General features: G+C 36.1%; 16 protein-coding genes across 20 annotated transcripts; 10 read left to right on the plus strand and 6 right to left on the minus strand.

The window, feature by feature from the left end:
* Positions 1–5759: 5759 nt before the first annotated feature.
* Positions 5760–7848, minus strand: LOC149391822 (nuclease). The gene has a single exon (XM_089620781.1). The coding sequence runs from the start codon at positions 7686–7688 to the stop codon at positions 6069–6071; it is 1620 nt and encodes a 539-aa protein (XP_089476907.1). The 5' UTR covers positions 7689–7848; the 3' UTR covers positions 5760–6068.
* A 5035-nt stretch (positions 7849–12883) lies between these two features.
* LOC149391823 (Cyclophilin-like peptidyl-prolyl cis-trans isomerase family protein) lies at positions 12884–16829 on the minus strand. 2 transcript variants are annotated; one of them, XR_016300266.1, is made up of 11 exons: positions 16481–16829; positions 16212–16390; positions 16023–16124; positions 15815–15921; positions 15584–15728; positions 15114–15315; positions 14818–14857; positions 14218–14407; positions 13925–14053; positions 13488–13781; positions 12884–13160 (listed from the first exon to the last, which is right to left on the minus strand). XR_016300266.1 is itself a non-coding variant. In XM_089620782.1 (10 exons), exons 1-10 carry the CDS (start codon positions 16698–16700, stop codon positions 13641–13643), a joined length of 1455 nt encoding a protein of 484 aa, XP_089476908.1. In that variant the 5' UTR covers positions 16701–16829; the 3' UTR covers positions 13350–13640. The 2 variants fall into 2 exon arrangements, 1 of the variants encoding a protein (XP_089476908.1); XM_089620782.1 differs by lacking the exon at positions 12884–13160 and having other exon boundaries at positions 13350–13781.
* A 1159-nt stretch (positions 16830–17988) lies between these two features.
* On the plus strand, positions 17989–23088 carry LOC149391824 (kinase with adenine nucleotide alpha hydrolases-like domain-containing protein). The gene is made up of 9 exons (XM_089620780.1): positions 17989–18160; positions 18288–18373; positions 18462–18583; positions 18672–18884; positions 19466–19775; positions 19936–20037; positions 20718–21146; positions 21781–22113; positions 22605–23088. Exons 1-9 carry the CDS (start codon positions 17989–17991, stop codon positions 23025–23027), a joined length of 2190 nt encoding a protein of 729 aa, XP_089476906.1. The 3' UTR covers positions 23028–23088.
* Positions 23089–23937: 849 nt separating this feature from the next.
* On the plus strand, positions 23938–24766 carry LOC149391825 (proline-rich family protein). Its single transcript, XM_089620955.1, has one exon. It carries the CDS (start codon positions 23968–23970, stop codon positions 24523–24525), a length of 558 nt encoding a protein of 185 aa, XP_089477081.1. The 5' UTR covers positions 23938–23967; the 3' UTR covers positions 24526–24766.
* A 2744-nt stretch (positions 24767–27510) lies between these two features.
* On the plus strand, positions 27511–31854 carry LOC149391826 (conserved oligomeric Golgi complex component-related / COG complex component-like protein). Its single transcript, XM_089620710.1, has 13 exons — positions 27511–27864; positions 28004–28188; positions 28291–28443; positions 28573–28721; positions 29078–29155; positions 29289–29382; positions 29507–29581; positions 29706–30002; positions 30193–30260; positions 30350–30404; positions 30481–30619; positions 30827–31011; positions 31291–31854. The coding sequence occupies exons 2-13, from the start codon at positions 28048–28050 to the stop codon at positions 31585–31587; spliced, it is 1731 nt and encodes a 576-aa protein (XP_089476836.1). The 5' UTR covers positions 27511–27864; positions 28004–28047; the 3' UTR covers positions 31588–31854.
* A 1183-nt stretch (positions 31855–33037) lies between these two features.
* On the plus strand, positions 33038–36793 carry LOC149391827 (S-adenosyl-L-methionine-dependent methyltransferases superfamily protein). Of its 2 annotated transcripts, none has more exons than XM_089621319.1 (13): positions 33038–33143; positions 33361–33480; positions 33585–33646; positions 33781–33831; positions 33903–33929; positions 34030–34134; positions 34257–34364; positions 34438–34509; positions 34623–34673; positions 34861–34923; positions 35011–35135; positions 35215–35350; positions 35947–36793. In XM_089621319.1, the coding sequence occupies exons 2-13, from the start codon at positions 33378–33380 to the stop codon at positions 36640–36642; spliced, it is 1599 nt and encodes a 532-aa protein (XP_089477445.1). In that variant the 5' UTR covers positions 33038–33143; positions 33361–33377; the 3' UTR covers positions 36643–36793. The 2 variants fall into 2 exon arrangements, with proteins under 2 accessions (XP_089477445.1, XP_089477446.1); XM_089621320.1 differs by having other exon boundaries at positions 33057–33143; positions 33364–33480.
* Positions 36794–74970: 38177 nt separating this feature from the next.
* LOC149391828 (ER-based factor for assembly of V-ATPase) lies at positions 74971–77186 on the plus strand. The gene is made up of 4 exons (XM_089618612.1): positions 74971–75275; positions 75532–75667; positions 76286–76371; positions 76536–77186. Exons 1-4 carry the CDS (start codon positions 75021–75023, stop codon positions 76662–76664), a joined length of 606 nt encoding a protein of 201 aa, XP_089474738.1. The 5' UTR covers positions 74971–75020; the 3' UTR covers positions 76665–77186.
* A 1482-nt stretch (positions 77187–78668) lies between these two features.
* On the plus strand, positions 78669–79503 carry LOC149391829 (ABC family ABC transporter, putative (DUF3511)). The gene has a single exon (XM_089618476.1). It carries the CDS (start codon positions 78928–78930, stop codon positions 79267–79269), a length of 342 nt encoding a protein of 113 aa, XP_089474602.1. The 5' UTR covers positions 78669–78927; the 3' UTR covers positions 79270–79503.
* Positions 79504–84576: 5073 nt separating this feature from the next.
* On the plus strand, positions 84577–88258 carry LOC149391830 (magnesium transporter, putative (DUF803)). Its single transcript, XM_089621339.1, has 9 exons — positions 84577–84893; positions 85081–85179; positions 85415–85544; positions 85928–86016; positions 86163–86219; positions 86298–86356; positions 87030–87150; positions 87255–87403; positions 87722–88258. The coding sequence occupies exons 1-9, from the start codon at positions 84783–84785 to the stop codon at positions 87933–87935; spliced, it is 1029 nt and encodes a 342-aa protein (XP_089477465.1). The 5' UTR covers positions 84577–84782; the 3' UTR covers positions 87936–88258.
* Positions 88259–96422: 8164 nt separating this feature from the next.
* Positions 96423–98983, minus strand: LOG8 (Putative lysine decarboxylase family protein). Of its 2 annotated transcripts, none has more exons than XM_089619042.1 (7): positions 98410–98983; positions 98075–98172; positions 97959–97989; positions 97686–97785; positions 97532–97602; positions 97272–97415; positions 96423–96746 (listed from the first exon to the last, which is right to left on the minus strand). In XM_089619042.1, the coding sequence occupies exons 1-7, from the start codon at positions 98521–98523 to the stop codon at positions 96654–96656; spliced, it is 651 nt and encodes a 216-aa protein (XP_089475168.1). In that variant the 5' UTR covers positions 98524–98983; the 3' UTR covers positions 96423–96653. The 2 variants fall into 2 exon arrangements, with proteins under 2 accessions (XP_089475168.1, XP_089475169.1); XM_089619043.1 differs by lacking the exon at positions 98410–98983 and adding an exon at positions 98253–98357.
* A 5280-nt stretch (positions 98984–104263) lies between these two features.
* Positions 104264–105551, plus strand: LOC149391832 (proteasome subunit beta type-2-A-like). Its single transcript, XM_089621293.1, has 3 exons — positions 104264–104554; positions 104649–104772; positions 104980–105551. The coding sequence occupies exons 1-3, from the start codon at positions 104397–104399 to the stop codon at positions 105316–105318; spliced, it is 621 nt and encodes a 206-aa protein (XP_089477419.1). The 5' UTR covers positions 104264–104396; the 3' UTR covers positions 105319–105551.
* A 3214-nt stretch (positions 105552–108765) lies between these two features.
* On the plus strand, positions 108766–111511 carry LOC149391833 (calmodulin-binding family protein). Its single transcript, XM_089620346.1, has 8 exons — positions 108766–109016; positions 109118–109528; positions 109601–109775; positions 109986–110074; positions 110169–110256; positions 110342–110572; positions 110651–110752; positions 110841–111511. Exons 2-8 carry the CDS (start codon positions 109146–109148, stop codon positions 111276–111278), a joined length of 1506 nt encoding a protein of 501 aa, XP_089476472.1. The 5' UTR covers positions 108766–109016; positions 109118–109145; the 3' UTR covers positions 111279–111511.
* A 5870-nt stretch (positions 111512–117381) lies between these two features.
* Positions 117382–119913, plus strand: IQD6 (IQ-domain 6). Its single transcript, XM_089621268.1, has 5 exons — positions 117382–117703; positions 117791–118030; positions 118425–118652; positions 118748–118861; positions 119048–119913. The coding sequence occupies exons 1-5, from the start codon at positions 117638–117640 to the stop codon at positions 119672–119674; spliced, it is 1275 nt and encodes a 424-aa protein (XP_089477394.1). The 5' UTR covers positions 117382–117637; the 3' UTR covers positions 119675–119913.
* A 2200-nt stretch (positions 119914–122113) lies between these two features.
* Positions 122114–123327, minus strand: LOC149391835 (uncharacterized). The gene is made up of 2 exons (XM_089620062.1): positions 122904–123327; positions 122114–122613 (listed from the first exon to the last, which is right to left on the minus strand). Exons 1-2 carry the CDS (start codon positions 123325–123327, stop codon positions 122114–122116), a joined length of 924 nt encoding a protein of 307 aa, XP_089476188.1.
* An 899-nt stretch (positions 123328–124226) lies between these two features.
* CYP711A1 (cytochrome P450, family 711, subfamily A, polypeptide 1) lies at positions 124227–127021 on the minus strand. The gene is made up of 5 exons (XM_089619372.1): positions 126612–127021; positions 126374–126526; positions 125543–126305; positions 125365–125460; positions 124227–124721 (listed from the first exon to the last, which is right to left on the minus strand). The coding sequence occupies exons 1-5, from the start codon at positions 126836–126838 to the stop codon at positions 124380–124382; spliced, it is 1581 nt and encodes a 526-aa protein (XP_089475498.1). The 5' UTR covers positions 126839–127021; the 3' UTR covers positions 124227–124379.
* A 1177-nt stretch (positions 127022–128198) lies between these two features.
* HSFA2 (heat shock transcription factor A2) lies at positions 128199–129651 on the minus strand. Of its 2 annotated transcripts, XR_016300123.1 has the most exons (3): positions 129307–129651; positions 128544–129245; positions 128199–128446 (listed from the first exon to the last, which is right to left on the minus strand). XR_016300123.1 is itself a non-coding variant. In XM_089619371.1 (2 exons), the coding sequence occupies exons 1-2, from the start codon at positions 129580–129582 to the stop codon at positions 128595–128597; spliced, it is 927 nt and encodes a 308-aa protein (XP_089475497.1). In that variant the 5' UTR covers positions 129583–129651; the 3' UTR covers positions 128199–128594. The 2 variants fall into 2 exon arrangements, 1 of the variants encoding a protein (XP_089475497.1); XM_089619371.1 differs by having other exon boundaries at positions 128199–129245.
* Positions 129652–141480: the final 11829 nt, after the last annotated feature.

The following is a 141480-nucleotide window of genomic DNA, read 5'->3' on the forward strand; positions in this document are numbered from 1 at the left end:
TCTCAATAAAAGTCTCATACTTTTATTTTTAATGTTACTGCTTGAATCATTTCCCCAAATTTAACATGGTAAATTACTTCATTACAGTGTCGTTGGATCGTCACTTTGAGCCATTCATACTGCTGTACTGCAGGCTTCATCTCAGCATCGCTGGTCTGATCAACCGAGTGTGAGAAGGCATCGAGGATGGTTGACGAGGAAACAATCTGTTAAAAGCTACGGGATGCGGCAAAGTGGGAGAGCTATGGGTGCCGATCGAGAGACCAAGGTCAGGGTTGGCAACCATCTATTGGTCCCGCGTGACATGCCTGAGAATGAACACCATGACCGGCAGACGGCTTTGATGGAATAAACTTTGATGAGCCAAATCACTGATTAGAAATGAAAAATACTAACTCTTCTAGTCTTTTTCGTGTTAGTCAATTAAGGACTACTGTTTTTTTATTCTTTAACTTTAGTAACATGTAATTAAGCGATTAATATCATATCATTTCAAATTTATATTGATTTTTTTTTTAATCTTGGCTCTTATTTTTTTATTCCACAGTAGCTTTATAATCTTCCATGTGACTAAAGAAAAAAACGTCTTAAAACTGTAAATTATCATTTCAGCATTTTTTTTAAGTCATAAACAATGTGTTCACGTGCTTCAATGGAAAAAAAAAACGTCTTCATATGTGGACTCTTTTTAAGTAATTTTTAATAGATTTGAAGTCGATATTCCTTAGAGAATTAGAGACGTTTTTTAAATGTCTCCAAAAATATATCCACGTCAGCATTATTTTGCCTATGTGTGTCATTTTTTAGAGATTTCAAGTCATTTTACTTGAAGATATGAAGACATTTTTAAAATGTCTTAAAAAACATGGACTTTTTAAGTCACTCACCTAGAGGTCGTTTTTTTTAATGTCACGAAATATATTTTAAGTCGTGTTTATAATGTCTTAAAACGTGATATGTGTAGTAGTGAATATACCTATAACTTTTTTTTTTATAGATATACGTTATTAATATTTACATTACTTTCTCAATATTAAAAAATGTAATAAGATAATTTTTTTCAAAAAAATTCTTTTATTTTTCTACTACATTACAAATATTCTTTAAAATAATAAAAAGGAATAGTATTATATATTTAATTATTTAGTCTATTAGTCTAGATATTATATATATATAATACGTTATTTGTCATACATATATTTATATGTATTATACAATATAAATATGGAAATATTGATAATATCATTATACTAAGTAAAATTATTAAGTAAAAGATATAAATAATAAGAAATAATAAATAAAAAAGTAAAAAAAAAACATAAAAACAAATAAAACGAAATTTTCAAATTTGGACGATATTTTGGATTTTTAACTACTAAAAAATATCGATATTTTATCGATATATCATCGATATTTTAACGATATTTATAAAACGATAACGATTACAATGAATATTTTACCGAGACTCTTAAAAAAAACGATATATCGATGATATATCACCGATATATCCCGATATTTTGAACATGACTTGGACATAGTATTACCATATTTTGTAGTATAAAAAATTCATTTAAACTGCGAAAATATTAGTAAAAGTGAGAATAACAAATAAGATCCATTATTAAGATTATCATATTGGTGATATCATATTGGTAATTTGAAAACGCATATCTCATTGCTTTTTATATTATATCAGTTCCCATAATCCATTTTTGGCATATTTGTAATTGGCTTATATATAATGATATTGTTATGCTTATAAAGTTCACGAGCAGGTAGAAGTGATTCTAGACATATTATATCGCAATAAGCAAACGGGATTCTCTTCTACATAATTTAAAATTTTGAATGAAAGATTTTGGATTCAATCTTTGGATAAGTGAATAGAGACTTTCATTGGTTTCACAATACTTGTGTATACTGAAAAAATGATATTATGATCAAATTACAAAATTATTGTCGATCACGGTGAAGGCTTGGATAATCATAGCCATCGCGTTAATGTTGCGCTCATATTTGTGTTCCAAGACAGTTTGTCTTATTTTTTTTTAACTACGTATCACTTGTTAAAAATAACACATTGTTTATGATTTTTAGAGGTTTAAAATGCTTTGGAGAGAGTTTGGAGCACGATGTCGGATGCTTATTGGAAGACCGTGCGACGCTAGACACTAGGATCGCACGTCAAGCCAGCCTTCTTTCATACAGACCACTTTTGACTGATTTCGCCATGTCTTGAGCTTATCAGAGAAACGAGTCTAGTTCCCAACCAATTTGTGTTGAGATGGCTTACTCACTTCTTTAAAATTAGATCCACGATTAGCGACAAATACCCTAAACTCAACCAGATCATCACTCTGCTTAATTCAAAAGCGTATATCCAACATGGGTTGTGCATGTACCCTACTGAAACACAAACCCTACCATTGTAGATGGTCCAGTGGAAGCAATGCAACCGGTCACGAGTTGTGTGAAAAAAAAAACTATTTGACAACAAACTTTGGCTAGAAAAGTTTTGATACCATAGTGAAACTTTAAACGTCCAATCTTCATATTTCTCCGTTCTCTCTCATATTTGACAATATGTGCTTCATACTTTTGTTATTACTTCTTGCTAGTGTATTTTATGGCTAGATTTATTTACAATAGTCTTTTAACTAAACGGAAATTGAACCCAATAAATTTTCAAAATAATCAATATGTGTCTAAAATGAGTGAAATAGTTAAAATTTACAAAAATGTGCAGGTACTATGTGAATGAATTTTTTGACCCTTCCAATAAATTATATATGCGCACGAGTAGATACCTTGTCTATAAATTATAGAAATTATAAAAATATAATTTGTCAAACTTTGGTTATATTGCTAAAAAAAGACTTAAAACCTAGTATGTATTGCTAAAAGATAATACATATTTTGGCTAGTTTACTAATGAGTTAGTTTCAAATGGCTATTTTCCAATAATATTCATTGCTTTGTTAGGTTAGTGATACAAACTTTTTTTAAAAAAATCTTAGTGATTCGAGAGCATCTTGGATTGCAATTCTCGTGCGGGTTACGGTAATTTTAGTGAAAAATAGAAACCATAATTTATGGAATTATTCTTGTTGAATTTATATTTACTTGTTCATTTATTTTTTAAATTGTAATTTTTTTTAATTTGATATAGGACGCGTTTTTTTTTTTTGTTGTTGTTGTTTCGTTGTTTTTTTTTAATGTTGTTTGTGAAATGGGATTAATTATCTGTGCAAAATCATGCTTAACTATCATCATATGATTGATGTGATTATCGACTGCGTGTATTCATTTTATGTAGATATTGATTTTATAAATAATCTTGTAAACATTGTCAAAACCAACGTTACAAATAATTGTCTCATAGTGTGACTAATATTTTAAGTGTCAATTTCTCATTTGGTATCCTCTCAATTGCTTCTTTAGTTTTAATTCTCCAAACAAAAACCCTTGATTTATCGCTTTTGTTTATTCTTAATTTTTTTGATTTTCCTGAAATGATTCAATTATGATTATACAATGTCTTTATAAGCTCGGCCCTTATTTGTTGTTATACGTTAGCATTTATTCAAAGAAGCAAATTTGTTTTTAACCGCAAAAATACGCATTATGAGTCCATACTTGTAATGCATCGTTGATGAATTCGATTATATTGATATTATATTTATTTCCAAAATAACATGAAGCAACTATAGAATGGAATTGAGATGCCGAAGACACGCAATATTCCAACGAGAAATGAAAACATATTGAAAATTTTGATTATGTGATAATGAGATTTGGACGATTATAGGGCTTTTTTTTACGCAAAATTCAAAGGAGACAATGGGAAATATTGGTGCAATAAAATACAAAACGAGATGTAGAAAATATTATCAAGAACTTATAAAAAAATAATTGAGATCTTGACAATATGTTCTGAGACTTTCATCCTTTTTTTTTTATAAACAAGTTTAACCTAGGTTGCAAAACTTAATTAAAATTGATATGGTGAAAAAAAAACTAACACAATTGTGAACATATTATCGAATGATATGGAAATATTTAAACATTAAATATTGAACAAGAATCTGTCGATATGGAATTGATAACGTAAATGCAATATTGATATGATGAGCACGTCACACTACTAAAATTTTAAAAAAAGAACACAACATAAAAAAACTCAGGAGATTTAAATTAGAAATAAGCTAAATGATTTTTTCCTCACATATGACAACATAGTACATGAATTTTTAGCAATCGAAGATATTACATGCTATTTAAATTATAAAGTTAATGTGGTACCGTAAAAATTGGGTTATTTTTAATTGTAGACATGTATGTGACATGTATGTTTACAATTTTGATAATTTATAAATGTCTGTAATTATAGGCATGTATGTCTACAATTTTTGTAGTCGTGGTTTTTGGACGTGACGGCGCTAAAAGAGGTAGAGAATAGAGAGAATAGGAAAAAAAAAATTCTTCGCTACATACGGCGCCGCGTCTTCTTTCACCGCCTTATATGAAGAAAACGGAAAGGAAAAAATAAAAACAAAAAATAAAATGCGAAAAAAGTGTAGAAATGAAAATGGAAATAAACGAGAAAAATTGAAATGATAGGATAATCTGGACATTTGACATGTGACCCACTAATAAAATTCTCCTAAATTATGGTTTGGTTGATTTTAGTAAAAGTATTGAAACCACTAGACAAATCCCATAAAACAATAAGAGGAAGTATAAAGGCTTGGGCATAGGATTGAGCCTGGGCCTAAACCAGGACATGACTTGGATCTGAGCCAGAGCAAAAAATAATTATTTGGGTAAATTACAAAAATAACAATTTTTAAATATAATATTTCAAATCCTTTAAGCAATAAATAATTATTCTTCTCCCAAATTTAATTTTAAACAGTTAAATAAAATCCAAAACAATTAACAATTTTTTAAAACAAAAAATTGTACACATCAGAAAAATGACTATTCACAACTTATAAAAGCTGTTTTCGTAATAAAATCTTTAAACATGCTATTTTTGCCATAAAGAATAAAAAAACGGCTGTTATAAGCAATTTCTACTTATTATTTTGGGTTTCAAACAATGGGGTCTTCCATATTTGTAAAAAAACCGAGAGGAATATACAACAGTGCTTCTTATTAGATTTTTGAGTGCCTTATATTTGTGAATTAAAGATTTTTATCCATCCATAGAGTAAAGGAGAGGAGAGGACACAAGGGCAACATATAATGAACTCGCTATATACGTGAAACTGGTTCTTTTCCTTCCATTTGCTAATAGTTTTTTAGTCTCATCAACTCGTACTATAATATTTGATGGTGGTTTGTGTAGAAAATGTACTCACAAGAAAGCAATAGCACACAAACAAGAAATCGTTAACGAGAGCCTATGTCCTGCAAGCTCCTCCAAAGGAAGTCCGATTATTTACACCCTCTTCGTTATATACAAATTATTCTCCAAAGCAATGAGATCCAATCCTGTCCGGCGCTAATCTTATTTACGCTTTTTAATTGTCATAGTTGTACTAATACTACTACTTAGTAGTCAAGTTGTAGGCTTACAGTTTGGTTTATGCTATGCTTGTTCGCACTAAAATATGTACTGTTTTGTTGCACTCATAATAAACGTTGTTGACTTGTGTGAATGAAATGACGCAAATCAGTGTGAAAGCATCCGCCGAAAGTTTTAAATATCTTCCCATGATTTAGCCGTAAAGTCCAAAGAACAGAAAAGCAAAATATAATTAAAGCAGTGTTAAAATACAAAACACAGCTTTTTTCATATATGAATGAAATTCTTGATCTCTAACTACCAAATTACAAACCATAATACACTTGGGGGGAGAGTACAAGTACAACAAGTATGATTAACTTAAATAAGCCTAATTTTTTTTTGTTTGTTTGTTTGATCTAAAAACCTTGAAGTATATCACTTTTGTTCCTACTAACAAGAGATCACCAGCAAAAAAACTAACGAAAAGAATCACAACAATGTGCATGTATGATCAAAAGAAAGAGCAAAATAGTTAGAATAAGCTTTTTGTTCGTCACTATAGAAAAGCGGTACCGGCGAGTCCGTGGTGCAAGAGATTATGAGCAATGGTGTCCCTAGCCTTCCGTGCGGCGTCGGATCTGACCGGATTCTCGGGAACCATCTCGTCGTCGAAAAGCTCGAAGACGTGCTCGGCCTCCAATCCCTCGCCTCTCATCTCGCAAATGTTGTGTAGAACACAGCAAGCCCCGAGCACCACCGGGAGATCTTGGAGCTTCACCTCGGTCCGCCTCTGAAGGCACGACCACCGTCCTTTGAGCCTCGCAAAGGCTCCGCGAGCCGAGCTTTGGATTTCGGCGATCTTCTCGTTGAAGGCGTGTTGAGTCCAAGTCAGGTTCTGCTGCGTGTAAGGGACGAGGATCCAGTCGGCGAGAGGGAACCCCGAGCCGCCGGCGATCCAGACTCCCCTGAGGAGTCCGCCGGAGGAGGCTCGCTGGTGGAGCGCGGATTTCTCGAGGACTTGATCGTCGGCCATGGATCCCGGCCATCCGATGCAGATGTCGGTGAAGACTCCTCTCGGATCCACCACGCCCTGGACGGTTATGGAGTACGAGGTCTTCTGGTTCCGCTCCGTGTGTCGCTTGTTGAAGTAGGCCGCGACGCTGATCTTCGGGGCGATGATCGGGATGTGAGTCGTGTACATTGAGCCGATCACGTTGGGGATTCCGGAGAGGGACTCGAACGAGTCCTTGATTTTCCGCGACGAGGTTTCGTCCGGCCATTGGAGGTATTTCGGCATCAGGACGGTTTTGATGGCGGAGCAGACCTCGAGGACCAGCTTGTGGCAGGTCGAGATTCCGAGGCCGAACCGCTTCGAGACTAGGCGGAGGGGATCGCCGGTGGCGAGTCGCCACAGACACACCGCCACGCGCTGCCGTACCGGAATCGCGTTCCGGAGAGTCGTGTCTTCCTTGGCGATCACCGAGTTTAGCTCCTCGCAGATCAGCTCGAACGTCGATTTCCCCATTCTGAACGCTTTCCGAAATTCCTCTTCTGGAAAGTCCGGTCCGTTGCACTCGTCCCACCACGCTTTCGATCGGTCCTTCACCCACAGCCTCCGCTGATGAACCGCCGATCCATCGCCGGACTTCGATTTTTCCGGCGCCGCCGCCGCGGCGGCGACGGCGGAGACGACTGCCGTCCTGGAGCGCTTCCGTTTCGCGCGGAGGAAATCCTCGGTGTCGGCGTCGTCGGAGACGGAGACGGAGAAGTGTTCCATGGCCGCTTTCGTCTTCTCAGCGTGAGTCCGGTCGATTCTGGATTTTTCCTCCGCCGAGTCGCGGCGGAGATCGTCGGAGTCGCGATTCTCCTGGTCTTCGAGCAAGAGGAGAGAGGTGATTATACCTTGTAAGCTTTTCTTCTTGTTTCCGTCGTCGTCGTTCTGTTTGGCTTCCGTATCGGCCGAATCGTCGTAGTTTGTTCGTTCTTCTTCTTCTTCCGCTTGGTCTTCGTCTTCGTGGCTTTCATTTCTTCTCTTCCTGCGTTTTCCGGCGGAAGCGTCGTTTCTTCCATTGTCGCTCATCTGTCGTTGGAGGAGCGAGGATTGAAGCAAGAAAGTGTAGATTTGAGAGAGCTCTTGGGAAGAGGAAGAAGAAGGAGAAGTGTATGTCTGTTTCATATATGATATTGATGACTAGGATTTAGAGGAATATTGAAAACGAGAAAAACGGAAAGCTAATTGAATGGAAATGGGATTGGAGCGAGAGAGAGAGAGAGAGAGAGTAAAATAAGAGCCGAGTCTATGTGATTTTGCAAAAGTACTATCCTGCGATTATATTTGTGAAACGAGAAAGAGAAAGACACTTATTAAAAAAAAAAAAACAAAGAGAGAGAAAGACACAAGTGTGAACGGGGTTGTATCTTATTGCTTTTCACGAAGAAAATGTAGAAACAAAAGAGTGGAATGGTTTATTTCCAGTGTGTGCGGGTGCATCATTGTAAACGTAGTCGAAAGGTCAAAGGGTCTGTTTTTTTATTTTTGTTTTTTTTGGTATCGTTTTTTGCTTCTGAAATATGAATTCGTGGTGGTGTGAATGCGTTTTTCCCGTGGACATTCATTCAACTTGGGGTTGCTTCGCTTTCGCGTACGTAATCGTCCGATATTGGTAAGAGATTGGATTTTAATGATTGATGAAACAAACTCCAAAGGGAATTCGTTACTAAGATTTAATTTAATGAAGAATAGTACGATGGCATCACTAATACTATACGCTACCACTTCGTGTGTCGTTTTGCTATTAGACAAAGTGAACTAATTTACATGTACCAACTAATGGATTAAAGTGAACTAATTTAATTTAATAATTGGATTTTCTTTTCATTTTCATGAGTAATGGATAACGTGTGCCACGTAGCAAGGTTACAATGGGTCAACTCTACTGCGAAAAAAAAAATAGAATTATGGTGGGGAGGGAAGCATGATATATGATGTGTTGCCGAACCATTCTTTGAGACTTTGACAACCTCTCCGATTTTATTTGATTTTTTTATATGTTATTCGGTTTTGGGTGGTGAAAAACATGGGACGAAATAGAAAAAAAGAGTTCAAGTGTGAACGCAAATCAGGGGCGGTGTTGATTCTGGAGGTGCTTTGGTGGCGGTAGGTGTGAGAGAGAGACTCTGACTACTGATTACGCGCTTTGTGATTTGATCTGTCCACTTTTGTATTTTATATTTCTTGTATGTATTTTTTCACTCATTTTCGCTTTAGATTTCTGGCGCCATTTGATTTCTGCATATTAATTATTGTTCTATTCCAAGAAAGATTTTTGTTGCTTCTTCCGTGCCTCTTTGGGAGGTTTAAGCCCGAGCAATTTTTGGCAGATGTCAAGCCTCGTGTGCTTCATTTTTGGGGACCCACTAGCCCAACGAGCAAAAATTGATTGGTCCCCCAAAGAACAGGTGTGAACGCGTAAGAAAAGCGAGTTCGTTTTCGCTTAGACAAGAGACAAGTTTAATTCAATAATAGCATGAGGCATGAAGCCAAGTGAATTATCAACCTAATAAAATACTATGAAGCTGTCTGGTTGGCAAACGATAAAGCTCAGTTTTATACCCTTTTTTTTTTACTACTTTCGTAGCCTAACATTAAAAAATGATTTTAACGGAATTTCAATATCTTAGACTAATTGTAGATCTGAGGTATAAAAAAAAGGAAAAAAAAAAGATGCGTTTGACTTATTGATTTTTGTATATTTTCTTATTAAGTGTAACATTCGAATTATATCAAGCGCCCTCAAGGTCACATCTTATGGCACTACATTATTTTTTTTTTTTTAAAGAGCCACAACATTATTTGGTCTAGTTGATTTACGTACCTCGGAAGTTATAATGAATAATAATAAAAATAATAATCCAAGATTCCAAGCTTATCAAGAACCATATACAAACAGCCGTAGCTATACACGTATATACCGGACCTCAGACATAACGCAGATTTCAATATTATACGCAGCTTTGTTTGACCGAATTGAGGCATGAGAATTTTGGACAATAAAAGAAGAAAAATGATGTTTTAAACATAAGGGGAAATGGCCTCAACTAGTAGTCATTTAGAAAGTTTGGACCAAAATGTTGTGGTACATGTTTTTGGACAATTATACTACCAATATGAGGAGAGATAAATCTTTGTTACCCTCTTTGCCCTTTAATTTTTAATTTTGTTCATTTTAATCCAAAACTTGCTCATAAAGCCAAAAAAGCTCTCACCTCTCAGAGCTCTCTCTCTCTCTCCTCTGTTTTTCTCTCTCGTTCATTTTGACATACAAAAAAAAAGCTTACCTTTTTATGTTGGTCGTCCTCGCTCACCACCGACGAGCTCGAGCGCGTGAGCACATGAGGATGAACCTTGTTGAGATTCAGCACATGGCTTTGTTTCTAAATCACGACGGTTGTTCATGGTCGCGATCCGGTGGTGAGGCAAAAAAAATCATGGCCAGAGATCTAGTTCAGGTATGTGTCGTTCTGGGTTTGTTGGTGCCATTACCCGTCGTCTCTGTGTTGTTTGTTGCTGGGTTTGTTTGTGTGTTGTTCTTCGTGTTTTTGAACATTTGAGTTTTTTTCGCGTTCTTGAATTGTAGATATACATGTCTACAATCTCTGAAATTGTAGACTGTCCCCGTCATACGTTGTTATTGTAATTGTAGATATACATGTCTACAATTCTTGTAATTGTAGACATATAGGTCTACACCTTAAGCTGTTGTAGATTTATTAGTCTACAACTGCTGAAAGTGTAGACCTATATGTCTACAATTGAAAGAATTGTAGACATGTATATCTACAATTGGTGTAATTGTAGATATACATATATACAAATAGTCTCATTGTAGATATTATAAATCTACAGTTACTACAACTCTAGACGTCGATATCTACAATTGTTGTTAACTGTAGACTTATAAGTCTACAATTTATGACAGTTTATTACAATTATACATACCAATCTAAAGTTATTCTGATTTTTGAATTTTCTTATTCAGGTATGAGAGTGAACATATTTGTTGTATAAATGAGAGACAAGCCTCCGACATACAGATCACGTGCCGTCGGTAGACCGAAGAAGAGACGGATACATTCTCAAGGGGAATAGCCTATTCTTAGGAAGTGTTCGCAATGTGGAGAAGTTGGTCACAACCGGACTACATGCAACAGTCCAGTTCCTTTGTCCGAGAGGAATGGATGAATTATTATAGTTGTATGTGTTTTTGGAACTAATTTCAGTTATTATAGTTTAATGACTAATTATATGTCTTTTTGAAACTTGGGAGTGTATTCCAATAATGGATGAATGACTAATTATATGTTACAATTTCAGTAATTTATGTCTTTTTGACGTCTATAATTCCTAAACATAAATGACAATAGTTGTTCAAATTGTTGAAATCTCATTAGTCAATGATTCGGGAGAAGCTGACGAGCTTAAGGTTCATTATCGGGATTCACTGCGAGTCGGTTCAGGGGTTCGAGAATTTAACGAGTCTTAAATAAATTAAATGAATAATCCGAAAAATCATACAAACCGAGAATTCTGAATTAATTAACCAGAATTTAAATTCTCGAACATTCTTAAATAAATAATTAATAATCCCTGAATACAATCTCAAATCCAAAAATTAAAACTCGAGTCTAACGCTATAAAGCGATAAACGACTCACGAGTGAGATCGAGATTTAAAATCTTTTTCTGAATTCACTACTATTCGGCTTCGACGCGCTCAGTTTACGCCGATTTTTGCTCGCTTTGACTTGATCTGCGACTGAATTGTGAAATTCAGAAATGAACATTGAGTCAATTTCTAAATTACTTAACTCGTCATAAAAACCACATTTCAATCTCAGAATTAACTAACAGAAACCCGAGCCCGAACGAAATATCAAATCTCAAATTTCAGAATTCCCGAGGCTCAGATTTTCTATCACAAGACACTAAACAACAACACATTTCAGAATTCCCACCCAAAAGAACCACACGGACAAAACGTAAAACACGACCAAAAACAAGCAAACCAAGCTCACGGCCAACCTTAGCTCATGGCCAAAAACACACAAGCAAACCAAGCTCACGGCCAAGACCCAATCCAAAACAACACTCGTCCAAAACCAAGAACAAACCCATAACCAGAAGAATCATCACCGGAAGCAATTCAAATCTTCAACTAAAATCATCAAAACACGTTCACAACCAAAACCCCCAAATCAAAATCTAACCCTAATCAACATGGATTCCAATATGAAGAAATCTCCTCACCTCTCTATGTTCCTGAAATCCGGCCTCCTCCACAAGCTCTCTCTCCCTCCCGACGTTTCCTAGCTCGCGGCGGCGCACACTTCACGGCGGTCGAGCGCTCGAGGAGACTCGGCAGCGGCGTTCTCCCGTCTCTCGGCTGGCGCGCACGCGGTGGAGGATCGGTGGCTGTGAGTCGCGCGATGGAGGAGACTCGGTGATGGCGCGCGGGAATAGGAAAGGAAGAAGGAAGACGAGGAAAGGTGGCAGTGATGATTTTGGGTGGCCGGCCGAGAAGAGAGCTTGGATGATGTGGTCTGGAATTTTTTTTTTCCTTGCTCTGTTTGCTCTCCAATGTCGCACGGGTGAGGAGAGAAGAAGAAGAAGATAACGTGAAGAATGAAGAAGAAGGGCAAATATGTATTTGCTCACTTAAGCAACTACTAAAAGTGTCCAAAACAAAAAACTCTATATTTTGGTCCAAATCATTAAAAAGACTACTACATCTGGCCATTTCCCTAAACATAATGTGCCGTATAGCAAAACAAAACCGACCCATTATGGTAGACTTGTGTGGCTTTCCACCTATATAATGTTTATCATCAAATTTTGCAAATATCTGGCTGGGTCAGAATCAGAGAAATGTTGATTACAAACGAGGAACAAGAAGACATTAATACATTTATAGTGCGCATTTAAGAAAATATCCTATGTCCAAAAAGTGAATGCTCCTAGGTCACCCCAATCAAAGGATTGATTGAATTTGAACCATCAAGCTGTATGAGAAAATTCCTTTTTTTTCAAACAATTTTTATTTTTATTTTTATTTTTATTTTTTTATGATCTTCCACTTTTGTATGACTAGTAAGAAACAGCATCAAATCAACTGGTTTGTTCCAACTTCCAAGTTTATTACCTCTCATGATACGTCTCCAATTTAATATGAAGTCAAAGCCGTTTTTTTTACTTACCCATGCAAAATAAGTCAATGTTCCTTGTTTTATACTTGAACAACTAAAAAAAACATATAAAACTGCATATATATATATATATATATATATATATATTCTTCAAAGGAAACCCCTCGGATCTTTCTCGTGCCAAATTTAACAGGACAGGACAGCTTGATATAATTTTTCATTTATCGAAAACAAACAACCATAGGCAATCAGGCATTTGACAACTGTCAGCAAAAATGGCGAGAAATATTCATTATAGTTTTCACATAACAACATGACTACATCTTTAAAACCCACCCCAGATGTGACAAAGATCTAACCCAAATGAGCTGACCTAGTGGAAAGGCTGAGATGTGTGGATAGGCGAGCTCAAAAACTTGGGCCTTTTTGGGAGGGTCTCCCAGAGCCTGGGCTTAGTCGGGTGAAACCCGGATACCCCCGGTTATAACAAAATAAATAAATGTTACGATGAACTCAAAGTAGTTCTTTCTAGGAACAAAAAAAATCAAATTATCACCCTTCCATTATGCCTTCTTTTAACTATGTTATTGTATTGCAGGTCATGATTCATGAAAATAATTCAGGATCTCCCCCAATTGCAAAAACTAGATATAGTATGTTATTACTATGATCTTCCTAGTCACCATGTCTGAAAAAATAAACAATTGCTAATGCTCAAATAATAAGTTTACCAAACGAAAAAAAAGAAAAGAAAGAAAATGAAAAATTGATACCTAATAGATGAAGTGCAAGGAGCCCAGGCCATGGGATTGGATAATCTGCATGCCGTTTTAGAAAATATGAAACACGGGGGTGAAGAATTGGCACTCGATCGAGTTCTGTCGGTTCCGATAGATGTTGATAACACGGGAAGAGTCGGGTCAACATCAAGTTAGGGATCCTCCGGCCCATTCTCGTTCACGACGCTTTTGCTTAGCTTGCATACGGTTGAACTTCTCTTTTCCTTTCTCCAAAAGAGGGTCGACAACGACATAGTCGTTCGGATCGTCCTTCCGAGACATGCGATCCTGCATGGGATACGAAGATCAACTTTATCGCATCGCAAAAGTAGTGCACACAATCACAAAAATATCTGAAAATTAAACAGCTTCGGCTGTGTGCTATCAGGAACTGTTTCAACAAGCATCGTTTGAATAAACAATAAGCTCACCTTGCCCTGTTCAGGAGTAAATTTTAAATTAGTCTTGGTCCAGTCAGACAATTCTCCATCCTTTTCACCACTTGACGAAACAGGTTTTTTAAGCACGGAATTCTTGAAGCTTTCAAGTTTCGCTAGAACCTAAAGGCAACAGAGCTGAATGAATTTACAATGATAAAAATATGGTACTGAATTATATACTCGCAAAATTAACACGTGGAAATGCAAATCCACATTTTGGTTTATGAAATAACATGTTATCCTGAGAATTAATGATCGCAGATTGGAAACATTTAAAGACGTACATCATCTTCACGCCCTTGAAGCCTGCGCTTCTTCTGCTTTTGCAGCTCTCTTCCTCTTTCAGATTGGTTCAACAGCTGTAAATCTACATTAGTGTTGACCATCCGTTCTGCTCTAGCATCTGATCCTATTCCTTTCTTCTTCAAGGCCAGCTTTTCCTTCTTAGGTTGATCATCATCATCATCATCCGACCTAGAGAGAAATTGTGACAGTTGGTTTTAACTATGCCAAATGATTCACCCGATAGTTCCGGCCCACTCTACCCAAACAAATTCAGCTAATCAACACTAAAGTTAAAAGGAGAGTAAACCCATGATAGTGAAACATAAAGTACAGGGAATGGATTTGTTCTGAATATGTCTCCTTAAGATATCCTCTTTCGCAAACTATGGGTTTATGACATTAATGTAAAATTTTGGTTTCATCAAGAGAGTGTATGTAAGATGATCATGGGGTAATGATGATTTATCAACAGCCCAGGGCAACCCCAAAGATGAGTACTCTGTAAAGGCATGAGCTTCTAATGGCTAACATGAGTAGAACACTAAATGGACATGGACAGTACAAAGTTAAGGGATAATTGTAAGATTGGCACATATTACCTTGATGGAGATACTTCTACATCCTTTGGTTTAGAGCCACCTGCATAGCAAAAAAAATGATATCTCTACTGAAACACGAGGCAGTCACCACATAAAGACTAGTTGCAACCAAGAAGAAAATGAAAACACAGTCTTAATATAGTTAAGGGTTTGATCTTAACTTTTTAAGGTGTAAAAAAGTTAAAAACTTCCATGTAATTGATAGAGACTGTAGCTCAATATGCTGTATATGATTCCAGTTTCATTTTTCTAGATGTGCCCGAGTTTTAGTAAATAGTGTAACTAGATCCACATACCACTGCGTGATTTTGGCTTAGGTGGCAAATCTCCAAGCTCATTTCTTTTTTGAAGTATCTTCTGTCGCATTCTTGTATCAAAGTTTGCTTCATCTTCATCTTCGTCGCTGTACTCCGCTTCTACATCTTTTCGAGGCTCTTCTTTCTTTTTTGAGTTAAGCGCTTCTCTAACAGACAATTGCACATCCCTTGATTTTTTAAGCTGCATAGCAAGGACAGAAAACCTATGCCTCAACGGAACTTACTACTTAATTTTCTTCAATTACAAACATACCAAGTAATTTTGAAGGCCAAACTTAACATGTAATTTGCTTGCAAATACAAGAAATTTATAATTATAGAAATTACAAGGACAACTGGAAAATGTTCTAATGATTCAAAAGGTAACAATGTATGTATATATATATATATATATACACGTAACTTTTATCTGATCGGGAAAATCTAGTTCATCACAAGTGGAAACTTACCGATTCGTTATCCAGGGCGGCTGGTTCCTTCAGAAGACGAGGGTCGTCAAGAACATCATGACTGCTCTTGATTTTAGTCTTCACTGCTGCCAATTCTTTCTCCTCTTCTTCAGCTTCTTCTCCGAACGAGAGTAAACTCAACTTTCTTCACAATTAAGTACACAAGCGAGAAAAATCAGAAAATAAAGCATCGAATCCACTGCACAAATCAATGACTTAATTATCACCTACTTGACAGCTTTCTTCTTCACGTCTTTATCATCTTTATCCTTGGTAGCCGTGGCTTGAGAATTCGCAAGTTTCCTAGGTACAATATCATCAAATGGGTTCCATAACACCTAGGAAAAAAAAGGGTTTTGCAAAGAAACATCGAAATCAAACACCTTACAGATTTACACATAAGAAAGGATAACACAAATTGACTGAGTTTTGAAGTCACCTCAACGGATAAAATCCTTGGCGGAGGATCAAACGGACGATCATCCTTATCAGTTTCAACTTCGCCTAATCTAGTCAAATTGTATATTGAATCTCCGGTAACCTGCTAAACGAAAAAAAATTCACTTCAGCACTAATTCCATTTCAAATTTCAAAACGACAATCTGATAATACAGAAACCGAACACGACCTTTCCAAAAATGGTATGCTTTTTATCGAGAAACTCGCATCGATCCAACGACAGGAAGAACTGACTCCCGTTGGAATTAGGAGGACCGGCATTCGCACAGGCTAGCAAGCCTCTGTGCTTAAACCTCAACCGAGAGTGAAACTCATCGGCGAAAGGAACGCCGTAGATACTCTCACCGCCTGCTAAACAGACACGCGATTATAAGAACTACGATTCGAAAAGCGAAAACCCTAGAATCGGAGATAGAGTGATAGATGAGGAAACTGGACCAGTGCCGGTTCCGGTGGGATCGCCGCCCTGAACAAGGAAGCCTTTGATGATGCGGTGGAAGATGGTGTTGTCGAAGTAGCCTTCGAGGCAGAGCTGGACGAAGTTCCTGGCCGCCTTCGGAGCCTCCTTCGGCCAGAGCTCGATGTCCAGAGGCCCATACGTCGTCGTCACCACTATTTTCCCCTTCGTCGGAGGTTCCAATACGTATATCGCCGACATCGCGCGCCAAAAATTTTGCTTGCTCTTTTTTTTTTTTTTTTTTTTTTTCAGTTCAGGGAGAGATTTTTCAGGCTGGTTTTGATGTCAACGGGAAATTTCTAGAGAGGCTTCGCGGTGCTGTTTGTGTTTTTTCCCGACGGTATCGTTTTAGTTTTTTTTTTCCTTTTATTGTTTGGGCCTTGTGAGTCTAATTGGACAGAAATGGGGAAATTTCACACATACCTCGTTTTAGGTTTAAATGATAAGTATAACCTTAAAAGTATTTTTTACTAGATATTTAGCTTGTACAATACTTTAGGAATGATTTTAAACCTGAAATATCTAGGGAATCATATGTGTCTATTTTGATGTCCTAACTTCATCAAAATTAAAACGGAAATGATTTTTGGCACGATTTACGACTCACGACTTTTCCTATCCAAAGTGATAAACAGTTTAAAATTGGTCACGTGTCAAACCCTGACCGGATCGTTCAAAATCGTGAGTAAGGATAAATAGCGGTACTCAAATTAAAATGAGGCGAGTACCTGTTATTGAGGTTTTGACGTCAGCTAGTAGACTAGTGTCTAGTGCTCACTTTTTAAATAGATACCAATTCTATTTTATTTATATTTTAAAATTTTTCTACATGTTTTAGTTGTTTAAATTTGCTACATTTTTTTAATTTTTCTAAAAAAAAACTTTAAATTATAATTACCACACGCTCACAGCGTCATAATTTTCTTCTCCTTTTTATTATTCTAAAAAATGGTTTGTATGTTTTTTACACTTTTAACTGTGCTAATTTTTTTTTTTTTTTTTTTTTTTAACAAAAGAGGTATGTTTTTCAAAATTATAAAAATCATAGTTGTTTCCCAAGTATAGTTATTTTGTGTACTGCTTTTAGAAGAAGAAGAAGAAGAAGAAGAAGAAGAAGAAGAAGAAGAAGAAGAAGAAGAAGAAGAAGAAATGGGTACGCGAGGTTAAGAATGACCTGGCAAAAAAAAAAAAAAAAATTCTAAAAACAAACGAACGGATGGGAAGAGAGGATATTAAAATTTAGTTAAACTTGAAATTAGTTATTTTCCCATATTAGGAATACGGCTACGAACGTGTGGAGGGGTTTTCACTTTTTCAGATCACCAATATCGCCATTCCCTTCACGTCCACTTTCGCCGGGACTCACCATCCCACCGCCGCCGACACACGGCGGCGCTGCAATACAACAAATTATATTTATATACACATTACAGAACACCAATACCAATCACCCATATATACATATATGATAAAGAATAATATTGCATGCATGGCACGGCATTATCCGTCGGAGGAGGGGACTTTGCCGGTGAACTCGACGGTGGTGGCGGTGGAAAAGGACAACAAGAACAGCAAGGCTGCCGTGCGGTGGGCCATAGACAATCTCCTCGTCGGAAATCCCTTTATTATCCTCATCCACGTTCGCCACAAAACCCACCACCGTAGGTACCCTCAATCCTCACCTTTGATTATTTATCATTATTATTGAATAATAACCACAATTATTTTTTTCATTTTTTTATACTCGAACTTATCTATCCTCATTTTTTTTTTGTCTTGAATAATTAGCGAGCACGAGTAGTTCCGGCGAAGCCCACGACGCAGAAGCGCACAACATTTTCGCTCCCTTCCGCGCTTATTGTGCTCGCAAAGCGGTACGTAAAACAAACTAGAAGAGCTAGAAACTTGAATTCTTTATCTTAAGCGATATATATTTTTTTTTTGCCAAACAAATGGTTTCAGATTCAAATGATAGACATCGTGATCGACGATACAGACGTGTCGAAAGGAATCATAGAGTACGTCAACAGAAATTGCATCACCAACGTGGTGGCCGGTGCGTCGCAGAGGAACGCTCTGACCAGGTTAGTTTATTACATATATATCCATGTGAACTTTATATACATATGCATGTGATAATGTTAATTTGTTTGACTATATACGATGCTGCAGAAAATTCAGAGGCATGGACGTACCAACCAGTCTAGTGAAATTCGCGCCGGATTTTTGCTCGGTGTACGTGATCTCGAAAGGGAAGCTGGTATCGGCCAGGAATTCTCAGAGACCGGTGCAAAACAGCGCTATTCCACCGAGACAACCATCTCCGATGAAACTCCCGCCTTTTATCCCACACAACCACCACGACAGACCAGATCATGTACCAAGGTCGAACATTATATATATATATATATATATATATATATATATATATATAATAATAATCCAATGCACAATATAGTAATGATATATGGTGAAGTCTAATCTCAACACTAATTCGTAATTAAATTGAAATGAGATAACCCATAATCCTATAAATTTTGGTAAGTGCAAAGTTTCTTAATTTTTTGACGTGGGATTCTTACCATGTTTTCAATTACATCTTTGTCTTGGGCCGAATCTTAAAATATTGACTATACCGACTTCCAAAAATACAACTGTTTTTTTAAATTAAATCTGCAAATAACACTTATTTTGAATGAAACTCTAAGCAATAACAAAAAAAAAACACTAAATGAAAGTATAATAGAGATTTCAAGGAAAATAAATGTACGCAGTTTGAAAATAAGGGTCTACATTAAGTATTTTATGGGATATAATTTTTCTCATCTTGGTAGAACAAGCTTTTTGAAAAATCAATTTGAGAGGATTTCGTCTCAATATATAACACATGACCTTATAAATCAAATATTATTAATTCATTTCATCTTTCTCATTTGAGATCCTTAACGTCGTCGTGTGTTTGATAGAGGGAACACGGCACTGAAAAGCCCGTTGAGAAGCAGCGGAGGATCGATTGAGTACAAAATGACGCCGACGAGGGACCGGACTCGGAATCTCCGGTCGATGGATAACAGCGAGCTGTCGCTGCACGGAGTGGCCGGCGCTACGGCGGCTCGGTCGTCCTTCGGCGGAGACTCGGTGGTCGACGAAAATGATATCAGGGCTTCGTTTGGCATGTTTGGGTCGATGGACCTCACCGGGCACGCCTTGGATTTCGACTGCCCGGCCGCTCAGAGCCCTCCAAGGAACTCCTCGGTTAGAGCTACGGTGAGTATAGTATGTTTGTGTGTGTGAAGTGGTTACGAATCTCATATCAGTTAGGTCACGGTTATTCTTATTATTGCTACTTGGTTTTGAGATGGAACCTATGATACTTTCGAATTCGATGGATCCATGAAAACCATGACTCATATGATGTGTGATTTAATATATGCAGAGAGAGATTGAGGCGGAGATGAGGAGACTGAAGCTGGAGTTGAAGCAGACCATGGACATGTATAGCTCAGCTTGCAGGGAAGCAATATCTGCCAAGAACAAGGTAAATATAGTCCGAGGTTTAAAACCTCTAGTTTTTTATCTAATATATTTGTCTTTCTAGTCTTGACTGCCAATATCTCGGAAAATAAAATGGATCTTTATTGAAGTACGACTAATTGAAAGAATTTTTTTTTTTTATTTTTTTTTTATTTTTTTTTTTTTCTAGAGAAGGTTTTATTCCACTTTTATAATGACTATATTGTCACTAAAAACAATTTGATTTTTTTTTAGGGTTAAGTGGCTATCTAGCCATATGAAACAACGTTAGAACTTTCTAAATAGTCAACGTTTCATTAATTTTTGTTAAATAGCCACATAAATCTATTTATGTATGATAAATTTTTAGTAAATATGTATAAATAACGTTGGTTACGTCATATTTTTTTACTATTTACGAAACATTTATGGCTATTTACGAAAAATTTACAAAACGTTTGTTAAAATAAAAATGCTTCTGTTTTTGTGACTTATATCGCTAAATATTTGTTTTTTTACGACGAACTTGTCACTAAATGTCATTAATCCTTCTTTCAAATAAATATGTGGTTTAGTGGTTGGAATTGGATATACAAAATTGACAATTGATTAATTTTATGCCTTTAATAAAAATTAAACTATCAAGTAATATTAATTTTGTAGCCTTGGACTATAGGCTAATTAAGCTGTTACGGCCAAGTGCAGGCAAAGGAGTTGAGCCAGTGGAAAGTGGAGGAGAGCCGGAAGATCGAGGAGGCTCGGCTGGCGGAGGAGGCGGCTTTGGCGGCGGCGGAGATGGAGAAGGCAAAGTGCAAGGTGGCGATCGAGGCGGCCGAGAGCGCCCAGAGACTAGCGGAGATGGAGGCCCAGCGGAGGAAGCACGCGGAGTTGATGGCCCGGCGCGAGTCCGAGGAGAAGAACCGCGCTCTCACGGCTCTCTCGAAGAACGAGTTCCGGTATAGGAAGTACACCATCGACGAGATCGAGGCCGCCACCGACAAGTTCTCCGAGGCCATGAAGGTCGGGGAAGGCGGTTACGGCCCGGTTTACAGGGGGAAACTCGACCACACCCCCGTCGCCATCAAGGTCTTGAGACCCGATGCTGCTCAAGGAAGAAAACAATTTCAACAAGAGGTATTTAATGAGTATAAATCTTTTTTTTTTGATTCACTTCTTGTGTCTTCTTATATGTCCCTCCAATTAAATTAACCAATTTCAAACTTGATTTTAAGGAATTCGTTAACATTTCGTTTATTTTGATAAACTAGTCATTTGCCAAAATTAATGTATATTTACCAATATTAATGTATGTAAATACCAAGGACAAATATGTAAGAGAAATTGCCTCATTTGTCACCAATTTCATAACATTTTCTCACTTTCCACCAAAAGACTAATTTGACCCAAAATACCACCATCTATATTTTTGCCATTTACTATTAGATGTCAACATTGTTGACATAGATGGTGGCATTTCGGGCAAAATTAGTCTTTTGGTGGAAAATGAGAAAATGTTATGAAATTTGTGGCAAATGGGGGTAATTTCTCAATATGTAAAATACTATTTGATTAATGAGGCCACGTCACCAAATGTGGTTAGATTTTAAATATGCTTAAAACGTTGGCTAGAATACAAATCTAACATTTCAAGTGGCTTAGTCCATAAAAAAATTTCATTAAATTATGACGCGTCAGAAAAATATAATTATAAAAAGTTTCGACGTGTCATATCATTTAATTAAACTTTTTGTTGTATCATAACTTATAGGTGGAGGTTCTGAGTTGCATAAGGCATCCGAACATGGTCCTCCTTCTGGGGGCATGCCCAGAGTACGGGTGCCTCGTCTACGAGTTCATGAACAACGGAAGCCTCGAGGACCGCCTCCTGCGACGCGGAAACTCCCCGCCCTTATCTTGGCGACGACGGTTCAAGATCGCCTCTGAAGTCGCAACGGCTCTTCTCTTCCTCCACCAGACCAAGCCCGAGCCGCTGGTCCACCGCGACCTAAAGCCCGCCAACATCCTTCTCGATCGCAACTTTGTGACCAAGATCAGTGATGTAGGGCTGGCCCGCCTCGTGCCCCCGTCGATGGCCGACCAGGTAACCACCAAACATACCAAATTTTTCGAGTCTTTGTCTTTTAGTCCTTTTGATTTATTTTTTCTCTACATTATAAACTTAGCTCCCTAAATTATTTCATAATTACAAAATAAATTTTGGCTCGCTCCTCTTTAAATTTGATTTTTGTCATTCGACCATTTCTTATCGTAAATTTGATTTTAAGGGCTCCGCCACTGCACACTGCAGAAAAATGTGAGAAAATAATTAACCGGTTAAACCATAGTAAACGGTAGTGTTGAAAGGTTTAATTGGTTAAAACAATTTTTTTTTTTTTAGAATACAGTTTCAATATGTTTTTTTTTTCTTGGTGGTTGGTTAACCACGGGTAACCGTGAACTAATCAATAATTAACCGCTCGGTTAATTTTTTACCAAAACAAGCGGTTAAAATTCTCCAATCCGTTAATTTTTTACCGGTTAAAATATAAATTAATCCACCGGTTAATTTTAACCGATTAAAATGTCGGGCAGGTGACGCAGTATCACATGACGTCGGCGGCGGGGACGTTCTGCTACATCGACCCCGAGTACCAGCAGACCGGGAAGCTGACCCCGAAGTCCGACATCTACTCCCTCGGGATCATGCTCCTCCAGATCATCACGGCCAAGTCGCCGATGGGGCTGGCCCACCACGTGAGGCGGGCCATGGACCGGGGCCGGCTCGACGAGATGCTCGACCCGGCGGTCACCGACTGGCCCGCCGAAGAGACCCGGGCCTTCGCGGACCTCTCTCTCAGGTGCGCGGAGCTCAGGAAGAAGGACAGGCCAGAGCTCGGGGCCGTGATCGTGCCCGAGCTCAAGCGCTTAAAGGACTTCGGGAAGATCGCTCGGGCTTCCGATCTCGGCGGAGGAGCGCGGAGTAGCACCAGTTCTCACCCCATGTCAACGGTATGAAAAGTTGTGTAATGATTTTAATTATTAGGCGGGAATAAAGATGAAGATATAAATGTTTTGATTTGTGTTGGAAGAAGCGGTACGTTTGTGCTGTGTTGATTAATAATGCAATGTATAGTTTCGGTGGTGGTGTCTTGAGAGTTGCTTATTATTATGGACTGTGGACTAGACATTTTGAGTCGCTCATGTAAAGTTCTAAAAATACCAAGCCTGTATCCTTTGCTTTTTTTTTTTTAATAATTATTTTATTATATATATATACATATATATATATATATATATATATATATATATATATATATATATATATATTGGCATTGGTTTTTAGTCGTTCGTGGTTTAGAGGTAACGATCGAGAAATTTTGAAACTAGCGCTATACCACTCAAGTTTGATGTTTTTAATTTGATTATCATGAAAGTTTCATGAGTTTTGTTTGGGAATTGCTTCCAAATCGGTGAAAGAATAATTATTCATTCAATTAGTTCTTCTTAGTATCGATGCCTATGCACTATTTGAAAAAAAAAATGTGATCATAAAGGACACAGAAACTCCCTTTGCGAAGAAAAGTATAAATAAAGGCTAGAGAATAAAGTGAAAGACACAAGTGTCCTAAATTTGGTCATAGTTTCAGTTGCGGCAGACGCATATCTAAAGTATAACTACAGTTATTATAACATCTGCTATAACAAATAAATCATTAAATAAATAGTATCTCTATATGTACTGCTTCTAGTTTTTTGTATTTTCCTTCCCCTCATTCATTTAGTTTCTAAAAAACAGTACGAATATGCATAAAGTTAGGTTGATTAAGTTTGCAGAAAGGTATTGAAGAAGAATAAGTAAAACGTTTGGAACTTCTACCAAACACCCATTCACACGCTCTCTCTCTCTATATATATATACCTTGCCATATATCAATATCAATTCACTCTCCACAACATGGGTTGCTTGGCACACACGTCAGCAACTAAATGGCCGTTGAAGACTTGCTTCCTCTGGCTAGTCTTGCACGCCAAGCTATCTCTCCAGCAAGACGCGGCGAGCTTGCTCTGCATCAGCGAGTGTGCCACGTGTCCCGTCATCTGTTCTCCTCCGCCGCCACCGTCGCCCAAGAAATCTCCTCCTCTTCCGATTCCATCGCCGCCGTCGGAAACTTACTTCCTTTCCTCGCCTCCGCCGCCGCCGCCGCCTTCTTCTTCTCCTTCGCCGCCGCCACCGCCGAAGAAATCGTCGTCTTCGCCTGCTCCTCCGTCGTGGTACTACTTCACGGCGCCGTCTCTTCCGGCGCCGCCACCGCCGGAAAAGAGCAACGCACCACCGTCGAGGCCGGGGGTGACTCTGGTGACGCCCACGACTCCGGGAGCGCGTGATAATTCCAATCCGTATAACTATTTCGTCTACGCCTCCCGCGCTTCTCCTTCCGGTGGTCCTCTTTCGTTTCTTTGCTCCTTCTTGTTGGGGGCGACTTTCTTGTTCCGTGTTGTTTTGTGGTATTAATTAAACAGAGAGCAGTGATAAACATCAGCGGCCACATTCTTTGTAGGTGGGACCCATTTGAAATACAGGTCTCACTCCTCATCGCGCATATTATTCGTTAGTGCCTTGATGTTCTTCAAATACTTCATTTTTTTTTCTCTCACCAAGCGCTTTTCTTTATTATGAATGTAGTTCTTCGTATGTAAATATTGTCCGAAATATAATTTTGATATAATACGAATTGTTTGTTATTGAGTTTTCATTGGAATCATGGTTGTCTGTCCATCGCAGATGAGTCTCCCTCTATTTTCCTTCAATGGAAATGAGTTGCGTCAATAATTTTTTGTATTTAGTAGAAAAAACGATGAAGTAATTTGTCTTATTAATTGGATCGACACATAGAGAGATGTATTCTTTGCGTTGTTGTGTGACTAGAGATACACAATATGCTTGAAAGTATAAAGCTATGAAATGAAAAATGCCAAAGCTAACGACTAATTTCAAGTTATTCTACACAATTTGTTCTTAGAATCCAACTGGTGTTCGCAATTTATCTGACATCATCTTAGTATCAAGGATAATGATATAATTACCAGAATCTCTTTATCGCGCCATTGAAGACTTCAATCACTCCTGATCGCAAATTGCCTGACCCAATCTTTCTTTGATCATCTCAATAAGTTCCCTCTTGTTTTATCGTATGTATCACTTGCGCCTCTTGAATTGAATTGTTGAAGGATTCGCACAAGCGTAGCACAAGATACGAAAATCTTCAATTTCATGTTGCATCGAGATAGAGAAAAAATTTGAATCATGTGATAGAGAGAAATTTTCGGATGTGAAGAATTTCAATATTCCAACTAATTTTTATATAGAAATTTGTACCCAAACATAAAGAGAAATAATTAAAAGTGGCAACTATTTAGAAACCGACAATTGGCGCTAAGTCATTCCTATGAATCGGCACAACTAGTAAGTAATGCAACAACTAAAAATTAACCAACCATCTCGGATGACACACAATCGTTGGTACTATTGCAATGAGAGAGCTTTGTCAACTGCCTCATTTGTTGGTCTCCTCTGATGACGCGTTGCATCGTGCTCAAATGTGTCTACAAGGTGTCACTAACCGCTACAACAAAATGTAGCCACAAATCAGAAAAAGCCGCGACATGTCGCGACTAAATATTTTGCGTGAGCTATGCAAGGGAGCGCACAATGACACTCTCTAAGCTACATATCATGTAGTATCGGTTATTTCACGCATCATATGGAAGGAGATATCGTCACTACATATTCTATGTTTCGGTCAGCAAAGGACCTCAAGACTGAAATTGTCTTGGGGTCTGGTCCAAACTTTCGTAGAGCCTTCCTTGAGTCTCGACTCGGAGTTGTCACGATCTAGGATGACTAACTTAAAATCTAAACCTGTGAAAATGATAAATAAGAATGTAAAAATATATTGTATTTGTGTTTTTTTTTAATAGTATGGATTTTCCATTAAAATTGGGTAAAAAACCCATCAATACAGGAGAATAACACCTTAGTACATGGATTACCAAGACCTATGTTGAGTTGAATCTAACACTAAATTCCGGTAAAAGTACGATATGTGCAAACTTCCGACAACGAGAAGAATTACAAGCACCAATAGAGCACACAAGAGGCTCGTTAAAAAACCCGAAGAATGGCGATGGAAAAATCCAACCAAACTCGGTCCGATAACCACGAATAGGGTGGCTCTTCAACTTGCATAGATAAAAACCTAACAGGAAATCCACTACGGGAGATGAGACTACGGCTAATCCGAGTCCAAAACAAACCAAAACAAAACAAGCGTAATAAAAATTAAAAGGATCCATACTCCAACCAAAACCCTAAAGCTAAACTAAAAACCAAAAACCAGCCGCCGAAACAGTAAACCAACCACAAAAACCCAGATCTACTACCACCTCAGATCCAACCAATCCAGATCCGCGAACCTTCGTCAGTCGCGCAACGAACGGAGAGCAAGAGCCCGGCGGCGCACACCGACGACGGTCGCACTACGGTCGGAGAGCGGTAGCCCAGACGCGGATGCGCACACCGACGACACGCTACACACAAAACCAGGCAGCCGAAGGAGGAGCAGACCTCCCGTCGCCCAAGATCGACGCCGCGAAGAGCCCAAACGCAGCCAACTCCCCGAGACGCGCGGCGGAGAAGAACTTCCGCCACCGAAGATTGAGAGACAACGAAACACCACCCAAAGACGGAAGCCCGAGGAGAGCGCCAGAAGGAAGGATGCGAGACCGAGAGGAGCCGACCCAGGCGATGGAGAACGTCGGAGCTGCGGAACCGGAAAGATGCAGAAGAGATCTGAAAAATCTAAGATCTGGAAAAGAGAAAAAAAAAGCAAAAAGCTGACAAATAAAATGAGAAAGGCGCAAAAGGCTCCCTCCAGGTCGGATCTCACCGCAGGAGCGGTGGCCGAGTCCTGGAGGGGCGGCGGCGGCTCCTCCTGCAACTCAAGGGTTTGTTGGTTTTTTTTCCCGTCTGGATAGAAGAGAGAAAGGTTTTGGTATCGAGCTCTCAATGTTTAGTGTTTATATATTGTATTTGTGTTAATTGTACGAGAGTTTGGTTCCTTTAATATTGTAAGAGAATTTCGAGCAATCCCAAAATTCAAAGCTTAAATTATTTTCTTTATGCCTACTAATAAAGCATTTTAAGTAATAATCAAAGCTATATCCTAATTTTTTTTTAATATTAGGGCAATAATTTGAAGTTGGGCTTTTACATCTTAAAGGATATTTAGAATAAATTGAAAGTCAGCTTTTATTTCTTAAGTAATTTTAGAGGCAAACTATTTGAATTTAGAAGACTAATCATTGAATTTAATAAAAATATATATTTTTCTCTCCAAAATAGACAGAATCGGAACCTACGGGGGTGATTTTTAAATGTTTTTGCAAGTCATTGGGGGTACAACTGCTAGTTTTTCTTATTCAGGGATAAAGCTGTTACAAACGAAGTCTTAATGGGCAAACATTACAATACTTTTTTAGATCTCATTGCGGCAAAATCTTCCTCTCTTCCCATCTTCCTCTCCCTGCGTCTCTTGTCGAAGTTTCGTCTTCTCATGCCAGCACTCGAATTCACAGACACGATCTGAGGAGTCTGGAAAACGGACCGAAACCCTCGAACGAACTTTCTTTCCCCAAAATCTGCTTCGTCGATTCAGGCACTCTCTGGATTCCAATGCTCTGACTCACCAATTGTTCGATCTTTCTTTTTCTCCTCATCTACTGAGAGTGAGTATAATTTAAGCCCTTAGACGAACATTGCCCGATTTCACGTCTACTTCTACACCGTTTCTAGGTCAGATCCGTTTACATATTCTTGCTGGACTCTGAAAAGAGTGAAATGAATTCGCTTATGTATCTATGTACGGTTGCTATGAATCGTCTATAGATCGGCCAAGGAAAATATAAATTTGTTTCCGTGAATTTTGAACCAGCGCTTCCAAATCCTGATCGACTTCTCGAATTTTCGCTGGCGACAATGGAGTTCGACGGTGCGGCGACCCCGGCGATAGAGGAAGAGGAGGAAGATGCCATCGGCGGTCTGCTCCCGCTGGCCTCCTCTGAGCTCCAGCCCTATGTCTCCGAGCTCCTCTCTTTCACTCTCGATCGCCTCCACAAGGTCAGTCATCGTAGCTTTGAGTTGATGAAATTTTGATACAGATCGTTCAATAATGTTGTGTTTATTTTTAATTTAATTTTATTTTTTTTCTGTTTCCTATAGGAACCTGAGCTTCTTCGAGTTGATGCAGAGAGAATTCGGAGGCAAATGCAAGAGGTGGCCGTCGGAAACTACCGGGCGTTCATTGCCGCTGCTGATGCGTTGCTTGCGATTCGCGAGGAAGTTTCTTCGATCGACAAGCATCTTGAAACAATGGTATGCCTTTATTGAATTCTTATTTTCTCTCTATTTTTAGGTCTTAATGCGTTGTTGTTTGATTAGTTCACTTTAGTTTGATTGCATATGTGGATATGTGTTTGTAATTTAAAACTGCTTACGTTGTAGATAGCCGAGATCCCAAAATTGACGGCAGGGTGTACTGAGTTTGTTGAATCAGCGGAGCATATTTTGCAGAAGAGGAAGCTGAACCAGATATTGCTTGCAAATCATAGTACTTTGCTTGACTTGCTTGAGATTCCTCAGCTTATGGACACGTACGTGTTTGAATAGACTTTCCGGAATATTATTTTTTGAATTGAAGAAACGTCATATCTTCTGTTGAGATATCAAATATAATCTGTGGATTTGCTTCCGGAGAAACACAAGACTATCCATCTTGCAGAATATATTTATGATGATGGTTTCTTTCCCGAGTTGCATCGAATCAAGCACGCTAATGCTACTATATTGTTTTTCTTTCTTGGTTTCATTATTTGTTTTACTTTTAGTTTCTTGCTGTCAGTATGATCGAGGCTTCTTTTGACTTATGAGATTCTGATACTTTGCTTGGATCCAGTAATTAAATGACTTTTCGGGTTGCAATAGCTTCATTATTTTCAGTTTATTTCAGATGCGTGAGGAATGGGAATTATGATGAAGCTCTTGACTTGGAAGCATATGTATGCAAGCTATCAACTATGCATCCAAAGTGAGTTTTATTATTTTAACTTTGCTTTTGATTCTTAGTTTAACACATTTTAATATTGGACGTCAGTTTCAATGACAATAATTTGAGGTTTACTATTATCTCTTATGTCTCTTCTCTCTCTTTAAAAAAACAGAATACCTGTTATTCAAGCACTGGCTGCAGAAGTTAGACAGACCACCCAATCTCTTCTCTCTCAGCTTCTTCAGAAACTTCGTTCTAATATCCAGGTAATATATCAATGATGTGAACCTAGGATAGCAAGGAATTTGAGTAATCTAGTTCAGTTGTTCAAAAGTTGTACACTAAGGCATACTCATGTTTTTTTTTTTTTTTCTTTTCTTTTTCTTTCAGCTACCAGAATGTCTGCGAATCATTGGATACTTGCGTCGCATTGGAGTCTTCAGTGAATATGAAATGCGGTTGCAGGTTAGAAAAATTGCTATGGAGAATGCTTTTAGCACAGCGCTATTGATAATTACGTGAAATGAATACACTGGGAATTAAGATTGCTTGCTAATATTGTTTTTCTTAATTTAAAATGTTATTGTAGTTCTTGAGATGCAGGCAGTCGTGGCTTTCTGGAATTCTGGAGGATCTCGATCAAAGAAATGCTTATGAATACTTGAAGGGAATGATAAATTGTCATCGGATGCATCTCTTTGATGTTGTTAATCAATACAGAGCAATATTTTCCGACGATACATCAGGAATCGAAGAAAACTATGATGGTGGGCTTCTCTTTAGTTGGGCTATGCATCAGATTACTTCACATCTTAAGACTCTTAAAGTCATGCTTCCAAAGATAACTGAAGGCGGGTCTTTGTCTAATATATTAGACCAATGCATGGTAAGAGTCTCGTCTTAAAGTGATAATAAAATGGTTCAGGTCAGAGACATAGTTAGTGATACATACAGATTACATTTATTCATACCGCAGATGCGTCAGTGCCTTTTCAAACCCTGAAGAAAATACATATGGAGTAGTTGAACATTTTTTTTTCTTCTTATGCATTTTTTTGTTTTTGTTTTGCTGACAGTACTGTGCTATGGGCCTTGGTTGGGTTGGTCTAGATTTTCGAGGATTGCTTCCGCCACTTTTTGAGGAGTAAGTTACATTTAGTTATTTTCCCCTCCCTGTTGCTTCTTTTATATGATTTAATTTGGGCAACTATAAATCTCGGAACTTTATTTCAGGGCCGTGCTTAATTTATTCTCGAAAAACATGAGTACAGCGGTTGAGAACTTCCAGGTAAAAATAGCTACTAGACAAGCAAGGATTCAATATTTTTCCCCCCTTTCTATCACTTACACAGTCTATATTTCAGCTTGTTTTGGATTCACATCGTTGGGTTCCCCTACCTGCAATTGGCTATTCTTCTAATAATATAGGCGAAGAAAGTCAGGAGGAGGTGACTCCGCCCTCTTATTTGATGGAACATCCACCGATTGCTGTTTTCATTAATGGTTAGTTAAGTGTTGCTCTAGCTTCCCGCGAAATGATATCTATACAAGAAAAACGAATAAAGGGATATCCAACCTGCCCCATGGAAGAAAAGTAAATGATTTGCTGCTCCAATTTCTTACAAGTTGTGATGTGCCAGTCAGGCGTTCTCTTTTTAGATGAAAAGCCACGTATGTATAATTCGGTGTACTCTCTGTCTTGGGCTTCAGGTGTTTCTGCAGCGATGAACGAACTACGCCCATGTGCCCCGATAAGTCTGAAGCATGTGCTCGCACAAGAACTAATCAAAGGATTGCAGGCCGTTTCTGACTCGTTACTGCGTTACAACACAACTCGGATACTCAAAGATAGCGAATCTGGACTTTTCCTCTCACTTTGCCGGGCATTCATTGAGGTATATTATCATCATGCACGACCTCAATATATATGAACGATGAAAATGAACAAAAAGGCATGCCTATATATGTTTATTTGATGGATAAATGATCGAAAGATCAATTTGCGAGTTTTGGGGAAAATAAAAGTTAGGAACCAACTTATAGAATAGAGCAGCGGTGTAGCATTAGATCCCGAAGATAGTAACCCTTTTACTGCTGATAAAGGGAAGTCTTTTTCACAATAAAAGATGGTAAGCCTTAAATTATAGTGCTTGATTTAATTTTTTCTTCTGTAGGTTGCTTATCCACACAGCGCCACGTGCTTTGGTCGATGTTACCCGGGCGGAGCTGCTCTGATCATGGATGCCAAGAACTTGTACGAAGGAATTGGTCGCCTTATTTCTGTGTCTTCAGCGAGAGAACTCCAGAGACCGGTCAGTCGCGGTGGAGACGGAAAAAGTAAGACGGAGAATGGTGATTTGGTGTCTGTGGAGAACGGAGTTTCATCTGTTGAACAGACCGAGGATGGCATTGCTGACGAAAAGGAGCAAAAAAGTTCTCCTTCAATGGGTGATTCAAATCCTAGTGAGTAGTGATACGTGAAGCAGGAAAATTGAGAGTAAGGAATGGTCTGGGTTTGATTTTGTAGTTCATACTTGTATAATATTTTTTCCAAAGGTCTTTTGCCTGAGAGACTTTTTTGCGATGGCCGTGAGCAAATTCATGATGAGTTTACATATTATAGGAACAAGGAAGCAAGTTTTGCTGTAATAAAAAGCACAGTATTAACTTTATTGTAGATGTTAATGACACATTTTCCAATTTTGTATTCGTAAAGCTATAGTAATTATTTTTCTTTACTTCGTTTTTACCAAGGTTTTAAATGTAGGTGATATCTAGCTATATCTAGGTTAATGAAGAGTCTCGATATGATATCTGTAATATAATTTATAGTTTTAAAATATCGTACAACTTTTTTTTTTTTTTTTTTTTTTTTTTTTTTTTTTTTTTTTTTTTACAAAATTCGTGAGTCGAATAGTTTAAATTCGGTAAAATTTTGTTCAATTTTCATGAATCTTACATAAAAAATTAAATTATTGCAAAATATGTTTCCTACTTTAATTTTTAATTATTGTTGAGAGAGAGTATTTATAGTATACATTTTCTTATGCATAATAATTTTAGATCAAGTCTCATAAAAAAAACATATAAGTTGTAGGAACCCAAATATGAAGAACATTAATAAATATATGTTAAGATTTTATTTTGAAATATATATATATATATATATATATATATATATATCATTTTATAGAATATTCGTCGGTATCTCTGTCGGTAATCGGTATTTCAGTAAAATTCTGATCGGTGCGTCGGTAGCGATATTTCAAATATCTATAAAAATATCCGTCGGCAGCCGATATTTCAGTAAAATCGGACCATCGGTATTTGATCGGTAACTATATTTAAAATCTTGATTTTTACCTTATTTTTAATTCCTCAGTTACGTCTAGTCGTTTATGTGAAACCGTTGAGTTCGCCATCTACAACCATTATTCTCTAAAAAAAATATCAATTAAATTAATCGTCTCTCATCCACGAAGAATATCTCAAACAAATTTTATCAAGTACTGCGAAAAGTTTCGTAGTTTATCCTGTTGGTAAGTTAATTTTTGTTCAATTTTTCACTATGTTACATGTTTCAGATTGTTGTGTATGATACAATTTGTTTTCTCTTTCGGTTTTTCTATAAATGAAAAAAAAAAATGGAGTGTGTTCAATTTTGACCTACACCTCTTAATCCAAAATTTATGCAATATCATATATTTTAGAAACTTTGTCAATTAAAATCACAACCAGTTGAGTGTGTCATTATTATTATTATTATTTTTTATTTATAATAAAAGTCAAAGTGTTTCACGTAGTGGGACATCAACAAAAACGACAATTTTCTGAAATCAGACGACAAATGTGGTATAAGTGCGACGATACAGCAAGCTGTGTCGTTTAACAAACTCGAAGCAACAGCTAAAGTGCTAAACCGTATTTTCATATTCACCTCCTTCTTTTGCCCATCTTCGTGGTTTTGTTAATCCGGTCGAAATCTAGAACCCTAAACCCCTTAGCAAAGTCAAACGGGTCAACTCAGGTACGTAGCTTGGAAATCCACGTAGCTTTTGCAGCTTCTAATTGCTTCACCACTATGTTCAGACTTTCTCCTATCTATCGTTTATGTTCGATCTATCTGAATGAGTATATGATCATTTAATTTTACCGGTACCAAAGTGTAGTAGTTGTAATTAGCATAATGTTCTTCTTGTTCGGATTTATTTATAATTTAATTTCGCTTATTTTTTTCTTCATAGAAGCTTTTAGGCTATACATGGAATCTAATGATGTGAAAGATGGTATGGAAGAAGGAAAACCAGTGGCAAGGTTACAAATTTACTCTTCCTCCGCCACTGGAGTGTCTCCTTTCTGGAGAGGTTTGTTTAGTCTCTCTTATCACTCTCACCAAATCATTTTACTTTCCTACTAAGATTCCATGGACATTGCAACATTTTATTTTCTCTTTTTTTTTTTTTTTCAGAGAAGTACGAGAGAGATGCGAAAAAGTACTGGGATATCTTCTACAAGCGTCATCAAGACAAGGTTTGGCTTTTACCCTTGTATCTCAGATATGAGTCAAAGTGATCGATTATGGGTCGGCTCAGAGAAGTTTTTCCTTTATGTCATCTCTGATTTAGGGTTTTAACTCTGTATTTCCTTTTCTTTCTGGTTGTCAGTTTTTCAAAGACAGGCATTATTTAGACAAGGAATGGGGTCACTACTTCTCTGTAAGTGGTTAAAGCCGAGTAGTTTTTGTTTGCTTGTTCTTTATTACATATCTGATTTCCCTGTTTGGCAGCGAGCTGGGAAAAGTACCATCTTGGAGGTGAGTCTCGATCGAGTATCTTTCAACCGGTCCACCTTAACTATGCTTTCATGGCCGTGAACAATACATGAATGTTTCTGTGCATGTCACGATTGAGCAGATTGGCTGTGGAGCTGGAAACACCATTTTCCCATTGGTTGCGACATACCCAGATATCTTTGTCTACGCGTGTGACTTTTCACCACGTGCTGTTGAATTGGTCAAGGTTCGGTTTTGTCGCTTGTTTTAGTGTCGTGTCATGATCGCAGTATTATTTTTTGTTGCATCGAGGATGTAAACTAGAAATGAATTTCGGAGACGTAACGACTTGTTCTTTTCTATTCGCAGAAGCATAAAGACTTCTCCGATTCTCAGGTTAGCGCGTTTGTCTGTGATCTGACTGTGAATGATCTGAGCGATCATATTCCACCGTCTTCAGTGGATATTGTAACCATGGTATGATATATTAATCAAGAAGTGTGATTGAACACGTCGTTTTTTTTTATGAAGTGGCTAACATGTTAAAAAGATTTTTGTATTGTCTGCAGTGTCCCCTGAGAAGATGCCCCAATTACTACATAATGTTCGGAAAGTTCTTAAAGTAATTGCTAACTGAACGTGTTCTCTGTCATAATCCACCAAGTTTTTCATTTGTTTTTGCTCTACTTTTTGCTAAACTGACTTCTTCTTTCTCTATAATCAAATATTTGTCAGCCAAGTGGTTGTGTGCTGTTTCGTGACTATGCAACTGGTGACCTTGCTCAGGTTGTTCTGCAATCTTTTTTTATTCCTCTATGCAGCGTTTCTTGTTCTCAATGTAAAATTAAGAAGTTGTTTTTTTTATTAACTAAAGCTTAAGTTCAGTGATAATTTGCGAAGTTTGTTAACAATGGAAATGCTTTGCCTCAATATTTACAATAATGTAATTAAAAGCATGTTGGCATATTTGTAGGAGAGGTTAACTTGCAAGGACCAGAAGATTAGTGAAAACTTTTATGTCAGAGGTGATGGCACTGTAAGTTTGAAATAAAGTATTTTGGATCATCTAGAAGGTTAAAAAGTTCTTAACCAATAGCTTAAATGCGTTTCCTTGTTTTTACAGCGTGCTTTCTACTTTTCAAATGAGTTCTTGACAACCATGTTTCAAGAAAATGGATTTGCTGTTGAAGAACTTGATCTCTGCTGTAAACAAGTTGAGAATCGGTCCAGAGAGTTGGTGATGAACCGGTAAATGAATGATCGCCTTATTTGAACTCATAACAAATTCATATTAACCCTCAAAATTTTCTGTTCATTCGAATTTCAGGCGGTGGGTACAAGCAGTATTCCGTGCTTCAGAAGCAAGTGGGAACGGCACAAAGAATGTCGACAATTGTGAGGTTGATTTATCCGATGGTATAGGAATAGACATGTTTGGAACCTCAGACACCAACATGAATGAGGTAAAAGAAAAGAAAATCATATTTATTCCAATCTGTAGAATAAATACGGGGTGAGGTAATTGTGATAACAAGTGGATAGTTGGTGGATTATAATAGAATATGTAGAAAGTTGTATTAGTCTTTGATAGGGGAGATGGTTATTAAAGGAAGGGTGTTTAAACATTTATACTGGGACTGTATTAGGAGAACCATGGGTCTCTCAAATTACTCGGGGCTACCAAAATATTCAGATGGAAAAATTGTACAAAATAGCAATTTGAAACTTATTGATTAGCAAAATAGTCAAAGTTTCAACTTTTCAGCGAAGTAGCCAAATTTACGTTTTCAAAATTTTTTTGACTGGCAAGATTAAAATTTTTTACGATTATTATAAGCAATTAATCACTTTAAAAAAAATTACTCTTGGGGTAAAAAAAAATTTGAAATCAGATTGCTCCATGTTTTTGGCTATTTCACTAAATTAAGACAAACTTTGGCTATTTTGCAAATTCATAACTTTAAATTGACTATTTAGCTACATCACCCTATCCAGATTCGTAATTCTGATTATCGAAGCGTTATAGTTATACACAGTCATTAAATATATGTGAATGCAGATAATCAAGCTCAAAGATCTGACCTTTGAGATCAAACTGCTGTACAAAGAGCACCAACACACCTGCAAATCCACTGGCATGATGCTATGGGAATCGGCTCGGTTAATGGCTTCCGTTTTGGAAAGAAACCCGACCATCGTCTCAGGCAAAAGGGTCTTGGAATTGGGCTGTGGCTGTGCAGGGATTTGCTCAATGGTCTCCGTTCAACACGCCGATCTCGTAGTCGCCACCGACGGAGACTCGAAACCCCTCGAACTCTTGACCCAAAACGTCGCTTCGAACATCGAGCCGCCACTCTCCGACAGACTCGTGGTGAAGAGACTGGAGTGGGGAAACAGAGACCACATCGAATCCGTGAAGGAAGCGAGCCGCGGAGAAGGGTTCGATATCATTATAGGAACCGACGTGACTTACGTCGCCGAAGCTGTTTCTCCGCTGTTTGAAACCGCGAAAGAGCTGATTTCGTCGCGGAATCGGGATCGTGGACTGATTCTGTGTCACGTTGTACGGCGCGTGGACGAGCCGACCATTCTCTCGACGGCGTCGAGATTCGGTTTCAGGCTTGCGGATAAGTGGCCCTCGGATATTTCTTGGGGTCCATCGAGAGGAATCATTGATTCCTGGTTCCGAGAGAGTGGGGCGGAGATTAAGATTCCGTGTTCATCATTAAATATTTTGTACTTTAACATGGAATAGAGCTTTTCTTGTTTCCCCTTTGATTATTGGATCCTGAAAAAGATTGAAAGTTTACGATATGCTATCCATTTTGTAAGACAACTAATTTATTATTCAGTAAGGGCATTGATGCTCTGAGTTTTGCTTAATTGAATTTGTTTTTATTATTTTATTGTCTTCTTATTCTTGTTGGTTTAACTGATGTCTCTACTTTCGAATACCAGACTTGATTAATATTTATTTAATTCCTATACATTACTGATATCAGCGGGCTGAATAATATTCACGAACCAATAACGCGACAACTTTTGATGAGATGTTATTCGACCATTTTGAAGTGATACAACTTGGGTTTTGAACCCCGAATCAACCTGTACTTTAGTCGAGTATTAGAATCTAGACTAGAGAATAAGTGACTTTGTTCAAATTCTCAATCTCAGGTACAAGTTTTACTAAAGAGCTTTTGGATTCCACCAATACACGAAGATATGAATATTAGGAGTCGAGAATCCTATAGTCTACCGAATAAGTGACTTTGTTCAAGTTCTCAGGCACAAGTTTCACCAATACATTAGGACATGATGTCAATATGAAGAGGGTAAAATAAGGGTTTAAAGTATAGTCTATATGTATTTAGTGGTATTTAGATGAAATTTAATTCTCGGTAGTATAATAAGCAATAATGGTATTTATTCGAATTTTTTTTTAAAATTATTTTTCCTCGTTTTTTAGTACTCGAATATGTCTTATTTAGTATCTGACTCTTGTATTTAAATTTTTTTCGGTAACTGATTTTTTTTAAATAACTATTATCTTGATGTAATTTGAAATCAAAGTTTTCATTTTTTTTTTCTTCACATATTACATAGACAACATCGTGTCATTGTTTACATCACAAGTGTTTATTATGAGTACGATTTTTTTTATTTTTTATTTTTAATAAATAATTTGGATTTTTGAGTTTAATACCCTTATAAACACAAAGTTGTTTTCCATTTATTATTATATAAGTTAAATATAAGTCAATATGTTTTATATGTTTATCAATAACTGATATTTCAATAAATTTATGATCGATAAGTCAAGTAGAGGTATATTTCAAATAACTATAGAAAGTTGTGGCCATTAGTACATCTGTCGACAACCACATACTATCTCAATAAATTATTGGAATTGGTATTTTGATCCTTGTAAAATATGTATCTCTTGAAAATGTTGGTAAACTATGAAATAGACTTATTTTTTATGTTCAGAATACATATACCCGAACTATTAAATACTTCAAAATTATACTTGTTTTTATAATTCAATTTTATATTATATATCATATGATCAATTATATTGAACATTTAAACACAAATGATAAGACAAAATATTCCAATGTCAATATTGCGTTTTCTATGGATTGATCAACACTCGTAAAACCTTGGAGACTTCAAAATTATACTTTCATTAGAGCAATTTTTATAACGTTACGAGCTACTCCGAGATTTTTTTTTGTTTGAATAGAACGGATTTTCCATTAAAATTGGGTAAAAAACCCATAAATACATGATAAAGACACCTTAGTTCATGGATCGTCAAAACCTAAGTCGAAGTGGATCTAACACTAAGTTCCGGTAAAAGCTCGTATGTGCAAACTTCCGACAACAGGAAGGATTACAAGCACGAATAGAGCACACAAGAGGCTCGTTCAAAAACCCAAAGATTGGGGATGGAAAAATCCAACCAACCTCGGTCCGATAGCCACGAACAAGATGGATCTTCAACCTGCATAGATCAAAACCTAACAGGAAATCCACTACGGGAAAAGGAGATACGGCTACCCCGACTCCAAAGCAAAACATAACACAACAGTACCAATTTAACTTCCTAACAAGAAAAGAAAGGAAAAGCAAGACAATGGAAAGCAAATAACAAAAACAAACGCCTAAACCGAGGAAGCCATCCACAAAAAAATACCCAACTCAGATCTGCTACCACACGTAATCCAGGCTCCCCACGAAGGCGAGGACCACCCGAGAGAGAACCAACGCCGGTGGAGACAGCCTGGCGCCAAGAGCCGCCGCTTCCGTGAGCCAGACGCAGTCAGCGGTCGCAGAACAGGAGCCCACCGCCACGCAGCGTCGACGAGATGGCAGGATCGGCCAGGGAGAGCATCTTGCGGGGCGAGAGCCGAGGTCGAGAAACGAGGCGGCGTGAGGACTCACCGGCGGATCTAGAACGGTGGAGGCGTGTGAGCTCGGCGGGCTGAGAAACCAGAGAGGTGGAGGAACACGAAAGCAACACCAACTCCCGTGAGGAATCGCCCTCCCCCCGGACCGGAGCCGTGACAGTGACGGCGTCTGAAATCCAGAGGGGCGGCGGCAGAGAAAGGCTAGGGTCTCCCCCCCGGACCGGAGCCGTGACAGTGACGGCGTCTGAAATCCAGAGGGGCGGCGGCAGAGAAAGGCTAGGGTTTTCAGAAGAAAAACTATTCGGGAGATAGAGAGGAGCTACTCCAAGATTGAACCCTGATTAATATGGCATTAAAGCCCAAGAACTTCAAAAATACCCTGATACAAAAGTATTGAGATCCACCAAGATAGGTGAGCATAAAGAGCCACTATCTGAGGCATGTTAAAGTTTCCACATAAAAAAAAATGAAGAGAGTTATATAAGATCATGAACTATATCATTGGAATTTAATTTATAGGTAACACAACTCCATAATATTATATATTTGCAATTCCAAATTTAATATATTTGATTGGGCCAAATGATTCCATCATAGAAATTGAAATTTATCCCAATTACTATATGAAACGTATCATTTGAACCCTAGATGTATATATTATGTTCAATTACTCTTAACAAATTATTAATTTGTCTTTTATAATTTGTGATAAAATTTATAATATATTAGCAGAAATTTAATTTAGTAACTCAATAATAAACAATCGGTCTATAAAAGAGGTTAAGAGTGACGGAGATTTTCTAGGGATCTGCATGCTCTCTTCCATTCCGAACACCGATATCATAGTAACTAGATAAGGTTGTTCTAAATGGTTTGAAAAAATTGAGACCATTTGTGATGAGTTAGTAAATTGTCTTCAACATCATTTTGATTTTTATAAATAAAAGATTTTTTTTATGATTTCCTTGAAAATTAATACATAGACTTTCATAAGTTTTTCGATGCATATTCGTTTGTCAAATATTTGCCTCTAATGCTCAAGATGTTTGCAGCTCCACACATATATCAAAGAATAGCAAAAAAATTAGCTCTTTTTTTCTTCTTAAAAACGTATTTTTTTTTATGGGTGATGTAGCTAAATAGTCAATTCAAAGATGAATTTGCAAAATAGCAAAAATTTGTCTTAATTTAGTGAAATAATCAAAATGTGTAGTAATATGGTTTCAAAATTTTTTTTGACCTCAAGATTAATTTTTTTTTAAAGTGATAAATTACTTATAATAATAATAAAAAATTAATCTTGGCTTTCAAAAAAATTTTAAAAACGAAAATTTGACTATTTTGCTGAAAAATTGAAATTTTAACTATTTTGCTAATTAATAAATTTCAAATGGTTATTTTGTATCATTTTCTTTTTTTATTTTTTATTTTTTTTCCGGAGCAAAAAGCACACATAGTTATCTAATTTTGACAATACATAGTGAAGTTTTTTATTTATTCATAACATCGTTGTAGAAACACAATCAGTTTACATATGATATATTTTGAATAATCATTTGGCAAACTGAGATATGGATTTTCATAAGTACCTTTTCCAAAGCATATTCATTTACCAAAAATCAATTTTTTGTGCAGAGAGTTATCCGAAATGGTCTTACTTACCGCACGTATCGAAGTAAAGCGAGAAAAATGCGTTTTTTTCTTCCTAAAAAGAGCATTTTGTTTGAAATGTAAGGATCGATACAAATGATTATATAATTTTAAAAATATTGAAGTTAGTTTTAGTTAGTTAATTCTTACATCATATACAGTATACAATCAGCTTATCAATTAAAATCGACATTCCATTAACGCCTGTTATTCGTCAAATTGTTTCCAGAAAGTTTGACAATTCTGTTTATTTATTTATTTTCGTTTTTAACAAACTTATAATAAACGGTCGAAAATTAGTCTTAATGGTCGAAAATTTATATAAATGCTTCGAACTCTATATACACCTTTTTTTTTGGAGGATACACCCAAAAACAATATCAGATATATTTTTTTTATTAGACTACTTGATGTAACATGTAAGGTTTCTCAATTATAAATCGATGTCTACTTTCAAGTTTATTTAACCATAAGTTAACCATCAACACTTATCCATCAATTTAGTTAAGATACATACAAAGAGAAACAAGAATTTTAAAAAGCTCTTAAGACTATAGCACCCAGTTTTTACTATGAACAAAAACATTTGAAGGAAATGAAAATTTGAAACATTTATAAATAGTGAAATTCTCTATTGTAGTCAGATCGAGGATATCTTGTTAAAAATAGAGCGGAGGAGTGAAAAGTGAGTCGCACGTATTTTCGTTATGAAATCCTAATTTAGGTTTTATTTTTGTTAAAAAATTCCCTCAAAGTCTCACATTTTCTTCAATCCAAAAAGAAGCAAGATACTAGTTTTACCCACAGATTATCTAGGCATGAAGCCATAAACTACTCTTACCAAAATACAGTTCGACACTACTACACAGCGAAATTATGACCACACATAAATCCCATTCACTGGTGTGTTTGGTTTTATTCTCATTATCATCATCAATCTATCATGCAGCTCTATAAAAATAATATTAGTTCCGGCATAGTAGATTTATTGTGTATCAATAATAGAAAATGTATTCTACATGGAGTCTCCAGAAAAAAAAAAACCATGTGTGTGTATATATATATATAATATTTGAGATAATGTGTACATTAGACACCAAAGAAATAAAGAACACAATTTTCTTTTACAGCCATTTAAAATTGTATTAGTCCTCAATTGAGCTGGCCATGGAGACTCTTTGAAGCTATGAGAGTTTGATCTCTACAAGAAAGAATGACAATTAAAATTAGTAAAAATGTTATCTACAGAAGAGATTCAAGAACATATAAACTAACAAATTTTGTCTGCCTTATGTTAAATCAATTTGGAAATAAGAAAAACTGCACATATCATTTAGAATTTCTCGAGAAAAAAGTAGTAGTCGTTTAATATAACTAACAATCTCTAGCTATCTTATCATGACACAGAAACTAAATCTGAACAAGTCTAAGCATATCAAATCAGATCTAAGCTTTGACACTTAACATATTTTCCTTGTGTACTGAAAAATGAGAATTATACAAACCACTCACATAATATTTTTAAATCGATCGGTCCCAAGTGTCATAGATCAATTATAGTGTAAGCGGTTTGTCTTAAAAAAAAAATAAATAAATAAAGTGTTAGCGGTCATATACTTGTAGTACAAAAACCAGGTATCATAAAAGATTTAAAGAAAATCAAATCCCCTCCATTACCAGATACCCCGGGATCTGGGTATATATATTAACTAAACAGAGACACATGTTACCTGGTTTGTGCATGACCTGTTTGAGTTCTTCAACAAACCCTACAATTGGCGTGCTTCTGAAAAGAGTATTCTGGGAATTAGGCCGTCTAAAAAAAATAACAATAACAACAGACCGATAAAGGAAATGAAAAACACTAAGAACTTTTTAATCTTAAAAATAAAAAAAATCGACATGAGAGAGAGAGAGAGAGAGAGAGAGTTTGGTGGTGGGGTGACAGATAGAGAGTGAGCACGCAGAGCTTCGAGCATAGACTATTATGCTTGAAAACACTCTGTGTGCTCACTCTCTTCTGTCACCTCCCTTACCATCACTACTATTGTACACGTCATCTTTCACTGCTTTCAAAACCCTAGATAGCCCTCAACCTAGCTATTTCTCCGAATCTTGTTAGGTAGATCTGTGTATGTATGTACATGTATATAGTGATTTATTGTGTATAGAAAGAAAGAAACAGATAGATAAGAAGCTCCTATATATATATATATATATATATTTGTTCCACTAGATTGGAACAAGTTTAAGTGTATTTGTTTGTGGTTTTTGGTGTGAAGAAGTAGTGAAGGGATGTGGAGGTTTATATAGATGGAGAAAGAGGAAAGAGAAAAAATTGCACCACGTATTTATGGAATAAATGTGGGGTTTTCTTATCTCTTATTTGCTGTCGCTCAATATATTTTATTGCCATTGTACAGAAAAGACGAAAGAAGGTCTAGAATTATATCATGAGCTTGACTGGGCGTACCAAGGCTGCTATAGGAAGTTCTGCATCTAAAGTCCAAAGGACACGGAAAACCCAAAATCAGCCAGGTTGGGGGTATAGTAGTATTCTATACTGGTTCACCCTGAATGCGAAAATTACGTCTAGATAGATTTAATTTACTAATAACCCAAATCGAGATTTGAGTTTTGCGCACCGCAGAGAACACCAGCGCACCTAGTATATATGCATAAAAATTAACAAATATAAGCTTGGAATTCTCAAAATACCCAACACTAAATACACAATATTAGCCTCTGCAAAGAACATCGGTGCACGAAGTACATAAAATCGTCGAATTTTCAAGTTAGTATTGTCGATAAATTAGAATCCACAATTCAACAACTTTCAACATATAACTTTTTTTAGGTAATTTTTTTTACAGTATTGTTTAGGTGTGGAGCTTAATTTGATCGGTCACGATCGAAGATTTTTCGATAATGATGTGCAGATCGACTTGCGAAGTTATCGGATAATTTTATAGTTTTTAGGGAAAAGATTATTTTAAAGCTAATGGCAGTGATAATGAAGCATATATATACAAAAGAAGTATTAATGGCAGAGCCAGGGTGCTTAGGAAAAAAAATGGCGTATAAACAGCAGAAAATTATTTGGAGAAGTATATGCTTTTACAAGGATTGACCATTGAAGCCTTGACAAACCCTCAAAAACACAACACGCTGAAAATCCAATACGGCGTAAAAGCAGCTTAAAGTATATATGCTTTACATTAGTTAATTCACAAATATTCAATTAATTAATTAATAAGTGTTCGAATTGAATATAAATCAAGAACCAGTACACACGAACACTGCAAAATTATTCAAATGAAAATTCTTCGCTGGACGTTATGGCTTTCTCTTTTATCGAAGGTTACAGCACGACCCTCGAGAGAATAGTTGAGATTTACTGCTTTCAATACAAATATTTATCAGACTCGATGAGCTTCATTATAACTGATCAAAATATGATCGATATTATATATTAATCATGGTATACTTGCTCCCCATTTACCGTCATGATTCAACAAAGTGTGCCAAGCTTAGAATGAACACAAAATAAAATAAATTTCAGCTTTTATTTAATTTTTTTTATTAATTATTTTATAATTTCTTTTGTTTGAACATAGTGGATCATATATAATAACTACACATGTCTAAATTAAAAAAAAAAAAAAAAAAAAAAAAAAAAACGCATGTAGGGTTTGATCACCGTCTGGTGATTGTTTTGACACCGAGGTGAGAACAAGGGAATAATAATAATAATAATATTAAAAAAACACCTTAAAGATTACCCATTTGGGAAGTGGGCATAGAGCTATCTTATCGGCTTTCCCTTTTTTGGAGTGGAGGGGTTGAGAGAATGCTCAAGCTTACACGAAAACATTCCACAAAGTCTTGATAAGAAAGGACTTGGAAGAACCACATAATTTGGAATAATTATATGTATTAGTCTTGATAAGAAAGGACTTGGAAGAAATATATGCAACCACATAATTTGGAATAATTATAGGGCCGGCTAGGTATCTAGCCCAAATTGACTACCACTTTTAAAATTCTAGCCCAACTATCACAAAATTTAAGTAACTAGCCAAATTCACAACCAAACATTATAATATTCCAATACTACCCTTCGTTCAAATAATACACCGCCAAAATTCCAATCCTTTCACCAAACAATCCAACGAAGCCTGTAGTCATAGAGCAAACTCAAACCTCCTTTGAATTCGCTCTATTGAATTTCTCGTCCAATCAATCTCACCAAACAAGTAACGATTTTACGCAAGCTTCACCACCACCGCCGCCAAAGCGAAATACGGTGCCGATTCTGGCGTGGCCGATCGCGGCGGAGCAGCCGCTGAACGCTCGGAATGTGACGGAGGAGCTGAAGATCGGAGCCAGGGTTGTGGAAGCAGAACATGGGAGGATCGCGTTAATCCATTACGACCACGACGACGGGGATCGGAGCCTCGATGCCAGCGATCTAGGTCTCGATCAGCCTCGCCGTGGACCACCGCACCACGGCCTCGACCGAGCCTTTCCCCGGGAGGATCGCCTCCCCGAGCCTCCTCTCCGCCGGGCCCCGACCCACTCCACCACTTCCTTCTTCGCCGGCCCAAACATCAAACTCTCCGGGAACTCCACCCGACCGGACTCCCCCGCGCGCCTCTGCAGCTCCGACGCCGCCGCCAGCCTCCGCATCGCCGCCGCGGACCTCGCAGACGGAGAACAGGTCGGGGAACTCCTAGACGTCATCTCCGAACGATTTTGGGTTAGATTATTCATAAAAATGATAAGTAAATATTATTTACAAATCGCCGTTCGATAGTAAATAATATTTACAAATCGCCGTTCGATAGTAAATAATATTTACAAATCGCCGTTCGATAGTAAATAATATTTACCATTTGAAAAAACCAACATACCTGTCTCAGATTTGGCCAATTCCATGATTCAAATATAGACACACAGAATATATATTCCAACGAAGTCGATTCTGAACAATATAAGAAAAATATATGAAAATCTACAAATCGATGATCCTAAAAATATATTCCAACAAAGCCAAATCGATGATCCTAGTTGTATAATCATGGAATCAATTAAAAAAAGCTAATTCAAACCTGTAGAAGAAATAGGAAACGCAAATCCGAAGAATCTAGAAATCGCTGTCGTGATATGCAAATCGCCTATTCTCTTCTCGTGCCGTGCTCTGAAAGAAAAAATCGCCGTGAAATTGATCGAAGGAACGAAATGAGGAAGAGAGTCAGTTAAAACAGTTTAAATGAAGGGTAATTTTGGAAGAATGAAAAATATGGGTTATTTGCCTAAATAAATAGATAATTGAGCTATAATTTAAAAGCCACCTCTATAAGAAGGCTAATTGTTTACAAATCTCATAATTATATATAATATATAGAATAATTTGTTACAACTAGTCAATCCAACTTCTTTTAGATTTTAGCAAAAGTTTTATTTTATTAAAAAATAGTTCATTACACCCGAAATAAATTAATTAATTAATTTATTCTTTTATTTTATTTAATTTATTATTTAGTTAATTAATTTATTATGGGCTTGATGAATTATTTTTTGAAAAATTAGTCGAACTAAACCACTTGAAACGTTAATATTGCAATCTAACCAACGTTTCGTCCAAGTTTCTATTCTAGCAAAAAATGATGACATGGCTTAATCATGTACGAAGTTAATTACTATACTACTCTCTACTAGAATTTGGCTAACAAAACTTTTAGCCTACGTTTGACCAGCCAAATTTTCATTTAATATACGTGATCTACTGTTTCATTTTAGAAAAAAAATTTATTCGGCATCATTCAAATATACACGTTATTCGTCCTATTGAATGGTTTATTTTAGTCCTATTGAATTTTTTTTTGTTATCATTAATGTTGCCACTTTTACACGCATGTGATTAGGTGAATTAATCAATGTTTATTTTGTTTCTTATATTATATTCATTCTAGTTAAACATTCAAATTTGAATCAACACGTGATGACGTTGTTGACTTTTGAAATCAATTATTATTTCTTTCCAATAATATTTCATAAACGATTTTTCTTCTAAGTATTCAAATTTGAATTCAAGCGTGTAAATTTCCTCAAACGTTGGCTACTGTTTTTTAGTTTATTTTAATTCTATTGAATCAAATGTTGGCTACTATTTTTTTTTCAACTAATTTAAATCATACAATGATATATTAGGTATTTCATAGTCATAAATTTCAACAAATGGCTAGATTACAAAATTTACCAAACGTGAGCTAAAAACTAAAAACTACGTTTCAAAATGGTTACGTTGCTAGTATGTCCTTAGTTTATTAATAAAATAAAACTTTGACTATTTTTTTTTATAAAAAATAGTGTATTATTTGACTACTAACCTAATAATCAAAAGAAAGAGAACCTTATAGGCCTCATAATATAAAGCAGTGGTTTCTTAGTAAGGTGAAGCACAGTAATTCTACACCACTCTCGTTCCTGTACATGAATTCAATTTATTATATGTGTAAGTTTATGATGTCTTAACTTAAGATACTATATTGTATATATAAAATATAATCTTGGTTAGTAATATATCAGAAGAAATGATGACAAAGCTTTTCTTATTGTTTTTTACTTCCTAAGTATCAATTGCAACACTTTTTTTTGGACTCGTTTGGAGTAATTAAAGCCGGCTATATGGGATTTTCTCATCTCGTCTCTTATTTTGCAGAAAATTAGACTCTAGAATAATAAAAATATAGTATCAAGAATTTCTGATGCCATTTTCAAGGGATTTCATATTTCATTTGAATTTCTTACATTTACTTAAACTAAGTTATAAATTATTGGATAAAAAATACGAGAATAAAAGACGATTTACTGATTTTGGAAAAACAAAACGAATAACCCACGTATAATAAACAAATATATAGTAGACAATCAGAATTATCATCTATTAAGAAATTAATATATTAAACACAAACTTTAATTAAACCTTAGCCAGATACAAAATAAAATGAGAGAGAGACGTCGAGGCTCATTAGAAGATCTCGTTAAATCAATATTTCTCTCACAGTGAGTGCTAGAAATGACGAGCAAAATGTTTCTTAGTATACAATGAAGGATGAGAAGAGCACTGAACCAACGATTCAACTCCGATGAAAAAACTTGTGACAAAATCAACCACCGGACTACAACAAAAAGGAAGAACACATTTTTTATAGATGCTCAAATCCATTTCAAACAGACATTAAGCTACTTTAACACATGATGTTTTATATATGTTTACAGAGATTACAACCTGTAGAAGTTAAACAGGTTTAGCAATTTGATTAGGCCAATTAATTAATTTAATATGACTGTTATACGAAAAGTTCAGGACATGTCAGGACAATGAGCACAACGTTTAGGAAATTGCAAAAATTTGGGTAGGAAAAAAAAACCAACCGACTCACTAGTCCGGCCGGACAGCACCATATTTATTAGGCCAATTAATTCATGTATGGCTGTTACAAAAGGTTCATGACATTTCAAAACATTTAGATATTTGCAAAAATTTGGGTAGGAATAAATCAGCGATGCGCACATGTGCATTATAGCCCCTCTATGAAACTGAATCACACTAAAGCTTAGAGATCTCATTCAAACTATCCATGTATACTCTCTATAAAGAATTTTTCAACTTAAGAACGTTTTGCATTTCCACTTTATTTACCAATTTTTTTTTTATTATTAACACATTTCGAGTATCAATTATTCATTCATTTTACTTCGAATTTTAAATCCGATCATTTAAATATTAGGATTCAACACACAAATCCGATCTAAAATCAGAAAACGAAATTTGCGAAGAACAAAATAAAGCACACATAGATACATAGTGATCCATTTTCAATGCGAAAACTACGTCCATTTTGCCACTGTAGATTCTCACTAAAATATAAAATTGGCGACATAAAAAAAAGTGTTGACACTAGAGCTGATAGACAGGCTTGAAATTCCCAAAAATACCCCCAATTAATAAACCTTACAATAAGATTTTCATCCGGAGAGCTATGCTCCCTACGATCCTATGGGAAGTCTTCAGTCGTCAGCTTCGTCACATCGGTACCGATTAAGCTCCACACCTCTAACAATGAGTTGGCCACACTCAAATATTTATCTTAAATAGAGCCATCAGTTGATATTAAATGTTCTTTAGACCATTTTTTCAACAAATATTGAAAAATATTAGATGTAAAAGGTTAAAAAATTAAACAAAGTACACTAAAACGGTACTAATAAATAAGAAGGAAACAATGGAGGATGCTGTATACAAATGATATTAGGACAACAGTCTTGAATTTTTATTATTATAAAATAATTTGTTTTTAACACAGTTTCTCGGATGGAACCCAGAACATGGAAAAGAGATCCCATATGACCCCCATATGACATCTTTAATAGTAACCCAGACCTCTCTCTTTCTCTCACTTTCACTAGATGAGTTTGTTACGTGGACCATTAGAATTTTGCCAATTGTCAAGCTAGGGTTTGCTAGTTATGAGCCAGTTGACAGGATCAGATACCGCGTAGTTCGGCAAGTTTTGGCCGTTAATTAGATCCACAAGTTATCATCAGAGCTTGATCTAGAAAAGCTTGAATCGATCGAGACTTATCATTTAATAGCATGTTTATATATAAAGTTGACAGACCCATGCCTGGGGAGCCAAGACATACTGGAATACAGTTGTGTCGTTGATGTTATATATGTTCCCTATTTAGGGTTTTGATTTATTTGGTTTTTAGGGATATATTGGGAATTCTTCATTTCATAATTGTCATAGAAAATGAAACTAAAATACAGAAGGGAGGATTTCAGACACAACAATGGCTATCAGAGAAATAATGGATAAAATGTTACTGATATCACATAACAACATTCTAATAACGTTCAAATTAACAAAACCGAACATTTCCGAGGATAAACACGAATTGACTAATAAAGAATATTATCAGAGATACTCTCTATGAAGACTAATACTACTATTTACTATGATACCACACCAGAGTAAATATATGAAGATATGATTATGGAAAAGTAAACTCAAGTATTTGAGGACAAATTTTCTCTATCTAAGAACCTGATCTACTTCATCAACACATCTCCATGGTCAACATCCAAATATGGCACTTATTGTTTCGTCCAAATGGCTTATATAAAAGTAAATCTATGAAAGATATTATTGCTTTGGGGAATCATTTTCCTTTGGTAGCCGTTGATGGTTTTCATTGGTAAAGAATCCTTTGTGGTCCAATTATACTTTGGCCGTCCATATTGTGTGGATGGGGTGGGTTTTTTTAAGGCCAATCAGTGACCCAATTAAAGTCTCTTTCAAAAATTCTATCAAAAATTCCAGTATTATGCTAGTGTGCGTGTACTGTGTGTGTTTTTTTAAATCATTGCATATTGTATAAGTACATATTACCTTTTCTTTAGGGTTTATTTTTCTTTTCATTCTTTTTACTTTGTTGCTTTATATGGGGGGGGTATGAGATGATCAGTGAATGCATGTTGAAGTAATAAACTCTCTCTGGACCACACACTTTCACATCAAATTTGTCTGTACCCTAAAATATTATCCCTTCACTAGAGATGCCAAGCAAAATTTGGAGAATAAAAAAGTTAAATTAAAAATAAATTTAAATGCATGCCAAAGAATTATTTATTCATTTCTATTTGTTTTGACCAGACTTTATTATGCACATGGGAAGAAAAAAAGAATCCAAAAATTTATTGAAGGCCGTAAAGTTTGAAATTAGTGTGTGTATTGTCTATGGATATCGATCCTGATAAATATAGGGCAGTTTATAGGTATATAGATTCTCGTGTAAAATTTGGCCAACTTGATCGAGTATAGGATAGAATGATTCAATAGTGAAGCAGAAGCCACGTAGTTGGTCATGTGACTAAGTTGGCCTGGCGATCTTCATGCATTGGTTGAGATTGGAGGTGTTTCAGAGTGATATCGATGCCCATATCTTCTTCTCTGCGGACAAGTAAAGCAATTCCTTTTGATAATAAAAGAAAGAAAAAACAGTGGTAACTAGCTTGGTCTAGCGGTAATCCCACACACACCTCGACGGAGGGGTCATGGGTTCAAACCATCATGGGATGCAGAAATGCATATCCCCTAGGATTTATTCTAATAAGTATGTAATTTTGGCCAATAGTGTCACCTATTATGTAATCTTGGCAGATAGTGCCACCTGCGCTTTGCACTGCTAATATATCATGTAATTCTGGCCGATAGTGCCCCTACTCAAAAAAAAAAAAAAAAAAGAAGAAAGAAAAAACAACCTCCGAGCTAGAAGAAATGGCACTATCTCTTTACGTGAAGACACGAGTTTATTTCTCCATAACAACGAGTTATTTCTATTATTTAATTTTTACAAAAAAAATTATAATCTAAGCTTCAATATTTCATGTAATATATATGTATAAATGAAAAAAAAAAATTCATTTCCCATTTTTTTAATATTTATTGTAAGAATTTATTGTAACTAGTCATTCACTTATATTTTTTTAAAATTTTAGTTAAAATTTTTATTTTATTAAAAAATAATATATCAAGGCTCGTAGTAAATTAATTAACTAAAAAATAAATTTAATTTACAGTCATATTAAAAAAAAAACACACCAATGAAATTAAGAAAATTCTATTATAAGATTTTTTAAAACGCAGACATATCACGGTAATGTTAATTGACTACAACTTATATCCTTGAGCTAAATATAAGAAAGCTGTCTTTTCTAAAGCAAGAAAGTGTTTACCTCGGGATTTCGTAACTAGGAATAAGCTAGAATTGTGAAACATTGAAAATAGTCATTTAAGTATTTAAAAGTTTCAAAATTATAGTTTTTCCATCTCGACGAATTCAAAATAAACATGAATAATTATAGTCATTTAACTATTTCTTAGGGATTTCGTGACTAAGAAATAGTTTTTTTTTAAAAAAAAAACGGATTTTCCATTAAAATTAGGTAAAAAAAACCCATCAATACAGGAGAATAACACTTTAGTACATAGAACACGAAGACCTAAGTCGAAGTGAATCTAACACTAAGATTCGGTAAAAGTACGTTATGTGCATACTTCTGACAACGGGAAGAATTACAAGTACAAATAGAGCACACAAGAGGCTCGTTCAAAAACCCAAAGATTGGCGGTGGAAAAATCCAACCAACCTCGGTCCGATGGCCACGAAGAAGATGGCTCTTCAACCTGCATAAATCAAAACCTAACAGGAAATCCACTACGGGTAAGGAAAGGCTAATCCGGCTCCAAAACAAGAAAAAAAAACAAAACACAACAATAAAAAGAAAGGTTCACTACAATACCAAAAATAAATCAACTGAAGTAAGCATAAAAGAAACGCCCAAAAACTGAGAACTCATCCTCACCCAACGCTCCAACCTCGCCCAAGAAAACAGCCTCACTGCCGCCGACTCTGGGAGGGAAGACGTCGGGTAAAAATCTCACCCACGAAGGCCCGATTCGCCGAATAAATCCCGACTCCGATGATGACGAACCACGCCGAGGCAAAGCCGCCGAAACCGAGGAAAGAGAACTGAGCTCCCACCGACGCTGCCTGCGGGAGAAGGACGGCGCCGGGATAAAATCTCTACCGAGGTCCCTCTCCGCGGTAGCCGGGACCGGTGCCGAGAAGAGAAGCCGACGAGTGGAAAGAGTTTCGGATGGTTTTAGGGAAAAAATAGGGCTAAAAAAATTGAAACGGGAAGGAGAAGGACCACCAGCGTTGTCTCCCCAGTGTTGCCTCCCCCCCGGGCCGGAGCCGCACCGGGCGCCCAGATCCCATGAGGGAGAAGAGCAACGGCGCTGTTAGAAAACTAGGGTTTTTTTTTTTTTTTTTTTTTTTACTTTTAAGAGGAGATGTAATACTAGTCCAATTAAAATAGGAAGAGCTTTAAAATCATGAAATTGTTGTTTTGTGACTAAGAAATAGTTAAAAGCTAATTTTGACAATGTCAATTCAGTAAATATAGCTGAAAATATTATTTACTATATACATGAATGTTTATATAAATTGTTTCTAAAAGTTTTTATCTCTCTCGGATTTGGGTATTTTCGTAATTTCACGTATAACTCATGTTTTTGAGATTTTTCGGAATCTAAGTGAATGCTCTAAAGTTTTATAAATAATAAGTGTAATTAGTGAAAGATTAATAATTAGTTATCATGAATAAGAAGTTTCGAGCAGATTAGCGTGTCCGATTTTGTTAACGGTCAAAGATTGTAAATTTTCAACGTTGAGATGAGAACAATCTCACTACTATACATATTAGTTTTAAATAAATAAATGATGAGTTTGTTTTCATGATTGGCTTGCTTGATGTTATTGTGTTAATATTATATAGCTCATTAATATTGAGATGTTTTTGGAATGTTATGTTTTGATATGCTATGATGTGGTGCTTTTAGGTTTGATGATGTGTGTTATGAGTTGTGCTATGTTTCATGTGAAGTGATAGGTGATGTATAAATAACATGTTTTGATTTATATTCATGTTATCGTATGATGTTATGTAATTTAGAAAAATTATACGGACTAGTCAACCTCAAACGTTGAAATTGAAACAAGCCAACGTTTCAATTTTTTTTTTTTTTTTTTAAATAGCCAATTTTGATGACGTAACAATTAAGTCAATTTTTTGCTTCCAATTTTGCCATTTTTATTTAAATATTTATTAGACTAAAATAAATAATTAATAAAATGTTGTGTTCCAATTATACATTTAAACTCATTTACTCTCTCTCTCTCTCTCTCATCGGTTAAAAAATCGATTTTATTTTTTTTGCATTTGCGGAGCATACAAACCTCCATTGCTTTTTTTTTTAAAAAAAAACTTGCATTTCAGCTGCCATCCGTCTTCGATATCGGCGCCACACGAGAGGCTTCCTTGCTCCGCTACATTGTCCACATCGTCGACATGTCTGCCGGCTTCACCTCCCCGAGATCGCCGCCCCCTCTGGCGCTGCCTCCATCGAAGGATTTATGTATGCGCAGGCGCCAGGCCGGCTAAGCTCATTGCTGTCGAGGCCACTAGAGAGGCTTGCTGCGGAGCCGGTGCCACCGCCTACCTCAAAAGGGAGCCCGATGACTGACACAGAGACAACGCCGCCGTCTCTATCCTTGCGGTGCGTGTTCGATGGTTCGAGCCCGAATGAAATCAACGGCGTGGTCAAATCTCATCTCAAATGAAATCAACGGCGTGGTCGAATCTCAGCCGCAAAATATCGTTTGTGGAAACGGAGTTGGACCGGCTTCGTTCGCGGCTGCGAGGGTGGAGTGCAAGTGGGCCATGACGACTCTCCATCCTTAGCTTCCGTCACCGAAACCCCCATCAAGCGGTGAATCTTGTGTGTTTGAATTTTGTTCTTATTTTTCTTATTATTGTTGTGTTTATGTCTGTTTATTTGTGTTAATTTTGACATATTTGTTCTTATTATTGTTGTGTTTAGGTCTCTTTATTTGTGTAAATTTCAACATATTTGTGTATATTTTATGTTAATGTCGGTAAATTTATGTTAATTTAGTGTAAATGAGTTTTAAGAAGATTTCAAATTGAATTGGGGATTTTAGTTTGCCCTATTTTCGGGAATTGGATCTTGCGTGTATATGTGGCTCTGTGATGATGATTTTATTTCCCTTTATTTCACATTTATTGCAGGTGCGTGGGTATAATTTCAACGCGCGAAATTTGGAAAATTTCAATTAGATTCATATATTAAATTCAATATCTCGTCAATTATACCCATTTAATGGATGGTACAATAGTCTCATTAGGTAGGTTAGTGTGGTTTATTGGCTATTCCACAAAATAAATCAAACATTGGCTATTTCGATAATTATATGTTTCTGACCGGCTACTCTACTCAAGCTCCCATATGCATATTGTTATTAAATGTCACATGTCATTTTTGTATGTCACCTAAATAATAAGTGAAAATATAAGCAAGAGAGTCGTACCGCCTCGAACTACGGAGGTCTTAAGGAGAATCCGAGCCGATTTACGGACCCAAATGGAAAAATTTATCATATGTTTTAAGTTTGAAAGATGGAGCGAAGTATGTGATCTTGCAACTCCATATCCTCATATCTAAACTGCGCACTGAAAACTGGTACGACTACGCTAAGGGGCCCCGAATAAATTATGATAAGAGTTATGATACGAAAGACTATCACACCGTTTAATGGTTTGAAATACTGTTACCAATGTCATACAGGATGTCAGATGTTACTGGTATCTTGAGAGATACCAATGGTTTACCGGGTTATCTGGTGAGGTAAGGGTAAACTGTACCGATTAAGTTACCATTATCGACGTGATAAACCGATAAATACCAAATTTACCGAGGAGTATCAAGTGAACAAACAAATACAAACATGTATATTTATTACTAATAATATTAAGATAAACTAAAAAAAAATATTAACACTTAAATACAGTTTTAATTTCATTCATAAATAATTTTTATTATTAAATGTTTGACTATGGAGATGATGCTTCCACTTGTGACCGGAATGAGCATTAGAGGTTGCGGTGGAGAGTACTCATTGTAAGCGGAAGATCTTTCATAATATAGGTACGAGTTGGTGGATAATACTCGTGGAGATGATTGCCACCCATAAAACTTAAAAAAATTGGCCCATTTTTTAATTTTTTTTTAAAAGATTGACCTGGTTTTCGGGGTTTCGATTATCGATCCTGTTTTTTTGCTGATAACCGGCAATTTTCTCGGTATCTAATGGTTTTGTTCATACCGTTACCGAAAAGTACCAAAAACGGGTATACCGATCAGTTTTCTTGCGGTTTCTCCAGTATTTCAATCCCTAGTTCGAACTAAAATACTCATAACTGGTTCATGCATTCCACTAGTCATCTTATTTTGTGAGTTTTATGTTTTTCTCGCTGAGCGTTTGCTCATTTCCGCGAAAATATTACGTTTGTACTGTAGGTAAACTTATGACTTAGTGATGAGGGTGAACCAGCGACATCGATAGTAATAGGGTTGAATTTGGATTGCCAATTCGTAAGAAAAAATTTCCGCTACGCCTAAGATAATTAATTTTAATATGCTTCACAAATAAATATCTTTATTGAATTTAAGTTATTATTAAGATTAAGTTTGATTTGTTTTAATATATTTATTTAGCTGAACTTCATAATAACTTATTTCCTATTTAGTTATTATTAAAATATAGTTTTTATGTTAATGTCAAAACAATTTTAAGATAATTTCCAAAAATGTTTTGATCAAATAGATTTTATAATTATTAATATTATTTATTTTTATTATGGTAATCAAGATGTTTTTGTTTTAAAAAATTATTAGTTCTTATTAAGAAACAATCTTTTTTAATTATAGTTTTTTTAAATCATTATATAATATGTTTAAAAAATAAATCGCCAGATATCAAAAATCATAACTAAGATAATAAGATAAATACGATCGGAAAAGTCGTCACAAGTCTAAGAAAGTCCGTATATATATGCATTTCTGTAGCTTGTTTTTTACTGGAAAAAGTACTGTCATGAATAACTAGAGTTCTTTGTATTCCACAATGATTCATGAGATTCTGAATTGAATAATGCTGTTTCATGGAATTAATGGTATTAGTTCTCTTGATGGTATTCCTTTCATTGTATCAAGAAAATAACTGTAATAGCAATGTGGTCCCATTTTTGGAAGCCCTTTCCATTTCTTAGAAAAAATTTTAACAACTGAATTAAAGAAATCCAAATTTTGTAAAGATGAATAAACATGCTTATAGAAAAAGGAAGCTATCAAGATTCCACAAGAAGCTATACTGAATGAAAAAGTTATATTTGTTAGAAACTCGTACCAATCCCAACTTAGTAATAGTTTTTTATTACTGTCGAAAAGAAAAACCAGGCTTAGGTACATGGAAAAGATATAGAAGAGCATAGAGAATACGAAGTCTAAAGTTATATTACGGTGTCATCTGCGAGACAAAATCCTTTGGAACTAGTGGAGGATCATATCATGAGAAACAAATTTGACAAATAAGCAGTTAATAATTCAAAAGAGTGAGTGAAAGTAAGCATATCTAGTTATTTTTATAGGCTGTCATTAGATTTAGTATATTTAAAATTCGACTGGAAGAAGAGTTGCTTACATGAATGAACCTGTGACAAGGTAAATGTATTAAGCCTAAGATATTAACGACAAAATATTTATTACCTTTCTGGCAGGAATTCAGCATTTGAAGCGAGTCTAAATCCTATTCCAAAAGAACAAGTTAAATACGATGACTGTTCAGCACGACGTAGCGCATCACATTCATGGCCTTATATATTTCCAATTCACTGTGTGTTTGGTATTGCAATCATGATCAATATATACATGTACTCTGTAAAAATAATATTAGAAGATCGCCGAGTTACGATCCCGATACAGAAAAATTGGAACACTACATATCCACAACATGAAAAAATATTTTATATACAGCAGGCGGAAACTTTAACTATATATATACTTTTATTAATAGTAAAAAACAAAGAAGCAACATATATAATATATAAAGGGTACATTAAAGATATCAAAGAAATAAATAGCTGAATAATCTGATTCAATATTGCGCATGCGCATTCATAGGCTTATAATTAAACAAGCTCGCTGTAAAACATTCTCTTTTTTTTTTCACTGAATATATTAAAACAGAAATCAAACTTTTGTCTTCTCTTAAGCACTCTTTTTTTAGTTCATTTGTTCACAATATCAAGATTCAAAAATTTAATAGATAAATACAACCACTTTAAAATTGACTGAACAAGTTTAAAATTGACTGAACAAGCTATGACACCTTGATTTCTACAAGAAAAAACGATAATTAATAACAATAGAAAAAAAAATATATAAAATTCAGTAGATACAAGTAATAACAAATCCAGTAGCATAAACAAGAGTTTTATTGGAAACGTAATGAACGGATTTGGGAGTGATACATCCATTTGACTTTCCAGATTCCTTTCCTTACTAGATTCCCTGTGTAAAGCACTAATAATATTCACATGCAGAAATAATGTTGGTAAAAATTATATTAGTTGACAGAAGATGAGAGTAAATTAAGTAGGAAATGTCAACGTTATCAACAGACATTTGAGAGCATATATAAACCAGTACATTTCAGATATTAGACCATTCTAAAACCCAGATTTAGATATAAGTTATGATATTAAAATATAACTTCCTTCTTAACATTGGAAGAAAATGATGAAATAAAAACCAATCATGTATAGCTTTCAATTTAATGTCAGTCATGAAGTACAAAATTAAGGTTTCATTAATGTTTTGAAGAAATTCAAACCACTCCACTATTATCTAAAAAGGTGCATTACCTGGTTTGTGCAAGGCCCGTTCGATCTCTACAAGCAATATTGACCATAATTAAAATTAGAAAAAACAAAAATAAAACGAGTATTATACAAGTTACTAGCCAATAAGCACAGAGAACGAGCATTCTTCTAAACATCAAGAAGGAATTTTCTTAATAGTACATATTCACTTTGCTTTCCTAGATTACATATGTGAGTGAAATAAGGAGTGTAAATGTTATCTACAGAAGAGATTCAAGAACATATAAACCAACAAATTTTGTCTGCCTTATGTTAAATCAATTTGGAAATAAGAAAAACTGCACATCATTTAGAATTTCTCGAGAAAAAAGCAGTAGTGTAAGTATAACTAACAATCTCTAGCTATCTTATCACGACACAGAAACTAAATCAGAACAAGTCAAAGCAAATCAAATCGGATCTAAGCTTTGACACTATCATATATTCCTTGTGTACTGAAAAATGAGAAATACAAACCACTCACATAATATTTTTAAATCGGTCCCAAGTGTCGTAGATCAATAACAGTGTAAGCGGTTTGTCTTACAAATAAAAAATTAAAAAAATATATATAAAAAAAATATTAAAAAAATAAATAAAGTGTTAGCGGTCATATACTGGTAGTACAAAAACCAGGTATCAAATCCCCTCCATTACCAGATACCCCGGGATCTGGGTATATATATTAACTAAACAGAGACACATATTACCTCGTCTGTGCGTGACCTGTTTGAGTTCTTCAACAAACCCTACAATTGGCGTGCTTCTGAAAAGAGTATTCTGGGAATTAGGCCGTCTAAAAAAATAACAATAACAACAGACCGATAAAGGAAATGAAAAACACTAAGAACTTTTAATCTTAAAAATAAAAATAAAAAATCGACATGAGAGAGAGAGAGAGAGAGTTTGGTGGTGGGGTGACAGATAGAGAGTGAGCACGCAGAGCTTCGAGCATAGACTATTATGCTTGAAAACACTCTGTGTGCTCACTCTCTTCTGTCACCTCCCTTACCATCACTACTTTTGTACACGTCATCTTTCACTGCTTTCAAAACCCTAGATAGCCCTCAACCTAGCTATTTCTCCAAATCTTGTTAGATGGATATAGATATTTATGTATTTGTACATATATATAGTGATTTTTGTAAATATATGAAAAAAAAAGGGAATAGATAGATCATAAGAAACTTGCTCCACTGTATTGGAACAAGCTTGAGTAGATTTGGTTGTGGATTTTGGTGTGAAGAACCTGTGAAGGTATGTTGGGGTTTATATAGAAGGAAAAGAGGGGAAAGAGAAAAACTGAATCACCTATCTATGGAATAAATGTGGGGTTTTTCTTATCTCTGATTTGTTGTTGTTCAATATTTTATGCCATTATACAGAAAAAGCAAAAGAAAGTCTAGAACAACTTTATCTTTCTTTCGTTTTATTTTTTTTTTCCCTTTTTCTAACGCCAAACCTAACTAGTTACTGTTACCAATGCGTCTTGTGATTCTAAATTTTCAAGATTTCCAATATTTTCTTGCTAATTTTAATTATCGGCTTATTTCAATTATTAGATCATTTTCTATGTTGTTTTTTTTTTTTTTTTTTTTGGGTCTAAAGTCTAAACTGATGTTTCTAGTCAGCTATACTCGGTGAAATTCATGATGTGAGCGAGAGAGATAGAGATTAATAATAATATAAGATTAGTAAGTACTATGATTAAGTAATAATTAATATATTTCACCTTGTGATATAATTCAGGCTAGTTATACTCCTACGTCATCTTTAGATACAGGGTTCAATTTCATCTTACATTAAATATATAAAAATTATTAATTTATATTGCATGTAAAAATATTATTTTGTAGTTGGCTTCAAGACAAAAGCAGGTTACAAAATTATCCATTGAGATAAAACTCTCTGATTCAAAGCGCACCTCTCTCTCTCCTGGAGAAACCTCAGAACAGAAACAGGGGAACACCCTAACCTTTAATCGCCGCCGCCGCCCCTCTGGGTTCGGACGTCGTCACTGTCGCGGCTCCGGTCCGGAGAGGAGGGCGATTCTCCACGAGATCCCTTCTCTGTGGACGTCGTTTCTCCGCTCCTTAGCCGCCGAGCCCGCACGCCACCGCTGTCCAGATCTGTCGGCCATCTTCTCACGGCGCGCGTGACTCCTCGACCCGGCCTCCATCCCCTTCGCGCGACCTGGGTTTGGATCGGAGGGAAGAAACATCACGGATCTAAGAGTGGGTTCGTTGACGCTGTGCGCCGCCGGTCTCCGACGGTGCGACCGCCGTCCTCGTCTGACCCTCGGAGTGTATCTCAGCGTGTCGTCGTTGAGCGCGTCCGCGTACCGCTCTCCGACCGTAGTGTGACCGCCGTCGGGGTGTGCCGCCGGGCTCTTGCTCTCCGATCGTTGTGCGACTGACGAAGGTTCGCAGATCTGGGTTGGTTGGATCTGAGAGGTGGTAGTAGATCTGGGTTTTTGTGGTTGGTTTACTGTTTCGGTGGCTGGTTTTTGGTTTTTCTTTTAGTTATAGGGTTCTTGGTTGTTGGAGTATGGATCCTTTTAATTTTTATTATGCTTGTTTTGTTTTGGTTTGTTTTGGACTCGGATTAGCCGTAGTCTCATCTCCCGTAGTGGATTTCTCGTTATGTTTTTATCTATGCAGGTTGAAGAGCCCCCCCATTCGTGGTTATCGGACCGAGTTTGGTTGGATTTTTCCATCGTCAATCTTTGGGTTTTTTAACGAGCCTCTTGTGTGCTCTATTGGTGCTTGTAATTCTTCCCGTTGTCGGAAGTTAGCACATATCGTTCTTTTACCGGATTTTAGTGTTAGATTCATCTCGACTTAAGTCCTGGTAATCCATGTACTAATGTGTTTTCTCCTGTATTGATGGGTTTTTACCCAATTTTAATGGAAAATCCGTACTATTCAAAAAAAAAATATTTTGTGGTAGGTTAAAGGTATTGGCACTCAAAATTCAGTTGGTTTATTTTTATTTTTAATTTTAAATCTCCGAAATATTCTATTGAAATATTGGTAGAGCACCCACATTTATAATTGTAGAAAACTTAATACAAGACACAACAAAAACTTAAACTAAACTAAGTACAAGTGTTTGATTTTCTCTGCATACTAATGACACAAAGAAGAACATAAAACTTACTAAGATTCAACCATCTTATATGATTCCGTTATCGGTGTGATAGAGAGATTCAAGTCCGTTGATCATCAAAAGATAGTTATTTAATCTATATAAAAAGAAAAAAGAACTTACAATATTCTCATTATGAGATCTTGGGGAACAACTCACATGTCTTTGATCTATAATAAAATAAACAAACAACTCATATGTCTTTTTCGTCTTCTTAATTTGTTTCCGCCGTTTGTCTCTCTCACAGTGTCTCTTTCGCCAAAACCCCAAAAACCAACCTCTCCAACCTATAACACCGAAATCCGACCCACCACACCACAACCTCTCTCACTCTCCGACCCACCAGAAATTGCCACCGATTTTTTTCTCTCTCCACCATTGCCCGAAACCCACCACAGCCCCCTCAGCTCTCCTCTTAGCCCACTACAAACAACATCCAGAGCACCACGACCAGAGCAACATTGAGCTTTCACCGCTCGCTTCTCTTCTCCGTTGCGCTTCAAAATCCACAGATCCATCGCTCTCTTCACCACTCTCTCTCTCTCTCTCTCTCTCTCTCTCTCTCTCTCTCTCTCTCTCTCTCTCTCTCTCTCCACCAGGTGAGCAGCACCTTCGAAAAAAGCCCCAAATTACAGGTTATCGTCCCTCACTTTCTCAATTTTTCACTAACGTTATCTATCTCTCTGACTCACACTCTCTCTATCTTCTCTTCTTCACGCTTCTAAGACGCTTCGACCACTACCACAACCTCACTGGTCTCTTTCGAACATCCTCTCCTACCCAAAGTCCCACCTATTTTGCTTCCAAAAATCTCAAAAATGGCGGGTGTTTGAGTATTCGCACCTAATACCCTTCCGCGCCAGAAAATTAAATTTGTAGTAGTAATAGTACTCTATGCATATATACAAATTTGCAGGTTTTTGGTTTTTCAATATTATAGAAAAAATTCTGTCGAAATTTCGATAGATATTCTAATTACTAGTCTTCAAATCCACTGGAAATGATATAACACTGCCTTATTCTCTCTGACCTGCGACGCTGATAGGTCAACCTTCACCATAGCATGTTTCTTGAAATGATGATTTCATGAAACGGGTTGTGGTGAAAGTTGATGACCGGTCAGCGTCGCTACAGTCTACAGTGCAAGCCCAACAAGCCATGATGGAGCAAATGCAGCGACAGATCTTCGAGCTCACACAGAGCATGAGACCGAGTCAGCCATCGTCCATGCAGACTCAGCCGTCGCCCTCGACACTGCAACCTTAAACTAAACCGCCACCAGCTAGAAAGGCTGATGACTAGACGTCAACTTCTGTAAAGTTCTAACGAGAACGTCCCAGCGCCACCGACGCAAGAGGAGACATCAGCGCATCCCGAGGCATAGACGAAAGAAGATCAACCACAATTGAATAGTGGTTCCAAGCACATAAGAAGTATTTGTATATTTATTGTTAGCGAACAAAACGTTAGTTTAATGTTATTTTACAAAAATATCTCGAATGTATAATATTTTCTATTACATTTTATAATAAATTTGTTTTCTAATTCGAATGATTCTTATTTATTTAGTAAATATTAATTAAATTTTTTAAAAAATATCATTGGATGCGTCTTGTCGCATCCAATACTCTGTCCGCCAAAACACAAGAACGACTATTGAATGCGACAAGTCGCATCCAAAGAGTTCCTGTGTTTTGGAGGGAACAGAATTGGATGCGACTTGTCGCATTCAATAGTCTAATATCCCGCCAAAGTGAATATGGCGAGATAGCTAGGAAGCGATAATGGATGCGACTTGCGACATCCAAAAGGCCTTTACTTTTGGATGCGACTAGTCGCATCCAGGGTCAACAGATGCGGACTATTAGATGCAACAAAATCGCATCCATTTTGACCATTGGATGCAACAAAATTCGCATTCAAAAGTACATTTTGTCCTCGTGGATTTACCCAATAGAGGAGTGAAACGAGTGTGTTACGAATAATAAGTCTGTTAGTAGGAAATATAGAACCATAAACATTAGACTAGGAATGACAACGGGTACAACTATGAACGGATGCACTTATTTCCGTACTCGTACCATTAAAAAAATACTCATTAACTTGTTACTCAAACGGGTTGGGTAACGGGTAATATCCGCTGGGTAGTGGGTGTGAAAATTGAATATTTACTACCCGATAACACAGTTTACAAATAAATAAATAAAAGTAAAATATATATATATATATATATTAACCACTCATTAATAAGTCTAAAGATAAATTAAAAACTACAAATTTAGAGTTAGAATACAATTTAAAGTTAGAATACTAATGCAAATTAAAATTCACAACTACAATACAACAATTTAAAAGGTTGTAAGGTTAACTTTTTTTTTTTATAACTGGTCGGGATAACGAGTCGGGTGAACGTTTCATGAACCCGTACCCGCCCCATTTAAATGTCAGCGGGCCGTAAATTCGTTTTGAACGGGTATTATTTGACTAAGTAACGAGCAGGTAAACGAGTATCGGGAAAATATTTAAATAGTAATATTTATTCAAAATATTTTAGAGCTTTATATAAGAGTGTAAGTAAATCATAAATTATATTACACATTTAAACATAAATTATGAAGAAAATTATTTTTAAAGCTTATTATGAAATATATATTTACCTTTTGTGTCAATTGACTCTCGTTCTTTTTTAGTGTGTGTTATATATATTCAGCTGAGGAGGTATATTATATTTCTAGCCAAAGAGCATGTGAAGCTGCCAGATAATTTTATAGTTAATGGTAGTGATAATGAAGCATATACCATAGAAGTATTAGTGGAGAACCGGAATGCTTTAGAAAAAAGAAAAAAAAAATGTATAAACAGCAGAATATTATTTGGAGAAAAATATGCTTTCATAAGGATTGACCAATGAAGCCTTGACATACCCTCACAGACACAACACGCTAATGATCCAATACGGCGCAAAAGCAGTTTAAAGTATATATGCTTTACATTAGTTAATTCACACATATTCAATTAATTAATAAATAAGTGTCCTTAGTGAATATATCCCATGAACCGGTACGAATACCGAAAATTCTTCGTTGGACGTCATGGCTTTTCTGCTTTACCAAAGATTACAACACGACCCTCGAGAGAATAGTTAAGAATTGCTACTTTTAATAAATAAAAAAATATAAGACTCGATGAGCTTCATTATAACTGATCATAACAGGATCTATTATATATGCATGATGGCATACTTGCTCCCCATTTACCGTCATGATTCAACAAAGTGTGCCAAGCTTAGAACTAACATTTTAAATTTCATCATAAAAAAAAAAAAAAAAAATTAACATTTAAAAAAAATTGAGCTCTTGTTTGAAGTTTGAACATGGTTGATCATATATACTTACTACTTCATATTTTTAAATATTTTCTAATGAATTACATGTAGGGCTTAATCACAGTATCATGATGACACCGAGGCCAGTTTATGGTAACACAATTGATGGGTACCGAATAATAATATAATAAGATAAACATCTTAAGATTTCCCATTTGGGAAGTGGGCATTTTTGTACAATCTTCTTGGCTTTCTCTTTTTGGAGTGGAGGGGATGAAGTGCTCAAGTCTTGATAAGAAATAACTCAATCACATTATATGTAAATATGTAATCCCATAATTTGGAATCATTTATCGGTAAAGAATTTCTTGACTGCATAATGAATTTTTTCCAGCAATTTTTTCTCTCTCGTCCCTATCTTCTGCACCCACTTAAGGATTTTGCCAAGTGTTATTCTAGGGTTCGCTAGGTATAAGCAAATTGGGAGGACCAGATAACGCGTCGTTCGGCCAGTTTTGGCCGTTAAATCAAATCCACAAATGATCATCAGAGTGTTGATCTAAAAAAGCCTAAACCCATCAAGACTATCATTTAATATGTTAATAGTTGACAAACAGACCCACCCATGCCTTGGGAACTCGGACAAATTCAAATACAGTTGTGTCGTTTATATTATGTTCCCATTCAAGGGTTTTGATTTATTTATATTTATTTATTAGGGATATATTTTAAATTTAGTTTCACTCTTTGTCATAGTATAAATGGAACTAAAATAAGGAATTTGAAATAATAATTGGTATTAGACAAGTAATGGATATAATGTTAGTGATATATTTTTTTTAATAATTCAATTTTTACATCATATCATCAATTACATTGAATATTTAAATACAAATTACAAGTTATAATTTTCAAACATTAATATTACATTTGTTATTTCAAACATTAATATTACATTTGTTAAACATTGAACTCTCGTATTTTCATAGAAATGAGCCTTTGGGGTGATGCTAACATTCTCTAAAGATTCTAATAACATTCTAATTACCAAAAACGAACATTTCCGAGGATAAACATTAATTGACCAGTCAAGAATATTATCAGAGATAGACTCTCTACGAAGACTAATAGTAATACTACTATTTACAATGATACCACCAGAGAAAATATGATGATATATTATGAAAAAGTGAAGGCAAATATTTGAGAGTAAATATTCTCTATCTAAGAACATGATCTACTTTATCAACACATCTCCATGGTCAACATCGAAGTTTAGCACTTCGTGTTTCGTCCAAATGGCTCACATCAAAGTAAATCTATGAAAGATATTATTGCTTTGGGGAATCATTTGTGGTCCAATTATAATTTTGCCGTCCACATTGTATGGCTGGGGTGGGTTTTTAAGGCCAACCAGTGACACAATTAAAGTCTCTTTCAAAAGTTCTACCACAAATTCCAGTATTATAGCTAGTAGTGTGTGTTTCAAACTTCAAAAACCATTACATATATATTGAATTAAGTACATACATCTTTTTCTTTAGGGCTTTTTAATTTGTTGCTTTATTTGGGGGCTGTGAGATGATCAGTGAATGCATGTTGAAGTAATAAAGCCTCTCTCTGGACCACACTCTCGCATCAGATATCTCTCTATACCCTAAAAAATGTATCCCTTCACTTCCAGAGCATACCAATCAAAATTCAGCGACGAAAAAGTTAAATAAAAAATAAATTCAAGCTTCGCATTGGCATGCCTAACATTTATTTATTCATTTTATTTGCTTTGGCCCGACTTTATTATGCACATGGGAAGAGAAAAGAATCCAAAAATTTATTGTCAATTCCAAGGCTGTAAAGTTTGAAACTAATATGTGTGTAGTCTATGGATATCGATCCTGATATATATGGGCAGTTTATAGGTATATGTATTATCATGTATAACTTGGCCAACTTGATCGAGTATAGGATAGAATGATTCAACAGTGAAGCAGAAGCCACGTGGTTGGTCACATGACTGTGTTGACCTTGCGATCTTCATGCATTGGCTGAGATTGGAGGTGTTTCAGAGTGATATTATTGATGCCCATATCTTCTTCTGCGGATAAGTAAAGCAACTCCTTTCCCATTGGCTCCCCTTATATCATCTATTATCACTTCCCTATTAAATTTCGTTATTATATTTATTTCTATATAACAAACTCACATTTAATAATCAAATAAAAAAAAGTGACATTTAATAAATCTGGTGGTGAGACTTTTTTTTTTTTTTTTTTTTAACACCACCTTCATACAAGAAAAAATGACCATAGATCGAAAAAAATGTAATACTAAGCGCGATTATAACTCATTTTATACATGCTTTCGTAACGAGAAAAAATAAGGAGGACATAAAACTTCAAACACATATCCGACTCTTTTAATAAAACTCTCATTCTTGCTGAAAAGATTCAACCAATTGTGATTCGTCGACCATGATAAAGAAAATTAGTTCATCTACATAAATAAAAATCTAAAAAAACTTTCAAATTAAAAAAGTGGACGATAACTAATCTATCTCCAATACAAATTAAACCAAACATGATGCCAATTCTCAATACCGTAGTTTTATAGTTTCCAGAACTATCCATTTCTCGTAAAATTTTGGACTATATAGGAGAATCTCATTTCCCTCGATTCCATGTGGCAAGTTGTAGTCACAAATTACTTCTCTCGTTATCAACTACGATATATGAAAACTCATGATATATACTTAATATAGTGTTATAGTTCAACAAATTTTAAATGAGTATCTGATCCAATCTTTTGAAGATTAGTGGACGCAATCTACCATCTTGATTGATCATTTAAAAACCCACATAAACATAAAGTAACAATAATTTATAAGGTCGCGAATTACTCTATTTATTTTAAATTAGTTTGAGATAGACCTTAACGATAGTTTGCAGTAGTCTTTATTGTTCACTGCTTTAATGTTCCCGAGATTAAAGAACATATGCATAGAATAAGTCAAGCCCCACTCCTAACTACATCAATAGTAATCAGGAAGCTGTTGATGAAGTGTCGACACCTCTTATGGTTCGAATAAGATTAATATATGTTTACATTACAAAGCGACTCTTTTAAAAACACACATTTATATTCGATGAGCATTCTCAAGGGACCAAGACTTGTACAAATATACGAGGGAGACTAATATAAACTCTATTACAGGCCGTTGCAGACCATAAAACCCCTGATTTCCATAGGAGCACACGACAAACACAACTAATAAGTCACAGATCATACTTGGGGTTTCAATGAGAAGTCGTGTTGAATACACATTAGAATTAGAGTGGAAGACAATCACTAGGTAATAACATATATATGATCTACAAAGTAAACCATTATTATTGACTAAAGAACACTTAGACCCGATCTTAATACAAAGTGATAAACATTCGATCTATCCTTCAAAGAGCCAACTTCGACTTACATCGATGGTGAGATATCCCAATTACAGTGTGCATATTTTAGGAGAGACTTGAACATGTAAAAATGAAAATGTCACTCGTAGGAAAATAGGATTCCACGACGATTTTTTTCGTCGTAGAATCTCAATTCATGGTAAGTTTCCATATGCATGACGGTTATTTTTTGTTGGGGAAACTTATAATTTTTTGTCATTTTTTATTTCTTCGTGGTGGCAAAGTTTTCACGATGAAAATTATCCATAGTATAGTAAACTTATAGTATTTACATATTTTTTTAAATTTGAGTTGTTTTTAGTAATTATAACTCTTTTTTATAAATCTAATATTCTATCAGTTGCAATTAACAACCCCTAGATTAAAAACAATACCATACTACAAGTTTCTGATCTTAATAAAGCCAGCTTTGTGACAGCCTATTTTTCTTTCTTAGTAGTCTATTTAGAATACAACAACCTTTGAAACGAGTGAAATTGTTTTTTCTAATATTAGTCAATTATCTAAACAAGAAAGTACATAACATACCATAACTAAGGTTAGACAATGAGGTTATTACGAGTCTTCACTGCACACATGTATATAAAGCCACGAATCAAGTAGTTTTGTTATATATCTAATTTAGTTTCAGATATATTGAGTCTTTCCATTAAGAGTATTAATTGAAAGTATTTTGTATAGCGAAGACAAATATGAAGCTGCAAGTGTGATCTTTTCTAGGTATCTCTCCTCTTCATCTTTGCTGTGATTTTTTCTTAAGTGCCCACGTCTAATTCACATCGACATGTGTTTCAAGGTAATATATTTCAAGGTAATATATTTAGAGTCGCAATTTTTTGAAAACTAGTCAAAACTATATCGTCCAATTTTTTTTAATTATCAACTAATTGAATAATTAAACCACAAAAATTTAGAGATTTGTTAAATAATCAATTTTTTTTGTAAATTTTAAGTAAATACTCATTATGGTGATGTGGCATTATTTGGACGTTTTCAGTATTCTATTTATGTCATTGGTGTCTGATAGTTATTTACAATTATTAATGAATATTTATAATTACTAATGTCTTTTCAGCTTTATTAATAAAATCTCGTGGCTGTTTACTTATAATTTATAAAAAAAATTGCTATATAACAAAATTTAAATTTTCATATGCTTATATATCTAGAAAGCCTTAAAATTATTGACTCATGTATGTCTCGCAGCTAAAAAGCCGAAAATATTGCGGCTAATTAGCTACAATTTGTCGCAATTATTTTTTTTTTTTGTTATGGTTGAATCTATATATTATTATACGGAATTTATCACCATGAAAAATATTTTTTACTGACACTTGATATTTGTACATTTTTTTTGTAAATTTTAATTATATGGCGAATTTTAGATAAACTTTTATTATGTTTCAATTTTACTAATTTTAATTGGCTATTTAATTAAAACATTCTTATAATAATATCACCTGAAAGAAAGTTTAACATATATATATATATATATATATATATATATATATATATATATATATATATATTTCCTTGATATATTGTTGGTTATAATACTATACGTATGTCAAAAATTACCTTGGATGTTAACTAACTTTGTTTTGATCGTTTGTGTTAACTGATTAAAGGTTTGGTAGAAGAGAACTATGCCCTGACTGTAAATGTTGCGCGCCTCCCCTTAATCCAACCAGATGTTGTCGCTGTCATTGTGGTTCTCATAATCTTCATTAAGTTTCGCATATACATATATAAGATATGATATTCGCATTAAAAAGAAGGATATTAGTAATAAATAAGAAATGATATGCGTGTATCATTGAGTTAGTTATTTTTTTTTTATTGTCTAAGTTCTTATGAGTTATTTAATCATTTATTAGTGGGGGTGGGTACTTTGTATGACGATGCATTTTGTAATTTATTTGTATATATGTTTACATTTTTCTTTTCATCTGTGAAACCGGATCGAATCGATACCGAAAATCGGTTGAACTGATAATCCAACCGATTTGGAATTGAAATTTATTAGTGCCACATCATCAAACCAAAAATTTAGTTCGGTTAACCAATGCGGTTTATGAAACTGGATCGGTTATAGATTTTGAATATCCGAAAATTTGATTATCGATTATTTAACCGATTTTTATTTTATAAAACGTATAACCAGTTTTGAAACCTAAAAATCGATTTGAACCGGATACCCGATTTCAATCGGAAAACTTTTGAAATTTATAAACCAAATTTTTATTTTTTATTTTTAAATTGGTACAAACTTGTAGGAAAATAAATTAGTTTGAACCGGATAACCGGTTATGAAACCGAATAACATATTTTTTGGGTAACCAGTTTCAGAACTGGATAATAACCGCTTTCAAAATAGGTTTTAAAACTGGATATCAGTTTCAAAAAATTAGCCAAATAAGCCACCGAAAGTCTAAGAATTGCTAGATAGCCAATTTTTTGTAAATTTATTGTAAATAACCACCTCAACTTATTTCCGGCACTCAAAAAGACAAAAACACCAAAAAAACATTTCCGCCTATTTTGGATTTTTTTTTTTTGTCTTTTTTAGTGCCGTAAATAAGTTGATGTAGCTATTTACAGAAAATTTACAAAATGTTGGTTATTATATAAAACTTTATAAGTCAAATGAATATATAGCTAGAAAACCCTATTAGTTTTCATAATTCGGATAAATGAATATCGGTTTTGGACTAATTCGGTCCGGTTATTAGTCCAAAAATTTAAAAAGCAAAAATTCGGTTATGGTTCGTAAAACGAGTCAAAACATAATAGAACCGAACTAGTTTCAGCCCTACTTGTAACCATTTATGTACTTTATTACAATAGTATTTTGTTTAGTTTTTTTTTTTTTAACTAAAAAATTAGTATTTTATAAGTTGTAAACAGTCATTTTTTTCTTTATATTTACAGTTTTTTTTTTTTACTTTATTTATTATTTTGAAATCTATTTAACTTTATTTTTAGTTTAGAATTTTATTTTTAAGACAAATAACTGTTTACATGTATTAAAAAACGCTATTATTTAAAAAGATTTAAGATAAACGCTATTTAAAAAATGTTGCACCCTAAAAACATTATTTTTTATAATTTTCTCTGATAAAAATGGGCACGCACCAATGGCCAAGCTTGTTTGAAACAAATTAAAATTGAACCTTTCTGGAAATTCTATAAGTACCTCGTTTTAATATAGTAATTCCCTGAATGCCTCAAGTTTTATAACATTCTATAGTTGCGTCAGTTTATTTTATTTTTGAAATAATTTTTCTTATATATTTAGTGAAATTCAAAACTAATGACTAAAAATTAAATGAAACTGTAAACAAAAAAAAAATTTAGTCTAATAAAATTGTAAACATCAAGATAAAACTATAAAGTGGCTCGAGTAATTTTTACCCATAAATCTATTTATAAATAATAAAAAGTTTTATCAGCTGAACATATACATTATATAACAATACATATCTAATTATAATTTAATGATTATTATAATCTAAACTAAAATTCTTTTTTTTTTTTATCAAACATCATTAATTTGTTTTTCAAAACTGAAAAAATAAATATAGTAATAGATAAATTTGGATCTATCACGTCGCCTAAGCGTGAGCAAGACTGTGTAAACAACAATAGGTGGTCGTATGAAATTTCTTTATTTTTCAGTCGTATCTCTCTAAATTTGATGCATTCTCTTATTGGGACCACTATCATCAACTAAATACTATGTATTAATTAGGTTCCAATAAAACCCTCAAAGGCTAAATAAATTAAACTTTACAAACTCAAAACATATTTACTTTAGTGGTCGTATGGAAGTACTACTTATTTGAGTCCACTGATTATAAAAAAAATTAACATAATAATAGTATTAAGCTCGAAACATTCTTAAAAGCCTCTCATTTCCACAATGAGTTGATAATCTAAGTGACAAGATCCACAATGACTTGATAATCTAGGTGACAAGATCCCATGTCTATCAAGAATATGAAGGTTCAAACCCTACAATATGTAAAATGTCTTTGTTGACCATGCAAAAAGAAATTTGTTTATAGTGTAACTTTAACTAATTTGCTAAGATTTTGGTTATTTTACTCATAATTAAATTCAAATTGTTATTTTGTATATTTTCACTGTCATTGTCTAATCAATTGTATCAGAAAAATACTAAGGAATGCAACTACACATTGTTTTTCTCTAGCTTACTTAAAACAATATGGCTTATCACATACAGTGTAGATTTATGGCCATTTTCAAACTTGAAATTGCAAAATAGCCACCGTTTAGATAATTATTATTTATTAGCCACACAACATTATTTCCTATAAGATATAGACTGAATTACCCTTTAATTTAAATTTCGTCCAGCGCAATTTAATTCATAATGAAAAAACGAAAATAAAGATAAAAAAATTAATGATGCGATTAATAAGGCATATTTAATGGTACACGTAACCAATTACACAATTTAAAAAAGAAAACCAAAACATATAAGCCATTCAACACATTAAAATCGCAGAAAAAAGCTCTTGGAGAAGATAAAGGCCACGTATCAATGATAATTAACAATAATTAATTCTGAACAAAACCATAAAAATATTGACGAAAAGAGATAAACAAACGCTTATTAACAAAAATTAATGATTATTTACTGTGAAAAACATATAATCTTGAGACTAGTACGTTATTAACGATTATTATTGATTATTAACTGTTATATATTACTAATTATTACTGCGAAAATCTGAAGAAAAACATAAAAATGAAACGTGTCCTTTGTATAACGGTTTTTTTTTTTTTTAAGTTTATTTTGAAATCATAAAATCCAGATCCTATAATTAAGGAATTTAAAGAATAATGATATTTTTTTAATACGAAAATCAATTTTATTAATTAACTAATAAGGGTATATTCGGTACAAAATAAGTGGTTTCACTCGCCACATCATCAATTTGGCTAATTATCAATTATTAACTAAACGTTGGTTATAATAAAATTAATATGTTTTGCCAAAAATCTATTAATTGCTTCTAATTCAAAAGGTATGATTATTGATTGACAAATTTGTCAATAAATCCATTGTTTATTGACAAAGTTAGTCATAGTTTTGGAATCAGAAACATGTAATAATAGATTCTGGTAAAAAAAAAAAAAAAAAAAAAAATTGTCGTAGCGTTTTAGAATTATCCCCTATCACTTACCCCGGTAATCTTTGTTTTATGTTATTAACACATTCAATAACATGAAAGAAACTTTTAAACTATAATTGACACATCATATATAGATTATGAATATAATTAAATGATACTTATTAGAGATAAAAGCGTTAGAATTTGTGAGTTTTCTTATAAAATCAACTAATTTTTTAAATACAGTGGTTGCTCTTTTTTCTTCCTGAAAACAGTAGATTATGTCAGAAATATCAATTTGAATTAATCATATAATAATCTACATTGTTCAATATAAATGGTGTATGTTTAATTGTGGGTTTTAGACTGGTCAAAATATTTTGACCGGTTATTTTTGTTGTGTGGTTAAAATTAATCGGAAAATCCAAAAAAAACTAAAAAAATTAATCATGTGACTAACCAGATTTTTTAATTATTTTTTTTAACGTTTTTAAAGGAAACAAATTATTAATCCATTTTAACCACCAGTTAATTGGAAGAAAAAAAAACAACGTAAACCATTAACTGATTGACCCGGTTAAACGATTTAACCTAAATGCCCGTATTTATGCATATTTGATAGATTTCCCTTCTAAACCTACCAGAATAATAACTCTACTAAACGCTTACTCAAACATAGATTACGGAATACCATTGCCTCAAACCATTTTCCTAATATTAGTCATTTACGTAAACGAGGAGTCCAAAACACACCACAAATAGCGTATAAAGGACTATATAAGAAGTCATTTCTAGTTTTTCTAGTCTTTCAAGTTTCAATAAGAATTCCATAGAAAAGTTTGATCTTATCAAAGAAAAAGAAAATGCAAGGAATTAACAAAAGATCCATTTTTGTGACTCTTCTCATAATCTTTTCCATTATTTTGTCTCTCATGCCTGCATTTGATGCTACTTCTCGACATGCTATTCAAGGTAATTCAAGAAAATCAATATTCCATTATCATGTTATAAATTTGATAAAAGTTATCATTCCAACGTCAAATCAATTTGGTGTTGAATTTGCATTTTGTTTTTTGCATAGCAGCGATTGGACCAATATGCCCTGATTGTGTGTGTTGCGCACCTCCTCCTAATCCAAGAAGTTGCTGCCCTTGTGGCCCTTGTGGGAATTGACGGGGCTACCCCTCCTCACTCTCTTTTCTAATACGTATATATTTTGCTTGATTTTATTTTTGTAAGAGATTAAATTAAATAAAGTAGAGATAAATACAAGCATCATATATGTATGTTTATCAAATAATATGTAATTTGTTTCATTACGCTATATGTTTCTACGTCTGTAATGATGCTCGTTAACTGCTTGTGCCATTTTATTTTTATTTGGATGAAAAGATTATTCACTCAGCTAGTGAGTTGGAATCGATTTCCATAGACATTTAATTTATTTAAAAAAATCAAGTTCATTTTTTAAAGTATTCATTATTGTCTCTAATCCAAGTAATTAAATGAACAAAACTCTAAAAAAAAATATACAAGTTTCTAACTTACTCCTACAAAAACAATTTTATTATTATTATAACTCCTTGTTATTCGGTTAATTGAATCTAAAAGGTACCAATCTATACACTCTTGACCCAATTGTGGAAATTGTTAGTAATAGTATTTCTTCTATCACGAAAATAATTTTTTTCAAGTTGTAAATAATCATCTTTCCAGATTTAAATTGAAATTTAATTATTATTTACAGATTCATGTATGTAAAAAAATATATTTTTAAAGTTTGAAAAACAATATATAAAAAACTGAATAAAGAAAGCCGTTATTTTTAAAAATGTTCCACTTAGGACAATATACCTTTAAAATTTCCATTTAAAATTTCCCTCATCCATTCAGTTCCTTTTCCTCGAAACAAAAGGTCCAAGCAGCTGGGCTTACTCTAGCACTTTATGGGCCCAACACAAAGCCCAATATTTACCTCTTAAGTGTAATTACTGAAAACCCCTCAAGTCACGCATAGCACTGTCATTTCAACAGCTTCGTTCAGTAACTCAACACAGCCAGCGAGTTTTCCGGGGAAGAAATGACTGACTCAACTCCTGGACTGATTTTATCGACGACTCAAACAATCTCGTCGTTTCTTAAGTCAGCCTCAGCCGATCCGAGTCTGGCTTCGGAGCTCCGTCAGATCGCTTCCGATCTCTCGTCACAGCCCGGAGTTCAATACAAATCGCTTCGGATGGTTTGGTCTGCTCTTGAGGCTCCGGGTCGACCCGAATTGATCGATCTCATCTCGGGCTCGGGGTTCGTTTTAGCCAGTCCCACACCCAGAGTGAAGGTACTTCAAGATTTCATTTTTAATCTAATCATTATAATCTGTTATTTACATATATTCAATTTGATTTTCGTGCTAGACAGTGTTGATTTGGGGTTTTGGTAGGTTAGGAAACGTAGGTTAGGGATTTTTCTTTTTATCGTGTCGAAACTGAATTGACCTAGAAAAATGCGATGATCTTGTAATTCAGGAGCATAACGAGAGTTAAGCGGCTTGAAAGAATTAGATGATTAATTTATTTTATTGTTCTTCCGACTAGAGTGAGGAATTGAAGGCGAGGCTAAAGAAGCTAACAGATATGGCGGAAAGGAAAGAATATGCAGAACTTGTGAAGGACATAACCCCCAAAAAGGAGGCCGAGCCTTTCTCTACTTACAAAGATCAACTCGGTTTTGGTAAGCTAATAAGTTTATCAACGTGATATGTAGTAGAATTTTTTGAACATTTATGCTTATTTTTTGTGTGACACCGGCATTGAAGTTGAACTAGGATGAACCGATCTCATGAACTAAAATTAGCTACTGAAATCCAGAAACTTGTACGAGTAATTCTTTGTACATCTTTATTATCGTTGTATCTGGTGAAATCTAGATTTCGGATTTGTGCTTGCACATTTGAAACTGCCAAGTGTAACGGTGAGACACGAGATAAACAAACATCAAGTTTATCTGGGATTTTGAGATTGTATGTTTCAAAAATGGCAAAATTTTTGGGACCAAGATGCACTCTAATATATAAAAATGAGCTCATGTGTTCAGTGTAGTAACATCTTTCTTTTACAATAAATCGAGTAGAGAAACATACGGGACGAATAAAAAAGCATCGTCTCAATCATAAAAAATAATTATAAAAAAAGTTTGCAACTTTGCATGGAAGGAGCCATTTGAAACTATACTTAGAAAACATTCACTAACTTGTGTAGACTATTTACTGATTTAGTCTAAATGCACTCAATACCATGGTATTTTTTTTCTTTGATTAACGGAGTTTCTAAACAAGGCCGAGTTTGGCAGGTGTACATGTTGTGGTGGTGATGTTCACAGGATGTCTGGTTGGATGTTACGTTTTCAGAGCATTGTTCAACCACAGTCCTGCAATGGTACCTTCTCAATCATAAAAATACTTGTATTTATTATTATGTTTCTTATCAATATTCAATACTATGTTAGACAACAACAACAACAACAACAAAAAAAAAAAAAAAAAAAAAAATCCCAAGTTTTTGTGCTACCTAAGTTTGATTGATCGGGATCATGTTTACAGAATGCTGCCGGTGGACTTCTTGGATTGATTGTTGGCATGCTAGTAGAGACTCTTCTTTTCATAATCAAATCGTCGAATCAAGAACTCAGATCATCTCGCTCCGATTCCAACCAGAAAAAGAATCAGTAGACTCACGTTTTTTTTTCCTTCTCAAAGGTTGGTTGTGTCTTCTATTCTTTGTATTACTTTCCAAATCCCTTGTAAATGATGCCCCATAATAATTCCATTGACCGCCTGTACTAGTGACGACTAGCCAGCCCGGCCGAATTTTTCAAAACAAGTAGAATGAAAGAAAGAGAGAATTTCATGACCCTTTTAAAATATTTCACTTTTATCTGCCGTGGCACTTGTTTTCTTCTGCAAGTTGAACCAGGTTTATAAGACTAATTACTAGCGATGGAAATATTCAATGTTTATGAGAGAGGTTCCAATCCGATTCGTATCACCAGATGCTCATAAGTTAACTACTCATCTCTCGGTTTGTGGTTCCCGTGTTAAACTTTGAACTTCCAATGGCGCCTAAAAATTCCCTTGTATTAAATTATGAATTGCTAGCCTGAGCAATTCCATCAATTTTGTGACCAAAGGTGGTGTACCAAATGCCATATTTTAGATGGGTGTAGACGGAGAAAAATCATCTTTACTTGCAAACTGACTGTGTTGGTAATCTATTGAGATTGAGACTGTTCTATGCAAAGCGTTGCTTTCATGTGAAACCGACTGTTTTACATTGGTTTTAAACAATGCTGTGATATTTTAATGCCCACTGTCCCAAATTTCAAAGTTTGGAACAACCATTCAAAACCTAACGGATCATATGGTTACATTTCATGTAACACATTTGTCTTGAATTGTATATTACAACGCATTTAAAGAAGTTTTGAGCTTTGAAAAAGATTCTGATACTATTACAAAGTAAAGATGCTCTTAATAAATTCTTGTACACTTTTTTCCCCGTAATACTTGGGCTATTTGTGGGACTCATAATTTACAATTTAAAATGAAAATTTGTAGTAATATGAAAATGGGGAAGAAAAATGAAAGAGAGCCTAAATTTCTTAATGTATTTGGAAGTTCATGAAAACTTGAGGGGAAAAAATGTAGCTTGGTTACTATCTTGTAGTTGTGAAGGAAAAAGTTCCGGAAAATGATAAATAAATATATAAATATAATTACTTTTAAAGTTGGATGTCTGCCAATAGACGAGTAAGTGATAGCTCTTTCTATTCGTTGCAAAAGAATTCATTATTGATTGTCAACGGTACAATTTAAAAAAAAAGTACCTATACGGCTATACTATACCACGATAAAGATAAACCGGTAAAGAGAATGTTTTTTTTTAAGTTGGATTGAATCACGATCTCTATTTAGAAGTGGTGTGAAATTATAAAATCTCTGCATCAAATCTTATTATCTTATTCGTACCGATCAATATCAAGATTTTGTAGAAGCAAGTCTTGTTCTGTATTTCCAACCATAGCTTTGTAAAAATCGTTATGCAACTGCGCGTTTTCTTTCTCATAGCTTGACTTGGTCAATGCTCATAGCCTTTGAATAAGCTTGACTTGGTCATAAAACTCCTTTTATTTTATATTTGGAAACAGACACTTGTGGGCTCTATGCAAGCTTGCAAGATAATAAACTTATTTTTTTATAACATACATATTCTTTCAAATTACATATTTATATTAATCATGCCACGAATCCCTCCAAAAAATTTACGTCATTTAAAAATCTCTCACCACTTATTAAATTACTACTGAAAATTATTCCCCTTCTTAGCGAATTTTGCTGACTTTTTAATTGATTTTCCCATCTTAAAAGACTCCAAAAATTTTTACCAACTATAGGCTTGTATACGTATATTCCCTTCTAATTCTCTCTTCCGGATTCAAAATTGCAAAATTTAAATCTTTTAAAACAAAAACATGATATGGAGTATGGACAACATGATTATCCGTGGAACACGCTACACGATCAACGAAACAATCATCAATGAATTTGAAGAAAAGTCAAGCCCTCCATCCAAAAGTCTGAATTATAAAAATCAAAGATATATTATTCTCTCAGTAAATAATAATAATAATAATAAAGTATTAGTCTATCCCCACGGTTGGTGCATAATAAACACCACTGCCCTTGAAAGCCGGTTACGAAAACCGAACTTCACTGTTGTTGAAGTAAATATTTCCAATACACATAGTATAGAATAATAAAAGACAGAAAATGCCAAAAGTAAATCCAATCCAACGAAAGCCAGATCTTTTTCTTCTACAACGTTGGAGCCCACTACTACCACTTCCATAACTCTTCCTCTTCTTTCTTCAGCCAATTCTGTCAGAAGACCTCAGAAGAAACATCTCTCTCTCTCTCTCTCTCTCTCTCTGAAACCATGGAAGATTACAGCCGATCAAGATCGTACGGAGCTGGGTCGATGCAGTTAGAAAGCTACCACGGTCCTCCGAGAAGCTACAGCACAAACTCATACGCGCAACAACAAGCAGGCCAGATAGGAAGCAATAATAACAGGGATTTGAAGCTCAAGAAAGGGAAAGGGAATCCTGGATCGTCGTCTACGAGATCGTGGAGCTTGGGAGACCCTGAGTTTCAGAGGAAGAAGAGAGTCGCTGGCTACAAAATGTACTCCGTCGAGGGAAACATGAAAGGCTCGTTCAGGAAGAGCTTCAGATGGCTCAAGAACAAGTACACCCAAGTCCTCTATGGCTGGTGGTGACTTCTTCATTTCCTATCTCTCTCTCTCTCTCTCTCTCTCTCTCTCTCTCTCTCTCTGCCTGTGTTTCTTCATTTGTTGATTGATGAATCTGGTGATAGGTTTTCGCCGCACAGAGACTTGTTATACGCGAATTGTAAATTTGCTTTATTTCTTTATATGGCAGAGATTGCCAAACGTTGCTGTTTTTTATGATTTTTTGAGATAAAGTTGCGAGCTTTGATTTTTTTTTTTTTTTTATTGTTGGATACTTCATACTTGGATCTAGGTTTGATCTCTGGCTCTGCAACTGCAGATATGTGAATTCATTAGGTTTGAGTACAAGTTTGTTCTTCTTTGGATCTAACGGTCTTCCTCTTTTTCTTTTTCTTTTATAATTAATTCAGTTTTTGGGTGAGATATTCTACGGATTAGGGTTTCGACGAGCAGCGATTCTGTTTTAAGTTTTTTTGGGTCTCTTGTTCTGTAAAATCTTATTCTTTTTTTTTTTTCCGACTGATAAATTAATGGTAAAGTCCTATTTGGGATGATGATGATCATTTTGTGTTTGACTTGTTACAAAGTATTTATCTTTTGTTACGTTAATTTGCATGCAAAATTACCGAGTGTTCGGGTGCTGAAAATATATCAATTCGTCTCATTTTCAATCCTAAAACACTCCATCGTAAACATAAATTTCTGATGAATGATATTGATTAGAGGGGAAAATGCTAAATAAATAAGTGGTGTCTTACACGAACTCGCAATTCTGTTGGGTTGGGAGTCAAGGATGCCCTACTAATTATGTACGTGTCTACCAAATCGAACCCCCATCGTTGACCCACTAAGGGCCTCCTCTCCTTTATCTCTTTATTTATTATGAAACCATATTTCTTTTATAGAGTATTTATTATCTTGACAAGCAAATCTTCAGTCATTTTTTTTTTGTAGCAATGAGATAATTCATTAGGTAGTAAAGGACATGGGGAATAATAAGATTTCAATACAACAATAATTCTATCATAATACTATCAGGGTTAATGGATGAACCAAAGCACTCAAGTTCTACCGGTCATAGAAAAAGACGTTCGAATGTCTGTATAGAAAATTAAAACTAAAAATCCGAAAAAATGACTATATCGTCTCTACGTCGCAAAACACACACAATGAACATAACTCCAAAATTTACACACCCTAATTGCAACAACAAAAAAATCAAACTAAGCAAAATGTCAAAACAAAATCAGATATATATATATATATATATATATATATATAGAGAGAGAGAGAGAGAGAGAGAGAGAGAGAGAGAGAGAGAGAATCATAAGATAGAAATTCATAAAATAGTCATTTTATTTTATGGTTGTTTTGATGATAATACATCAGATTATTTAAATAATTTGCTATCACTAGTTGTTAGACAATTAGAATTTAGAGTAATGAATCAGTTACAAAGCTCAAAATGAATACTGATCCAAAATATTAAGATATTTTCTAAGATTAGTAAATGCAAGGAATTATTATCTTAAAAATATCATATTTATGATTTCACCGATGAAGAAACAGAATTCGTAAGATTATGAGTTACTTATACTCAAAAAATTTAATCAGTTCTAATAAGATGAACATGTGTAATGACATAGCATGATTTCAATATTGACTATATCTATAGTTGATTTATTCAACACAAAATAAGCACATGCTTTGGATCATTTGAGAGCCTGTGTTTGTTTTGGCCCCACATTATCTGTACATATTGTAATCAAGGGGGAAAAATAAAGCGTAATAAATTCCAAGTCTGAAAAATACCAAATTAGCGGTAGAGTTACTCTATCATATGAGCTCCAGCGTGAGACGTGGCTACATATCAGTGATCTAACCGTAGTTATGCAGTTCCGTGTTAGCTATATTATTAGTTTTATATATCTCTTGTACTATTTTTCATCATTTTTGGTTTTTTAGTTAACGGAACTTCTCATTACCAATTAGAATTGACTTCAACTACACAAAGATCTCGGACAGAGGACGGATTCTCATTCGATAAATAACTGTTCTAAATTGAAATTGAAAAGCAGAAGACGGACAAAACAAACAAATGAGGTAAGAGTCTATTCTGACATAAATTACAATCTCGACAACGAACTCCCTCGATCCCCTTCAACAGAGATCTTCTGCAATTTCTTGATCGAGCAAGAGCACCGCCTATAAGTAGACAAGCGCTCAAAACCATTACCAACCTCGAGCACTCGAGGCACTCCAAACCTGACAAGAGACTAGACAGAACCAAGCCCATTTTTTTCTTCTAAACAACTTAACACCAATTTGTCTATCTAACTCTAACTCAATAGGAAAGACACTTGCACTAGGCCTAAACATCCAAACTTAATACGCAAACGAAACTGAAAAAACAGAAACTAATCTAAACAAACGACATTCAAACTAAATCGTGAAAACTAAAGACTGAAATAAACCAAAAATAAACACCTCACCCGATCCCCTCTAAAACCTTCAGCCAAGACCCTTCAAGTCATTCTCAAATCTTGCTGGAAAGAACCATATGAAACCGGTCGGGGAAGAAAACACGGAAAGGTTTCCACTTCTCGTCCGAGTCAAAGAAATCGACCCAACTCCAGGAGAAACCCAAATCTGGACCGAGACTCCGGGCAAGCCTAGAAGCGAACATGCCTTGCCCAGACCAAGAACAAAACTTTACTAAGCGCCATATCTAACGCAGAGGAAGCACCGTCCGAATCGAGTTCCGTTTTGGAGTCAATGCGCACCCACCGATTGTGCTACGTAGAACAGAGCTCGGGAAGAAATGAAGCGCATCCGCATAGCTCGGACGAAGGAAATAAGACGGGGATGCCAAAGGAAGCCAACCGACGTGTCTCCATGGAGAAGAAGGAGCCGAGCTTCCGGCTTGAGCAAGAGTTAGGTGAAGAACGAAAAATAAACCTTAGCAAAGCTGAACTCGTAAAGCCGATGTACAAGTCACGAGGGGGACGGCGGCAGAAAAACAAACAAACTCTGGGGTTTTGAGAGAACATGAACTCTAGAGAGATAAGCTATTTGGGAAAACATCATTTTTGGTTAGCCAATATTCGACTTATAATAAATAAAAGAACAAGTCATATCACTCTCTTGAATGCTCACGTTCAACCCTTTGATCTCATCTCCGAGTCTTCACGTCATTGTGTTCCTCGTCGTTCTTGGATATTCAAGTCATTCGTGTTCTTTGTCGGGCCTTCAAATGCTCGCATCTTCACCTAAGCACAAGAAAACGTGAATCTAGAGGGACGTGTAAAGTTTTTTCACGGCGTGCTCCGACGTTCAACATCAATCGTGTTGTATTGTGTTCTTGGTGAATGATTTGTGTTCCTCTCTATGTTTCGTAGGGAGAGAGAGAGAGAGAGAGAGAGAATCGTGGTGTGATTTTGGTAGAGTTTGAAAAATTGAGAGAGCTTACCTTGAGAGTGAGAGATGGAAGGGTATTTATAGTGTTTTGGAGACTTGGGAGAGGTTTGGAGTTGAAGACAGAAGAGTTTGAGGCAAGTGGGCCAAGAGGAGGTCGTGCCCTTGAAGTTGGCGGCAAGCTAGGGGCTTGGCGGCCTTATGGCTTGGGTTGGCGGCAATGACATGGTGTCATAGAGTTGGTGGCAACTTGGCTTATTGGCAGGCAAAGGTTGGCGGCAAGGCTCATTTTGTGTCCAAAATGAGTTGAAGACAAGGCTCATTTGATGGCGAAAATGGGTTGAAGTTCATGCTTATTTGGTGGCTAAAATGCGTTGAAGGCAAACCTTGCTTGTGGTCAAAATGAGTTAAAGGCAAACTTTGTTTGGTGGCCAAAATGAGTTAAAGGCAAACCATATTTGTGGCCAAAATGAGTTCTGAAGGAAAATGTCAGGTTGAAGGCAAAACTCGGATTGATAGCAAGCGTCATGTTAAAGCAAATATTTTATTAAAAGCATGACCCGAGTTGAAGACAAACGTCAAAATGAAGGTAAGATCTGAGTTGAAGGCAAGAGTCAGGATTGACTCGAGGTTTGACCAAACGGCTTTGCTTGTGGGTTTGAGCTTTATGCATGAGCTTGTTTTGTTTTTGTTTTTTTGTTCTCGGGTGTCCATTTTACCTTATAAAACTAACGGCGTAATATGCAACACTCTATTGTTTCCCTTCCTTGACTTTCAAACACCTACGTATGTTTATTTACACTCAACTTTATATTTTCTTCATAATTTCCATATTTCTTAGTAAAATGCAAGAACATGGGGATTCTACGGCTTGAATGGAAAATAATTGGAGCGCTTGGAGCAAAACCAAGTGTTCCTAAAACATACCTAAAAAAAATTACGTGTCATGTGCTTTAATGTCACCACTAATAGCAAATGAACAAATACAGAGTGACGACGTATTGCCTTCAGAAATAAATGAAGGCAATTTGTTTGACTAAGTTGGCTCGGTTCAGATCAGGTGTCAAGCTCCCTATCAAAGATGATCATCAACTCTATTTTCTGTAATTTATGTTATGGTTGACTAACTAACCGTGGTTATTAAATTGCCTAACCACATTTATTTGTTTAATAGCAAGACTCTAAAATGCTTAATGCCATGGAGATAGCTTGACTTAAAAAACACTGGTTCAAATGCGATTTATTTGACAATAAGCTTACCTTAGTTCTATTCTCTCTTTTGTTCTTATTAAGGTGAATTGTAAAAGTTGAATAATGGATAATCACAACACTAGTATTCTATAAATCGCTCTTTATTTTTAATCTTAAGACGATTTTATCATTATTTTAAATAAAATTATAATGAGCGAACATAAGTTAAATGAAATTTCAAACGGTAAAAAAAATTAAATTAAAAAATAAATTATATGGATTAAAAGAGATATTAAGCTTTTTTTTTTTTACTTATGTCAGTATCTCAATAATTCATCATTTTCTTTACAAAATAACCAAAGTTTTATTTTATTATAAAAATAGCCCACTAAATTGAAATAAATTAATTTAATTTACTTTTAAAAATAGTTTTTCAAGCCAAAATAAATTAATTAACTTGATTATGTTAATTAATTTACTTCGGTTTGATGGACTATTTTTTTAATATAATAAAACTTTAGCTAGATTTTTAAAAGAGTAAAAAATTAACTGGTTGCAGTAAATACCTTTTTTTTCTCATAATAAAAGAGAGTTTTTTTTTTTTTTAATCGAAATAAAGAGAGATTAAGTGCGAGAAATAGGCAGCTTGGGCTATTTGAAAGAGTTTCTTCTGAAAAAAAAATAATAATTCCGTGTGGTTTAGTCTACATTCCACGCTGTTCTTACAAATAAAAACCAGCCACGTATAAATTGTCAGAAAAGCTAAGCTACGCTACGCCAACCAGAGCCAAAGAACATTTCACCGGCGATTCGCAGTTGCCATTTGAGAGAGAGATCGCGTCAAAACCCTAGGCTCACATTGTGGTTCATGGTCTGAATCTGTTTCAGAGAGAGAAAGCGAGTCTTAGGGATTCGGATTCCAGAGAGGCAAAGCAATGTGGGAAGCGGTGTGTCTGACATTGGCGGCGACGGCCGGGAATAACATCGGAAAAGTGCTTCAGAAGAAAGGCACCGTCAGTCTCCCACCTCTCTCTTTCAAGCTCAAGGCATGCCTTTTTTTACCTTTCTGCCCCTCCTTTCGTTTACTTGTTTTTGCATTTAACTTTGCGATTCTGATTCGTCCGACCCAAAGTAAACTGTCTATATTGGATATGGTATCGCAAAATATGTTGATTGATTTTCTCGAGGCGGATAGTCTGTTTTATTTTTTTAGTTTGATCTGTGTTTGTGTAGGTGTTAAGGGCTTATGCATTGAATAAAGCCTGGTTGATTGGGTTTCTCATGGATATATTTGGAGCCTTGTTGATGCTGAGAGCACTGTCTCTAGCTCCTGTGAGTTCTCTTGCGCCAAGATTTCGTTTCTTTGTTATCGTTGGGTTCTCTTGCGCGCTAAAAGAATCAATGTTTATTGGGCCAGAAATCTAAATCATTTGCTATCAATGAGCGGTTGTCTTATGAGGAGAAAGACATCTAGATAAGGGCAGTTGTGGAGTTTTGTCCTCTGTTACTACTAGTCAATTCGAGGCTGTATAATTAAGGGTAATATTAATGAACTGTAATATTTCAGGTTTCGGTTATACAACCAGTTTCCGGAAGTGGACTTGCTATTCTGTCAGTCTTCTCTCACTTTTATCTGAAAGAAACGATGAATGTTCTTGACTGGACTGGGATCACCTTTGCAGGCATTGGTACCATAGGTAATGTAAGTTCTTGATATTTTCTTTGTTGGTAGTTGTAGATTTTGAAAACAACTTGAGAGAGTGATCGTGTTATCTTCTCTGACAAGTCAAATCTCTATTTCAAGCACTCTAGCTTATGTCTCGTATATGTTTTGGTGTTTTGATGTAACACATTATTTATTGTAGTATTATCAAGTATTTGGGTGAGCATGAAAGTAGGGTCACCTAGTATTAACATTTTCAATATGTCGACCCGGTGAACCTAACAGCCTTAGACATATTACGTACCTCATGAGGGGAATCGAACCCCTGAGCTTCATAGGAGCAAATCATAGACCTAACCACTCGGTTTAAGCCTCACTAGTACCATGTTGTGAAACTGTCATTGATCTTCATCGCAGGTGTAGGTGCTGGGGGAGAGGAGCAAAAGGCATCTGAAATATCTATATACCATTTACCATTGCTGGCGATTGTGGTCGCAACCTTGTTTGTAGGTACCTTATCTCGTGCATCGTCTAATTTTCTCATTTTGAAGCAACATCATAATATGCAAGAATAGGCAGGTCTGAATATTTCGGTACGCAGCTTCAATGGGTAATCAGAATATAAAGTTTTAGCCTTTGTTAATTGTCATAGGTACTCCTTAATGGTTGGCTCAGGATCTTCAGACGCCAGCGTAGAGTTCAGGAACTGGTAACTTGATTCATGCATTTCTGCAGTAGTACTGTGAAGAGTGTTGCCTTTAGATAGCTGACACTTTGTTGGGTGCAGATGGAATACGAAGCTGTTGAAGAGATTATATACGGCCTAGAATCTGGCATTTTGTTTGGGTAAGGCCTCTAATTTGACTCTTTTTTTTTTTTTTGGGAAAATTTTTAAGTGCTTAAGAACGGTTTAAAAGTAGAGATATAAGTACTGCTCGAGCGTTGCCAGTTTACGATCACTCTTAACTGTTCCAAATCAGCTCATTTACCCAATTTGCAATCCTTGTAAGATGTGATAGTCCGATATTTTGAGACTACATGATAATGTGTATACGACATTGTTTGCAGGATGTTAAAGCTTAGGACTTTTACCCAATCTCTCTCTCTCTCTCTATATATATATATATATATATATAGAGAGAGAGAGAGAGAGAGATTGTGTGTGCGCGCCCTGCCCGTGCGTGTGAGAGAATAGGATAGAAGGTTTTGCAAATGTTGAGTTGTGTCAGTTTAGTATCTCAATACAATCCTTACATATTCTCTAGTAAATTGGTCCGGGGTCCTAGCCTAGGGTTAATTTTTTGTTTATATATATTATGCTTTCACTCTATTTACTTTGGTCGGATTAAAACCTCAGTCCAGACCAAGTATTAACCTGCTCTTCCATACAAATATTTGCGTATAATAATAAATCTGTTGTACTAAACCAGTATAATTACTTGTAATTCTACTCTCTACACTTTTTATTGATATCAAATATAATATTCCAACAAACCCCGTGACGCTCATCAATGTACAGGATGGCCTCGGTGATATCAAAGATGGGATTTGTATTCTTAGAGCAGGGTTTTGCGAAGATGCTGGTACCTATATGCCTTGCAATCAGTATATGCTGTAGCGGCACCGGATTCTATTACCAGGTAAAACACTCGCTGTTGTTTATCTTTCTGTTGTGGCCTTCGTTTTGCTGCGATTGACGCACGAAACATATAATGACAATGCTTGTGGTTGTGAACACTAACAGACTAAGGGTTTGAAGCACGGACGAGCAATTGTAGTATCTACTTGTGCTGCCGTGGCATCGATAGTCACAGGTGTAGTTGCTGGAATGCTTGCTTTAGGAGAACGATTGCCATCAGCACCGACAGCCCGTTTCACACTTCTGCTGGGATGGTATTATTTTTACTTACAATCAAAACGATAGACCTTTTTTTAATCTTCTTACCCACGAAAACTGCGGACAAGGACAAAATGATGTCTGCCTTGTCGCATGATTTAGCATGTACTCGCAGAAGACTTTTTGACCTCCCTCTATAAATAATAGCCTCATATGAAAACTTGGCTATATAGAATGATTGTCATCGCTACAGTAGTATCGCTAAATGTGGGTCAGTATATGGGACTGTCCTACTTTTTTGGTGGTACATGAAATAAAATCAAGACAAGCTCTATATTTAATGTGTTTTGTTCTGCAACATTGGGGTACTGTAGGTTATTAATAATCCTGGGTGTGATATTACTCGTGAGCTCAACTCGGCTTCTGAAACTCTTTCCTCGGCGGTTACGGCATTTTGTTAAAAGCGAAAGGAACTTTGGGGTCAGACAATCCGGGTCTGTTCGTGCCAGGGAATCAAACCCGAGCACAATCATCCAAGCGGCGACACTGCACCATCTCATGGCTTCTACTCCAAAAGAGAAGGCTTGAATATACCGACGGAATCTGGATCGGTTTGGTTTGTAACTGTAACTGAAGGCTGGATTGTATAGCAATACATTCCATTTATATCAAATTACAGGAATTTTTTTTAGATACTCCCTAGATATATTGATTTTTTTTTTCTTTCCGAGGTATATCCTCTTTCCTAACCTGTTGGGGGATAATGGGGAAACAAACATTAAAAACAAAAAGTATATCTGGAACGATCTCTAGTTTGTTATAATTTTATTTTTTACTGAGAGTAAAAGAAATGTTATACAAGAAGTGTGGAGAGTTGAGGATTATCATATTATTTTGCTGGATGCCAAAAGAGACTTATTAGACCATTGGAAAGGTTGTGAAACTGTGGTTATCTCATCTTAAAAATGAGAGGTGAAATGGATTAAATGTTTCAGAAAATGGAATTGTCCAAATACTTTCATATCTTGCTCCGTGATGAGCTTATCACCTTTATCCTTTTTTAACATTTAGCTACGTGAGAAGTACGTGGATGGAGTCCCATGCTATCACTACAAGGCATGACGTCATACGTCAAATGTAAAGAAAATAAAATGTGTTACATCATATTCTTAGAGGAAGATTCTTAGAGGAAGTGTCCCTCATCTCTAAAATAAAAATAGAGATGGAGATGGAAATGCAATATCTTTTTAATCATCTTCATCTTTTTATAATTGAAACAAATTTGAATAGTGTATTTTCATATTTAAAAGTTCATTTTAGGGATATTGATACTAATAATATCATCTTAATATCACTTACTAAATTTAACCCAAAAATCATAAAATTGACAAAACTAGTACTTATGGTAGGTGAGAGAAATTAATTTTTCCCCCAACTACCTTCAACCCCCATATCCTCATCCCTTATGTTTTAACCTTCTGCAAACTTGTTTGGTCAATTTTTTTTCAACTTCTTCTTCTTCATTTCGGTCTCAGCTGGAGAACATGACCGAGTGAATCTTCTTGGGTCGCCGGAATCTTCATCACTTGGGTCGCTGTAATCTTCTTGCTCACCGACGGTAAGTTTTCTAAACTCATTTTGCAATAATGCTAAACCCATCTTAAACCCATTTTGCAATCCAAGGTTGTTCATCAAAACTTCAAGATCCAAAGTTTGTTTCCTGCAAATCAAAAGTCAAAACTTCAAGATCCAAGGTTCTTCTTCCTTCAAATCAAATATCCAAAACTTCTTCAAACATATTTTGGTAATTTCGTCCTATTTTTAACCTATAAGAACATGTTTAAATGTTTTGATTCGTGTTGAAGTATGTTCCATTGCGTTTGAGTGTGATTTGTTTGTCAAAAATGACGTTTTTTTTTGTTGATTTCCCAATTTTTTTCAGGGTGTCACAAAGTGGATCCAGTTCGTGACACAAGTGTCACGAAGTGGATTCAGTTTGTGACACATCTGTCTGAATCCACTTCGTGACACCCTGGAAAAATCAGGAAATCAACAAAAAAAAAACGCTATTTTTGACAAACAAATCACACCCAAACGCAATGGAACCTATTTTAACATGAATTAAAACAGTTAAACATGTTCTAATATGTTAAAAATAAGATGAACTTACCAAAAATATGTTTGAAGAAGTTTTGGATCTTAGATTTGAAGGAAGAAGAACCTTGGATATTGAAGTTTTGATGAACAACCTTTCATTTGCAGGAAACAAACTTAGATCTTGAAGTTTTGATGAACAATCTTGGATTGCAAAATGAGTTTAAGATGAGTTTAGCATTATTGTAAAATGAGTTTAAGAAACTTACCGTCGGCAAGCAAGAAGATTCCGGCGACCCAAGTGATGAAGATTCCGGCGACCCAAGAAGATTCACTCGATCATGTTCTCCCAGTTGAGAACCAAATGAGGAAGAAGAAGTTGAATAAGTTTGCAAAGGGTTAAAACGTAAGGGATGAGGATATGGGGGGTTGATGGTAGTTGGAGAAAAATTAATTTCTCTCACCTACTACAAGTACTAGTTTTGTCAATTTTTAGTTTTGGGCTAAATTTGGTAACTGACATTGAGATAGTATTATTAGTATCAATATCCCTTCATTTTAATACTCAAAGTTTTTAAAAATTATAAAATTAATTCAAAATTCAATTTATAAATATAATTTGATACTTTCATATGATTATGTATTTATTTAGAAATTAGTGCATTCTAAAAAACATTAATTCAAATACAACTCATACTTGAAAAAAAAAATTAAAACTACTACAGTAAAAATCACAATATTTTACGTTGACAACTAAAAAAACATCAAGACATTTAAAAATTACATAAGTAAAAAAATTAAGTCACAATACTACATATATAGACAACAAAAATAAAAATATCAAATTTCGAATTGAAAACTACTTAGAGTCATATGTTTTCTCGTTCGTTCTCAGAAAACCCGAAACATTAAATTCAGCGCGACTCGCGTCGAATTCCGAATCCTAAGGCCAAATGGGTCGGGCCACTAAAAAGCCCATCAACTCCCAAAAGGAGCCAAAGCCCATCTGAAATGGGCCCAAAATCAAAGCTCAAGCTCATCCACGAAGAAGAGCACCCGCATGCGACGCGCGAGAGGCTTGGCACGTCGTGCCGGTGCGTTGAGGATTGATCCTCACGCGCTCCTCCAAGAACACATCGCGTGCGCCTAAAAAATCAGGTGCGCACGACGTGCGTTTCATTCGGCGCATTGCGCCTAACACATGCCGCGACGTGCCAGTGCGCAATCACGTGCGCGGAGCCTTCTACTCCCACGTTCACCAAATCACGCCGCGCGCTCCAAGTCAAACGACCAAGAGACTCTCCTCAGTCTCTCAAGCACTATAAATACTCTCATTCTCCCAATATTGTTCGATTTTAGAGTTCTAAAACGTTGTGAGGACCATCCGCACTCCGTTTTCTCTGTCGAGTCTATAATCTTCCTAAATGAAAAATGATATACTTAGAATAATCTTTGAAGAAGATGTAAAATAGATATGGAGTGCAGATACATAACACTGATTATGGATGTAAATATGTAAAATAGAGATAAAAAAATGAAGATGGAGTGGAGATCGTCTTAGTGATGACAGTAGTTTGATCCGTCTTTGAGTTTGAGACATAATTAGGAAAAATTTACTTAAAAAAATTAAAAAGAATATAAAAATAAACTTACAAGCATGTCGGACTAAATTCTTCTTCTTTTTTTTTTATTTTTATTAGTGTACCTTGTGTATAAATAAAAACTCCTGCAATATTAATACATGTTCAGTATCTAACCACCTTAGTCCAGACTCCAGAGACTATAGAGGGAGCTCGAAACTAGATTACAGTAACAACAAAAGAGCATATTACGAATCTTTCAACTGATTTTGTTTTTAAGTTGGAATCTATCACTTTCTTTACACGTCAGTCTCATCCTATCTTAATAAAAGCAAAAACATTTATGAACTTTCTCTAAAATCTGGACAAGTACAAAAATATGAACATCACATTTGGAATAAATTAAAAAGAAAAAAATAGGCTGGCACAAATAATTGAGCAGAGCCTTTTACAACTTTTATTCATTCACGAAATTAGCACGATTCGTTGAAAGCGTTAGGTAGATATATGATATAGATATAGAGCTTAATCAATGTTGGAAAAAGGAATATAGTATGTTTAGTATAAACGTCAAGGACTTGGGCATCAAAGTCAACCCTGATATTATTGATATTAAAGGTTATCACTTGGGACTCAGACGCGAATTACGTACCGACAAAAGCCCTTTGTAGCATTAATAAATAAAGTTACCTGGCTACAAAATGTTGGTAAACAGAAATAAAATAATTGTCATATTCTGAAGGAGGAAAAGAAAAGTGAGACATCACCGAAAATAATATAAAAAGAAAACAACTTAAGTATTTAGTTTAGGTGACGCTATCTTCTAACCGTAAAATATTCTCTTGCATGAATTTATTTCACTAAGATAATGATTTATCTCCATCATTTAATGCAAGGAGCCACAGAAAGGAACACCTCATTATTATGCTATGATATATGTATGCGTGGAGCTAAAAAAATATAAGGTAAAATAAATATATAGTAGTTCAAAATCATGTTTGGATTCCAGGAAAAATATATTTAAAAGATCGAAAAATTTGGTGAAAAATAACCAAGTCAAATGTGGATTCCATTGTTCCTCAAAAAAAAAAAAAATGTGGATTCCATTTTTCTCAAAAAGAGTGAGTGAATTTAAGGAAACTCATATGCGTGGATATTTCATTTTCATACTCGATCTATGAACTTTTTTTTCTGTTCATTGACTTTTTATTTTGAGAAAATGATATATATATATATATACTTATGTCAATTTTTTTGTTGATTTTTTTATTAGTTATGACGCTCGGACTTTTATTTTAAAGAAAAATCAACAAAATGAATGAGTTTGGTATAATTATGTATTATAAGATAAAATATCGTCATTTTCACAAAATCGATGATACAAATCTGACATTTCTGAAATTCAAAAGCATAGATACAACATTGAAGTTAAAATTAATATATCTATACATCATTTTTCGTTTGATTTTTTAAGGTATTTTTCTTCGAATTATACATTTTAAAACATAAAAAAAATAGTAGGGAATAAATAAAAGTAATGATTTTCATTCAAATTTTTTCACAATATTTTTTTCTTTAACGTATTCCTAAATAAAGTTTGGCTTCCAAACCAATGATTTAAATGTGTTTTCGATGTCGTTTCGAGTTTCTTGATTTATGAAAAACGACACGTCGACGGAAAACCGAACGGTAAAAATGTGGAAAAGAGTAAATGAAATGCCGTCTTCGATGAAAAACCAATGTGCCGATGGAAAATCGAACGGAAATAATATTGCACAATAAATGAATACATATATATTTAGGATTCATCATCTCGGAAATAGATTTTTGTCGCGCACTTTCAGACCGAAAATGGGGAGGTGGTGGTGCACTCCCTAATCCCCCACCAGGGACAGATTTCCAAGTATCCGCATGTGACTCTTGCCAACTTATCTTCAGAGCTTGCAGCATATCTTGTTCGAATTATTGGTAGGAGTCAAACTCTTCATGAGTAGGACTGAAGCGTCCGGTCAAGTGCTCGTCAACTGTTTCATCTAGACAGGACTTTTTTTTCTTCTTCTGAACAGTCGCTGCCACTAATGTTTTCATCACGTCCCGTACTTCTGTAAGACACTTGGACATTTCTTGACATTTTTATTCGGATCGTTTCCACTTAAATGAAACTTCATCCGTATGATTCATCCACCCCTCGTTACATGCCCACAATAATTGCACATGAAATTGTTCGGATTTGTTGCAGTTGGTGTATAGTGCTTACGAACTCCTTCGTCGCTCATATTTTCATATTCCTACATATTGAATTAAAAAATAATTTCAATCCAAAACAAATTCACTTCCAATAATTACACATCATGACTCAATTCCAAACTCGCATAATCACAATTCCGAGATTTATATATATATATATATATATATATATATATATATATATATTTGAATCATAAACTTACTCGATAAACAGAAAACAAAAAAAATATCGCCGAAAAAAAGTGGTGGTTCGCCGAAAAATGTGATGCTTCGTCGGAAGCCTCCGAAAAATTTGAAGAAAAAAATATAACATAAATCGTCGCAATATAAACAATTTTAATGAACGAGATTATATTAAAAAAAATGAAATAATGACCAAAATTAGGAAAAATCAAAACTGGGTTTGAAAATCAAAGACTCGACTCGAAACTCGCAGCAATAATGTGCAATTTCAACTGCGCGGGGCCGAATTCGCTAAGTAACCCCGAAGGTCGCCGAAATTATCCGAGAAGTGGGTCATCTTCACCGCCGAAGAGCTTGCGTCCGACAATCACCAAGACCTAGTTGTTTCACCCGAATTTTCCTAAATATCGTCAAATTCTTTTGCATTTTACTCTTTATTGGGCTAAAAAACGATTGATCATTATTTTGCGGAAACGACATGTCATTTTCGACGAATTTTCTGCGACAATATGAGGAAAAAAAACCGACAATTATGCTGTCGCCGACCGTTTTTTGGTCCGGCAGAGCATTTGAAACACTGTTCCTAACAAACTTAATTCATTCAGGTGTAGTTAAGCAATATTCCTTTCCAATTTCACCCCTGGGTGATGTCACTTCCCATCAACTCGGTCCAGTGACTTGGATCCACTGAGTGGTAAAATCCTAAAAGGAGACATAATGCTTGAAAAGACATCACCCCATATTGAGATGAATGAAATGATATAATAGGAAAAATTCTATTTCTCATCCCCACATGTTGTAAAGTGAAGGGCATAAGTGTCATTTCAACAACCAACAAAAGACCCCTTCTCTATTAATTCTTATTTACGTCATCACCACAGTCGTACATACTGATAATTAAGCAAAAATTACACATGTAACATTTAAATATTAAAGGCAACAAAGCTGGAAATCTGTAAAAAAAAAAATAATAATAATAATAATAAAGTCTTGTATTCAACCGTTGGATCATATTTGACGGTTAAGGTTTGAAATCCTACGTGGAACATCCTGCAAATCGTACACGGAGCGGCTTGAAAATAATTTGTGGATTGCTTCAAAAATCACAAAATCGCCAAAAAAAAATCATATATATATATATATATATATACAGAATATCTCTCTGCATTACACGATATACGAATAAAATTAAAGATAACGGACAATTGTAGTTAATGGTATTTTAAACAATTACGTGTTATAAATTGATACTATTTATTGTTCATTCGAAGAAAATAAAATTCCTTTTCGTGGAAAAAGGTGGACATATGAGAGATTATTATCACATGGCATTCAGGGCTCACTTTGCCTTTTCTACTAATAAATCCAAGTTGTAGATACAGTTTGGCAAATTTTCTTCCTCCTTTATTTTCTACTGATAAGTCAACTTAATCAAGTTTCGTTTTAAAAAAAAAAAAAAAAGACTTGATGCTCTCGTATGACTCCTGCTAGTTAATGAAAAATAATTTGCTTAAATGGAATTTTTGGTTTATATTTGTGGTCTCCAATCTCCATTGTTTTTACACGTCAAACACTTTATATTTTACACTCGTCATACTAAATAAAAAAATACTCCATTTTTCAGATGTTGCAGTAGCAGGACAATTTTTGGATGAAATTATACCAGTGTTTTCATAACGTGTATTTAAATTATGTTACGAACAAGATACGCTTGTGTATTTTCATCCTAAAATACACTATCTAATAATTAAAGTGGTATAATCTACCAAAGTTTGAGTCACATTTATAGATAAACCTGTTTTTAATTTGTAATTAATAACAAATTTGTTTCCAGTTCACAAATAGTACGCTTGTGTCATAATTAAAAACAAAATGCTCATTCGTAGGATAGGTTGATTATTATTTAAATGTCATTATGAGATATGATATGACTATGAAAAAGTAAAATATGGGCTACAAAAGAGTGACATATCATGGTGGTAATGTCCTTTCTTGATACTAAACATGTTGGCTACCCAAATGTAGGTCCTACCAACCACTCTTTTTTTTTTTTAAATGAACCACTCTTATTAAGATAAGTCTAAGTTGTGCCAAACCCTAAGCTACATCATCAACAATAGCTTGTTGCTTCCTATATCTATAATAGACGGTACCCAATGCTGAACTATCTATTTCACTTAAATCATTACTGTTTCTTCAATATTTTTTTTAACCAAAATCTAGAATATAGTTTTTTTTTTCCTTTCTATTCAAGTATTTTATGATAACTTCGTCACAAAATAATTTTATGACAAATTTTAGTCGTAAAAAGTATTAGCTTTGATATTTCGATATTTTTGTGAAAAGTATTATTTATATCTAGTCTCATGATTTAAATTAGGAATATTATAGGAGTAATATATTTAAAGTGCAACATTTTTTAAATAATTATATGAGACTATTTTTCTTATAAATAAAACTGTAAATAACAGATAAAGTTCAATACCACTTGCACGATAACACTTTAGAAACTATTATTGCGATTAATTTTAAAAAAAAAAAAAGTCACAAATTCGACATTAACCTTTCCACCCATCACTTCAGAAGAAAATAGAGATACTTTATTCTAAACTTTTTTATTAGAATCTCAAGCCATTTTTAAGGAATTTTTTAGGAATTGTGCGTTGTCAAACTCTTCTTCATTTACCTCTTACTTATTTTATTTTGAAAAGTACAAATGTGTGAAGAAAATCTTAAGCGGCATTATAGTAACGTTAATTGAAAAATAACAACTTTTGTGAGGACCAAATTCTCTAACAACCACCTGAACAACACTCTGCTCTACAACTTCATTGAAAGCAATAACTCTGGATGAAAAAATGAAGCTGGTATGTATTGAAAAAAATATTCAATTCGAGTCATGATTGAAATCTTTCTCTCTCTCTCTCTCTCTCTCTCATTCATTTTCAAAGGATTATAGCCATTCAACAAGTGAGCTCAAAGCACATATGACCTTGAGATAATGAGGTCAAACGGCGGAGAATGATTTTATTTGAATTTAAAAAATGGAAGAGAAACAATATGAAAGTAAATCATACTGTAACTGAATAACTGAAACACAGTTCTACCTTGTCCCACAAATAATGGATTTTTTTTTTCTTTCTTCTTTCTTTTTCCACTACAAAACTCAAACGCAGATCAATCACATCAAATATAGCATCTTTTACCGAGCATTGTCTTCGCCGGGATAGTTGCCGAGTTGCTCCATTTTCCAGCTCTCGTGAGACGCAACGTGTTCATGTGATGGAGCGTATTGCTGCCAAAAAAAAAAAAAAAAATCCAGGACCAATACCATATTAGCAAAGTATTTCCAATACCTTAACCATGCCACTATAAATAAAATAAACAAATAAAAAAATAATTAACTCCTACTTGTACGGAATTTATGCCATGATTACAAAAAGATAAAAATGAAAAATGTAATGGAGGAGCCAATTTCAAATTTTCAAAAAACAAGATTGGGGTTGGGTTTGTCTGTACTTCTCAAATGTCACAACTAGTTAGTTTCATTTCATTATCATGATTCATCGAAATTGATCGTGATTGAAGAAGTTTAATCCCCAAAGATTAAATGAATATGGGCTTCTTTTCAAACTTAAAAAAACAAAAAGAAAAAAAAAAGTTTGGTGAACTTGGCTTAATTGTTTTTTGTTTCTGAGACAGCAAAGCAAAAACAGTATTATTACTGTTATTATTATCATCATCATCATATCAAATCAAATATATCCATCTATCTAATAAAATAAAAAGCCAGCCTTGCATTGCACAATAATATCTTTACCTCCATTTTGGTCATAAGTTCCTTGGCCGTTGGAGCCGAGACGACTATTTCGCGAGCACCGGGCTTTATGAACCCTTCTTCGACGCCGTTGTCGAACAAAGCGAGCAAAGAGTTGTAATATCCATCTACATTTAGCAGACCCACCTGCGAGCAAATATATATATATAGACACACACACACACACAACGTCTCATAAATCATAACAAACAAGAAAACAGGTTTGGTAATTAGAAAGAAAAGAATAGAAATGGAATTTTTACTGGTTTCTTGTGGATTCCAAGCTGGGCCCACGTTATCATCTCCAACAGCTCTTCCATTGTTCCATAACCTCCTGAGATTTTTTTTTTTTTTTTTTTTAATTAAAATCAGAGACAGTGCAATTTGACAAAAGGGAATATTAATTGTGGAATTTACCGGGCAAAGCAATGAAAGCATCGGCTTCTCGAGCCATTGCGGCCTTGCGTTCGTGCATGTCCGACACCGTTCTTACCTCTCCCACCGATTGACCCGAAATCTGTCAAATAGCCAAAACCAAATTTCACAAATTTTTACAAGTCTTTCATAAACTCCCATTTTAATGGAGTATAAATCTGATTGACAAGTCCAATTATAAACTTGGCATTGTAAAAAACTATTGGGACGTGAGTGAGTCATAGAACATATAAGGCTAGTTATACGAAAAGGTACCTCAAGAGGCATGAGAGCTGTAGGAATGACCCTGCATGTGAATATCAGTCATTTAAAAACTACAAATGGGTTGAAAATCACAAAAATAAAAATAAAAACAAAAACAAAAGCCTTACCCAAGAACATGACAACCTCCATCAAAGACAGTCTGTGATATCAAACCCATCAACCCAACGCTTCCGCCGCCATAAACCAATTTTATCTTCCTCTGAACCTGTCATCAACGAAAAGCTTGTGTTATATGCCAAGAATACAAAATCCAATGTATACATATATCAAACACCTAATACGCACTTCGCAGCCTCTCTGACTCTCAGCGGATTCGAAAATATCAAAAAGCACGTGTCTTGGGATTAAAAAAAAAAACAAATCAAAGAAAAAAAAAGAGTCAAAAGAGTATATCTGTACATATAATATATAGAGAGAAAGAGAGAGAGAGAGAGAGACGAACCAGCTCTTGACCCAATTCAAGAGCAGCGTCGCTGAAGACTTTCCTGTGGCCAGAATTGCTTCCACAGAAAACACAAATCCTGCTGAACTTGCTCCTTCCTTTTGTCTCCTCCATTATATCCTTTCAAAACCTCTTTTACTTTTTATTTTAATAATATATATCACCTAATCAATTATCAATCCAAAGTATTGGACTCTGTGCCTTTACTCTCTATATGTTGTCACAGAAGAATAGAAGAGAGAGAGAGAGAGAGAGAGAGAGAGAGAGAGAGATAGGGACTAACACAAACTCCGAAGAAGGGATTTGTGCTAAAAGACAACCTGGGTCGATCTTAAAATGGGTTATTAAGCAAATATAAATGCGATATATATAAACACGCGCAAACTGAAGAATAGAGCGAACTACGGGAAGCCCACATGAGCAACGTCTCTCTCTATCGGCTTTAATCGTCTAATATTTTTTAGGCAAAGAGAAAAAGGAAAAAGAATTAGCGTTTCTTTTTTAAAAACTATAAGAAGACAGAAAACTACTTCATATATTGATTCATTTCATAGATAAAAAGGCATAGGCAGTTTGGAATAAACTCTCGGCGGCATCAATTATAAAGCCCCACGAATCATGGAAATCCAAATCCATTTCCACGCGGAATGTATTTGACTGGAATGAAATCGGATTTTAACTTACCATAGAAGGGAAATTTCTATTTTATTGGCAGAAATTTTTATTACCAAATACATATAAAAAAAATTAAAATTAATATTTTGCAAAAGATTAAAATGTAATATTTTTTTTAATAAAAAATAAAATTTAAAAATGATAAAAAAAAACTATATATGAAAATTATACATTCAAACTGATAAAGTATTACAAGCTATATGCTCAATTTATATATAAAAATTATATACTAAAACTATATTACAAACTACATATGAAGAAGAAAAAAGAAAGTGTGGAGAAAAATATAATTTTTACTAAAATTATATATTAAAACTATATGCTAAAATTATATATAAAAATTAAATTAGAAACTTTATAATGAAAATAAATATATGATTATATGATAAGACTGTGAGTGAATAACGTGAATGATGTGATATTTATAAATAAATAAAAAGAAGAGTTAAAAAAATAAAATAAAAATAAAACTAAAACAAAGGTCGAAGAGATGGGAGCAATGGAAAGAAGGAATATTTATGTACCATTTCCACTAACCTCCACATGTCCAACGGAAGAAATAATTACTTTAGTTCATTGTAAATGGAAGAAAATTTACATTTCTTTAAATTGGTCGGATGGAATTTCACCTCATTTTTACAGCACATGCCTAGGATTACTCACAATACATACTTTGACTTTTATATATGTTTTTTTTATATCTAGCTGTTAGTTGTCACATCTCTGTTTAATTTAACCAACTTAAAGTAAATATCGAGGTTGCTGTAAGACCTAAGAATTAGCAATATTGCCACTTGATTTGTTTTTTATGTTTATTTTGGGATCAATTGGTTGTTTGACTTTGATAGCATCAATAGATTGGATCTCGTCAGTTATACATATAATTGACGAAATTATGCGTTTTGATTCTGAGCTATAATTTTGTTACAGTTCACATCATAGTTTATCCAAACATTAAGATTTTAGATATATCTTCAATCATTATTCAGTCTTACATTATATATATATTGTCAAATTATATTGCACATTTAGACACAAAATAATAATACATTTGTAAACTCTGTAAGAAAAGCAAAAGAAGGCCTCAAAGAATTAAAAGAAGTTATGTAGTATTTTTTTTATAAACAGTCTTCTCATTATAAATTTATCAATGATATGACGAAGCGACGATCAACTAGCAATAATCATCAACAAAAAATGTTCCTTCAAGCAGATGACTATCAAGCTAGAGGTACTGAAGCTACTAAAGAACGCCGAGACTAATTGTTCATCTCGCCAGAGAACTGGTTGAATGAGAGGTTAATGAGTTGGAACGCGGACGATGACAAATCCGAGAGATTAACCAAAACGTTGTTGGAGAAAGAGCAAACCTAAAGAACGACCATTTGGAGATTGAGGTCGGCATTGAGTTGTTAAGCGAGTTTGAGCGGTGGTAAAAGAAAGAATAAAAGATAAAAAAAAAGAATACAAATGACCAAACATTAAAAATAAAAATAAAAAAGGAAGAGGAAGGACATAAAAAAAAAGAATTTTAATGTTATACGATTTATCTTTAATTTTTTTACAGTGTGATTAAAAAACTAACAAAAGAGAAAATTTATGGTGTAAGATTCAAGCAATGAAGAGATAATTTGTAAACAATTTATAACAATTATAGAGACATTTATGTAATTTATCCATGATTTTTTTAATTATAGACACGGAAATTTTGATATGTTTAATTTAAAGCATGCAGTTTGCATTATCCAAATATTATCATAATTAATTATTTAGTAATGGCGATATTTTTGCTTACAGAACTATTTTTTCGAAATTTGGTTCCCATTTGCACTAATCAATACAATGCTCCAATAAATTAAACAGATTTACAATTTTTGTAGAAAAAAGAAACTAATAATCTACTGTTATAAATTCTATTAATTTTATTAAACTATATATTATATTTTCAATCTGCATCCTTACTTCATAGTTTCCGTTCAGACAGATTGGTTATATCATTATATGATATGGTTGGTGAAATAGTTTCTAATATTTTTTTAATTACGAAGCTTCCTAGATGAAAAGGTATTATTTTATTATTACTATAGTATATCGGGTTTGCTTCACATCATATGGAATGTGCTTGAAATTTATTAATTATCTTTACAGCCACCTTATTTTTTTTATGGTAAAATAGAGCTAATTTTATACCAAACTAATTGCGTGCAGCGTGCTAACGATACTTTTTATTAATAATATTTTTTTAAGAGTCACAATTTGTATTTTTTTAGTTATTGACGGTAAAAATATATATATATTCAGGTGGTTATGGTTTAATAACTATTTTTTAAAAGTTGTAGTTAAAATACTTGATATTAGAAAATCACACTTTCGTTAGTCAAATGTCTCGTTAAAATGGATGAAAAGATACATGTAAACATGAGATGATCTGTAATTTTTTTAGAAAAAAAAAATTTTAAATGAAAAATCAACTAAATTATGAAAATCCAAGAATCATAATCGAATTTTCATCACAACCAAACTTCAACTAAAATTCGAACTCGAAACTAAACAAGAAAAATCGTAAAATCCTCTTCGGAATTTGAACTAAGAATAGATAAATTTGGACTCTTCCACATCGAGCCACCACACTCTCGCTTGGTCGCGGTACTTGACGAAGGGCAGTATCTCAATCGTGGAATGCGTCGGAGGATAGCAGTGGTACTAGCGCTAAAGATGGACAAAATAGATAAACGGTTTAACCTTTATTCATTTTGAAAAGTTAACATTAACTATTAATAAGATTTGACCGGTTAACTATGTTTTTTAGAACGGTAAGACAATTAACCGTTATTTCAATATTTCATTTTTTATTATTGTTGTATAACAGTGATTTTCCATGAACATAGTGTCGTGGCAAAGCTCATCCGCAAAGGCTTGAGATTGTAACTCGGTGGCTCATGTTTTGGCGCCCAAGGCTTTTTATTCATCTTTTGTTGGTTATTGTTTTTCAGACCATACCAACATGGGTTGGCAAAATTATGGTATAATCCATACTTCTGGCTTAAGGGAAAAAGTACTCAGTTTTTTTTATTAAAAAAAAAAATTGATTAATGTGTGAGCAAGAAAATTGATTATCGCAAGACTTAAAATTACACAAAACAAAACTGAATTTCCAAAGTCCCACACCTCCAAAACATCTCATCTTGATATAATGTTTAATTAACAAATGTTTGATTTAAAGTTCGTGAAAATCTTAAATAAAATAAATAAACAGGGAAATCAAATAGTCCGTTGTTAAATAAACAGTTTGTTGTCACGTGTCATCACGTGAGTGGATCGTTCGGGACTCGTGAATCGGGCCGAAAATCAATTTACAGTTAATAATGGCTCTAGATATCTATAAATGGTCAACAAAGTTGAATAATAACACACACCAAAAAAAAAAAAAAAAAAACCCAAAGAAATCACGTTGGTGTCGAACGTTGTTAGTAATATATGGTATTTTTAGCATCGAATAGCGTAAATTCAAAACTAATTAACAACCTTAACCAGTGAAAACATGTAACATTTTCAAACTATGTCTTTTTCTCCATCATTCACCTTGGATTCTGCTTCATTCCAAGTCCAATCAATCCTAAGTTTAAGCATATTCAGTTCCAAATAATCCCTTTAAAAAAAGATTTAAAAAAAAAAAAACTAAAAAAACAACATAAGTCAAATATAATAAAGATCGTGATCATTCCAATATGGTAACGAGGAGAGTTTTCTTCCCCGGCGACCACGCCCACGTGGCGGCGTCGCTGTCTCTCACGGCGGCCGGCATCGCCGCCACGATCGCCGTGATCGCCGCCCTCTGCGGCGCTCGCTCCCACTCCCGCCGGAGGAAATCGGCGGCGCCGGATGACGTGGCGGAGGGCGGTGGAGGAGAGGTGAAAAAGGCGGTGTGGATGAAGACGATAATACTGGGCGAGAAGTGCAGAGTCAGCTGCGACGGCGGCGACGAAGATAACGGCGTTATTTTCGAGGCAAAAGACGGGAAGAAGATAACGGCGTACCATCCTCGGACGCTGAGCTCGTTGCCGCTTTCACGGCAGTGCTCACTCATTGACCACGACGCCGTTTCGAGGCTTGAACTCGGCTTGCTATACTACCACGAATCCGACCATTGACTTTTGGTTTATTTTACTTCATTAGTTTTTTAGAATATTTGTGGGATTATTTGCTTATTGACGAATGTTTGTAATTTGTAAGAATTTTGTTTCTGTTTTGTTTATTATGTAATAGTCATAATCGATATAGGATTATGAAGGTCAAGTCCCTCTTTCGTGGTCTCTTGATTTAAGGGTTAATCAAGCGCACCCAATAACCGATCTTAGTTGTGCTCATATGTTATGTATATCATTTTTGTTTCACATTTGAGCCTAGTGAAATATTTTTATTATGTATGAATCATATAAAATATATATATTTTTTTTTTGGTCGCGTATTCCGCAATAATCCCATAAATTAATAGGAGTTACAAATGTATATTTCTTTGCATTTTTATTTTGCATTATTTGTTTCAATCTTAGATGGAATAGTCATCTTGTGGTGCACAGAGTTCTTAATCGATATAGGATTATGAAGGTCAAGTCCCTCTTTCGTGGTCTCTTGATTTAAGGGTTAATCAAGCGCACCCAATAACCGATCTTAGTTGTGCTCATATGTTATGTATATCATTTTTGTTTCACATTTGAGCCTAGTGAAATATTTTTGTTTGATTTCATCTTTACACTTCCGAATTGACTTGTTGACATAATGACATTAGTGGTTTTATATGCATAAATTTATTAGATTTTCGAAAAAATAATAGATAGTTCGATACAGGGACGGATCCAGGTGGAATGCTCAAGTGGCCTAGGCCTTCCAAGACAAAAAAATTCGGACTTAAAAAAAATAATTTTTGTTTTTCAACTTAAACTGAATTTTGGCCCTCCCTCATTCCAAGTTCTGGATCCGCCACTGGTTTCGATATCCACACATATATATATATATTTTTTATTATTTTATCTAACTTACGGTGGAAAAACTGTAAATGATGATTTGTCACAAACTAATAATCAATTTAACACACTAATTTACAGGGCCAAACTTGAAAAGAAGAACAAAGACAAAGGACCATTAATAATTATAAAAAATAACATTTCGTTTCTTTTTCATGTTTTTTCGATTCCTTTTCTTGATTAGCGACAGCTGCGAATAGACAAACTTCGGATTTCTTTTCACCCCACTCGACCTATTCGCTCTCTGAATCGAAACCCTAAACCTATCTCGATCAAGCCAACGCATCAATGGAGTGCGTTTTCGGTCTAGTGGGCGACGGGTTCGCCATCGTGGTGGCGGACACATCGGCCGTGAACAGCATTCTGGTTCACAAGTCCAACGAGGACAAGATCATGGTCCTCGACTCCCACAAGCTCGTCGCCGCCAGTGGCGAGCCCGGAGACAGGTATCGCCGCCGAGATCTGCAGCCTCTCAATTTACTGGATTGCTTTTTTTTTCCTTTTCATTTTCGCATTTCGTCATGAAATTTGTATTTCTAGGGTTCAATTCACGGAGTACGTACAAAAAAACGTGTCTCTGTATCAGTTTCGTAACGGAATTCCGCTTACCACCGCCGCGACGGCGAACTTCACTCGCGGCGAGCTCGCCACCGCCTTGAGAAAGGTCTTCCCTTTGTTTCATTTTTTTTGTTGCTAATTTTTAGGGCTTTTGGTGCGATTGGTTCAAGGCCTTTTCAATTCTAGGTTTATTTTGGGGACAAAAAATACAACGATAATGGTTTCGAATTGAGTGAATTCGTTGTAAGGCAGTATCTTTATGTTGAAAAAACATAGCTGCAAAATGTTGAATAATTGTAAATATTTTTTTCAGAATCCGTACTCGGTGAACATCCTTTTGGCAGGCTTCGACAAAGAAACGGGTCCGTCGCTGTACTATATCGACTACATCGCGTCGCTCCACAGGGTCGAGAAGGGAGCGTTTGGCTACGGGTCTTACTTCTCGCTCTCCATGATGGACAGACACTACCACGCCGGTATGTCCGTGGAAGAGGCGGTCGAGCTGATCGACAAGTGCATAATCGAGATCCGCTCGAGGCTCGTCGTTGCGCCGCCGAATTTCGTGATCAAGATCGTCGACAAGGACGGGGCGAGGCTGTTGGCCTGGCGCGAGTCCATCAAGGACGCCGGTGCTATTCCTTCCCCGCCTTGAGTTTTATGAATATCCTTTCCTGTCTAAAACTTTTAGTTTGAATGACTGCAAAAATAGTAGCTTCTCTTTATGGTTGCGAGTTTCTGATGCGATAGAATGGGTGTTGTAATCTGGTTATTGAATGTTCGGAACTCTCGAAGCACACTGAGGTTACATTCATCTTTCTGGTATGACATTGAAAACATTCTCATAACAGAAATCAAAGTCAAGGCAAGGCTGAGCCTTTTCCTGTTTCCAGTTTCTAATTTTAGGAAGCTATAGCATTTTGCTCATTATCATTGGTGATGTTTTTTTTTCCTACTTTACTTTGGTGTTGACTCAAATTATCTACAGCGACGTACTAAGCTACAATTTATAGTCTTATTATTGTGAAGAAATCAGCTTTTTAACATAATTTCCCTCTCAATGCTTGGGTCCTCTAGCCAGCTCCCGTTTGTTTACTTTTCATTTTCTGAAAGAGGAGTATTACTGCTCCAAGTTTCGGCGTTACAAGAAACGACTATGAGTCCACGGTCATCGACTACGACGCTGTACATATTACCTTTGCTTGTACTGTTTTGCTTGTACGATGAGTCCGCGGCTTCTACTTGGATGTTCCTTTTGATGTGAGGGCAATTTTGTCTCTGTCGTTTTGAAAGGAAGCTGTGATTAGGCTGCCTTAAACTAAATAGGAAAAAAATTGTGTGTTGTTTTACTTTTTCGATTTGGTTGTTTAGATCACAGGTTACTTGGTGCTCAAGAAATCTCGGTTATTGAGAAAGTAAATTTTCATAACACCTCGCATAGGCGTGAATACGAAGAAGTCAGCTCAACGCTATTGCCATACTATACCAGTGCTTGGTCTGCTGACTGGTCACCGTTGCATACATTGCCGTGGAGGAACTAGAAGATAAGAGGTTCTTATTTTTAACACTTTAACTTGCTCTCTTTTTATACTTCCTTTTTCTGAAAGCTGAGTTTCACTCCACCTTGCCCATGGTCATCCACTACAACACTCAGCATTACGATTTCTCTGTGAATAGGGGTTCATCAGTTTAAATCGCCTGCATTGATTCTTATTGAGATATTACGTACTAGGTGAAAATTATTAATCCAAGTTGATATGAATAGCCTAAAAAAAACCTGCTCTTATAGAGCGTGTTAACTAATTGAGCAGTTACACACTTACGAGCATAACTTACACTAATTCGGGCCTGGTGAGTGAGGTTGACGAGGGCAAAAGAGGGATTATGGTCGGCGTCCTTGTAGAACCAGATTTGGATGATGTCATCTTTTCGGATGCTGTTGGGTTGGGCGAGAGCGGAGCAAGTGCCGTTGAAAAGGAAGTTATCTGAGTTCAACGAGCACCGTCGCACTCAGCCCCGCAATTCTGCTCCCGATCATTCTAGAAGCTTCCATCGCCTCGGCCCCGCGCAGAAAGTCCCCCTTCTCCGAGGGACTTGTTCAGCTGATTCACCGGCATCAACAGACGGTTCGGAACGCGGATGATCTCCCTCATCCTCTCTGGTAGCCCCGGCGGAGGCTCCGGGCCCTCCTTGAACGCCCTATCTTTCAGAACCTTCCGAGCTCTCTCCTCCGTTGGTTATACAATTTCAAATCCCTAGTGCAGGCAAAACGCTATTGGTCTAAACTCTAAACCAACCGATGGATTTAATTCGACCTAATGTGAGTCAACTTTGTCTCGAATGGAGGGTCATCTCAGTTTTACCTACCCAAAAAGTTTGGTTTTTCCTAAAGTGTTCAACATAGATTTTTATTTTTAAACGTGATGTAGCATTGAGCTTGGTTTCTCAAGTTTCCCTTTTCAAACGAATGTAGAATTTATTGAATTTCAGAGTTAATTTGATTAACTTCACACAAGTCAATTTTATTAAGTCCTTGTTGGAGTCACCGGACCAGCAATTTCCGAGAAGACAACAAGGATGAAAAGTGGTTGGTATTGGATTTGTATGACAGTGACATGATTGAAGTAGGGAAGGGTGAGTACAGTATAGTCGAGGTCACCAACGGTGATGCAATAATAACTTCCAAACCTAATTTTAGATGCTCAACAACGCTAACATTTGAGTATGGAAGAGGAATTATTGAAAACATGACGACCATGAGATGAGAAACGAGCGACGAAAGGTGAAATTTGGGACTAAAAATCGGTTAGACATAATTTTAAAAATGTGAATATACCACGTATATTGTTTTTTACGTGGATAAATTTTTATTTTTATAGTAAACAACTTAAACGAATACATAATGAGTTTGCCCCAAAAATGATCGGCAATCAATAATTTGAAAAAGTCTTCAAAACAAATTTCCCAAACATTTATATTATTTGAAAATGTAATATAGTATAAGTGTGTGACAATATGCCGCAGTTTGATGCATAATTTTGTTATTTTTTATTATTTTCATTTTTATAATTTTGTAAGAAAATCCTTTCAACTTCAAAAAAACAAAAATAATTTCTATACAATCGAAAAAAAAAATGGGTGTCACTTAAATTAGGATACAGTGAACGTGGATTTAATTGAGCACAATGGCAAGATGAGATAAGGTTCAACTCAAGCTCATGCAACGAGAAGTTGCATAAATGGTGTCATTTCGATACGCCTAAGCCTAATCTCTACCAAATAAAGAAGGGTACAATCATTTTACTCTCTCTCTCTCTCTCTCTCTCTCTCTCTCTCTCTCTCTATCTCTCTCAAAAGTCAGTCAATCTTCAAAACTCCAATATTGAAAATTGACCACATGATGTTAGTAATAGTATACTTACTTGGACGTTTTATTTTTCCTTTTTCTAAATATTATTTTAAAACACCACAAAAATGGTTTCAAATTTCTTATTGCAACGTGCCTTCCCAATTCCAAAACCATCTATCAAATTTCCAACACGAAACTAGTCTCTTTTTATATACTTCTACCTTCCCTCATGTGAGCGTTGGCCTTGACTGTCAAATTAGCAAATAGTAATCGAAAAAAAACTTGAACGTGACTTTTCCTCAGCGCGTCCAAAAATTCCGTTGACTTTCAAATGCACTGTTGCAAGTTTAATCTTAATTACCTAGCTGTCCATGAATAACAAACCCTTACGTTGAGCAAGAGCAAAAAACACAAGGGGACCACTAGTATTAAATGCAACATTATTAATTTCTGCTACGTAATATTACCGCAGCAGGTGAGTCAGAGAGGCTAGTTAAATTGTAAATTATTGCAAATAATGCCAAAATAATTTTGTTTCTTAAACTCTAACCCACCTTAAATAACTTTGTATGTATGTGTCAAGTTGGGAAAGTATATAACATAAAATAAACAGTGGGTGGTTATAACATCTATCTCTTGATTCTCTTCTCCTACTTCCACGAACCTACCCGCCACAATCGGTTTTTTTTTTTATTATTATTCATTCTATTAATATTATTTTTTTTTCAACATCCGTATTCTCAGCTTCAACTTTTCTTACTCTGACAGTCACCAAGTTTGATTTTTCAAAACCCCCACACACCCACACAGTGTCTGTGTATATATATATTACACTCAATGCTCATTAATTGGCATTCATATATTATTTCATATCGCTTGCTTGATATAAATATAATTACTTGGTCACTCATCTCCGTACTTTGTTGTTGAGAGAGATAAAGAGATAAACGAAGACAAAGAGAGAGTCGTGTGTCTCTGTGGAACCCCTTGGCTTGGGATTTCAAGTAAGAGATTTTTATTTATTTATTTTAGCTTATGATAGTTTTTCAGTTTTGTTGAAACTCTTAAAAACTTTTATTAATGAAATTCTGTTTGTATGATATAGGCTTCTGATATAGTAGCGTTGACCATCGATGGGTCTTTCTCTCTCCGTGTTCTTATCACCGCTGAGTCAAACCCTAAACCTGAAGCTGCTTGGCCTGTGTAGCATATTCACAACGGCCATTATGAAGGCCTCGAGATTCAAGGAACAGCAAGTCTTTGAAACCCCGAAAGAAATGGAATCGGACGCCGAAGAAAAGAAAACAGTTTCGAATCCTCCGATGATCAAGAAAAAAGAAGTGGTCAAAGTGCATATACAAAGGCCAACCATATTGCTTCCTCAACAAGCTATCGTGTTCTCTCCGAGACCGGTCAGCGAGCTCGACGACGCCGCGACGAAGGTCCAGAAGGTTTACAAGAGTTACCGAACCAGACGAAACCTCGCCGATTGCGCCGTCGTCGTTGAAGAGCTCTGGTTTGTGTCTCGCCTCTTTCTTTTTTTTTTTCTTTTTGAATCTTCGGTGCTGATCGTTGTTTTGGTTTTTAGGTGGAAAGCTTTGGACTTTGCGGCTCTGAGTTCGGTGTCGTTTTTCAACAACGAGAAGCCCGAGACAGCCCTTTCGCGGTGGTCTCGGATGAGGACAAAAGCCGCCAAGGTTGGGAAGGGATTGTCTAAGGATGAGAAAGCTCAGAAATTAGCTCTACAGCACTGGCTTGAAGCTGTAAGTGTTTTGTTCTAATCAATCAATTGAGTGGGACATAATTTCCTATTTATGATACATAATTTTCAATGCCCTCTGGCTTTTAGCCTATGCTCATGTGGGGACCAAAGTGGAGTCCCAAAAATTTGTAATCTATTCATAGGCATATTGTTTTGTTTTGTTGAGAGTCTCACATTATCAATCTGCATTTCCTTTTTCTTTTCCCTTCAGATTGACCCACGACATCGCTACGGACACAATCTTCACTTCTACTACGATATCTGGTCCGACAGCAAGAGCGTTCAACCTTTCTTTTACTGGTACATATAATACCTTGTCAAAAAAATTTATACGTGTAGCTGATTTTTTTTTTCATGTAACTGAATTTACCTTTTCTGTTTTTTGGAACTGAAGGTTGGATGTTGGCGAAGGTAAAGACTTGAGCCACAAGAAGTGTTCGAGAGCCGTCCTAAATCAGCAATGCATTCGCTATCTCGGACCGGTAATGAAGCTTCCTATGGATGGTTTATATGACACAATTTCGTTTGTTTTTTTTATCTGAACTCTGCGGTTATATGTGTACACAGAAAGAGCGAGAGGAATTCGAAGTGGTGGTGGAGAATGGAAAGCTGGTTTACAAGAGAAACGGGGCGAGCCTGAACACGGACGAGGCGTCGAAGTGGATATTCGTGCTTAGCACTTCAAGGGCTTTGTATGTTGGGCAGAAGAAGAAAGGCGTGTTTCAACACTCCAGCTTCCTCTCCGGCGGAGCCACCACAGCCGCCGGAAGATTGATCGCCCGCGAAGGAGCTCTCGAGGTACTAATTTCACCGCATCGTAATACAACCATCGATCGCAAGCCAATTAAGCTAACTCTGCCGTGTATTATATTGCAGGCTATATGGCCGTACAGTGGTCACTATCTCCCAACTGAAGACAACTTCAAAGAGCTCATCAGCTTCCTCAAAGAGCACCATGTAGACCTCACCAACGTTAAGGTAACACAACGCTCAATTAGATTGTCCACAATAATAATAAAAAAAAAGGGTCTTTGGCTGAATTTTCCGTGCCTCGCTTTGATCGCAGAGGTATTCGATCGACGAAAACGAGGGAGCGTCGTACGTGACGAGCAGCGAGGAAGAGTCGAGAACGAGCAAAAAAGCGGAAGATCTCGAGAGCGAGTTCACGGGCGTGGCATTGGACATGAAAGCGGCGAGCGGAGTCGAGACGCCGAGAGCCGAACGGGAAACGGAGAAGCCGGTGTTCGACTTGGCGAAGCGCCTGTCGTGCAAGTGGAGCAGCGGCGTGGGCCCGCGCATCGGCTGCGTGAGGGACTACCCTATGGAGCTCCAGTCAATGGCGCTCGAGCAAGTCAACCTTTCGCCGCGCGTGGGTCCCGGGGCGGGCCTAGTGCCGATCCCGTCGCCGAGGCCCAGCCCGAAGATCAGAGTCTCGCCCAGGCTCGCTTACATGGGCCTCCCAAGCCCCAGGGTGGCTCTACCTGCCGCTACTATCGCTGCGTAGATCATTCGTTCGCGAATCGTGCTATGAATTCTTTGATTAGTTTGTAAAAAAAAAATAATAATAATAATGACCGTTCGTTCTTTCGTTTATTAGTATAATTTATGAAGATCGGCTCGAAACAATGCAAAATTCGATCCACTTTTGTAGGATTGTATTTGAGTAACTAAGTTACAAAAATTTGGATATTTGTTAAATAGTCAATTTTTTGTAAATTTTAAGTAAATAGTTATTAAGTCGATGTGACATTATTTGGAATTTTTTAGCATTCCATTTATGTTTTTGGTATTTGATAGTTATTTACAATTAATAACGAATATTTACAACTAATCAATGTTCTTTTAACTTTGTTAATAAAATCTCGTAGATATTTATTTAGAATTTACCATAATTTATTATATGATAAAATTTGAGTTTTCATATGTTATTTGAATGTCATATTTATATTCCACATTTATATATAATTTTACAATCATATTTATATTCCACATTTACATATAACTTTACACTAAAATAGATATTGATTTGGAGACAAACTTGAAATGGGAAGCTTGAAAATGATGAAACGAACACATGCAAGGAATATTATTTTCTTATTCATTAAAAATAAAGAGAGGTTTTAAAATTCTCTCTCTCTCTGGAAGCGTCTCTCTCTCAAAAACAGAGTAAAGAAAACCCTAGCTTCGCCAGTCGCCGCCGCCTCCTAGGCTCCGGCCTGGGAGGTAGGACGGTTGCTCGCGAGGTGAGCATCGGCCTCGGTAGCATCTCTTCACTCACGTGCGCGGCTCTAGGTGGCGTTTCTTCCTTCGTCCTTGCATCGGCTCAGCTCATCGTTACTCTGACGCGCCGGCGGTTCCTGGTGCTCGGCCGTGGTGAAGACCTGGGAGTCGCTGGGGCTGGAAAAGCAGGGACCGTGCTCAGGTCTCGGATCTGAGAACGGTTTGGCGGCTTCGGTGGGTCTATGGCTCGCAGGTGGCCTCGGTGGCTTCGGTGGGTCTGTGGTTCGCAGGTGGCCTCGGTGGCTTCGGTGGGTCTGGTCTCGGATCCTTCGGTGGGTCTGTGGTACGCAGGTGGCTTCGGTGGCTTCGGTGGGTCAGGTCTCGGTGGCTTCGGTGGGTCAGGTGGCTCCGGTGGGTCTGGTCTCGGATCTGAGAACGGTTTGGCGGCTTCGGTGGCTTCCTCTGTTTTTCTCTCCGACTGGAGTGATACGGAAGAGTATGCGGTGAGACTCCGAGCTAAGGATGGGAGGGACGTGGCTGAAGAGTTTTTCGGGTGCAGAAGTGGTCGGATCTGCCGATTTGGTTGTGTTGTGTTTTTTGTTTTGTGTTTTTACTTAGTTATGCTTTATGTTTTTATGCTAGTTAGCCCATGTTGCGTTGTGTTTGACTTGGTTTATCTTGGACACGGATTAGCCGTTGTCCACTATCCCGTTGTGGATTTCCTGTTAGGTTTTGTTCTATACAGGTTGAAGATGCATCTTCTTCGTGGTCATCAAACCGAGGTTGAGTGGATCTTTCCATCTACCAATTTTGGTTTTGTTGAAAGAGCCCTATGTGTGCTCAATTACTGTGCTCGTCGTTCTTCCACTTGTCGGAAGCATGCACAAAACGTGCGATTACCAGAACTTAGTGTTAGTTTCACTTCGACTTATGTTTGAGGTATTCCATGTACTAAGGTGTTTTTCTCCTGTATTGATGGGTTTTTACCCAATTTTAATGGAAAATCCGTGACTTAAAAAAAAAAACACATGCAAGGAATCCTATGTCATTTTCTGCAGGTCTGCAGTGCAAGGAATCAACAGAGAGAGATATTAAGGACAACGGCAATGAAACGACATGCGTAGAAGATAACGACATGAATATGTGAAAATGACGAACATGCCATTTTTTCGTAGTTTATCTCTTTGTTTACCGCTCTTTAATTGTGTAATTGTAGCCTTATGCCACGTTTCCAACTTCCATTAGGAATTTGTACCCCCAAGGTCGAGAATAGAAAAGAGACATTAAATAGAGAAAACGCAGAATTTGAGGATTATTTTGGGTAGTTTAACACTTTAAATCTACCCAATTGTTAAATGGAAAATTGTTAAATCCCAGGAAATAGAGCGGACAGTAGTAATTACTAAAATAGATTACGACTCTCGAACTTCCATTTGTTTTGCATACTTTTCAGTATGGAAGCCTTGAATGCTTTTTTTTACCTTTCTCTGAACAAGACTCTCCCACTTCAAGGTCTGTGTATGTCAACGCGTGATCGATTAAAGTCACTCCCTGTCAAGCCTTGGTAATTTAAATTCTTCCCACTACGTTAAATGCTTTTATATTGTTAGTTACTTTACTATTTATTTATTTACTCTTTTTTTCTTTCTTTCCTTTTTCCAAGTAAATTTATCTACCTCTTTCCAACAGAGGCCTGTTCAACTTTCACAATATTTTCTTAAAATACACATCATTTTTATAATATATATATATATTTTAAATTGTTTAAGAAATTGTATTTAACTTAACATGTTATTCTAATAAAGATCAAATTTTAAAAAAAAAAAAAAATCAGAAAACATGATTAAAAATAAAATCGCAAAATTACATGCAATAATTATTAGGTATTCCCCATCAAAAAGAAACGAGAACTAATAAGTGTTTATAAAAATTATCGATACTCTTTTTAATGTTAATTGGTTATGAGATTTAACTTAATGATTCTTTAACATAGAACAAGAGCCTAACAAAACCCAAACGAACTCCGGTCAAATTGTTGGGAACCGGCCGAAGAATAGCAATCATAAAGAGCCGTCATCTTTAAGGACATATTAGGAATTTCACATTGAAAAAAATTAGAACTAATAAGTGTTTTTGAAAATCATGTGTTACCCCTCTCATTCTATTACCATCTCTCATTGTAATAGAATAATGCCACATTTAACTCGTCTGCGGCCATTACGAATCCATTGAACGAGATAGTAAGACTTGTTTTGGCAATCTATACGACAAACATGGAACAAATGAGAAAGTACTCTGAGTATCTTACTCATCAACGAGTTTAAAAATCAAACAATGCAGTCATTTGTATAACCGGAGCTTGTTGAATTTTCTAGTGTCTCAAAACCCATATTTGATTTGTGATGAAATGGGCAAACTTTGGGTTCGGAAGTCCGAAGGTGGCATGAATTTTCGAAATTTGGGTGGTTCAACAAAGCTCTCTTGCCCAAGAGTGTTTAGAAAGCTCTCCGTTTTCTGAACTCCTTAGCTTCGAAGGTTCTCAAATCTAACTACTTGAATCATGCATTCCCAAGTTGACTTGCTCCTCCTATATAAGGCCTCTAGCCTTTAGAGGGGGCTCTGGGGCCACAAGGTGATTGGAGGTAGATCCAAATGGAGAATAGGCTCATATACTCAAATGGAGAATAGGCTCATATACTCAAATGGAGTTTCGGTGTGATATATGTGTTAGGGATATTGCCCACAAAAAGGGTGTATTGATAATTACCTATAGATTGTTTAGATAAATATAAAATAAGTGGAGATAATTAAAAAAAATTAATTAGAATGGTAATTGCAAAGAAACATTTTCATCACAGTCTCACTCATAGATTTATGCGATAACTTGAGAAGGAAGATATATCGATGGATATGAGCATCCTTCAAGGTAAAATGCTAAAATTTGGTGTGAGTAATCCAGCCTAGGTAGCTAGATAAAAAATCACATATGCGGCCCGCATGCTAAGTGTAAGTTCGCTTTGGTGGAAGCACAAATTGTGCAGATAATATGTACATGCGTGATCACTAGGACAAATTGGGTCATTAGGTTCGGGTTGTTTTTTAATGTGACTAGTCGCATCCCAAAGAGTCGCCGAATTGATTAAAAAATCAGTCATTTTAATGGGGATTATTAATTTTTAAATGCGATAAAAAGCGCATCCAAAGGTGATTCTAGACTTTGGATGCGATTTTATCACATCCAAAAGTTTAAAATTTTGAGAGGGCTCTAATTTCTTTGCTTTTTTTTTCGTTCATATAATGACGTGGCAAAGTTTCACCCAATTTTATTTTAAAGAGTTTTGGATGCGACTCTTTCACATCCAATTTAGCATTGGATACAACTTTGTCGCATCCAATATCTAGGTCATTTCGATTTAAAGTTTCGTATTGTCTACCTTTCTTCATTCCAAACCAAAGCCATACACCTCTCTCTCTCTTTCTCTCGCGAAAATACCCACCACCAGCACTCCGTCGTTCTCTCTTCGCGAAAACACCCACCAACACTCATCTCATTCTCTATTTATCTTCTATCCAATCACCACCACCATCACAGACCAGGTTCTTTCACTCCTTCGGGCTGAGACAACTAGCGTTCCTTTGCGCGACCACTACAGGCCACCGACGTTCCTTCATTCCGATCGCTAGACCACTGTCGAGACCGAGACCATCACCAACAGACTACCCTCTTCTCTCGCGACCACCACCATATGACCACTAGCGTTCCTTCGTGCGCCCACCAGCGTTCCTTCGCGCGACCACCACCAGATGCGTGCTCTCTCTTTGATTGTAAGCTCTCTATATCTCTCTCACTCTCTCTCGCTTACTCTCTCAAGTCCACAGTTAACCAAGTTCATGCTAACTGTCTCAGACCCCCACCACGCGACCACCAGAGACCACCGGAGATCTCACCGGGTTGTGCTCAACCATGCTTACGGCCTATCCTTCTTGTCTATAAACTGACCACAGACCCGAGCCGTTGTGAACTTTGACCACCGAGCACTGCCGGTCTTGGGCTAAGGCGGGCTAGGCCCAGGCCTAGGGCCCCATATGTGGATGAGCCCCAAAAAATTTACACTTTTTGCCTATTTTTAAGAAAATTTACATTTTTTACCCTAAAAATTTACACTTTTGGCATATTTTTTACCCTGAAAATTTAAATTTTTATTAGTATTATAGGGCCCCAAAATATTGAATCGCCTAGAGCCCCCGGTGAGTTTTGGCCGGCCCTGCCACCAAGCCACCACAGACCACAACACTGGCGTTCCTTCAATCATTCACGCTGAACCACCAGACCCATAAATCGAGTCTTTTGCGCTGAGGCGAGACTACCAGATCCACAAATCGAGTCTTTTGCGCTGAGCCGAGACCACCAGACCCACATATCGATCCTTCGCGCCGAACCGAGACCATAACGTCCACCGCTGTGACACCATCACCCTATCTCTCTCTCATGTAATCCCTCATTCTCTCTATTCTCTTTCTGTATCTGATCTCTCACATCTCGCTCTCTCTCTCTCTAGGTCTCAGTCTCGATCTCTCGCTCTCTCCCGGTCTCCGTAAAAAACGTACCAATAATCTAATTTTGTAATTTTGCAACTATTAAACTTCATTAAGTCATTTAGTTAACTATATATGAGATTTAGAAGATGAATATTCCTTATGTAACAAAATATAACATGAAAAAATAATCTTGATCCTCATGAGGATTGGAAAAAGAAAATTGGTCAGAAGTTTTTAAATCCGACATAATCATTGTTGGTAAGATGGAAATGGAATATATCTTAATCCACTAAACTTTCAAACCAAACTCCTATGCAAAACGTATGTTTGATTTTATTTTTTGGGTATCAGGTTAGTTTTCAAACGAATACCAGAAATCGACGAGAGAAAACTCCAAAACATGTGTGAACTGGCGGTCGACTGTTTTTTTTTTTTTTTTTCCCTCAGAGAGATTGATATATATGTAATGTAAGAAGTAAGAACACAGTGACCGAGTTTTGAATTGTCAACAGTGGACATATATCAAACGGTTGGGATTGAAAAGAAAACAATCGAACGGTAAAGATGGACGGACCAATGTAAGGGATAAAGAATTGTGATTTTTTATACAAAAATTGCGCAGTAAGTTGGGCCTAGGGGATCTCTTGTCGGTTTGCTTTTTGGCCCTTTTTGTAACTTTTTATGTACTGACATAAACTTTTTAAAAATCATTTTTAATTTCATCCCGGACAAAGAAAAAAAAATTATAAAAGAAGGGTACGTGTGTAAATTATTCAAACCTACAGGGGCAAGAAATGGGGAATCGAGCGGGACTTAAATTCCTTTAGCCCGTTGGGCTATTTGAAATTCAAACAGACATTTTTATCGAAACCAAAACGACAGTGTCTTGGACTAGACCACTTCCCACAACCCCCCACTAAAAGACAAACCCACGTCTCTCTCTCTCTCTCTCTCTCTCTCTCTCTCTCTCTAAGAATAGAACTGTCCCGTTGATTTTGGCTCAACCATTGAACTGAGAAGCGAGAACAAACAAAAGCCACTTCCAAGTATATGATATTTGAATCAACTTTTATAAGCTACGAAACATATTTTGGTTGAGCTGAAATGGGTGGCTCAGGGAAATGGGTGAAAGCGCTTGTAGGTTTCAAAAAGCCAGACAAAGAAGATAACGTGAGTTTTCATTCTCTCTCTCTCTCTCTTTCCCATTTTTCTTCGTTGAACTGTGGTCTGAGTTTCTCTGGGTTTGTTCTCTTGAAGTCAGCTGGGAAGGGCAAAAAATGGAGGCTGTGGAGAAGCTCGTCGACGGACTTGGGTTCTTCGTGGAAGAACTTCAAAGGGTCCCACAAAGCAGCCTCGGAGGGCTCAGATTCCCCGAGACTTGCCGACACTTTCTCGGCCGCCATGGCTACGCTTGTCAGAGCTCCTCCGCGAAACTTCAGGGCCGTGAAAAAAGAATGGGCTGCCATCAGAATCCAAACCGCTTTTCGTGGCTTCTTGGTAACGCTAACAAAACACCTTTTTTTTTTTTTCCTTTTTCTAAATCTCTCGAACGATTAAATGCATGCATGTCCTGGAATAGCAAGTACATCCCAGATCTCGTTGAAGAAGATATGAAGACTATACACAATTAATGCAAGTGGCGTAACATAAATCAAGGAATTTTTATTTTTGGAACACTAATTAAACCATAGAAAATGGTAATTTGAAGATAACTGTGAAGGAAAATCAAAATTTTGAATTGTGTCTAAAAAATTAGTGTGAGAAGTCATGGACTAATTTTTTTCCCTAGAATTATATATATATACACATATACATATATATATTTCATGAGATTTGATTTGAGAGGTTAAGTCCAAGCATAGTCTTAAAGTGGATGGTGTTTGATATGTAGGCAAGAAGGGCATTGAGGGCATTAAAAGGAGTGGTGAGGCTTCAAGCTCTGGTTCGAGGGCGTCAAGTGAGAAAGCAAGCGGCGGTGACGCTTCGGTGTATGCAAGCCTTGGTGAGAGTCCAAGCCCGAGTGAGAGCTCGTCGAGTCAGAATGTCCGTCGAGGGACAGGCCATCCAACAGATGCTCAAAGACCGTCGCTCCGAGGCTGATATCTTGAAGCAAGCCGAGGCATGTCTACATATCATAAATACTATACATACTCACTCCTACACAGCTCTATTTCATTGTTTGGATTGATCTCAACCGTCGATCTCTGCGTCCAGGATGGGTGGTGCGACAGCAAAGGAACGCTGAACGACGTCAAGACCAAGCTCCACATGAGGAAAGAGGGAGCTTTCAAGAGAGAGAGGGCAATCGCTTACTCGCTCGCTCAAAAGGTACTTGAAAAAAAAAGATGGGAAAAATACAAAATCCCATTTTTGTAACTCAACAATACCTTTGTTGTCACGATTCATCGAGATTCAGCCCTGCGTCGCTCTGATGCGTGAAACAAATTACTACGAATGCGAGTTGTGAGTTTTTATTTATTATTATTATTATTTTGTTTCTGTTGATTATGTCAGCAATGGAGATCAGCCCAGGAGATGAATTGCGGGAAGAAGCAGCAAGCGTTCGACAAGAACAGCTGGGGGTGGAGCTGGCTGGAGCGGTGGATGGCCGCGAAGCCTTGGGAGACTCGGCTCATGGAACAACAAACGCCACAACCCCAAGCAAAGAAGAACTCTCCGCTCCCGAAATCGTCTGAGCCGTGCTCCTCGGTCAGAGTCAGGAGGAACAACGTGTCCACGAGAATCTCCGCGAAGCCGCCGGTAATTACGGCTCAGTCCTCTTCGAGCCCGAGCTCCGAGTTCCGGTACGACGAGAGCTCGGCCTCGTCTTCGTTTTGCACTTCAACCACGCCGGTTTCTGCGCCGGAGCGGACCGAAGACAGTGGCGGCTCGAACGCCCGGCCCAACTATATGAGTCTGACTCAGTCGACGAAGGCGAAGCGGAAGGGGAATAACTCTCAGCCGGCGCCGCCGCCACATCATCATCATCATAACAGAGCGATCAGGCAGTCAATGGACGAATTTCAATTCATGAATAGGTCGGCGATTTTCGATTCGAAAAGCGTGGCCGGGTCGGACCAAAACTCGAGGCCTCTGTATGTGTCCACACAGTTGGACAGGAATTCCATGAAACTCATGTGATGAGGAAGAAGAAGAAGAAAAAGAAGATCAACAACAGCTTGTTGTTCCTTTTTTTTTTTTGCATTTTCATTGTGTTTGTGTATTTAAGGTTGTTGCCCTTGTTTCCTTGGCTTTTGGTGCCAGGAAAACTGGATTGATTAGTTCTGGTGATATGCTTTTAATTCCTACTTTGTAATATAGTTCAATTTGTTCATTTATGATTAAATTCTAGTCTGATTCCCGGATCTACTATTTATGTAGCATGATCTGATCTTCTGAGGTTCGTTCACTGCTTTTCCCACTCTTTTTCAAATTTTGTACTGGTTGGTGGGGACATGATTGATATTTGATACCATAAATAAGTGAATGAATCTGGCTATAGTATTTAATTTAAACCTGGTGAGACTGGACATTTGTAATTGTGCTGGTTTTTTTTTTTTTGAGAAACGTGGGCGGTGCCACGGAAATATCATATAAGCCCTCACGTATGGCGGAGGAAAACCGTGGTTACAAAAGAGAGAAAGAAACACTAACGGAACCACGCCACCAAACACAAACAAACCGAGAAAACACTAACCCGGCGAGCGGGATTGGATCACTCTGTCATCGGCTCTAATAGCCTCTTCCGAGCAAGGAGGGACAAGCCCCATTCATCTCGAGTTAGTGGGAGTGGGGATGTAATTGTGCTGGTTGGTGGGGATGTAATTCGTTTTTAATGTAATTGTGCTGATCTAAAAAATTCGTCGAATAAAAATACAAGGTAAGCTCGAATAAAAATACAAGATAAGCTCGAGATTTAAATAAATGAACAAATCAAAATGAAATAGAAATAAAAGATTAATTCGAAAAGAATATAGATATATTAAGCGAGCAATCCGATTACAATGGTCTAACTCAACAATTCTACAAGAAAAGTTTAACTCAGAAATTACAATAGAGATTAGAGAGAATATATGAAAAGTGCATTGATTACTTTTTAAAATAAGTGATTTTATAGATGGTCACATTTCCGTCAATCACTTTGTCCTATATTTTTTCACGCCGTGACATGTCTCCTAGGATGGTGGCAAACGGAGACTTGTTAAACAAGTCCGGATCTTGTGGTGGACGACGTGGCACCGCCGCGCAGCTCATCGCTTCAATGGAGTCAATTGAGTTGAGTTTGTCCAAAGATATGGAGAAGGCCCAACTAGGTTTTCTTGGTCTGGGACTTATATGGCAATGACTTCATCGTTTTGGAATAATTATTGAGTTGAGCCAAATCGACTTTGATTTTGTTATTGGACTTTCAGCCCATAAGTAAATTATTTAGGGTGGGTCGAACTCTACACCCAAAATTATTATCCATTTTTCTTAATATACGATCACTTATTTAAGCGATTATTTCAAAATTTGTGTTAGAATTTGTAAATATTTTAAACTATTTATTTGAAATATATATCTCTTAATAATATGAGTAAAAAAAAGATTATCATTGTTAATGTCATTGCACTTAATCTTTATATTAACGTTTCACAACGTTTCCATTGTTTTCTATTCCTCGTGATCTTCAAAGAATCAAGAAGTTGTTATTAATTTCAAGCATACTCTCTCTCCCTCTATATCGATGTATAGATATGGAGCGTGACTGTAACAGCCACAAAGAGCCACGAAGTGCCAGGAGCACCAGCCTCCACTTTCGCCCCTCTTGATTCTAAGAGCCACGAAGTGCCATGTCACCTAAGCTTTAGTGAGATTATGATGATTCGTTAATTTGATGATTCGTTAATTTAATTGTTCATATATCTGATTTTAAATTATGTACTTGTCGAGAATTTATTTATGCATAATGTCGATTCAGCTAACAAAGTTTAATGCTCTAACTATTCTAATAGGACTTGGGATCGAGATATAATAATTTGATAATTGGAAAATTAATTAGAAAATCGATGACGTTCTCGATAATTTTTTATATGCAGCAAGTGGGATTGAATTAGGAATATCGTTTGTAATCTGTCCGTAGTGAAATCGGAATACAACTTTTTCTCGCAAATAATCGGTTTAATTCTCTAGTTTGTAAAATATATATATATATATATATATATATATATATATATATATATATATATATATATAATTTAATTAAATTAGTGAAAATATGCCATATTTTAACCAATTAAAGACTACGGTAACTACTTCTTTTAAGTTATGGAGGAGTGTTTAGAGTAAGGCATTTACTATACCAACCATTCAAAAAAAAAAAAAAAAAAAAAAAAAAAAACACTCTTAGTAGCCGCTGGCAACTGCAGAAATCAGGACAAACTAATTTAGAATTAAAAACTTAATCCTGACATCGCCTGTGAAGATTAGGGAAATATTAACAAAATATAAGGTTAGAATATAAATAGTGATAGTCGACTTTTTTTTTTTTTTTAGGAAACGTGGTCGGAGCCACGGGCGAATTTCATTAGAAAGACTCGCTTATGGTGGAGGAATACCGTGGTTACAACGGGCAATATCAACAATAACCTCACTCATCGCGCATGGCGGGACAAGCCCCAACCACCGCGACGCCGAGGGGAAATTAAGCGCAAAACGAGCAAAAATATGGGCATCAACGTTACAAGAACGGGGGAGGAAGGTGAACTCTAAATGAGAAAAAAGAGACTTACTAACCTTGATATCCCCAAGAAGCGTGCAGAGTTCCGTCGCCGGGATTGACTCTCTCTTCACGGCTTGAACCACTTCAAGACAATCCGATTGGACCACCGCCCGGTTACACCCGAGCTCCGCCGCCAACCGTAAGCCCCCCCGAATGGCATAAGCTTCCGCAAGGATCGGCGTGAAGCCGACGTTCTTCACCAAGATCTCCGATGCGATAACCCACCCCCGGTGGTCCCGAAGCACACAACCGGTGCCAAACTTCCCTTTGCGAAGATCAAGGGCCGCGTCAGCACACACACTAACCACACCGGGGCCGGCTGCGCATGGGGAGAGGGAGGCAGTGGCCTTGAGGAATTAGCTCTCCGGTACGTGTCGAGGAAACCCCTGGTCCATTCCACAAGCTCATCCGGGGTCTACTTATCCTTCCCCGTCAAGACGTTGTTCCTATGATTCCATATCTCCCAAATCAAAACAAGAAACAACTCCAAATTACTAACCTCGACGGTTTCCATGACGGTGATGAAGAAGGAGGTAACATCGTCTCCCCGGAAAGAACTCACCAAGTCCCCAAAGTTCGTGAGCTCTCAAACTTTTCGAGCCCACCGACAACTCCACAAGGCGTGGCCGATCGATTCCGGGCCTCCGAAGCATAGCGGGCACTTGGCATCGAGGCAAACTTTCCGCCGAGCGAGGATCGAGTTCACCGGAATCCAACCCTTGCACGCTCTCCAAGCAAGTAGCTTGACTTTAGGCGGGACCGAGAGCTTCCAAAGGGTCTTCCACCAAGTCTCGGTGATCCCCGGGACGGAAGCGGAGGCGAAGGCGCGCCGGGTCGAATTAGAAGCTAACCGATAGCCACTCTTGACCGAGTACTCCCCGTCCTTAGAAAAGTGCCACCGGATCGTGTCGGGCAGCCCCTCGTCGGTAGTAGGAATGACAAGGATGTCGTCTGCATCTCTCCTATCGAACATCGCTCGGACCAAGGCTTCATTCCACTCTCCGTTGTTGTGTTTGAGTTCCGCCACCCGCATGTTCTCAGGGATAGGCTAGTGATAGTCGACTTTGATTGATACAACCAAATTTTAGGATTATTAAGCGGTGTAGTTTAATTGGCCCGACTTATTATTTATGATAGTCGACTTTGTTTCAACTACGAGTTTGGCAGCGATGCCATTGGTCAGTTGTTAGGAAGCCGAGATCGCCGAGTAAAGCAAGTCTAACCCAGCGGTGATGAGGCTCTCGTTCTCATCGTCGTCGTTGTCAGGATCGGAAGCAGAATCATAAGTGGTTGATGCGATTTAGGATGAAGATGTGGCAGAGACGTCGAGGGCGGGCTCGAGAAGGAATATGAATCAGAAGAGGAAAGGAATAATTAACGGAGGAGGTACTCTGAAGAAGAGAGCTCGGAAGGTTCCGGAAGATACGGCGTTCAAGGTGGGCCCGGAGCGCCTCCGCCGGGGCTACCAGAGAGGATGAGGAAGATCATCCGCGTTGAGAACACATCAGTCAGTGAGGCTCATTTTAAATAAAGTGCAGAGCAGGGTTTTTTAGGCTATTCATATAAAATTTGGATTAATGGTTTTTACCAATTAGTAGCACGTCAATCATTCGCTAAATAACTTACTATTGAATGCATACGATATTTGATTATTATGAGACTGTTTGTGATTGCAGATAGAAAAATGACGTTCAGATGTATTTTTGTTTGTTTGTTACTTTTAAGTTTGCAAGGCATAGTTATTGACACGCATTCGTAAAAGACTAGCACGTAGTAGTTTATTGATTAGCTAATTCCCTTAAATGCACTAATGCACGTGTAACTAATTGCATCATAGTAGTCTCAATCTAAACATACTTTTTAGGCCATCATATGGATTAATTGCATCATAGTAGTACTTCAATAAATTATTGGTTAAATATAGTAATGCCATTGCACAAAAGAAAATTATACATTCAATCAAACCACCGATATTTTATGGGAAAAAAAAAAAGAAGTAAAAAAGGTGTCAAAGTCTGGCACTTATTTTGTTAATAAAACAGCATCACAGTCTTTTAAACAAAATAATAATAATGATGATGATATTTAGAGGGGTTGTTGTGATCTGTTGAGGACCCTGAGTTTGACACCATGCTTGTAGCTGAGAACGATGCCGAAATCGAGCTCGAGAGGGGACTCCATGTTGGGAGAGTGACGGAAGAGGTATTTGCGGTACAAGTGGATGAGAGAGAGCTTGATCTCCTGAATTGAGAATTTCTGGCCAATGCAAGACCTTGGACCCACCCCGAACGGTATGAACGCGTACGGGTTTCTTCTCTTCTCTTCTTCTCCGTTCGGGTCAAACCTCTCCGGCTTGAACTTTTCCGGCTCCGGAAAATTCTTCGGGTCCTTCGCTAACACTCCCGGGGCTAACCAAATCCACGTTCCCTGTCCTCCAAAAAATAACCTTTTTAAAGAAAACTCGCAATTGCAATGATTTTAGTAAATAACAAATCAACAATGTGATAGTCATATTATTATTATTGTTATTATTATTATAATTTTCTTTTGTTACTTTTTCTACAATGTGTTCCGCATGAAAAAAAAATAAAAATAAAAATTGCTCGTTACAAAATATGCAATAGTGCGGTGCGGTCTTTATAGAGGGTGAATAAAAATGAAAAAAAAAAACAAAAAACAAATCGTTTAAAATAATTTTCCAAAGAAAAAACATAAAAATAAGAATACGTTTCTTAACAAATTTTCGAAACAATTAAAATATTTAACCATGTATCTTTGACAAAAAGCAAGCTATGATAAAAGTCAACCGTTTGCCAACGTTTGGAACTTTCTAAAAGAGAGTGTGTCAAAGTATGCATGGTAAAAAATTTGGTCCAGTAAATCGATCTAGTCTAAAAAGCAATATCAAATATAAATTTTGAAAATCTAAAAAATTCAATTCTATCATTGAATCGATTTTTAAAAAATTCGATTTGAATATATTATGAGCATTGAACCCGGTTAACCAATTTTGCAATATTGAAGAACAAGAGTTGTTTGAACCAAGCAAGACTAGTAAATGGATGAAGACCTTTGGTAGAGTGTAACCACCAATCTCCACCTTCTTAGAAGTCTCTCTGGCGATGAGCGGAGACACAAGATAAAACCTCATCGCCTCTTTAACCACCTGCGAATCCTCTCTCAAAATTAAATATACATATAATTAAATAAATAAACACGCGTAGTAAACCAACAGAACCGTAACTCGCCTGATCAAGAAACGGAAACTTGGACTGAAGATCCTCCGCCGTGGGTTTCCGATCGCCAAAGGCGTCGATCTCCGCCACAAGCTTCGTCTCCACCGCGGGATGTCCGGCGACGAGGTAAACAACTGCAGACATCGTGAACGCCGTCGTCGCCGATCCGGCGATGAGATGCTCGTACGTCGCCGCGCTGACGTAATCCGGGCTGAAAATCTCGCCGGAGACGCTACCGGAATCCCTCGCATTCAGAACGCAAGACAGGAAATCCTTCGATCCCCTGTCTTTCTCCGCCGCGCGATTCGCCACGATCTCGTCCAGCTGGCCGCTCAGAGCCTGGTTCGTCCGATCGACCTTCCAGTCCATCGTCCCCGGAATCCGCTTCAGGATCTGCCGAAACGGTTCCTGGAGGATCGGAAAAACCAGGCCGATGATGATCGAGAGCGATCCGGTCAGGTCCATCTTCAGCTGCGTCGTCGAATACGTATGCTTATCGATAAACTCCGTCACCGCGGATTCACCGGAGATTTCTCCCCGCGGCGGCGCGTGGCCGGACATGTGAAAATTGACTCCGAAGGCGGCCTGGCCGATGACGTCGGAGGCGAGGCCGAGGGAGAGCTTGGAGAAAACGACGTCGTCTGAGGCGGAGAGAAAGTCTAGGGTTTCGGAGGCAGATTCGATGTAGCTCTGCATAGTCGGAACCAGGCTCGCCAGGTGAGAGGGTTGGTACACAGACAGAACCGTGTTTCTCATCGTTGACCATCTCGAGTCCCTGTTGACTATAGTATCGTTGACTGACAAAAAAAATGAAGAGGATCGATTGAAGAGTCAGAACCAAACCTGGTGAAGAAGAGACCTTTCTGATGGAGAGGAGAGGCAGCGATGGGAGATGGGATACTCCGGTTAGGAATATCCTTGAATTTCTTTATCCCGACTTCTCTGCACAGCTCAGCATCGGCCACTATTATCAACGGTTGTCTTCCCATATGAAACCTGTCGCGATATTATCGCATATACATTATTAACTAACCCTGAATTGACCAGCAAGAAAAAGGACACGCAAGGAATATGATCGGACCTGAATATGGGACCGTATCGCTTGGCGAGAACAGAGAAGACATTGGGACCGTGCTTTGCCATGAGAGGAAGATGACCCACGAGAGGAATCGCCGGCGGTCCCGGGACTTTCCTCACCGCCCAGTACGGCGCGTACAAGTACGTCAACACTCCCACCAGCAATCCCAGCGCCGTGAATATCGCCGGAGCCACTGAATCGCCGGTCAACGGAGCTTCCAAAAACCTCATTCTTTCTTTTTCAATTTTCAGAGAAATAGTGTGTGCGTGGAGAGAGTGAATGGGTGTTTTGCTTAATGATGAGAATGTTTATGCTCTCTTTTATGGGGTACATCAATGATTTTTTAGGTATTTTTTTTTATATGAGCAGTGAATATGGAATGCAGATGTGTCGCTAGGAGGCGATAACAGTAGTCCCACCACTTTTAGTGTTGACTGTTGAGCCTTCGAATCCGCTTTTGCTGTCATTTACGAAACAAAAGTGGAGGAAATCGAAGCACGATGTAGTAAAAGATAAAGATGAGGCCAAATTTATTTACAATTACACATATAACCTTTAAAATTTTTTTAAATTTAATTATGTATAATATAAGAGTAATATAGTAATTTTGCTACAATAAACATCAATCATTCCTCTCTATTTTTCATCTATAACAAACAAAAAATGAATAGAGTATAATATTTCCTTACATTATACCGATCAACTTTTTAACAATTTATAATACTTTCATTTCTTTTCCTTTCTCTTCCATTAAAGATAATCTATCCACCCATATTTCATTCATTTCTACCAAACAAAGCCTTAAAATAGGTAAAGAAAGAAATCAAAACATGAATCTTACTAATTTACGATTTTATCCATGTTGTGAGTTTGGCCTTTTTATTTCGTCCAAAATTTCTCAAGTTCTAGTGCTAGATCGAGTTTGTTTGTAATCATTTTTCCGTCGAAAAATCACCTAAGAAAAAGTTGTTCGTCTATTAATTTGGATAAATAATTTTAGAATTTAAGAGTTGACCAGAATATTTAGAATTATCTTTAAACCGTACAATTCTGTTCTTTTTCATTTCCCAATAGAAATTTAAAGCAGATTCCCAATTTGATATATACGCCTCTTAAGTGTACCAGCGTATATCTGATTGCATACATATTCATTTTTTATTTTTTATTTTTACATTTTTACATTCAATGTGCACATTATATTTATGATGATTTAGACACAACTAACAAAGTTAATGGGAGGCTCTATCTCGGGACTTCATCCATTTAAACAACTTAATGCCATTCTTCTCTTCCCAATGTTTGGACTTGTGTTTTCCTCCAGTTTCAAAAACTCTGCAATTCCAACTTCAGGTACATACACAAAACAATGAAAACAAGCTGATTCATTCGATATAATTTAGATAGGAAAAATAATATGAATATCTACATTTTTAAAATAACAAGTGTTCTAAATCTTTTCAAGCGTATTGTTTCTTTTAGTTGTAACTCGTCTTTTTATTACAAATAAAATTACCAACAATAAAAAAGAACTACTTACAACTTCTTCTTTTTTTTGGCGATATATACTTAAAAGCTTAAGAAGTTAAAAAAAAAAAAAAAAAAAAAAAAAAAAAAAAAAAAAAACCAATACCACATTTTTTTAAATATGCGTCACATGTTTTAAGAATATAGAAGAAGCTATAACAACCAACGGCATTTTAAATACCTCCTCATTAATTCGCACAAAGAAATGAAATCTTAAAAAGAACAACTAAAAAAGTCAAACTTGAAAGGATATAGAAGAAGCTAGAAGAGCAATAACATCACTACTTTTGTTCCCCATGTCACCATTCCTTTATCTGCAAACGAAAAAAAAAAACAGAGAAAAAGCATTCCATTTCTGAAATCTTCATTACATAGAGCAACATCACATAAAACATAAAAGTTTAATCATACCAAACTAGCAAAGAGCAGAGATCGATGATGAACACAAAACGACGACACTCATCAAGGCTCAAAGCCCCGCTGATACCCAAACTGGTCCACAAGCTCGTTCAGCTCCTCAAAATCATCGTCTCCGATATCGACAATCTCTTCCTTCACGTCAGCAATCGGATCATTTCCAAACAGCTCATCCCATATCGCCTCCTCCACGGGATCGCCGACCGGATCATTATCCTCCACCGGCTCCGGCGGAGTCGGAACAGAAGGAGAGCCGAAGAACAGCGACTCAGCCTCTAACTGCGGGAGGCTCTCGGCGGCGAGCCTCCGCTTCCGACAACCATTCCTCAAGATCCGGCGAGAGTTCAGATGAAGAGCGAACTCCGGATTGGTGAGAGCTCTGGCTAGGAAGCCCATCATATTCCTCTGCTTCTTCTCCGTGAGCACCAACCGAGCTTCCATGGCCGCGACTTTGTCTCTGGACTCAACTTGTTGTTGCCTGATCCTCACGATCTCCGACATCAAAACGCCGCGATCTCTCTTCAGCCTCTCGATCTCGCATTCAACGCCGAACTCACCAACCTCGATGCACGGATTTGGATGAAGGCTCTGCGAAACGTTTCTCCTCCGCTTGATATTCTTCAGAAGCTGTCTCTGTCCTCCCAGAAACCCCTCGTTCGCGAACTCCCAACGGTCCGGATCGACTTTCCTGAAGCCCTAACAAAACAAACCTTGGTCAGCAAGAAAAAAAAAATCGAGTTTCGAGGAATTCACTTACGTATGTGTTGAGCTGGCGAATGAAGCTGGAGAAATTGCCGTGCTTGAAGTAGCGTGGAAGAAGGAGAGAAGAGAATTTCGCGTAGTCCCAAACGACGAAGCTGTTCCGAGCTCTGCTCCAAGATACGATCGAGTCCGTCGACGGATCTTCGACCATTTCGAAAGTCTTCGTCAGAAATGGCGGCGGACCTGTCTCGCCCAGCCCCTCCATCGGCTGCGCGGCCGCAATTTCCGCCGGCGGTGGTGCCTCGGCTTCGATCTCTTTTTCTCTGTCCATTTCTCAAGTTCTTTGATTCCAACTTCTCAGTCCATTAGAGTGAATTGGTTCGTTTTGGAAGATCTTTGCATGGTCGGAGATATTTTTCGATCGGAGGCTTTTATAAGGCCGGGGATAAGAACTTTCTAGAAATGAGACGGGCTTTTTTCGAACTTTCTTGTGACACGTGTCGGGTTTCCATTGATTTACCGTCGTTTCCATATCTTCCAGAAACTTCAAATGGCTATTTAGCATTGGCGAGAATTTGAGCCGGTTCTCTGGGTCCCGCCAAGAGACTTGTTGTCTTGATTTGGACCAGAAATCAGAACAAGCCAATTCTGGGGATATATTATTATAAGGTTTTCAGCTCGTAGAATTTAGTTGCTTCTTTTTTTAATATCTAAATAGGCTTTCACCTCATTTAATGTATCTCATCCTGGCTAGGCTATTGTAAGGAAATGGAAATTCCATTTCCAATAAGCCACCTTCCACTTCTTATTGGAAATGGTATTTCCATTAGGCATTTTGGTGCCTTCCATTACTTATTGGAAATGGAAGTTCTGTTAAGTTTAATGGAAATCCATATTTCCATTAACTTCCAATAAGGAATTAAAAAATAAAAAATAAAATTTAAATAGTAAATAAAATGGACTAAACTGTTAAAATTTTAAAAGAAAATACTAATATGTAAAATGAATTTCATCTTTATTAATAATTTTTAAAAAATAAAAATAAAAACATCATAACAAGATTATGAGTATATATTATGCTATATATTATAAACTATATAACAGCTTAATAATTTAATTTATGCTATATAATATAACGTGTATAAAAGATTTGTAGAGAGAATTGTAGTTTGTGGAGAGATGAGATGAGATTTAAGAATGTTTGTTGTGAAAATTGAAAGTAATTTGTGTGTATTTATAGTAAAAAAATGAAAGTGGAGGTATTTTGCAAAAAAATGTTAAATTTCGAGCTCAAACTGTAATAAAACGTCCACTTTTTTCAGCCTTTGGATTGGCCAACATATACATTTTTAAAGGCTGAGATTGTAAGTTAAAAAAATAAAAAAAAAATTGAACGTTGCCAAAAGCATAGACGGTAATAAAACCCTTCAATAACTTCCGCTGCCTCACTACCGTATCGTCAGACTGTCGGAAGGCCTTCCTGCCATTTCCACAGTGTTGGAAGTTGGAAATACCGACAGGCAGAAGATTGCACACGGAAGTACTTCCTTCCAACAAGTGCCGACCGAATGCCCAGGATGAAATGTAACCATGGATGACTAACCGATTAGTCTCAAACTCAACGGCTTTAAAACAGAATTTAAATAGAATTTTTATTTATTTTATAAATATCTGGTATCCTTTTTTTATTTTTTATTTATTATTGGAAAAATTGGTGATGTAGTTAAATAACCAATTTAAAGTTATGAATTTGCAAAATAGTCAGAGTTTGTATTAATTCAATAAATAGCCAAAATATGTAGTAAGTTGGTTTCAAAAAAAATTTCAAACCCAAGTTTAATTTTTTTGAAAGTGATAAACTGTTTATAATAATCATAAAAAAAATTAATCTTGACCGTCAAAAAGAATTTTGAAAACGCAAATTTGGCTGCTTTGCTGAAAAATTGAAACTTTGGCTATTTTGTTAATCAGTAAGTTTCAAATGGCTATTTTGTAATATTTTTCCTAATAACATATATATACCATATGTCTTAGTGAAATGTCGAGTTTAACTTTTGGTTTTCAAAAATATCGAGTTCATACATTTGTTTAACTAAAATGACGAAATTATACCCAGAAATAGATAGCAGTGTCACAAATCTCCCGATATTAAATCTTATATAAGAAAAATCGAATCGAATACAAATCAGTACCCTAACTTCTAAATTCTCAATTTTGAAATAAAAATACCCTTAAATTGAAATTAAGTAATAAAATTCATATCTCACAAGAGATGACTTTATTCCGTGTTCGAATTACAACTCTAAATTATGGATTCTCTGTTCCAATCTGTGATTTTGATGACTATCAAATGTTGATTTTTACCTATTTGCTTCTTTCTGTGTTCTTCACAATTAAGATTGTTGTTTATTTTTAAATAAATTACATATATGGTGCGAATGAATGAAGATAATTGGTGGCAATGTTGCATTTATTTTTTAATTTTTAAATAAATTACATGTATTTTTAAATTTTTAAATAAATTACATATATGGTGCGAATGAATGAAGATAATTGGTGTTTACATATAAATATTATAGTCAACGTCAATGAAAAGTCAATAAAAATTATGTAAAAAGAAGATTCGTGACACTGTTGTCTGAAATAAAATTTCATCATTTTAGTTTAACAGAAATTATGAACTCGATATTTTTGAAAACGTAAAGTTAAACTCGATATTTTACTAAAACACAAGATATATCTGTCATTTTTTCCTTTATAATTCTTTTAGTTTTCACATTGATGGTTAATTTCTCAATGTTTTCATGTGACATTCCGTTCTATATTTTGTTTTATACTTATTATTTCTTTTGGAGTAATGATTTATTTATTGAATTAAAATCTAGCATATTTATTTCTCAAAAAAAGAAGAAAAAAAAAAGAATTCACACATATTTATAGTAGCCACTTTCTCCATCAAAATTCAATCATTTAGAGACGGCCCAGTACCTTTATTGGATGGTCCAAATTGACTTGACTTATGGCCCAATTTGATATCGGGTCTAGCTTCGATTCACTAGGATCTACAATAGAGTCCCACGTAGGAATAGAAAAGAGAGAACCACGAGCTGATATTGACAATATATAAAGCTTGAGCCAGACACATAGGAGCATCAAGTGAAAGAAATCACACATCAGATGACAATCTCAAGTCCAAAAACCCAAAATCTGACTTCTTTCATTGCGAATTAGCCTAGAAACTTATGAGCAAAAATAAGAATAATAAATCAGACAATTTGCGGATGATAGTTCTAGCATCTATGTACTTAAAAAAATGAGCACTGATGCATTAACATTGGACAAGAGGTGATTGCAACTAAATAGTGATCCCGTTACAAAGTACTCTTGTTTAAGTGCTGTTAAATTGTATAAAATAATCCGTCTGAGTTTGACAATTAACGTGATGTCCATGCTGTAGTTGGGTATATAATAATTGGCTTTTTCAAAGAGAATAAAGAGAGAACAACTTTACCTAAACAAGAAATATAAAGAACTATTTTCTTTACAAGAAAAAGTAAGAATTAATATATTGATAGGGATACAAATACCAAATTTCTTACAATCGTTACTATATCAATTGGTATCTTATAAAAAAATTTAATATCGATATTGTTTTATACCGATAGAATTTTTCTGATAAATCATTCTAACCTTACCGTACTTTAAATTTTGAGGGTATCTCGTCTCGTACCAGGGTATTCCGCGGTATTTGACGAACGTTGAGGGTATCTCGTACCGCGTGGTAACTCGCATTCCGCGAGGTATACCGCAAATAAAATGGTATTCCGCGGGGTATTTGGACAATAAGTAATTTTTTAAAAAAATTACAATACATACATATGTTGCAAGTGAAATTAATGGGTTTAGGATACTAATAAAAATTGTTTGATTTTCTCCTAATGAATTTTGATACTTATAAATATTATTAGTATGTTAAAAATCATTTAAAACATATTACACTTATAGAGTAATTTTGATATTAATTTGTAAATTAGAATTTTTAGAGTAATTTTGATATTGATTTATAAATATTGTACTTTCACGAAATTAATTTTGATATCACTTAGATATTAATTTGCAAATTGTAAAAAGAAAAAGTACAAATTACATTACCAAACATAGTACAAAGTACAAACCAAGACTATATAACATAGGATAGAAGTTAAAATCTAATACATTACCATATACACTGTGAGAGGGTGTGGGAAAAAACATCTTGTACTTGTGGTAATGGCGCAGCTAGCAGATACTAAATGGGTATCTCGCATCTTGTGCTGTTTGAAATGACTTTAGCATACCCAAAACAGTCTAAATATTTTTTTTTACATTTTTTAAATATTTTTTTAACATATTTTTAAGTCTTTTCGCGAGATATTCATTTTCTCCCGCGGAAAGTGCGAGAAATTGCGCGGAAAGCGCGAGAAATTGCGAGAAACGGCGAGATTTAATACATACCGCGAGATATACTCATCTCGCTCTCGCAGAGGTGCGAGAAACGAGATCTCGCGCGAGATACCCTCATCTCGCGCGAGATTTCAAACCTTGTTACCGACTGATCTTCTATAACGTAATATAAATAAATAAAACACAATATATATACATATGCTCAATAATATAAACTCAAAATAAATATTTTAAATAATAAAATAATTCTCAATTGTTACAAATTCAATACAACAAGTATTTTTTTAGACACGTATTTAAAGTGCAAACATAAAATACATTTTGAATGCTACAAATAAGTGGTAGGTGCTTGAAACGTACGAAGTATACATATAAATGTACTCCAAATCACGAGTTACAAATTCTCCAAATTTAGTACTTGTGATACATATATTTTTATATCATACTTCATACTTTTATATATATATATATATATATATATATATATATATATATACACACACATGTATATATATAGAGAGAGAGAGAAAGAAAGAGAAAGAAAGAAATATTATACGAATTAAGGCAGGTGAAATGTTAAAATTGTAAACAAACTAATGTTTTAATATTTTTGTTTAGATAGATAATTTTGATGATGTGGTAATTAAACTAATATTTTGCTTTTGATTTTGCCTTTGTTATCATAATTATAAATAGGGTAATTTAGCAAAATAGCAAATTTAAAAGTTGAGAATTGCTAAATAACCAAGGTTTTGTAAATATTAGATAAACAACCATCAGATTTTAATTACACGGCCAAGTTTACTAAATTGCCCCAATTTCATTCCCGCGCTACTACAAATAAGCATTTCTGGTGCGGAAGGGCATTAGGTGCGACTTGTCGCACCTAAAAGTCACACCTAATTGGGCATCAGGTGCGACTTGTCGCACCCAAAGGACTCCAGAAAAGAAAAAAAATTCGCTGATTTTAAGTGGTATTGGGTGCGACTAGTCGCACCTGAAAGTCTAAAAAAAAATTAGGCGCTCAACTTTTCCCCCTCATTTTTTTCATTTGTCTGACGTGGAATTAATTTTATATTTTTTTTTTTTACTTTCAGGTGCGACTAGTCGCACCAATTAATTTTTTTAGGTGCGACATCAGGTGCGACTTGTCGCACCTGATTACTAGGGTTAGTTTATAAACTCAGCTTCGTCTTCTTCATCTTCTTCACAGCCTCTCTCTCTCCAACTCCGACTCTCCTTCCATCTCTCCCTCCCTCTGCGAGCCACCACCATATATCTCACTCCCTCTCTCTTTTCCGAGCCACTACCATCTCCCTCTCTCTCTCTTCTCCGAGCCACCACCATCTCCTCCCTCTCTCTTCTCCGAGCCACCATCTCCTCCCTCTTTTCGAGCCTTCTCCAACGTCCAAGTCCGCGCGCCGCTCCTCCTCAGACCGGTCTTCTCCTCCTCCGTCGGTCCTTTCCTCCGCAGCCGCTCCTCCGCGCCGGTCCTTCGCGCCGATCCTCCGCGGTCCTCTCCTCCGCGCCGCTCCTCTCCTCCGCCTAAGGTTATTTTTTGTGTATATATCAAGGAATTAAATGCCGTGGAAATTCCAGGAAATTCGGCCGGAAAGTCGTTGCCGGTGACTAAACGGCCTCCGGCAGTCAAATGTGTCGTTTCGTCCATAGTTGTCGTTCGAAATTCCAAGAAACGACATGCCCGTTTCGCTTGATGTTTGTCGTTGCATGTCGTTCGAAGCTTGTTACAAAATGCAAAAAATTTCCTGGACTTTCGGCGAAAGTCGAAGAAAAGGAAGAAAAAAAACGGCGTTCCGCGGAGAAGAAACGCAGTTGCAGATGACGCACGAAGAAGAAGAAAGGAAGAAGAAGAAGAAAACAAACGTAATTGAGCAAGAGTTGGTTAATTGCTCATTTAAGTCCTCCGCTTTTAGCCTAAGCTTCACTTCTGACCCAAAATTAATTTTTTTGTTGCAACTGGGTCCTTAATTTTGTTGCAAATGGGTCATATCCATTTAATTCCTTATTCAAGTCCACAATTAAATGGATAATATCACACATAGTCTAATATATAATATCACACATTTACAAATTATATATAGTATCCAATTCTATTATATATAATATCACACATACTATGAGACAATTCTAATAGATAATATCACACATTTATAAATTATATATATTAAATATTATTAATAGCACACATTTATAAAATATTATATATATACAATTTTCTATTAAAAAAGATTATATACATAATGTATTTTCTTTATATATGTTTAAAAAAAAAATGGGTATTAAACCTAAAACATTATTATACATATTACTTTCAACAAAAAAATAAATTACCAATACGTATAAATACGTACTAAATCTATAGATATTATATAGAATATATTTTTCAAGTTTCAAAATTCAAAAGATACATATATATAATTATGTATTATCTTTTCAATATATTTTGCCACATTATTTCCGTTCGGTTTTCCATCGGCACGTCGGTTTTCCATGGAAAACGGCATTTGAAAACGGCATTTCACTTGCCCTTTTCCACATTTTTTCCGTTCGAATTTCCATCGGCATGACGATTTTCCGTAAATCAGGGGCCTCGAAACGGCAACGAAAACGGCAGTTTTTTTCCTTGGTATATATATATTAATAATTAGTATTATATATATATATATATATGAAGAAAAAAAAACTTTAAATGGTTTAGTATGTTTTAATTAGTAATTTAGTATGTTTTAATTACTAATATCATGGACCACGAGGATTTCGACGACTTTGCGGTCTAAATAATCTTCAAACATCGAAGGTCTGAATCATCGACACGAAACCGCTGAAATTGAGCTAGTCACTATCGTTGACGATGATGAAGAATTTGATGAGGATTATGAGGCACACATCGTTTTTGAGGGAGAAGATGTTGATGTAGATATAGAAGAGGATACTGACATTATAGGCAGTGATGATGATGAATGAGTAATATTTATCTAATATGTAACCACGGTTTTCCTCCGCCATATGTGAGAGCATTTTAATAAAAAAATCGTAGTGTCGTCCACGTTTCTTTGTTTTCTAATCTTGTTTTCTTCTTATAGGATGTCGACCGGAGCAAGTGGAGGCGAAGATCCACCAAAGACGCCGGGATCCTCCGGATCGAAGAACACACGTGGACCGACGAAGGGTCTCGTGTCAGCAAGAGCAGGGGTAGGGACTCCTGGTGCGAATGTAGTTCGCTACGATCGGCGACACATGATGTTCTACCAAGACATCAGGGAGCTAAATCCCATGATCGGCACCTTCTTGAACCGTCTTGGAAACTTGATCAAGGCGACGTTTCAAGCACACGCAAACGACTAGAATGAAGTCGAGCCTCAGCATGTGACGGCCGTTATGACCGCAATCCATAACGAGTACCGTTTTGTGTACGAGGATCCTGCAACTGGTGAGAGAGTGCCAGCTGATTGCATTCGCAACGAGATAGAGTCTGCTATCATTCGCGAGATGAAGCGGTTGCGACGCAACCAACAGTCAAAGTTATCATCTAGATTCTTCAACAAGTTTTGCGGGAAAATAGAGCTCGCCAGAGAAGAAACACCAAAGGGCTATACGCACGAGGCTTGGTTGAAGGCAATAGAGGTGTTCAACACACCGGCCCATAAGGTATGAGATGAACATGATTTTTTTTTCTCATCGAATCGAATTAAATTAATTTATGTCTCGCAGGCAAAGGCTGACCGCAACAGACAAAATGCGAAGAAGAAGCAGACAAAGGCCAGACAAGGGTCGATACCTTTTTTCGCTCATCGACAGAAGGGCGTAAGTTGCTTAATTTTTATTAGCATTAGACACATTAGTCTTATTTTGATGATTAAAACTTGCAGAGGAAGAAGGATGGGATATTGCCCTCTGCATTAGCGACGTGGGAGAAAAACCATCAAGATATTAATGGCAACTGGACAACGCCCTTCGCGAATCAACAATTTGTAAGTTACTTTATTTAATTACTTAATAATAATTATTTAATAATTTTATTTGGTTTTTTTTGTAAATGCGCGAATCAACGCCCAAGTGGCAGATATTTTGTGACAAGCGGAGGAGCAAGGCGAAGAGGTGAGCCTCGAAGACGCAGAGGAGTATGCGATGCATGACGTTCTCGGGCCACGCTGTGATTGGGATGTCGGGATAGGACCCACGACCCCAGTTGGGGCTTTGAGTGTGGCTCGAGCTCAAGACGGAAGCTCGTCTGGTTCGTCATCTCAGTCATGTGCCGATCCAGTACTGTATACCGAGTTGCAAGCTCAGTTGGCAGCACAACTAATCCAGATGGAAGAGATGCAGCGACAGCTGCTCTCGTTTACACAGATGCATACTCAGACTTCCCCCACAAGCCCACATCCTCAGCCTACACCGACATCAGCGGCAATGGCTGATAATGTGACTCCAGGTTCTGCGGAGTTTCATCGAGATCGTCCTAGCGGTAGCGGCAGTGGCCGAGGAGGAAGCAGCAGTGGCCGCGGAGGCAACTTATTTGGAAGAGGAAATTCCTCTATCGATAAGTTTTATAGGCAACAACGAAAATAGATGGACTTGTATATTTTTATATTAGCGAACAAACTCGTATTAGTTGTTTGTATATTAAAAATATTTTAATATGAAATATTAATTTCTAATTCTAATTATAATTCTATTTATTTGTAAATTTTATTTTTTTTCAAAATAAATTGGGCATCAGGTGCGACTAGTCGCACCTGATAGTAAGGCGGGAAGAGTATTGGGTGCGGCTAATCGCACTCAATAAGTTGGCGGGAAGAGCTGTCGCACCCAAAAGTCGAATTCCCACCTTATTCTTGAGTTCCCACGGAAAAATAGGTCCTACTTCAGGTGTGATAAGTCGCACCCAATAGTGTCGCACCTAATAGTATATACTATTGGGTGCGACTTTGTGGGCATCAGGTGCGACTTTTGCCGCACCTGATGCCCATATTTGTAGTAGTGCCGCCCAATAATATTTAAATAAAAAAACCAAGTAAATCGGAAATTGAATGCGCGAATCGAGGGCATTAAAAATCAACTTGATAACCGCAGCCCAAAAAACGGAAGTTCATCTTTCTTTCCCGACGAGGAATTCCATTCATCTTCCCAGCTATTGTCTTTTTAACGTAAACCTGTGCGAAAACGGAAAAAATATTATGATTACAATTTGTAAATCATTTTGATTACATTATGTATTTACATCAGACAATGGATAATGATTTTCCAGCCATTGTCGTTCAAAAAGCTTAACTGCAACATAATAGCGACATTAAATATACGTAAATAAAAGGGTAATTTAACGTAAACCTGTGCGAAAACGGCATAAATATTCAAAAAATAAGGAATCCCACCTTATTCAATCAAAGAAAACTCAGCCATCCTGTAAATCGGTGCAATTTTCAGAAGTTTGAATGAAAAAAAAATGAGTGCTTGAATAAAATAAGAATGAACAACTATTAAGGAAATATAACTAATAAGAAAACAATATATATTTCAGTTGCTAAAAATAAGGATCCGAAATTAACCACCAAATTTTGTTCACATTGAATTTCGGGATGTTTGAAAATATTCAAAATTCAAAAATTTTCGGATTTAAATGCTAGAAGGACACGCTCTGGAATTAAAAAAAAAATCTGATTGGTCCACGTCATCAAAGTGACTATTTACTTAATATTTACAAAATTTTGGCTATCTTGCAATTGCCAACGTTTAAGTTAGCTATTTTGCTAATTTTTTGTTATAAATATAATAATTTTGTAAGCCTTTAATATACTTACCTAATATATTTTATATCTTATAAATGTTAGCAATATTATAGTAATATTGACGTAAATAAAAGACAAATTGCATGCATGAAAAGTACACGTAAAATAAATTACAAAAAACCCGGTTACACCTTTATACTAAGAACCGGGAAAACAAAATAGGTCGAAAAGTCGAGGCCCGTTGGACGGTCTCCTTGAAGCTTTTTATCGCTCTCCCACAGGTGCTGGAAATCGTGAGCGAAAGCCTCCCAGGATACAACGACTTCAGAGGCAAGTTGAGCACCAACCACTTGACTCTCTCGGCGAACTAGAACCTGCGAGAATACTATCACCAAGACAAAGAAAGTTTTCTGGGAACAAAAAAGAAACGGGAACAGTGGGGAATCTCTGGAATTTTTTTTTTTTTTTTCCGAAGTATACTGAATGAGAGCTTCGGATCATTTATATAGGCCAAGGCATCCGAATTTGAACCACCCAGCCTTAAAGGAGTTTAATGCCCCTAATGAGGCCATTAACACGCGGTTACATCCAACGTCTCACTCCATAACGCACGGTTTCATGTTTAATTCCCAACCATAACGCGCAACATGAGGAATTAAATCATTAAGAAGTGAAATTTGTAGTAAAAAGAAAGCCCGAGACAATTCCCGAAACCCGGGCCTGGGCCCGGCCCGGCTCGGCTCGGCGGCGCGCGTGTGTGTGTGTGCGCGCGAGGGGTTAAGAGATAACCCACCCACACTCTCCTCTCTTGCACTTGCTTGACCATTAAAGAGAGAGGATAGTATATAAACACTACCACAACACACATCCCCAACCAATGTGGGACTCTTGGGTTTTCACTTCCACAACACAACAACAATTGTGTTTCTTTAGCCTACTTTGAGCATCAATTTCTCATTCATCTTAGGTCCGATTTTGGCAAACAAATATTCGATTTTATAGCCCTCGTTACGAGGAATCCGTATCACTTGGAATTATTCAATTCCGATGAGTGGAACCCACTCAACTTGTTGCCACAAATCAGCCATCCACATGATAATAATAAATAAAATTTATTAACACATTCCAACAATAAATACTTATTAGTGCATGGTGTCACTTAAAATTAATCTCTACTACTTTTTAATCGTTTACATTTATAAACTAATAGTACTTTACACCCGCTGAAGTTGGGAAAACATGGACTCAGAAGTGTAGGAGAAAAACACTTTAGATAGAGATAATAAATTAGGGTTACATTTGAGAATGAAATATTATAAAACAAAATTATGACCACATGTTGTTCTTTAACGGCGGGAAAAATCCCTTAGCAACGAAGTTTTTTTTTGTTATATTGTATGAAAAACTTTACTCTAGCTACTTTTGTTTTTAATTTTATCTCTTTTTTTTCTTGTAAAACATGTATACCACTTCCTCTTATGTTGTAAAGTCCGTAAAGCTAAAGTAAAGACGTATACCAAAAGATCATTGGGATTACATGCCGCTAGAGATTTCTATTATCATTAACTAATTGAAGCTAAATTAAAAAATATGAACGGCTTAAAACAATCCGACCCCATTTTCATTAGCAACAAAAAGGCACACCAAAGAAAAAGACAGAGACAGAGAGTGTCACTAATTGACTTTTCTTTGAGGGAGACATTAAGACCAATAATGAAACGAACTTACAGAAAAAACCAATAATGCTTTTGGAAAAAAGAATGCATTCAATATACCCCGGCCTAAACAATATGAAACAATATGCATACAGAGATTCAGATCAATAATTTCTCTGAAAGCTTAAGAAAAAGCTCGCCAAAAGGAGGAGAGAGAAAATTTATTTAACTAGCTTTTTTTTATATGAGAAACCCACACAGTATTGTGACCTCATCTTGTTTCCCATTATAAGTTTATAATTATAACTAATCTACATCATTTAAGCGTCCAGGCTAGCCCGGTGTTCTTTATACTAGCAACAAAAATAACTATAATTAATGGCC

This window comes from Urtica dioica, chromosome 7 (assembly GCF_054948205.1).
Source record: "Urtica dioica subsp. dioica isolate 48M chromosome 7, U.dioica_male_clone48M_v1_H2, whole genome shotgun sequence".
NCBI lineage: Eukaryota > Viridiplantae > Streptophyta > Magnoliopsida > Rosales > Urticaceae > Urtica > Urtica dioica.

Bases quoted from the DNA above. Each gene is read 5' to 3' on its own strand.
- LOC149391822 (XM_089620781.1), bottom strand. From the start codon at position 7,688: ATGAAACAGACATACACTTCTCCTTCTTCTTCCTCTTCCCAAGAGCTC.
- LOC149391823 (XM_089620782.1), bottom strand. From the start codon at position 16,700: ATGTCGGCGATATACGTATTGGAACCTCCGACGAAGGGGAAAATAGTG. The intron at 15,316-15,583 runs GTAAGTTTCCAC...CTTGCTATGCAG, and splicing joins CCGCCCTGGATAACGAATCG to CTTAAAAAATCAAGGGATGT. The intron at 14,054-14,217 runs GTACGTCTTTAA...TGTTGCCTTTAG, and splicing joins TTCAAGGGCGTGAAGATGAT to GTTCTAGCGAAACTTGAAAG.
- LOC149391824 (XM_089620780.1), top strand. From the start codon at position 17,989: ATGGCACGGCATTATCCGTCGGAGGAGGGGACTTTGCCGGTGAACTCG. The intron at 18,374-18,461 runs GTACGTAAAACA...AAATGGTTTCAG, and splicing joins CTTATTGTGCTCGCAAAGCG to ATTCAAATGATAGACATCGT. The intron at 21,147-21,780 runs GTATTTAATGAG...CATAACTTATAG, and splicing joins GAAAACAATTTCAACAAGAG to GTGGAGGTTCTGAGTTGCAT.
- LOC149391825 (XM_089620955.1), top strand. From the start codon at position 23,968: ATGGGTTGCTTGGCACACACGTCAGCAACTAAATGGCCGTTGAAGACT.
- LOC149391826 (XM_089620710.1), top strand. From the start codon at position 28,048: ATGGAGTTCGACGGTGCGGCGACCCCGGCGATAGAGGAAGAGGAGGAA. The intron at 28,722-29,077 runs GTACGTGTTTGA...AGTTTATTTCAG, and splicing joins ATTCCTCAGCTTATGGACAC to ATGCGTGAGGAATGGGAATT. The intron at 31,012-31,290 runs GTATATTATCAT...TTTCTTCTGTAG, and splicing joins TTTGCCGGGCATTCATTGAG to GTTGCTTATCCACACAGCGC.
- LOC149391827 (XM_089621319.1), top strand. From the start codon at position 33,378: ATGGAATCTAATGATGTGAAAGATGGTATGGAAGAAGGAAAACCAGTG. The intron at 33,930-34,029 runs GTGAGTCTCGAT...ACGATTGAGCAG, and splicing joins GGAAAAGTACCATCTTGGAG to ATTGGCTGTGGAGCTGGAAA. The intron at 34,674-34,860 runs GTTGTTCTGCAA...GCATATTTGTAG, and splicing joins CAACTGGTGACCTTGCTCAG to GAGAGGTTAACTTGCAAGGA.
- LOC149391828 (XM_089618612.1), top strand. From the start codon at position 75,021: ATGACTGACTCAACTCCTGGACTGATTTTATCGACGACTCAAACAATC. The intron at 75,276-75,531 runs GTACTTCAAGAT...TCTTCCGACTAG, and splicing joins GTCCCACACCCAGAGTGAAG to AGTGAGGAATTGAAGGCGAG. The intron at 75,668-76,285 runs GTAAGCTAATAA...CGAGTTTGGCAG, and splicing joins CAAAGATCAACTCGGTTTTG to GTGTACATGTTGTGGTGGTG.
- LOC149391829 (XM_089618476.1), top strand. From the start codon at position 78,928: ATGGAAGATTACAGCCGATCAAGATCGTACGGAGCTGGGTCGATGCAG.
- LOC149391830 (XM_089621339.1), top strand. From the start codon at position 84,783: ATGTGGGAAGCGGTGTGTCTGACATTGGCGGCGACGGCCGGGAATAAC. The intron at 84,894-85,080 runs GCATGCCTTTTT...GTGTTTGTGTAG, and splicing joins CTCTCTCTTTCAAGCTCAAG to GTGTTAAGGGCTTATGCATT. The intron at 86,220-86,297 runs GTAACTTGATTC...TGTTGGGTGCAG, and splicing joins AGCGTAGAGTTCAGGAACTG to ATGGAATACGAAGCTGTTGA.
- LOG8 (XM_089619042.1), bottom strand. From the start codon at position 98,523: ATGGAGGAGACAAAAGGAAGGAGCAAGTTCAGCAGGATTTGTGTTTTC. The intron at 97,786-97,958 runs GTACCTTTTCGT...GCTATTTGACAG, and splicing joins CAGCTCTCATGCCTCTTGAG to ATTTCGGGTCAATCGGTGGG. The intron at 97,603-97,685 runs GTAAATTCCACA...AAAAAATCTCAG, and splicing joins TGCTTTCATTGCTTTGCCCG to GAGGTTATGGAACAATGGAA.
- LOC149391832 (XM_089621293.1), top strand. From the start codon at position 104,397: ATGGAGTGCGTTTTCGGTCTAGTGGGCGACGGGTTCGCCATCGTGGTG. The intron at 104,555-104,648 runs GTATCGCCGCCG...TTGTATTTCTAG, and splicing joins AGTGGCGAGCCCGGAGACAG to GGTTCAATTCACGGAGTACG. The intron at 104,773-104,979 runs GTCTTCCCTTTG...TATTTTTTTCAG, and splicing joins TCGCCACCGCCTTGAGAAAG to AATCCGTACTCGGTGAACAT.
- LOC149391833 (XM_089620346.1), top strand. From the start codon at position 109,146: ATGGGTCTTTCTCTCTCCGTGTTCTTATCACCGCTGAGTCAAACCCTA. The intron at 110,573-110,650 runs GTACTAATTTCA...ATTATATTGCAG, and splicing joins CCCGCGAAGGAGCTCTCGAG to GCTATATGGCCGTACAGTGG. The intron at 110,753-110,840 runs GTAACACAACGC...CTTTGATCGCAG, and splicing joins TAGACCTCACCAACGTTAAG to AGGTATTCGATCGACGAAAA.
- IQD6 (XM_089621268.1), top strand. From the start codon at position 117,638: ATGGGTGGCTCAGGGAAATGGGTGAAAGCGCTTGTAGGTTTCAAAAAG. The intron at 118,653-118,747 runs GCATGTCTACAT...CTCTGCGTCCAG, and splicing joins ATATCTTGAAGCAAGCCGAG to GATGGGTGGTGCGACAGCAA. The intron at 118,862-119,047 runs GTACTTGAAAAA...TGATTATGTCAG, and splicing joins CTTACTCGCTCGCTCAAAAG to CAATGGAGATCAGCCCAGGA.
- LOC149391835 (XM_089620062.1), bottom strand. From the start codon at position 123,327: ATGCGGGTGGCGGAACTCAAACACAACAACGGAGAGTGGAATGAAGCC. The intron at 122,614-122,903 runs GTCGGTGGGCTC...CCCCATGCGCAG, and splicing joins CGGCCACGCCTTGTGGAGTT to CCGGCCCCGGTGTGGTTAGT.
- CYP711A1 (XM_089619372.1), bottom strand. From the start codon at position 126,838: ATGAGGTTTTTGGAAGCTCCGTTGACCGGCGATTCAGTGGCTCCGGCG. The intron at 126,527-126,611 runs GTCCGATCATAT...ATATCGCGACAG, and splicing joins CGATACGGTCCCATATTCAG to GTTTCATATGGGAAGACAAC. The intron at 126,306-126,373 runs GTTTGGTTCTGA...TATAGTCAACAG, and splicing joins AAAGGTCTCTTCTTCACCAG to GGACTCGAGATGGTCAACGA.
- HSFA2 (XM_089619371.1), bottom strand. From the start codon at position 129,582: ATGGACAGAGAAAAAGAGATCGAAGCCGAGGCACCACCGCCGGCGGAA. The intron at 129,246-129,306 runs GTAAGTGAATTC...TTGTTTTGTTAG, and splicing joins TTCGCCAGCTCAACACATAC to GGCTTCAGGAAAGTCGATCC.